Genomic DNA, 136,822 nt, shown 5'->3' with positions numbered 1-136,822 from the left:
ACACACACACACACACACACACACACACACACACACACACACACACACACCTAAGATAAGCAATGTGCCTGAAATCGAACTGTTGTCTCCCCCATCTCTGGCTGATTAGCCGCCGGAACAATTATGGCAATCGTGTCATCTTAACAAACCCGCTGATAAGCTGTGGTGTGCCAACAATTCTGTGGACCTCTGCCTACGTGCACACACACACATACACACTCTCTCTTATCAAGAAAATAAATAACAAAAACGCAGAAATAAACTAACAGCGCCCTGAAGTGGTAGTCTATCCACATCTTGCAATAATCTCCTATGCCTTTCATTCTAACTTTAAAACGTTTGCCATCCTTATGGAGCTGATGTCACCGGGGTGGTCATCAGCGGCATCTGAGTCGCCGCTTTGCCAAAACTGATGCAAATAAGTTTTATGAAAAATCTTGACAAATATATAAAAAAGTATAAAATATTTTTTCAGTTTCGTGTGGTGGTGTTAGTGGTGGCACAGAAATCACATACATCACCTATTTAAATGGTCTTAGACTAATGGTCAAAGTGAAAAGAGGGCTTTTATTTGCTTGGTTAGCCAAGTTAATGACGGTTAGCCAAGTTAATGACGGCTAAACTGTTAAATAACATATCAGGAGATGTGACTAATAACATACTTTATCTTGTCTTCATCATTTAATCAGAGCCCAAATTCCACATTCTGTCTCATTGTTCTGTGACTAGGCAGAAAGCAGAGCCAATGCAGCTGCTCTGACAGTGGAAGACCAGTCCAAAAGCACCATCTCTTCCTCCCAACACTGCCACCCTACCAAATTTGCTCACCAGGGGGTTTTGGCACTGTGCTTTAACTGATCCAAGAGCTGCATTTGTTCATGTTGCTAATATAGACTTAAATTATCCAACAGCAAAAAGCACTGATCCCAGGACAGAGCTTATTAACTAGTGATTTTCCCCAGATACACATAATAAGACAACAGCTGCTCCAATCCCTCTACTTTTATCCAACTTCTGGACTTCGACTGATCTTGGACCAGTTGTGTAATGGGTTAAAGACAAGTACATTTATGTATAATTACTTCTGAAGAACATGTGAGTAGACATTCATGATACATCATAATATAATATTTATTATGTTATTACATAATGAATATATGTGAAATATATATATATATATATATATATACAGTGCAATGCATAAGTTAATACACCCATGCTAAAGTTGACTAAAAAGAGGAATAAAAAATCATATTTTGGAAATTGAACTTAATGCCTTAATTAAAAAAATTAGGAAAAATCCAACCTTTTAGGACACCAATTGAAAAATAGCCCCACATCATCACATAGCATTCACCATACCTAGAGATTGGCATGGTTTTATTTCAGTTAGCCTAAAAGCTAGTTTGATTTGCATTGAGAGATGATCTTATGGAAAGTACTCCATGCCAATCTCTAGGTATGGTGAAGGCTATGTGATGATGTGGGGCTATTTTAATTCCAAAGGCCAAGGGAACTTTATCAGGATGCATAGTATCCTAAAAATTTATAAAAAAAAAATACTTAAAAATAAAAATCTGCCTGCCTCTATGGGAATTTAACATAGGGGTGTACACACTTATGCACCATGTATTTTAAGGAAGAACATTTATTTATTTACGATACATTATTCATTCACAAAGAAAATTGGTGTCCTAAAAGGTTGGATTTTTCCTAATTTTTTAAATTAAGGCATTAAGTTCAATTTCCAAAATGTGATTTTTTATTCCTCTTTTTAGTCAACTTTAGCATGGGTGTATTAACTTATGCATTGCACTATATGAATATTTATATTATGATATAATGCTACTATTTGTACTAGTAGATGCTAAACTGCATTTTGTTGTTGAGTACCTGCATTGTGCAATCAATGACAATAAAGTTTTATCTATCTACATCTATCTATTGGTTTATATATTGTGTATATCAGCTAGGGGTGTAATGGTTCTCGGTAAAAAAAACAAAAAACAAAAAAAAAACCTCAAACCATACCGTTCTCCACCCCACGGTTCGGCAGGTACTTGCACCGCTGGTCATCTCAAATATGATGACACATACACATCTATAATACATTTTGTTGAAAATAAATAAAACAGAGAGGCAGAGTTAGGCTAATGTATGTTTCTGTCGATGGATATGCATTCTGGCTTCCCCTAAACTTTGTCAATGTGAGTGCCGTTTGATCTTATATGACCCGTAATTTACGCCGTCATCACCCGGGTGTTGATAGTGTGAGTGCAGGTCAGACCTGAACAGCTCACGTTGCTATCTGTGTTTAAACTAAACTCATTTAAGCATTGCCAATTTAAACATTCGAGCGCAAGACGCGAAAGAGAACTTGCGCATGCGCACACAGTGAGCAAATATTGAGGTTTTTTTTAAGTCTTGCGCTTACACAGACAAATTCACAACATGCCCGTCTTGGCAGGTATCCTAGCAAACATAGTCGGTTATGTCTTAAAGCTATGGTCTACGATTTCAAAGATTGTTCATTATTAATAACCTCGTTTAGATGCTGGTTATGGTTCTACAGTACAGTCCTAACAATATGAAGAGAAAAAAGAATGAAAAAAATCCATTCACTCTATTGGGTGTACAGCTGCAGAGAAGTTGACCAATGTAAGCTGTCCGGCCGGACAGCTTACATTGGTCAACTGCTCTCATCCAATCCCCCGCTCCTCTTGACGCTCGCGTCTCCACCCCACCGCACCCCACCCCGCCCCCCTCCTGCGTCATGAAATTTCGCGGGCAAGCAGCTGACAGTCTATGGTAGCTAGCAAAGTAGCATCAGCTCAGCAATGGAGAAAAAACAAACCAAAAAAAACGACGCTGACTTTTTGTTGAGCAGGTAAGCATTTATTTTTTACTTTTATGGTGTGAGGTGTTACATAATAGCTTTTTATCAGTCTGCCAACATGCTTATGCTGCCGGTCGGCATTGGAATGTTAGCCGTTTAGCATCGCCTATCACGGGTCAAAGTGATTATATTTCTTGAAGTGCTTGAATATATTTCAGTATATATTCAGTTTCTGTTCGAGCCGATCGGAATTTGAACAAGATGCGCCAATGTTTACTACCGGTGATCACAGCTTGACTGAGTGACGTTGTTTAGGTCGTTTCCCGGTGGGAGGGATCAGGTAGCACAGAAGGGAGGGGGGTGTGTGTGGAGGGGCGGGATGAGTTTTTTAAAACTTCACAACTGTCTCAGGCTTTCTCGACCGATTTTCAACATCGTAGACTACAGCTTTAAGTGAATGTAGACACTCGAGAAAGTTAACGCATGTGTTCAGTATCAGTGTACCGGATCAGTGCATTATGTCTTAAAGTGACAGTAGCCAAATATTCCTGCTGTCTGTGTTTTTAATGTTAATCAAACAACAACAGACAAGGAAATCACTCTCTGCTTTTGAATGAATAGCTTTTGTAACTTTAATAATGATTAATCTTCATTTAATCAGCCGATATGAGTTTTTTATACACATATAAAGAGAATTTCACTGCATGTTGTAATATGTATGCTTGTGTGTGACAAAAAATAAATGAAACATTTAATCTTGTTTTTCCTAATTTCATTAAGTTTTTAGTGTTTTATTTTTTATTTATTTTAAACAAAATTGCACTGAATTTTAATCAGTCATAAAAAATTGTTTTACATTATAACTTGATTTCATGCAATATTTGATGACAAATAAGATAAATTATTAATTCTTACTTTCTAATTCTTACAAAGACATGTTCATTACGACAAAAAGATTGTTGTCTTTCCTAAGGCATAGCACCCACTGGTGATGGACTGTTTCTTGCCCTCTCCTGGCCCTGTAAATTTGTGTCGGGACTATCATAATTAAGAGTGGCCTGATTCTATCACTCAGACAAGTTTATCATGGGGCGCAGGTACCTGACAGCTTCAGTGACGTTGTTGGACGTGTGTCCTGACAGCGCGTCGTGGAGGTTACGGATGAAATAGTCCCTGTACTCCTCCGGCAGAGCCATGAATGTGCCTCCCATCACAATGAACTCCACTTTATCCACGCTGTGACCCAGCTGCTTGAGCTAGATGTGCAAACACAGCAGCGTAATGTCATTAACACCATCTAAATGAGTAGAAAAGCTGAGAGGATCATCAACCCTGCAGATCTAAACCGTAAAATCAAAACCATTAAGTAGTATGTAATGATCACTTATGATTTTAACTGCACAATGCTCAGAAAGCAGCTGATAAACATGAGCTATGAAGATGACTCACCTGTTCTACTCGATGCCTAGTCTGGAGGTAGGGATCATATCGTGCACGGATGGCTCTCATTGACGTGGGCTATGTAAGAGGGAGAATAGACAGTCAAAATGAAGCATACTGCATGACACAAATGTGAAACTCATAAAAATATGTGTGATAGCATTGCTTTGGGAGACAGATGGATAATTACCTCGTATCCTGTGTAAGACTGTGTGGAATATTCAAAATCTGAGTCTGGACCCCCTGGGCAGTAGCTATTTGAGCAAATGAAAACAAAAACACACTACATCAAATTTAAAACTGAGACCAGTTTTATCATTATATCCTACTAATAAAAGTTTCCCCACCAACTGACACACAAGGCTAATAGCTTGAACCAGATGCAAGCCCACATGGAATATGCACTGTAAAAGGTTCAAGGCACCTGAATGTTGTAGAATTGCTCATTTGTATAAAAGCATGAGCTGAATGAATAAATGTACACTACTGTTCGAGGTTGGTAAGATTTTTTTTTAAATGTTTTTGAAAGAAGTCTCTTATGTGGTCAAAAACACAGTAAAAACAGTAATATTGTGAAGTATTATTAGAATTTAAAACTAGATGGTAAAGTTCATAGACAAACTTTAAGTTGGCTTGAAAAAGCCTAGCCAGAAAGTTTGAAAACGTTTTAAACTGTCTAGCATGGTTTAACATGATTTACCATGTTTCTAGTAAAGAAATAGGAAGAAAGAAATAAAGATTAGTTAGAAAGAAAGAAAGAAAGAAAGATAGTTTGGTTAGAAAGAAAGAAAGCTTAGTTAGAAAGAAAGAAAGAAAGAAAGAAATATTAGTTTGAAAAAAGAAAGAAATATTAGTTAGAAAGAAAGATTAAATTGAAAAAAGAAAGAAAGAAAGATTAGTTAGAAAGAAAGATTACCGGTAGTTTGAAAAAAAGAATGAAAAAGATTAGTTAGAAAGAAAGATTAGTTTGAAAAAAGAATGAAGGAAAGATTAGTTAGAAAGAAAGAAAGAAAGATTAGTTTGAAAAAATAAAGATTAGTTAGAAAGAAAGAAAGATAGAAATATTAGTTAAAAAAAGAAAGAATAGTTAGAAAGAAAGATTAGTTAGAAAGAAAGAAAGAAAGATAGATTGGTTAGAAAGAAAGAAAGATTAGTTAAAAAGAAAAAAGAAAGAAAGATTAGTTAGTTAGAAAGAAAGATTAGTTTGAAAAAAGAATGAAAGAAAGATTAGTTTGAAGAAGAAAGATAGTTATTTAGAAAGAAAGATTAGTTTGAAAAAAGAAAGAGAATGAAAGATTAGTTAGAAAGAAAGAAAAGTTAAAAAGAAAGAAAAGTTAAAAAAGAATAGTTAGAAAGAAAGAAAAGTAAAAAAGAAAGAAAGAAAGAAAGAAAGAAAGAAAGAAAGAAAGAAAGAAAAGTAAAAAAGAAAGAATAGTTAGAAAGGAAGAAAAGTAAAAAAGAAAGAATAGTTAAAAAGAAAGAAAGAAAAAAGATAGATTAGTTAGAAAGAAAGATCAGTTTGAAAGAAAGAAAGAAAGATTGGAAAGGCAGAAAGATTAGTTTGAAAAAATAAATAAAGAAAGAAAGATTAGTTAGAAATAAAGAAAGATAAGTTTGAAAAAAGAAAGATAAAAAAGAAAGAAAGAAAGAAAGAAAGAAAGAAAGAAAGAAAAGCAAAAAAGAAAGAAAGGTTAGGAAAAAAGAAAGAATAGTAAGAAAGATAGAATAGTTAGAAAGAAAGAAAGAAAGAAAGAAAGAAAGAAAAAAAGAAAAAGAAAGAAAGATGGATTAGTTAGAAAGAAAGATAGATTAGTTAGAAAGAAAGATGGATTTGTTAGAAAGAAAGAAAGATGGACTAGTTAGAAAGAAAGAAAGATTAGTTAGAAAGAAAGATAGACTAGTTAGAAAGATAGATTATTTAGAAAGAAAGATGGATTAGTAAGAGAGAAAGAAAGATGGATTAGTTAGAAAGAAAGAAAGAAAGAAAGATAGATTAATTAGAAAGAAAGATTAGTAAAAAAAGAAAGAAATATGGATTAGATAGAAAGAAAGATAGATTAGTTAGAAAGAAAAAAAGAAAGAAAGAAATAAAGAAAGCCAACTTTTCCAAGCCAACTTAATAACTGTTTTCTATCTGAATATATTTTAAAATGTACATTATTCCTGTGATGTCAAAGCTGAATTTTCAGCAGTCATTCCACCAGTGTTCATTTACATTTACATTTTACATTTATTCATTTAGCTGACGCTTTTATCCAAAGCGACTTACAATTGCTATATATGTCAGAGGTCGCACGCCTCTGGAGCAACTAGGGGTTAAGTGTCTTGCTCAGGGACACATTGGTGTCTCACAGTGGATTCGAACCCGGGTCTCTCACACCAAAGGCATGTGTCTTATCCACTGCGCCACACCACCCCGTTCAGCGTCACGATCCTTCAGAAATCATTCTGATATGCTGATTTAGTGCTTAAGAAACATTTCTCATTATATTATCATGTTGAAAACAGCACAAAAATATTTGAATATTTTTTGTAGAAAACGTGATTTTTTTTTTTATGATTCCTTGATGAATAGAAAGTTCAATAGAACATCATTTATTTCAAATAAAAAATCTTTTATAACATTATAAATGTCTTTTGATCCATCTTAATGCATCCTTGCTAAATAGTGCTAAAAAGCAAGTAATTTAAAGTATTTAAAAATAAAAATCTTACTGACCCCAAACTTTTGACCGGTAGTGTAAAAGAAACACGAGGACACTTTATTCTGGACATACTCACACACAGATGTTGCCAGTGAAGCTGATGTGTGGACAGCGATGAGGCTTGCACATCACAGCAACAACTGCAATCTACAAAGAAATATTAAATCAAAGTCTGAGCACTAGTTTCATGTCTACATTATGATATCTTTACACCATCGCCAATACAAACAACAAATGGCCAACAAACCATCCTTACCCCACTGGCAGTGCGGATGGGTTTGGCTTTCAGTTTGGGCACCAAGGCTCTTCGATAATGAGGCGGCACTGCAGCAATAATGTCCACGAGCCGTGGCTGTGCACTGAGACCGTATTTGGCTGATGTCTTCGTCTTGACTCTATAGAGACACAATTTTAGCTGTCAATCTATCTTAATTTATAGTTATCCAGTTTTTTTTTTTTAAACTTATCACCATGAAATGGAAGTTGTGATAGTCTTTTCTTCCCTATTGTGACGTATATCTGGATGAAATGGCTTCTCGAACAAGAAAAAATGTAGGACAGGACTTGATTTTGTCTATCTGGAATAGATTGGATCATTGTGGTTTGCTATTGCTGTGATGTCAAGTGAGTGATAGGCTGTCCTGCCCTCGGACCAGTAAACATATCATCAGAGAAGAGAAGTAGTTGCAAAAGGGAGGTGAAGTTATTCTGATTAAAGTGTATGAGGGCATATGAAATTAAATAAATAAATAATGATGTGCACGGATAAATCATTCATTATAAATACTGCAATATTCCATAAAAAAAATAAGTTAATTTGTTTCGTGATGACTTTAATATTATCATTAACATAAATTAATCTTTTAAATGCACTGACTTGTTAAGGTTAATATCTTTTCCCTGTTCGTGGGCCTCAACCAGCTGCTTGATGACATCTGCAATTGTCATCATCATCAGTTCTGCACGGCTCAAGTCACCTGATGTGAACACAGAAAGCAGTGAGTTAAACAGACGGGTCATGTTAGAGAAACACACACACACACACATCTCTATCTGTACTCGTGTCTCAGTAGAATGAATCCAGACACCTGACACTACTGTTAAGGACTAGTTAAAGGATAGAACTAGTTACCTGGGATGGACTGACAGCATTGATATTTACAACAATTTTTTAATCATAAACCTTACACCTAGCTCAACATTTTTCCACATATGCTGACACACACACGTGGCTTTTTTTATCTGGAGTAATTTGACACAGTGACGCATCCTTAACAAAACATATCCAAAAAGATAAATAGTATGCGTGTATAGTGTGATAACTTTGCCAACTTTTTGTCACATTGTAATTTTAATAGTGACGAACAATTACTAAACTGCTTATGTAAATTAAAACCGAAATATATATTTCCCATAAACATTACAATACCCAAGTCATAGTAGATGATGAAAGATTAGACATTTAAACATGCTCTAGTCTTAGCAGCTAACAGAATAACGTTACGTCCTGCTTAAAATTAGCAGTAAATACTTAACTTACTCTTCTTTTTCGGCTTCCCCATCTTGGAAACAATCTACAAATAATCCAGAACTCGTATACGATAAACACTAAAACTTGCAGTTAGTTAGAACATCAACCCACTGATAAAAACGTCAACATCAGAGAGCATGCTACACTCTTCCGTAAAGCGAATGCGTGTGTCGTAAAGCAACACATGTAAGTACAGTTGTCGTAAAGTTGTCAGGCACTTTGCTACAGATTCTGAAGAACACACTGGAGGACCTCTAGTGTTCAGAATCTTATGATCCCTGTAGTAGTATGTTTTGTCTTATAAGGCTTATTGTGTGATATACATATTGTAATATAAATAATATTTTTTGTTGAAATGATCTTGTCAGAAAAATACAGTAAGCGATTGTTATGAATATCATAAAAGTGTCATTGTAATAGAGTAATCCCAGTAGCCTGTGAATGTTTCAGAATTGCCTCTGGCCATCAACTACTATCATTTATGTCCTACGTGATATCAGAAACTTGTACTGCAATTATAATAATTGCTATGCAGTCTTTTGAAGCTATATTTACCCCATTCATATCTGACCACAGCAGTAACTTGCTATATTTAGGCTGATCTAGGGATTTGTTTCTGCAGCTGTGCAACACTAAACTGATTATGCATTGCACATTCTATCTATCTATCTATCTATCTATCTATCTATCTATCTATCTATCTATCTCAGTGGTTTTCAACCTGTTGGGCGCGGCCCACTAGGGGGCCTCAGTGATCCTCCAGGGGGGCCGCAAGATAACTCAAAATAATTTAAATATATTAATTATTTTTTATTTGTAATTTTTTATTAATTAAGTAAATTAAAACAAAGCACCACCTCTCTCGTAATTCCGTGTTTGTTTCGGAGCAGCCCAACCCCAACCCAAGCCGTTTCTCATGGAGCTGTGAGAAATAACTTACAGACTGAACGGCGGCTGAAAACAAAACACCCAACCGCTTCATGAACATAGGATACGCAAACATCTCTCAGCGGGTCACTAAACCAGTGTCACTAATAAAGCTTTGATTGACGACGATTGTAATGAAGGTAAAGACGATTACAGTGACATACAGGAGTCGTACATTAGGCACGCGCGAGTCCGTTATTACTTATGCGCAAACCGTGTGCGCTCTCGGCCCACTGATCGCTTTAACATCGTATTTCTGCTTGAACACAGTTCAGTTCGCGTAACTTAGTTGTCAAAATTAATGTACTGTGAGTGTTTTTAACGGATGCTCGCCGAAGAAGCGTGTTTTAGAGAAGTTTGTAAGGATCAGTGTGGTGTTTATGTAGGCCCAACGTACACATGGGCATCAGACGCTACAAACATAGACACGATTGCTTGTTCTATCAGAGGAACTGTTCACTTATAACATCGACCCGCCTTCAGATGGCTGAGTTTCCACACACATTCAGAATGTTTTGTTTTTATTTTTCAGTTGTTTAATAATTCAGAATGGATCCGTATAGCTATATTCAGTCCTTTGGCATCTCCCTGTGGTCTTGTTTGGTATTGCAGGTTGACTTGTGCTTATTGGTTCAAGTTACTGTATAACCGAGCAAAGTACTTTTAAGTTGTAAAGAATATCTGCAAAGTATGTTGAATGTAAAAAAACACTGAAGGTTTAAATCTATCTTGAATTTATTTTGTTTAAAAAATAATAACATGGAGTAAAAAAAAACAAAAAACACTAGAATACAAATGTTTTTGTGAATAAAAAAAGGAGAGAGGGGGAGGGGCTTGCAGTATTGATTCGGAGTAAAAAAAAGGTTGGGAACCTCTGTCTGTCTTTCTATCTATCTATCTATCTATCTATCTATCTATCTATCTATCTATCTATCTATCTATCTATGTGTATAGGATGTATTACAGCCTATAGTGCCATGAAAAATGGGAAGTTGAGCATGAATTACTAAATACAGCCTCTGTTACGTAATTCTTGACACAGTGAGTCAAATAGAAAAAGAACGAAAAAAACCTTTGGCTGGCTGGCTTGAGCTTGTGTACATTTGGGTGTGTCCGTCTAAAATGAGAAGGCACCGTAGGGAAATAACCCCCAGTTAATTCTAGTCCCTCCTTCTTAGCCCAGCTCAGTCTGAAACGCCTACATATTAATAATACAGCGTTGAGAGTTTCAAGAGATAGTGGCAATAAAAGAATGACTACGATAGTCTGACATACGTTAAGGGAGGGTCTGTTTTCTCCAGTGCCAGGCAACATCTGTTGTTCTTCCGCAGTTTCCCTGCAATCTTTGGATCCCGTGCGGAAAAAAAAAAAAAAACTACACACATCGCAGTTCATCATGTTTCAGCTTATAAGGAAATTCGTGTTCACTGATTCGCATTGTTTGGAGGAGGACAACGCTAAAAGTTTCGCGGAGTTGTTTGAGAAGTTGGATGTTAATAAAGATGGGAAAGTGGATGTTTCTGAGCTCAAGACGGGCCTGGCTGCTATGGGCTTCTCTATGGGCAAAGGAGAAGCGCAGGTAATTCCAGTTCTCTGGCTCACTGCATTTCTGTAGTTGACACACTTTTGTGATTATAGCTCTGCGTATTGGGTGCAACGTAAACCACATAAACCACGTTGACAGGCTGTTTAGCATATTGTTCGCGACTTCGCGTGCTAGGGAAATTTACTACTAAGAAAAATCCACCATTTTGTTTGATGTAAAAATGCAAATAAATAATACATGCTTCTTAGCCGAACCATTATTAGAAAATGCTATTAGTAGTAGTAGTTCAAATAAATGATGGGAAATGATGCATTTAGTGCCAGCTCATATCCTCCTCCTCTTCTTCTTCCTCTTCTATTAACATTTGATACTATTCAGAGATCGGAGTAAATAATATACTCATGCTTTTTTAACGTATTGCACATAGAAGTAGTCACTAAACTTTGACAAAAGGGAATAGAAGATAAGAGCTTTTTGCCTCAACATCCCCCCAAATAGGAATTCCTTTCAAATAGGGTTTTCCAGTCACATATAGGTTATGCCATTTCCTGTCATTTGCAATGAAGTGCACTTAAAGCAAAAGGGTGGGTAAAGACACTCCTATACTGCTCATCTATAACCCACATTCCATTATCCCTTGACATTCCTAACACCTGAGACAGCTGATATAACCCCACCTTGCCTAAGCAAATGAGACTCACTGTATCAAAGTTCCAAGACAGAGCAGCATTCCAGCAAACTCATCAGGTCCCTTAAATGGGGTTTGTAATAGTTATCCTGTTTTGAGTGATCATTTGTTGCTCATATGATTTGTATTCAAATTATTAACTTCTACACACTTCAGTATAAAGCAGAAATGTAGGTAACATTTCTGCGTTATACTGAAGTGTGTAGAAGTTTATAATTGCACCTAAATGACAACACTGGGTGGCAGTGTTTGAATATGAAAATGAGGAGTAAATGTGCAATGTTTTATCTTATTAAACAAATTATTGTTTCCGTTGGATTTATATCTTTAACAGAATCTTTACAATGTGCAAATAATGTTTGTATTGTATATTTTGTTACAGATACAGTACAGAGTTTCTTGTACTCAGTGATGGACATTTTCAGGAACCTCATGTTATGTTTTTCTCTTACAGAAAATTGTTGCCTCTGGAGATACTGATAAGGATGAGGGGCTGGACTTTGAGGAGTTTTCAAAGTATCTGAAAGAACATGAGAAAAAACTCAGATTGACCTTTAAGAGTCTGGATAAAAATGAGGATGGTAAGATTAAAGTATACTGTATTTTTTTTGCTCTCCTTTGAGGACTAATTTTGAAGCACTTTTGGACCATTAGATTAATGTGATCACCTATACCATTATTATATATTGCCATATCACCTAGCCTTAAAACCACTCTATGTTAAAGCATTAAGGCATTAGGCTATAGACTTAACAGTATGACTGTAAAGCTGCTTTGAAACAGTGTGTATTCTGAAGATCTAACTTAGAGTCAAACTGAAAACTTGTCATTGTACATTCTGCTTTTGTTGATCACAAAATAAACATTAATTAACAACATTATTTGCGTATGCAGGTCGCATTGATGCCAAAGAGATTCAGCAGTCACTTAAAGACATTGGCATAAACTTGACAGCTCAAGATGCAGAGAAGATCCTCCACAGGTACTCCTAAGGCCTATTCTCACCAAAAACTAAATGAAAAAGTGAAACAAAAATTTAGATGCAATGTCTGTCTGTTCACACATGATCAAAATTCATCCAAGACTTAATTTATAGCAATATAGACATAGGGCCCTATCTTGCACCCAGCGCAATTGACTTTGTACACCGACGCATGTATCATTCCTATTTTGCACCCGACGCACAGCGGACTTTTCCCTCCACAGACGCACGTCGGTAAATTAGGGAATGAACTTGCGCTCCCGGGGGCGGTTCAGCGAAAAGAGGAGGCGTGTTCTGGCGCAAACGTTCCCTGGTGCTATTTTGCAGTTCCAGAAAACAATTCCGCCACTGACCAGGAAAAACCTAGTCTAAAGTCAGTGACGTGTTTTCAGTGGCGCGTTCAGATGCTATTTTAAGGGCGCATGCTTGGCCATAATGTAGCGTGTGCACAACGCGCATACACTTTGCTTCTCTCATCTACACACAGACGCAGCAGTTGACATTTTTACAAACCATACATAATTACAAGGAAAAATATTCCACATGAGGGAAATCATTGTTGTGTCCATGAAGATGTGAAAAAATAGGCATAAATCTAGCGTACACATTTACCCAATATTATACGCCTGTTTAACCGAAGCTAATTTGGGTGGGTTTCTCCTATCCCCATACAATGTCACTTCTCTGTCTTTTACGGCCCTGACGAGAATGTCGGTCTCCTCGGCTGTGAACCGCGCCTGGCAAATCCACCGTTATAATAGCAATCCGCCATAGAACAAGCGCGCCTGCTCTTAAAGGGAATGTGAGATGTCGCTCTGATTGGTTTATTTCACGTTACGCCCAAACCACACCTATGAGTAATGTAGCTTACTTCAGACCAACCCATTTTAGATTTTACGCCGAGATCCGCCCACAAAGTTATTTGCGTTTCGCGTTTGATACTTGCGTTTCAGATCGTTAAAATAGGGCCCTAAAAATCACTGGACAATAAAGATTCCTCTCACTTTAATGCTAAATATTACACACCTGATTTGTGTATTTTATTTTACTTACTTTAATGTAGTGATAATGTGATAGTGTTAACTTGTTGTGAACAGGCCTTTATGTAAAATGTATGCAAGTCTTTGCAACTGATTTGTGCTGTCAGTGATTAGTGAACTCAACAATATGCTGGTGTTAAATCTTTGCTTGTGAAATGCTCATGCTCAGTCTAGTTAGTTCGCTGATAAAAGTACTGCAGAGAAAGACAGAGTTTCTTGGGAAAATCTATGATTATCATGCAGGAAAAAAAGATTAGTAATGGTTTGAAAGGGGACAAAAAGTCCCTATATTTCCCTAGTCCCTATATAATTAAAAAATATGCAAGTATAACAATCTCACAAAAAATAGGCTTTGTTTTCTTTGTGATAAAAAAAAAGAAGTATATGTTCATTCATATATACGTATGTATGTATGTAATATATATGTATGTGTGTATATGCTGAAATAAGACCTTTCTTATTTCATTGACGATTTCAATTGATTCACCCATTAAGCTCCATAGGAACTTTATCACATAGAACATTGTTCTCCAGACCTACTTGTCTTCTCTCATTTGACCTTTGTTCTCCAGTATTGATGTGGATGGAACTATGTCTCTGGATTGGAATGAATGGAGGGCTCATTTTCTCTTCAACCCAGCAGATAACCTTCAGGAAATCATACGCTACTGGAAACACTCCACTGTAAGTTCCACAAAAGAACTCAGATATTGCATATCACATTCATCCATTACCATCTGATTTGAAACAGGTATCAGTTATTAGGATGAACACTAAATGCTATGGTGACGGCCTGGCTTTGTTTAGTCAAACAGTCACATGTCATTGACTGGTCAGACGGCCTTTCAGTTGTCTAGTCAGGCACACAGCTAGGTAGCCCTTTAATCAGCTTGGCCAGCCATTTATATCCCTCTGTGAGTGGGCAGGATTGGGAAATCATGGGAAAAGTGTTGAGCAGGAAGGATAAGGAGTCTCTTAACTGATTAAGTGTCAAATGTTAACAAAAGTCACACTAATACTAATGTTTAAGACAACTCTTGCACACACACGTTTACTATATAAATGAGGACATAACACTTATATTGACTTATATTGTTTTTAAATAAAGCTAATTATAATTACTACTGATTAATTAACTTTTTTTTTTCCATTTTAAAAATTAAAATAATACAATGTTTTTGGTTGTTTCTATCTAAAATATTTTCGAGTTGACTTAAGTTTTAAGATTTAAAATAAGCGTGTGAATCACACAGATTTTTGAGCAGTGCAGGTTTAGGGAGAGTCGTTACAGCCAATTGCAGCAAAGCTAATTTAAGACTGTCCTGTACTGGGATTATCCCTGGATGTGCTCGTCATCTGACTGCTGGACTGATGGAAGTGCAGTGATGTTGATGAGTGAACCGGTACTGTAACATTGTAAAGGAGAGCAGGTGAACCAATAGATGGTGAACCATCTTCGTTGTAGTTGTTAGCATCTACGGCTGGTATCAAATGAGCTGGCAGCAGAGGTTCAGCATGGCTTTGCTGCAGGAGCACGAGGGGAAATGGCTCATCTTTGACTTTGAGGATGAAGAAGCTATATATGTGATGGATGTAGATATGGTAGGTCCTCTGATCCACATTATTTCATAGAAGCCAAAGCAACTTTGGCCCACTGATCTGTATCCTCCATATTATGATATAAAGATATGAATGTGAAAATATGCTATTGTGGTATATTTTGTTTCCAAATAGCTTAATTTCCGATTCAAAATGGCATAGTTAACAAAAAATATATGAAGGTTGTATTTGTAATTTATTCAAAAATGTGTCATTTATTTACCTCCGTGCCATTCCAAACCTTTATGATTTTCTTTCTTCTGTGGAACGTAAAAGATGATATTTTGAAAGATGTCGGTAACCAAACAGTTTCAGTTCCCATTGACTTTCATTATATGGACAAAAAATACAATAGAAAGTCAAGGGGAACCAAAACTGTTTTCTTCAAAATATCTTCCTTTGTGTTCTGTAGAAAAAAATAAAGTCTTACAAGTTTGGATGGAATGACATAAGAGTGAGTAAATGATGACATAACTTTTATTTTTGGGTGAACTAACCCTTTAATAAAGATAGTGTTGCCTGTTCAAGTCTGTGATGCAGTACTGATATATTACATAAGATGACGGTGATGATGACATTAATTACACTAACTTGGATTAGGAGCTAGGTTGTAATTAAGTAGAGGTTAGATGGGATATGTCTTATGAATTAGGGGCAAATTAGATGTGTGATTAGTAGAAATGTAATATTATACAATTTAACCCCCTTCGGGTGTAACTTAAGACTTGATAACCCTTTTGAGCTTTACTTTGACTATTGTCTCTTACGAATGATAAATCTTCAGGGAGTCAGTAGCTGTGCAGTGTGCAAGGTTAAAGGTCAGAGTTGGTCCAGCAAAGCGGCCCATGTACATTCTGCTTAACACTGCAGCTTTCACACATAAACTGTTATATTGCATCCCTGATGTCTGCCTATTTTCATATTCTTTGCATATTACTGTAGATTATAGATTACAGTCACAAAACAGTAACAGGATATTGTTTTCATATTTCAGTCCAACACTATTTTTTAAGTCAATATAGGATTCAGTATAGTTTGGTTAGTTACTCTGCAGGATAGCTGGTTAGGAACTAACTTTACCTCTATTGTGTGCTAGGTGTTGGATATAGGTGACAGTCTAAGCATTCCAGATGAGTTCACTGAGGAGGAGAAGACCACTGGCATCTGGTGGAGGCAGCTTGTTTCCGGGGCCGTGGCAGGGGCGATCTCTCGAACAGGAACCGCCCCCCTGGACAGAATGAAAGTCTTCATGCAGGTGCAGTTCAGATTTTCTAAAACCCAAATTTACACTTCAACATAGTTTTCCTTATCAATATTATTTCTAGTAAAAATATGTACACATCCATAAAACAAGATACTTTTACTTGAGAAATAAAATTCTGAGAGGCAATAAAAAAAATAGTTTTTCAGAGAATAGATATTCAATAATCTGGCCATATTGTATGTGAAATGTCAATTACTCAATATTAACTAGTAGATTATAGAACTGTTTTACTGAATATCAACACGACATGATTATAATGTTTTTGTGAGCAGCATGTCAGTGAGAAATAGAAATATAATTCTGTGAGATAATAAAATTAATGATTAACTGATATTTGAATTGGCTGATGAATATCACAATATATTTAATGTAATTAACAATATTTACTTGAAAGGAATATTGAGATTTAGTAAAATTGAAGTTTTACTAAAATTAAGACTGGAATAAAAATAAATTGCAGCTAAGTAGTTAAAAAAAATGGCTAAAGCTCATAACAAAATGACTAAAACTTAAACTAAAACTAAAATGAAAGCTTTTATTTTTATTTTTTCAGTTAATTAAAAAATATTATAGTTGTATTAATAAAAAAATGCTATAATAGTATATAAATAATAGTAAAATAACACTGGTCTACTGCTGAATGAATACATTTCATGTAATTAACTTATTATTTAATTGAATGGTGTAACGAGTCATTAAATCTATACTTTTCATAGGTTCATTCCTCGAAAACCAACAAAATCAGTCTGGTGGGCGGATTCAAGAAGATGATTAGAGAAGGAGGCGTGGCCTCTTTATGGAGAGGTAATGGAGTCAACGTCATAAAAATCGCTCCAGAAACTTCAATCAAGTTCATGGCGTATGAGCAGGTGAGAAAACACCCTCTTAATGAACAAATAATACTCAGACAGATGCTCAGTGAATATATCTGTTGGTTTAGAGATGGTGTGATTGCCCAATGTGACACTGAGAAACCCAGATTGCCAAGAAACCCACAAACACTGAAAACCACTTCCACTTTTGCATTTTTCTTTGCCACAATCTTTGTTTTTTGTCTTTGTGATATTATTTTTCTTGGTGAAGCTAGAATAAGCAAAATAACTAGCCAATATTGTGCGCAAAAATGTCAGTTCCTCAAAATTAACTTGTAGATTATAGAACTGTTTTACTGAACATCAACACGGCTGTGATTACGATAGTCATATACTCATGTGACATTGCTTAAGTGTCTTACACAAGCAGCGTGTCAGTGAGAGCTATTTTAACAGCAGTCATTCACAAAACCCTGGTCTGGTAATCCGGTGTGGAGGACAGACGATAATTGGAGAAGATTGCTTTTCCTTTACCTAATGAAAAGAGAACCGGTTGTTTTAAACCCATCTCAGTTTTGCTTGGATGAGCTTTCACATCAGTTAAATCAGTCTTGCATAATGTGTTTTGTGTTGTGCTTTGACAGTACAAGAGGCTGCTGGCCAGTGATGGTGGGAAAGTCCAGTCACATGAGAGGTTCATTGCTGGATCTCTGGCCGGCGCGACCGCTCAAACGGCCATCTACCCAATGGAGGTGAGAAATGAGACCCATGGAAATGTATTTTTCTATGATGTTCTTGAAGAAAGTGAAGACTTATAAAGATGTCTATATATATATATATATATATATATATATATATTGTGGCTCCAATATTGACCATTTAAAATGAACTGTGCTCAGTGGCAATCATGACACATGGTGCCCATCTTCAGGTAAACGATTATGAATGTTTTAACTCTTTTAAATTGTAGGTATTGAAGACCAGACTTACTCTGAGGAAGACCGGACAGTATTCTGGAATGTTTGACTGTGCTAAGAAGATTATGAGGAAGGAGGGTGTGAAGGCCTTTTATAAAGGCTATGTGCCCAACATCATTGGAATTATTCCGTATGCTGGAATAGATTTAGCAGTGTATGAGGTGAGGACAAACTCTGAAACACTATGAAATACCTCAAAATCAGTGGTTCCCAATCCTGGTCGTGGAATACCCCCAGGGCCTATTTACACCTGGTCACTTCATGTGTTTTTACTGACTGTTCCATTTACACTTGGCCACATTAATGTGCCTCCACAAAACTAATATGAATCCGGTCTTCAATTACCATGCTATATGCAAATTTAACAGAGTTCACGCCAACTATTTAATCTCAGGATCAAAGACTGCAGTAGGAGAGAGCAGCATCAGCACTGGTCAGATCATTTGGTCTCATTACTTTTAATGAAGATGATTGTGTGATGAACGTTCAGTTTCAAATGTCGGCTTGCTGAAGAGATACTCAGCTACTCATATGAGGCGATGCGTGTTGCAGTAGCCCTGTCACATCTGGCTATAACCCATCATATAACCAATGACGAGGTCTCAGGTTTATTTTTGACCATTTTGGGAGGAGTAAAATTTACATATGTGGTTTCAATAACCAGATGCATTTACACTTGTCCAGTTTCGTCTGGAATGTGTCTCAGACAACCTCCTTAAGTGGTTTGAGTGAACGAATTTAAATCCGTCTCGAAAGCATTTAGGAGGGCATTTACACCTGGTCATTTCACGATCGGATAGCTATTCAATTAGAAAACGTATGAAGTGACCAGTATACCCTTAAATTTGAGAGCACAGCCTTTTATAGAGGTATCCGAAACCATAGTGGACGTTATCAGGTGGACTCATTCAATCCCACAATGCACCGCAAAAACTAGTGTACAACTGATGTATTTACAAATGATTATTAAACTGCAAGCACAAACTGTGCAAAAGCGGCAGCCCTTTCAGCGCACTCAGTGTCTGAATTCATGCAATCGTTTTCATTCACTCCCTCTAGTCAACTATATGAGTAGACTAATGTGTTGTTCAGTGTTAAGGGTTCTCCAGGACAAGGGAACCACTGCTTAAGATTATATTGTTAGACTATAAACCCAGTTTCTGAATATGCAGCTATGTATTTTTAGCTTAGGTGTTACACCTCTAGGCATTTACAAGTTTTTCTGGTTTGTGACCTACTTATAAATGCGGCAGATGTTTGCATTTTTGTGTATTTAGTTCTCATAAATATAGTCGGCTTTTTTATTTTATCTGAAGTGCACAAATACAATATTTAGACAGGTTTATTGTATTAATAAATGGGTACTAAAAATATAATGGATACTCTTTTGATGTTAAAAAACTACTGTCAGGATTTACTAAAGACATACATTTTTGGAATTGTGCTCTCATGCTAATCTGACCTGTTGAGCTGCTAAAACTAGCCTGCTTCGACCTTAAAAGGTCTATTTAAAAATACCAATTCCGCAATATGGGACTGGCGTGTCTGTGCTATCTTCTTACTTGATGACATGTATTTTAATGCAAAATATGAGTAAATGTATCATTTTATTCTTTCTATTTCTACAGACCCTGAAGAACGCCTGGTTGTCTCGCTATGCTAAAGACACTGCTAACCCAGGAGTGCTGGTTCTTCTCGGTTGTGGGACCATTTCCAGCACATGCGGCCAGTTGGCCAGTTACCCTCTCGCTCTGGTCCGCACACGCATGCAGGCCCAAGGTAAATACTCAGGGCAGAATACACACCTCATCTATGCTTTTGCACTGTGATTTGCCTAACATTTCCTTTTATTCTTCCCAGCGTCAATGGAGGGATCAGAGCAGGTGTCCATGTCCAAGTTAGTGAAGAAGATCATGGAGAACGAGGGCTTTTTCGGGCTGTACCGTGGGATCTTGCCCAACTTCATGAAAGTGATCCCAGCTGTCAGCATCAGCTATGTGGTGTATGAGTATATGAGGTCTGGATTAGGCATCTCGAAATGATGAATTTTCGGATGACAGAGTCTTGCATGTTTTACACGCACAACTTTTAACCATCTCTCTTTAAAAACACCCTCCATGATGGGAAAAAATGTTTTGTTCAGTAACCAAAGTTTAAAATATCATCTCTGGAAAAAGCCATGATGGTGTCTTGCCTTGAGGTTGGGGCCCAACCTAATTAATGTTTACTCTGAAATATAAATGTACCTATGTGTAGTTAATAAATTTCTGAAATATTCTGATAATAATTTCCATTTATATGCTTTTATCATGTGACCATGTTGTGGTCATGTAATATCTGACCAGAACACTGAAGCCATTGTGAGCCAGTGCACTATAATGCTATACAGTATCAGTCTCTGCTTTACGATAGATAGATAGATAGATAGATAGACTGACTAGAATAGACAGCCTTTTAGTATAAAGTAATTATACCTTATTATACAGAGTACAATTTTTTAAGTGAATTAGGTTGGGCCGTATTCAAGTCTTTATTATACACTGCAGTCAGTAGTTTTTCTGTATATTCTGTGAAAAATACAAAATATCCACAGTAAAACAAGGACCAGAGAAACATGAAACAAAATGGGAACCCACATAAAAGAACTAAATGTGCCTTATATCATTCATTGTTCGATTGTGCTGTGTGGGTCCCTTTCCATCTCAACTCTACATCGGAAAAATGATTTTAACTTGTGTTGCCTTTTATCCCCAACGTTTGGTTATTTTTGAAACCATTGTTTACATTAAAGGTTGTATTTTAATACAATTTGTTGTGTTTTATTGCACATTTTAAAGAAATTAATACTTTTTTTTTTTTTTTTTTTAGCAAGAAACCATTAATTTAATTAAAAGTGACAGTAAAGAATTTTATGTTAAAGTGTTAAAGGGATAGTTCACCCAAAACTGAAAATTCTGTCCATTTTTTCCTTCTGCTGAACACAAAATGTATTTTGAAGAATACGGGCAACAAAAAAGGCCCAGGCCCCATTGACTTCCATAATATGGGGGAAAATATTCTGTAGAAGTTAATGGGGTCCATCAACTGTATGGTTACCTGCAGTCTTCAGCAGAAGAAATAAATAATTTATACAGGTTTTGAACAATGAGGGTGAGTAAATGATGACAACATTTTCAGTTTTGGGTGAACTATCCCTTTAATAATTCTGTTAGTCTTTTTATTACAGTTTAGTCTTTTCATATACACTGAAGACTTGAGTAATCACCATTGAAAATTCAGCTTTGCCATCAAAGGAGTAAATTAAATGTTAAAATATATTAAAATATAATATACTACTGTTTTAGATCAAATAAATGCACCCTTTACGAGCAGAATCAATTTTTTTTTTTTTTCAAGAAAAAGAATCCATAAACAAATGCATCCCGCTACCTTGTAGTGGAATAGCTCACGTTCTTTTGAATTATGTCGGACTCGTAATGTAAACTTGGCAACGTGATACGGTCAAAATGAAAAGCCACCCCTTGTAACTCCATGTAACAAATGATAAAAGGATTAAAGACTTGAGAATGGTTAACTGAAGTGGCTTACACAACTCTGACGCAAAAGCTGGCCTTCTCAGTGCGTTTGATTTCGTTTGGATTCACTCAGACTTCCTGAGCGGCACGCTGTTATGAATAATTCAATTACATTATACAGGACACTGAACAGGACAGAGGAATTCTTCCTAATAAAAGCTTTCAATTACGTCCTCATTACCGATGTGGCTAATATGTTTGATGTCATGTCATAGGTCTTAATGTAGAATAGCTGTATTGTGCCATCTGCTGGTACAAAGACGTATTGTTGAGACTAATGTATTGAGAAAAGTTCTTTTATAGATAAAAAAGTATAAATGTATGAAGAAAATATATATTTTTTAAAAATAAATACTCTTTTAGGTTTTTGTGTGCCAATAATACATAACTGAAGTAAGTATTTTAAGAAATATGGGCAAAAAAATGACACTGAGAGACACGTGTATGATTCCCTTTTTATTAAATCGTCCCTTTTTGTTTTGAGAGTTTCCTCCACACACTTTTCCCTGAAATACACATGCATTTTACTCTCTTTAACAACCCTCACTCAATGTACATTAATTTACAAAGGGAAATTTAAAATCAAATTGCTTTGCTACCAATATTTTAAACTGATAGTCCAAAATTACAAACCTCTGAGAAGTATTTGATTGTCATAGAACAATGAGTGCAAGTTGAACTGAAATGACCCATAGCTCTCCTTTGTCTCAGGAGTTCATCGTAACGCGCCCATGCGTTATGCTTTGAATCTGGACTCTCATAAACACACATAATATACAGAACAAACAAAATGGCACCAGTTCAGTTGACAAATACAGCAGAAACCCCAGGACTTCTTGCACGGTTGTGGAATACTGAAATACTGCACAGCGTAAAGCTATGTGGTTCATGCAAGAGCAATAGGCTTTCTTTCAAACCCACATACAGTTAAGAACAGTAAAGCTATGCACATGTTGTGTAGAGTTATGATGACCAGTCTCACAATCTACAATTTTCAAAATTGTCTGCAGTGTCTAACACAATAATAATTTAACTCAGTAGTGTTGACTTATCTTTAGATAATGTTACACTTTAGTATTTATCTCATAGGAACCAATTTACAGACATTGCAAATCTATCATGGAGGGAGAAAAAAAAAAGCGAAAAGTAGAATAGAAAAGTAAATTAAAAACAAAACAAAACAAAAACATTAAAACAAAAATCCAAAATGGTCCATCAAGAAGAGCTGATACAGCAAATATAAATATAAAAAAAACTCTTTTTTTTTGGACCAAAACCAAAAGGTAATGAAAAAAAATTATCATCAATAATCTCCAGTAGGAGAATGAATATAAAACAGAGAAAAGATGAAATAAAAACTGTATAAAAATAAAATAAAAAAAAAGGATGGAAAATTCAAAATAAAAATAAAAAGGGAAAAAAGTTCATTAAAAGCAACATACTAAAACTTTGGCAATAACACAGAACAAACAAACGTATCATTTCAAGACTACAGTAGCAGGCTGATTGAAAGATTATTGCACCATCGATCTTCAGCTCGTCCCGGGGGTGACTTTCATTTACAGTGTAGCAGGTCTCGCTGGTCACACAGTAGTATTATAATTGCACATTAATTATGTTGCTGGTTCAATATAAACCTTAACACCAAACATAAACCCATAAGATGTTACTTTGGTTAAAGACATGGATTGCCAATCCATATGTCTATAATACTAATCTACTCAAATGCAACTTTGAGAGCTTTTTGGTGGTTCTTATGTAGCAAATAAAACTGACTAATAGATCTACACACAATCCAGGATATCTAATGCATTTTATGGTGAAATAATATGACACTGATTCACTCAGAGACAGGGAGAGACAGCAGCACTCAGTCTGGAGGACACCTGGAGTCTGTCACTCCCCTGTGCCGGCCATGAGGCAGTCATCACTTTGTGCTGATCCTGAGCACGAGGGGTCACGAAATTCCAACCAAGAGAGGAGGCGTATTTGAGGGAGGCTCCTGAGACCTCACCTGAACAAAGAGTGACAGGAAGAGTCATTATAAAAACTTGGAATCACTAATAACGCACTGTGCCATTAAAGGACAAACCAAAAGGAATGTTCTTTACTGAGATTATGCACAAACAAACAAAACTGGTTCTGTAGTTTCCCTCCAAGCCAAGAGAGGGAAGCATACTATGTGATGACTACTTTATTGTCAGATCTGACTAGCCTATTGAACACAACAATGAGCTGACTCTGACATGATTAGTTGTGATACGACTGATGGATTAGGAACAGGAACTGGAGTTCAAATCAACTTATTGAAAGTGTTTTGTTTTGTGACATACAAGCTTCATTCATACTGCAGGTGAAATCTTTTAGTCACTATTCAAAGTGCAAGTTATACAACCGTTCAAAATTTGGGGGAAAGTAAGATTTAAAGAGATGAATGCTGTTCTTTTGAACTTTCAGGTCATCAAAGAATCCTGAAAAAATGTATCACGGTTTCCACAAAGATATTGAGTAGCACAAATCGATAATAAGAAATGTTTTTTGAGCACCAAATCTGAAGGATCATGTGACGCTGAAAACTGGAGTAATGATGCTGAAAATTCAGCTTTGCCAACAAAGCAATAAATTACATTATAAACATTATTTTTACAGTATTTTTGATCAAATAAATGCAGCCTTGGTGAGCATAAGAGACTTATGAAAAACATGAAAAATTAACCACAAACTTTTAATGTACTGTATATGCATTCAGATTTGTACTGTCACTTTTGCTTGCGCACCCACATTGATTGTTATAGTAATGCTGCAAATATTAATAAGCAAGTTGTTTGAAATCAGATTTCACAAAAAAATGAACAAATTTCATTTGGGAAAAAAAACGTATATTTTTTTTGCTGCCTGAAAATATGATGATGAAGAAGCAGGACGACACTTCATGCTGGTTATGCAAGATTGGGTCAGGCATGCATGTGTTGCTAGACAAACACATACACACTAACACACACTTATACCAGTACCTCTATCAGACCAAGAAGGAGTGGATGAGACCGAATAGAAGGATGAAGGGAGAGGGGTACAGCCTAGAGAGGCAATCTTGAGTTCATTCTTCTGGAATAACTCAGAAGACATAGAGATACAGAGGAGAAGGAAAATAACCCGATGAGAAAGAGCCGGAGATAGAGCCTTTAATAGCTAGCAATCGTTTGATGGAGTCCTTTTAGTTTTGCTCCTTTGACGAAAATATCTATTCGGTTAAAACTATTCTGATTAAAACTGATGGCTGGTGGAAAATTTTCTAGGAAGGGCTGCAGTTATTGATCAATTTCAGCAAATATCCCAGTATGATGCTATTTTCTGCCGGCGCTTTTTTGTTTGTTAAGGAAAAGTAAAAAATATTTTACATTTTATTCTTTAATCACACTGCAACAGCAAAAACTGAGGGAAAAAAAATGTTACATTTGTTTAGAGCTTTTTCATATCTAACTACTATGTGATACCAAACAGGACAACATGGAGATTCCAGCCGCCATCTTGACCTGACTGCATATATACTATACAGATCCATTCAGAATGACTGAACACAGCAAAATACAGGGTTCTGAAGGTGAGCCGACAGCATCAGTGAACAGTTCTGTCAGAGCGAGTGTTTGATGTCCGTATGTACATAAACAACACTGACCCTCGCAAACTCCTCCAAAACACGCTTTTCTTAGGCGAGCATCCATTATTAAAACACTTGACCGTATTGAAATGTGCTCATGTCTTTACCTTTATTACAATCGTCATCCATCAAAACCTAGCGGCCTCTATTGGCCAGCCGCCACTGGGCTACACTTTGGGTGTGTGACAGGGGGAACTTGTTTTACAAAAAGAAACATGCTTGAGGTTGTAAAAGAGAAGCATATTTGAATGGTAGAAAAGGCTTACCTCTAGATTTGAGCGAGCCTGTTTCAACACATCTCGCGTTCTTGACACTGGAAACAAACAAAAATAGTGAAGAGAAGAACAATAAGCATGAACAAAAAGAAGAGAAAAGAGAAGAGAGTCGCTCACGTTGATTGACGATGAATTGCTCCATGTTGTCTTTAGTGCGACTGGAGGTCCTCAGATTCTCCATCGTGTCTCTGAGAAGCTGCTCTTGCTCTGAAAACTTACGCCTCAGTGCGACAACCTCTTTTCTCAAAGACTGCTCCTACACAAACATTTAAAGAAAAAAACGTTTAGGATTACACCAATAACTGACATTATTGGTTTAGTCAAGTAAAGGTGCATTCCTGAAATCCTTTTCTGTTGCTGTTGGTGTGAATATCTTTTACAGGTACATGCACGTGTGATGTCACAAAGAAGCACAAAAGTGGGTAGTGTTTCCAAGACTTATTGTGATAGCCAAAATGTTTACTTTCTAAGTGCCCTCTGACCTTTTTAAGCTGCTGGGCCGAGGCCTCAGTGCTGGGTAGAGCCGCCCTCCAGAACATTCTCAAGAGAGAGCTTGTCTCCTCCAGAATCTGCTTCAGTGTTGTAGTGCTGGCATGCAAGTTCCTCACATAACCCTGCAGAGAGAGAGACAGCACGTCAATAACATTTCATTTGGAGTACTCAAAATTTTCAGCACGTTGCCTTTCACCATTTTAGACTCGCAGCTGTTATAAAACTCTACAATAAAAGTACGATTAAAAGCATTTGTTAAATTATCACACCGAAACATTTAATGGTCTAAATGTTTGACTGTAGGTCAGTGATGTGCTTACAGTATGTTTTATGATATATATATATATATATATATATATATATATTTACAAAGAAGTAAAAATGTTAATCAGTAATATTGCAAAAAATATGAATTTAAATAATTGTCTATCTTAAAGGGATAGTTCGCCCAAAAATGATATTAAGCCCATGATTTACTCACCCTCAAGCCGTTCGAGATGCATATGTCAATCATTTTTCGGCAACGCTCGAGGCGCGTTCACGGGAGATGGATGCTGGCATATGACGTAGGACGTACACGTCGACCGTTGCCGGAAGCCAGTTATTTTCGTTTAGAAAGTTTTAAATATGTATATTTTTACGACAAAACCGCACGGATTACCCTCAGAAGGCCTTCGTTTATCCCCCTGGAGCCGGATGGATTACTTTTGTGAAGGATGCATGCACATTTTTGGGACTTGAAGGAGGTGGACCCCATAACTTCACACTATAACCACTGAAAGATCTAAGACATTTTCTAAAATAACTGAAAATGTGTTCGTCTGAAAAATGATTGACATATGCATCTCGAACGGCTTGAGGGTGAGTAAATCACGGGCTTAATATCATTTTTGGCCGAACTATCCCTTTAATATATTTTAAAAAGTATTTTTTTTCCAGTCATGGCTTCAGCAGCCATTACTTCAATCAAGATATATTTTCTGGATTGTTTTAATTAACAGAAAGTTGAAAAGAATACCCTTTCTTAAAATATAAATATTTTTTAAGAATTATGACTTTACTGACACTTTTGATCAATTTAATTCATCCTTGCTGAATAAAAGTATTTTCTTCCAAAAATTATATATATATATTATTGACCATAAACTTTTGAACTGTAGTGTATATATTGACTTTTTGTGAAGTCTATTAAATTCTTTACTCATCTTCTGCAATATAATCCTAATTTGGGAGGCTTTTTAAAGCAAATATTGATATATGCAATTCATTTTGATTGATTTAATCATCATATCATGTAATTAATTCAATTCCATTTTTAATTGTTTGACAGCCCTACTAAAATATATTTATATCTCTGTATTGTCTGTCCTCCTAGTATCACATCACCCTTTCAATCTTAACTCGGATCTTTATACTGACCTCCGGTAGGTCATGTGATTCTGTGCTGGACTGCAGTGCCGCCTCCATTTTGCAGATAACCACCTTCCCCTCCAGTAGCTGCTGCTGAAGGGCACTGAAGTCATCTACATGACCAATCATATGATGGCCCGTCCTGCAGGCGAAGGAGCCGTCAGGGGCTTCAGCTTCCAGATCTTCGCCAGCAGACTTTGGCGAGTCTAATCAGAAGATGTGCATTGATTAATCAGTTTTCTGTGACTTGCACTTTGAGTGAGGTTTATCTCTTACTGTATATAAAACATCAAATGTGTTTTATATAAGACTCTTACCACTACCAGAAGACTTTGGGTCATCTAGTTCCACGGCTGGTGAAGCAGGGCTGGAGAACCCTGTATCTCGAACGGGGGGAGATGATGATTGGTCTACAGCAGATGGTTAGACCAAGGTTAATGGAAATATCATAAACATGGCACAATGAATCCGCAAATGTGTGCTTTTAAGTCATGATAAACTTCTTATACTGTAATTAATTCTCTCACCGTGGAATAGCTGTTTTCTGGCGGAGAGGCGAGGCATACACTGGTCCAGCCTCTCTCTCAACTGCTGCTCCAACAAATGTATTTTAGACTCTCGCTCACGTAGGTCAAAGGTAGTAGAGTAGCCTAGGGTAGTAGAGGGCGCAATATATCAGTACATCAGTGCTAATTATTATTTTAATACTCTGTTTATTAGGGTGTAACAGTACATGCATTCATACCAAAAGTTTTCAAGACGGGTCTTTCTATTCATGTGTACCGCTCGAATACATTTTGTTGTTTTAACTACTACATTATGCGGAACTTATCTGTGTGCGGAACGTAATTTCAAACACCAAGTTTTCCTCATAGGATGGGACAACAATATTGTTTATATCTATGTTGTCTTAAACATCAGACAAGCTTTTTATTAAGCACTTCAAACTAAAATCATAAACCTACATGGCTTGCCCTAAATGTTACAAATTCACACAAGTATTTCCATTTTGCATAAAAAAGCAAGCGAGTCTACTTTTAACTTGATAGACTTCAATGAACAAGTGCCGGCGTGCGTGTACACGTCAAATAGATGGAGCGGATTAGAATGGGAGTGCAATAATTCTAACCTTATTAACATTAAGACATATTTTGAATCCAAAATTGTAAGCACTTCAAATCTCTTCCCCCAATTACAACAGCACCATTAACTGCAGTGTTGTTGCTGTACAACATGGAAACTGTTCCAAAACCACGTGTTTTTGCACATGTGAAATTCATGTGGTTTTTCAGTAAACCACTGTATAATAAAAGTTTGTTTTCTCTGCTGTACCAAAAACATCCCGAACCAACATGACTTCAAAATCGTCTTTTTTGTGAACTGTTACATCCCTACTGTTTATTCAATCATCCTTTTGATTGAATAATTGATTTGGCCTATTTTGAATCTAAAGCCAGATGCACTCTGCAAGATGTTCATTGTAATTTTACAATCCAACACAATTTTCAGTAATTTTGCTTTATGAGTTTCAGATACATTTGTTTCTTACCCGTGTTGCTCTCAGTAGTGCCACAGACTCTCTGATACACCTGTAGTTCACACTGCAGTGTGTGCACTAAACATTGACACTCACTCAACTGCTGCTGGAGAACATTCACTTCGTGTTGTAGCCTGTTCACAAATGTATACACATACACATTATTCAAAGCAGTCTGACACATTTTTGTCGAGGACAAAATCTCAAAACAAACACTGAAATTTCAAGAGGCCAAAAAGGGTCAATGTAGACTGACACTGTACCTGGTGCTGTTGTCCAGGCTGTTCTGTTTGTCTTGTTTGAGCTGTAGTACTGCCTGAGCCTGCTCTCTAATCTGAGCCTGCAGCCGTCTGCATTGATCCGCCCACCTGCCCGCCTCTAGCTCCGCCTGCTTCAACTGGCCACGCCCAGACAGAACCGCCTCTCTCAGCCGCTCCGTCTCTTTAATGCCATCTGCCCGTAAATGCAAAACATCTCAGGACTCAGGAGATCTTGGCTACATTTTTTTTTACTTGAAATAAATGAAATGCCAACTGAAATGCTAAATAAATAAGTGGAATTAGCTAAATAAAACTAGTTGACAAGGCCACATTTCTCATTTTCATTTAGCTTAAAGTCCCCCTGTGGTGAAAATCAAGGTTTTAAAGGTCCCGTATTATGCCCCTTTTCACAAGATGTAAAATAAGTCTCTGATGTCCCCAGAGTGTGTATGTGAAGTTTCAGCTCAAAATACCCAACAGATCATTTTTTACAGCATGTTTAAATTGTCATTTTTTGGGGCTCAGAAAAACGAGCTGTTTCAGTGTGTGCCCTTTAAATGCAAATAAGCTGCTGCTGGATGGCACAGGGGGCGGAGCTTCATGAGCTCGCGTTCAGTCTCTCAGGACAATTTCATCTCACGGAAGGATGATAATATCAGAAACTCTCAGTAACGGTGTTCAGTTCGAGTCGGACAATAATGCCTACAGAGTCAGAGTGCTGTATAGAGATGAAACAGGTATAGTTTAGTAGTTTAATTACGGTTATTATAACGTATTTTTCATCTGCTTGTATGTATCCATTATTTATTAATAGCCTACAAGTCTGCTGTCTGAATGATGATCAAACATATACTGATGAGTTTAATAAAGTTTATTGTACATCACACAAAAGATGAAGCGTCAGTTTTACTTCAGAAAATCACCGTAAGAACTGAGTAAACACAGTAAGTTATTAGAAGTGCGCAAGTACATAAACGAATTTCGGTAGAGTTGAGGGAGCATTCCTGTGGGGGGAGGTTAGTCAAAAAACTGTTCTAGTGACGTCATTAAAGAAGGAAGTAGAGGGATGTAGTCCAAACGGGCCGTTCGATGTAGTCAACTTCTGTTAAATAAAATATCTCGCTTGGCATTGAACTTTGAGCTTTATAATTTTACAGATATTATTTATACTCTAACAACAACATTACACACTAACTAAAGTTTGAAACATGGAATCACGAAGAACGGGACCTTTAATATTGTTTATATGTCTATGTGGTGTTTTTATTATGTTTTAACCATGTGTAAATTCATAAGTCAACACCACTGCTGAGTATTTTCTCCTTAAAACTGCAGTGAACCAAAGACAGTCTCAAAAACGCGGTTTGAAATCGCTGGTGTTTCTGACGTCACAAACTACCTTGTAACCACGAGGCTGACTCCAGCTCCTTTTTCGCCAGCTCCTTATTCGTCGAACTAATCGTTCCACCTTAAAAATGTTGGACGGTTGTTAACCCCTCCCCCTCAGTGCTTTTGGCCGTATTTCTTAAAGGAACAGTTGTATGTGAATTGTAAGCCTGTGGATCGGGCAGCATTTTTCATTTAACAGTGAAAATAAATAGCTTACTCCTGAAAAGATTATCGTGTCTGCCTCTATAAATGGTGTAAGCTATGTGTTAAATTATTATTTTGTAATTACTAAATGTTTTTTTAAAAGTATGGAGAAACGTGACATAATGTTTCCAACTGAGATTTAATGTAATGTAATTTCTGTTCTTTATTAGAAGTTATCCATTACTCCAGTCTAACATGTGTGTGTGTGTATATGTATGTATGTATGTATGTGTGTGTGTGTGTGTGTGTGTGTGTGTGTGTGTGTATACTGGACAAAGCATACTGGAGGTGCCATTACTTTAGTATTTCAAAAGTTCTCAAAAAAAAAAAACAGGAACGTAGAGGCATAGATTAATTCATTCTTAAATGAAATCTTGCATTACAACATTTTCTGAAGTGTTATTGTTGAAATATGTTACCTAGAACATGCAACTCTATGTGCCGACAAAGCATACTGGAGGTGCCATTACTTTAGTATTTCAAAAGTTCTCAAAAAAACAGGAACATAGAGGCATAGATGAATTCATTCTTAAATGAAATCTTGCATTACAACATTTTCTGATGTTTTATTGTTGAAATATGGTACCCAGAACATGCAACTATATGTGCCGACAAAGCATACTGGAGGTGTCATTACTTTAGTATTTCAAAAGTTCTCAAAAAAACACGAACGTAGAGGCATAGATTAATTCATTCTTAAATGAAATCTTGCATTACAACATTTTCTGATGTTTTATTGTTGAAATATGGTACCCAGAACATGCAACTATATGTGCCGACAAAGCATACTGGAGGTGTCATTACTTTAGTATTTCAAAAGTTCTCAAAAAAACAGGAACGTAGAGGCATAGATAAATTCATTCTTAAATGAAATCTTGCATTACAACATTTTCTGATGTGTTATTGTTGAAATATGGTACCCAGAACATGCAACTATATGTGCCGACAAAGCATACTAAAGGTGTCATTACTTTATTATTTCAAAAGTTCTCAAAAAAACAGGAACGTAGAGGCATAGATTAATTCATTCTTAAATGAAATCTTGCATTACAACATTTTCTGATGTGTTATTGTTGAAATATGGTACCCAGAACATGCCTCTCCATGCAATTTTATGTGCCGACAAAGCATACTGGAGGTGCCATTTCTTTAGTATTTCAAAAGTTCTCAAAAAAACAGGAACGTAGAGGCATAGATAAATTCATTCTTAAATGAAATCTTGCATTACAACATTTTCTGATGTGTTATTGTTGAAATATGGTACCCAGAACATGCAACTTTATGTGCCGACAAAGCATACTGGAGGTGCCATTACTTTAGTATTTCAAAAGTTCTCAAAAAAACAGGAACGTAGAGGCATAGATTAATTCATTCTTAAATGAAATCTTGCATTACAACATTTTCTGATGTGTTATTATTGAAATATGGTACCCAGAACATGCCTCTCCATGCAACTTTATGTGCCGACAAAGCATACTGGAGGTGCCATTACTTTAGTATTTCAAAAGTTCTCAAAAAAACAGGAACGTAGAGGCATAGATTAATTCATTCTTAAATGAAATCTTGCATTACAACATTTTCTGATGTGTTATTGTTGAAATATGGTACCCAGAACATGCAACTTTATGTGCCGACAAAGCATACTGGAGGTGCCATTACTTTATTATTTCAAAAGTTCTCAAAAAAACAGGGATGTAGAGGCATAGATTAATTCATTCTTAAATGAAATCTTGCATTACAACATTTTCTGATGTGTTATTGTTGAAATATGGTACCCAGAATATGCAACTATATGTGCCGACAAAGCATACTGGAGGTGTCATTACTGTATTATTTCAAAAGTTCTCAAAAAAACAGGAATGTAGAGGCATAGATAAATTCATTCTTAAATTAAATCTTGCATTACAACATTTTCTGATGTGTTATTATTGAAATATGGTACCCAGAACATGCCTCTCCATGCAACTTTATGTGCCGACAAAGCATACTGGAGGTGCCATTACTTTAGTATTTCAAAAGTTCTCAAAAAAACAGGGACGTAGAGGCATAGATTAATTCATTCTTAAATGAAATCTTGCATTACAACATTTTCTGAAGTGTTATTGTTGAAATATGGTACCCAGAACATGCAACTATATGTGCCGACAAAGCATACTAAAGGTGTCATTACTTTATTATTTCAAAAGTTCTCAAAAAAACAGGAACGTAAAGGCATAGATTAATTCATTCTTAAATGAAATCTTGCATTACAACATTTTCTGATGTGTTATTGTTGAAATATGGTACCCAGAACATGCCTCTCCATGCAACTTTATGTGCCGACAAAGCATACTGGAGGTGCCATTACTTTAGTATTTCAAAAGTTCTCAAAAAAACAGGAACGTAGAGGCATAGATTAATTCATTCTTAAATGAAATCTTGCATTACAACATTTTCTGATGTGTTATTATTGAAATATGGTACCCAGAACATGCCTCTCCATGCAACTTTATGTGCCGACAAAGCATACTGGAGGTGCCATTACTTTAGTATTTCAAAAGTTCTCAAAAAAACAGGAACATAGAGGCATAGATTAATTCATTCTTAAATTAAATCTTGCATTACAACATTTTCTGATGTGTTATTATTGAAATATGGTACCCAGAACATGCCTCTCCATGCAACTTTATGTGCCGACAAAGCATACTGGAGGTGCCATTACTTTAGTATTTCAAAAGTTCTCAAAAAAACAGGAACGTAGAGGCATAGATTAATTCATTCTTAAATGAAATCTTGCATTACAACATTTTCTGAAGTGTTATTGTTGAAATATGGTACCCAGAACATGCAACTATATGTGCCGACAAAGCATACTGGAGGTGCCATTACTTTAGTATTCCAAAAGTTCTCAAAAAAACAGGAACGTAGAGGCATAGATTAATTCATTCTTAAATGAAATCTTGCATTACAACATTTTCTGATGTGTTATTTATGAAATATGGTACCCAGAATATGCCGCTCCATGCAACTTTATGTGCCGACAAAGCATACTGGAGGTGCCATTTCTTTAGTATTTCAAAAGTTCTCAAAAAAACAGGAACGTAGAGGCATAGATAAATTCTTTCTTAAATGAAATCTTGCATTACAACATTTTCTGATGTGTTATTGTTGAAATATGGTACCCAGAATATGCCACTCAATGCAGCTTTGTGTTTCGGAGAGATTGTTTTATTTCTGTTTTTAATGAAGAAGGTATTGTTATTATTACTATTAACATAATTATTATTTCATATATAGTTAACTTTATATTCACAATGCATATATAATCTGGCACATTTAACTGAAGCTTTAGCAGAACACATTAAAGGTGCTCTGGATATGAGGATGCACATAATGTTTCGTTTGTCCTTGAAGTGCTACTACCGGAGGTAAGATACTTGACCACACATAATTACTATGCAGATTCTGATTATATTTGCGGTCAGTGAAAATAGAAAGTTTATTCTGTGTGTTTATTCTCTTTATTGTTTTAAAGCTTACCATAATAATTCTGATTAAGATTGAAGAATTTAATCGATTTCAAGCAGAAAGATGTTTAAACACTGGATTATCCCGTTATTTGTAGTAAGTAGAATATTAAGCAACATCCATTGTAGTTTAATGACAACTCATAATCGGTGCCATAGATTCATTGTCTGTGTGAAATAATTTATATATTTTTAAATTATCAGATGGCTTCTGAACATGACTGCACACAAGATGTTTGGACTAGGCCTACGCATTTATTGACTTGTTTCTTCATAAAAGATTGTGACTGTTAATTGTGTTACATGTTCAATATATTTGTTTTATTTGTAATAAATTATTATGGTAGTGCAGTATTGTCTAAATTATTCTTTATTGCCTTAGAACTGGTTAGGTATATCGCTGGTTTGTGGTGATAAATATTATAAAAAAGTGTCGTCTTTCTGGCTCCTTCAGACACAGAAACCACTGATTAAAGAGTCATATGCTGTGTGCATACTCTTTAGTGAAAGTTTATCTAGACCTGTACAGGCTCATTTTTGAGAATGAAATCAATTACTCAAGTCGGCCCATACAGTTGCATGGAGAGGCATATTCTGGGTACCATATTTCAATAATAACACATCAGAAAATGTTGTAATGCAGGATTTCATTTAAGAATGAATTAATCTATGCCTCTATGTTCCTGTTTTTTTGAGAACTTTCAAAATAATACAGTAATGACACCTCCAGTATGCTTTGTCGGCACATATAGTTGCATGTTCTGGGTACCATATTTCAAAAATAACACTTCAGAAAATGTTGTAATGCAAGATTTCATTTAAGAATGAATTAATCTATGCCTCTACATTCCTGTTTTTTTGAGAACTTTTGAAATACTAAAGTAATGGCACCTCCAGTATGCTTTGTCGGCACATAAAGTTGCATGTTCTGGGTACCATATTTCAATAATAACACATCAGAAAATGTTGTAATGCAAGATTTAATTTAAGAATGAATTAATCTATGCCTCTACGTTCCTGTTTTTTTGAGAACTTTTGAAATACTAAAGTAATGGCACCTCCAGTATGCTTTGTCGGCACATAAAGTTGCATGGAGAGGCATGTTCTGGGTACCATATTTCAACAATAACACATCAGAAAATATTGTAATGCAAGATGTAATTTAAGAATGAATTAATCTATGTCTCTACGTTCCTGTTTTTTTGAGAACTTTTAAAATACTAAAGTAATGGCACCTCCAGTATGCTTTCTCGGTACATACAGTTGCATGGAGAGGCATGTTCTGGGTACCATATTTCAACAATAACACATCAGAAAATGTTGTAATGCAAGATTTAATTTAAGAATGAATTAATCTATGCCTCTACGTTCCTGTTTTTTTGAGAACTTTTGAAATACTAAAGTAATGGCACCTCCAGTATGCTTTGTCGGCACATAAAGTTGCATGGAGAGGCATGTTCTGGGTACCATATTTCAATAATAACACATCAGAAAATGTTGTAATGCAAGATTTAATTTAAGAATTAATTTATCTATGCCTCTATGTTCCTGTTTTTTTGAGAACTTTTGAAATACTAAAGTAATGGCACCTCCAGTATGCTTTGTCGGCACATAAAGTTGCATGGAGAGGCATGTTCTGGGTACCATATTTCAACAATAACACATCAGAAAATGTTGTAATGCAAGATTTAATTTAAGAATGAATTAATCTATGCCTCTATGTTCCTGTTTTTTTGAGAACTTTTAAAATACTAAAGTAATGGCACCTCCAGTATGCTTTGTCGGTACATAAAGTTGCATGGAGAGGCATGTTCTGGGTACCATATTTCAACAATAACACATCAGAAAATGTTGTAATGCAAGATTTAATTTAAGAATGAATTAATCTATGTCTCTACGTTCCTGTTTTTTTGAGAACTTTTAAAATACTAAAGTAATGGCACCTCCAGTATGCTTTCTCGGTACATACAGTTGCATGGAGAGGCATGTTCTGGGTACCATATTTCAACAATAACACATCAGAAAATGTTGTAATGCAAGATTTAATTTAAGAATGAATTAATCTATGCCTCTACGTTCCTGTTTTTTTGAGAACTTTTGAAATAATAAAGTAATGGCACCTCCAGTATGCTTTGTCGGCACATAAAGTTGCATGGAGAGGCATGTTCTGGGTACTATATTTCAACAATAACACATCAGAAAATGTTGTAATGCAAGATTTCATTTAATAATTAATTAATCTATGCCTCTACGTTCCTGTTTTTTTGAGAACTTTTGAAATACTAAAGTAATGGCACCTCCAGTATGCTTTGTCGGTACATAAAGTTGCATGGAGAGGCATGTTCTGGGTACCATATTTCAACAATAACACATCAGAAAATGTTGTAATGCAAGATTTAATTTAAGAATGAATTAATCTATGCCTCTATGTTCCTGTTTTTTTGAGAACTTTTAAAATACTAAAGTAATGGCACCTCCAGTATGCTTTGTCGGTACATAAAGTTGCATGGAGAGGCATGTTCTGGGTACCATATTTCAACAATAACACATCAGAAAATGTTGTAATGCAAGATTTAATTTAAGAATGAATTAATCTATGTCTCTACGTTCCTGTTTTTTTGAGAACTTTTAAAATACTAAAGTAATGGCACCTCCAGTATGCTTTCTCGGTACATACAGTTGCATGGAGAGGCATGTTCTGGGTACCATATTTCAACAATAACACATCAGAAAATGTTGTAATGCAAGATTTAATTTAAGAATGAATTAATCTATGCCTCTACGTTCCTGTTTTTTTGAGAACTTTTGAAATAATAAAGTAATGGCACCTCCAGTATGCTTTGTCGGCACATAAAGTTGCATGGAGAGGCATGTTCTGGGTACTATATTTCAACAATAACACATCAGAAAATGTTGTAATGCAAGATTTCATTTAATAATTAATTAATCTATGCCTCTACGTTCCTGTTTTTTTGAGAACTTTTGAAATACTAAAGTAATGGCACCTCCAGTATGCTTTGTCGGTACATAAAGTTGCATGGAGAGGCATGTTCTGGGTACCATATTTCAACAATAACACATCAGAAAATGTTGTAATGCAAGATTTAATTTAAGAATGAATTAATCTATGCCTCTATGTTCCTGTTTTTTTGAGAACTTTTGAAATAATAAAGTAATGACACCTTTAGTATGCTTTGTCGGCACATATAGTTGCATGTTCTGGGTACCATATTTCAACAATAACACATCAGAAAATGTTTTAATGCAAGATTTCATTTAAGAATGAATTAATCTATGCCTCTATGTCCCTGTTTTTTTGAGAACTTTTGAAATACTAAAGTAATGGCACCTCCAGTATGCTTTGTCCAGTATATACACACACACACACACACACACACACACACACACACACACATACATACATACATACATACATACATACATATACACACACACACACATGTTAGACTGGAGTAATGGATAACTTCTAATAAAGAACAGAAATTACATTACATTAAATCTCAGTTGGAAACATAATGTCACGTTTCTCCATACTTTTAAAAAAACATTTAGTAATTACAAAATAATAATTTAACACATAGCTTACACCATTTATAGTGGCAGACAAGATAATCTTTTCAGGAGTAAGCTATTTATTTTCACTGTTAAATGAAAATGCTGCCCGATCCACAGGCTTGCAATTCACATACAACTGTTCCTTTAAGAAATACGGCCAAAAGCACTGAGGGGGAGTGGTTAACAACCATCCAACATTTTTAAGGTGGAATGAATAGTTCGATGAATAAGGAGCTGGCGAAAAAGGAGCTGGAGTCAGCCTCGTCTTGTAACCAATCATATCAACGTGTGATCGTCAACGAGTGGATCTCTGAGCTGGTGTGAGTGAGTTGAGGCGGGGCCAATTTGCATATTCATAGAACTGCGTATACTAAATGAGGCAAGGGTGTTACATTCAAGCTATTTTAAGGCATGAAGGAAAAAATGCTTAAATGTGTCATTTTGGTGATCGAAGATGAGTTTTAAGGGATAAAATGATTGACTACAGGGGAACTAACTAAAACTGAAATAAAAATGAATAAAAACTATATCTATAAAGCATGCAATACTTAGAGCTGTAGTGTAGTACCATATAGTATGTATACTGTGCACAGTATGCAAATGTTCTGCATGCATAAAAAAACCCAGATTACATGATACATTTGGCAAAATGTGCCATATACTGTGCAACAGAGCTTCCTGCATGGAATACTGTATCCCACAATGCACTCGACTTGAGTATCATCTGATGTCTTTAGATTAAAAATGATAACTAGATGATAACTAACAAAAATATATGACGAAAAAATACCTATGCAGTGTATACTGTGCAGTTTTCAGTATGCACTAAGCTACAATTCCATTGCAAACACTGACAAAAATTATGCTTGCTCATTTACTCTTAATATATTAAAGCTGGTATATAGTACTACTGCTAACATTCCTTACAAATATAGTAGGACTAAGATCTTACCTGTCCTGGCCTGTTGGAGTTGGTCCTGCAGGGTGTGATTTTCCTCTTTCAGCACTCGAATCTCATTGGACAGCTGATTGACAGAATCAAGGCCTTGGATATAGATGTTAGTGGGTGCTCCTCCTGGCAAAAATGTAGATACATTTGAAACTTGTATGAAATATATAAACATATGCATACAAGCAAAAATATTACATTTTATAGCCAAAACACACTGTTGGACTTTCTGACTGGACGAATGTGAATGTGCAAGTCTCTCACCTCCATTTCGCGCAGAGGAGGCCAGTCTCTCTTCCAGCTGTTGTCTCAGACGGTCATTGGTCTGGATAGAATCTTCTAGACGCAATCGGAGAGTGCGAATTTCCCTAAGATGCTCCTCCATCAAGTCTGCGCCTGACGTATATTATAAAAACAGCACGATAAGCTTTCCAAAATATATGACAACAACATATTATTAACATTAGGATTAACTATGTGATTTCCACAGCTGGAGTACCTGTGTGGCCTGACTGATATCCCGAAGAACCAGAGGACACGTCTCCATACACGCCTGGTCTTATAGGTCTTTGGCCATACATCATATCCCACATTGCACTGCTCTCCAGAAGGCTTGACCCTGATTTCATAGCGGGACTGGTGTGCATGCTTCTGACAGGTGACTGTTCAAAGGCATGATGGGATAGTGGGTGTAAACTGCTATGGTCAAGCTGAGCATGGGAGCCCAGTGAAAACGCAGGGAGGGGTTTGATCTGAGGACCATGGTAGCCTGTACCGGGATAAGAAAACCAAATATTAATGGAGAGAATGCAAGCAGTGTGAGAATATACACATTACTGATCAAACCGTTTAGGGTCAATGAGATTTTTAATGTTTTTTAAATAAGTCTCTTATGCTCACCAAGGCTGCATTTATTTGATCAAAAATGATACAGTATCATTATTTGATACAGTAAAAACAGTATTATTGAGAAATATTATTGAATATGAGATGTTATAAAGAATTCAAATGTAATTTATTTCTGTGAAAGCAAAGCTGAATTTTCAGCATCATTACTCCAGGTTTTAGTGTCACATGATCCTTCAGAAATCATTCTTAAATGTTGATTTTCTGCTCAAGAAACATTTCTTATTATCAATTTTGAAAACAATATTTTTGTGGAAAACTTTTTCCATAATAGATTTTTTCTGACCAATGTAAATGGCTTTACTGTTTACTTTTAATGTATCCTTGTTGAATAAAAGTATCCATTTCAATTATTCAAAAAAAAACAATAACAATCTTACTGACCCCAAAACATTTGAATGGTAATGTACACTGAAACATGATTATATTGCAAACGCAGGTAAAAACATAGCAAAATTTGCATGCCATCTATTTCCCTATTTTTAGTAAATAATTTCTTGTTTTAGGCATAAATCTAACCAAATTTAGTGAGGTATATGCTTAAAACAAGAAAACAAAATCATGCCAACAAGGTAAGATAAATCATTTTAATTCACAATATATCCTCTAAAAATAAGTCTTTATTATATTACACAATTTCTTCAATTCAGTCTTTAATAGAAGAGGTTTAGATATTTTTATTGGAAAAATACAGATTAAGAAAAATATTTTTGCATGCGTATTAGTGAGTCAACATTCAGCGACTGCATAAATCATCAATAGATTCTCAGGTTTGATTGGCAAAAAGGTTACAAATCAGTTTACTTTATTGTATTTCAATCAACTATCTTATTTTCTTTTCAAATCTTGTCTGTACTGAATCAGTCACAGAATTAGTATGAATTATTCAGTGCCACACACACTCAGATGCACGCTCACTGTTTCCAAGCTGTTTCTGGAGCATTTGAAGCTCTTGGTGAACCTCTGCCAGTGAGAATCCCACACCATAAGGGTGACGGGTTCTCAAGGGATGAGTTTGAGGCTCAAACACAGGTGGAGAGGACATTTGAGGACAATGAAGGGAGGTGGAGAAAGAAATGGAGCTGGACAAAGGTACAGTGGAGAGGCCTGATGGGAGGACACATGAAGAAAGAGCTACAGATTTTGTGAAACTTTTGCTGGTCTATAGAACAAACTAAACCTTTTAATATATTATTCATTAAAAACAATACACTACCAATACAAAAGTTTGGACTCTTTTTTTTAGGTATTTAGGTGTTTTTGAAAGAAATATCTTATGTTCACCAGAGCTGCATCTATTACTCCAGTCTTCAGTGTCACATGATCCTTCAGAAATCATTCTAATATGCTGATTTGGTGCTCGAGAAATATTTCTTATTATTATCAATGTTGAAAACAGTTGTACTGCATAATATTTTTGTGGAAACCGACCGTGACACATTTTTGTTGCAGGATTCTTTGATGAATAAAAATTTCAAAACAACAGCATTAATTGAATATAAAAACCTTTTGTAACATTATAAATGTCTTTAATGCATCTTTGCTGAATTAAAGTATTAATTTCTTTTTAAATCATACTGAACCCAGACTTTTGAACGGTAGTGTACATAGTGATAAAATAACTTTGTTATGAGAGATACTTAAAAGGGCATGTGTGATTTGGTACCCTCGCATTGCACTCTTCCTACCTGTCTGTGCCTGGGTTTCCATTGGCCTGTGTGGTGTGCATTGTATGCTGGGACAGGTGTTGGAGGACTGGTGGCTGTGAGAGGAAGTAATAGATGGAGGATTGGATGGATGTAATGGGGCTGAGCCTCTATGGTTGTGTGAATCTGAAACAAAACAGATGGACAATGAAAAGAGGTGAATGAGAAGCTAACCTGAAAATAATAAAGTGGGGGAAACATGATGAAATGTTCAAATGTGATGATAATAAATTCAAAAACCTGTGGCACTTCTTGCTGCCTCCTCTTGGCCATATTCACTGGCAGCATCTAGTTCGGAGCACAGCTCAAGATCCTCATTGGTTGAGCCGTGGTCTTCTGACACAAAAGAGGTTCTGTCTGATTGGTCTGTGGCCACAGAGAGGGCGTGGCTGCTAGTAGGAGTATCCGTTCGTGGTTGTTGCTGGTCAAGTTTAGAGCGTAGGGACTCAATAAGTTTGTCTTTCTGTTGTAGCTCCTTACTCAGCCTGAGAACAGACAAAAATGACATTTTGCATAGATAGTATTTAATATTGAGCTAATTGTCTGCCATGAGATGACAGTGGGTTTTATGTTTAATGTACAGTTATGAGGAGCAGTGACTTTGGACCAATCAGATATCACAGTGGGTCGGGCTACCCAGCTGCAGAAATAGAAACCAAGTGATCATCAAAATATCCTGTTGCTTGTTGCAGTTGTGTCTATTTATGATGGTCAGGACAAAAACATAATCATTGAGCACAATCTTCAAACAAAAAATGACCAATTACTTTTAATTTGCAAAAAATTGCAAATTACCACTTAGGATTATTTTTGTTAATGTTCCACACACATATGATGAAGCGCTTGTGTCGTGCTTCTCCTTTCTGTAAGTCAAATTTGCTGAACGAATAAATGTAAATGGCAGGTTCTGATAAAAGTGAGTTTTGGGTTTATTATGCTTATGTGGATTCAAATGAAGCGTGTTATACATGCAAATTGTCACCATATTCTGTTTGGCACGTGCCAGGTGTGTCTCGCATGTAGGGCATTAGGCTAATTTTGTACCCACAATTTGTTCCAAGCTGTATTAATTAGGACCTGTTTTTGTTCTGTCAGAGCCTAAACAAAACACACACACATACATATGTTGGGTTTTCCATGTTTTATGGGGACCTTCCATTTTACTGTACAAACTGTATATTCTACCCTCTAAACCAGTGTTTCCCAAACTTTTTTTCTGGGGACCCACATTTTAAAGTCGATAAATCCTTGTGACCCAATAAACATTAGGCCCATATAGTTCATATATCACGAAGAGAATTTATGCATTAACAAAATAAGTATGACCATTTTTAAGGTCAGTTAAGCTTCCACTTAACTATTTAAAAGAGATACAGATATTTGACAAAGCACAATTTTTTTTTATTTACCTGTTGTTGACAATAAGTAAAATGCAGAGGTGAAATGAGAAAGGAAGAGTTGACAGGGCATCTCATTGTTTTCATATTCTCATCATTACAGTGTACACAATTTATACTTAATGAGACAAAGTCCCAAGGCGTCTGACGCTATATATACTGTATACTGACGCTTTTGACATTTCGTCCACATGCAACGCACATGGCACCCTTTAGCGTCAATATGAGACGCAGATAGATATGGGCCAGAAGGCGCCTCCTAGCGGTCTAACCCTACCCCTACCCCAGACCTAAACCTACCCATAACCTGTGCGTCTCATATTGACGCTAAAGGGTGCAATGTGCGTTGCATGTGGACGAAATGTCAAAAGCGTCAGTATATGACGCCCTAGGATGAGAACGCGTTTATAGCACACTGAAAAATAGTGCTCGACTTGGCGACCCATACAAAATCTCCCGCGACCCACTTGTGGGTCGGGACCCCGCCTTTGGGAATGACTGCTCTAAACACAACCCTTGCAGAAAAATTACTATATTTTGACATTTTCAAAAACAAACATAATTTATTATTATTTATAAGCTGCTTTCCTCATGGGGATTAAAAAAAAAGTCCCCACATGGTCAAACATTTTAAGTTTTACTACAACGTAGGTGTTTCCCAGATCATACACACACACACAGTTACACAGTGTGTGCCATGTGTGTCTCTCACACATGCTCTCACATCTCACAACACACTCACACGACAAAACCCGATGAAGTGTCTGTCGGCGCAGTGTGAATTGCCCTTTACAATACAAAATGAACAACAAATAAAACATTGCTCTTTCTTCTATTCCACACAGCAACTTTTTCAGAAGCTAAAGACCTAGTAAGCTGCCTTACTGTCTACATAGGCACCTGTCTTCCAAGACAACATCCTAACAGAAATGGAACCCCATAAGAGACATAGGCATAGAGCACCTCGTGTAAAATGAACAGGAAACTCTCACAGGAAAGTTTGGGGTCAGTAAGATAACATTTTTTTTTTTTTTTTATTCAGCAAGGATTCATTAAATTGATCAAAAGATAAAGTTAAGGCATTTATAATGTTACAAATATTTCCATTTTAAATAAATGCTGTTCTTTTAAACTTTCGTTTTATCAAAGAATCGTGGAAAATGAAAGCAGTTTCAATTTTATTTCAATTCAGATTTATTTCAGATTGTGAGATAAAAACTTGCAATTGCGAGTTATAAAGTCCAATTCTGAGGGAAAAAAGACTGACTTTTTTTTTCTCAGAATCGCAATTCTTCGCAATTTTGACTTTATAACCCACAATTCTGACTTTATTTGACTATATTATTTATTTGATTTGCAATTATCCTTTCTATTTTTTATTCCGTGGCGGAAACAAGCTTCCATGCATGAGACTTTCGAAAACATACAAGAATCTTAACACCCCCAAACTTTTGAACTGTAGAGTACACAAACACAAAAATTGGTTTAAATAGTTTCAAGTTTACAAAATGATTTACACCCGTAAAACACCTTGAAGCTCTTACTTCTCAATCTGTCTGTGCAAGGATCTTCTCTCCCTTTCTGCCTGCTTCTTGAGAATGGCCAACTCTCTCTTCTGCACCTGCCATTCCCACAGAGAGAAGGAGAAGAGGGAGTCACGGTACAGGGGGCTGCTTTTGGACAGCATGTTCCTCCAAAGTGGAGCCATGGCCCCCCGACCAGCCTGACCCCTTATGCTCCCTTGAGGCCTGGTCACCGCCACTTCATCCTGACTTTCCAAACTCACGACTGGCTGGGAAACACAGAGGAGCAGATCAGGGGCCGCAGGACCGGCACCCGGCGTGGTGCCTGTCAACTGGGTATCCGTGGTAACTGGGCTGCGACCATTCGTGTGACGAAGGAAGGGGGGTTTGCCCAGATTGAGAGTAGTGATGGGGGAGGAGTTGGGAATTCTCCAGCAGGCAGTTGGGTGAAGAGCAACGCAAATCCCGAGATTACACTAAATGCTAAGAGACTGATCTGTTTATTCCCAAACACAAAGGAGAGTTTTAATAAATCCACATATGCAAAAACACCAACTGTTGTGACATCCAGCGTGGCAGTGTGGTCTTACCCAAACTCTTCTTTTTCAAGTCCTTGCCGGACAACAGGAACAGATCAAACACATCCTTGAAGAACTAATCACAAAGCCAACCTGAAATTCCTGGTCTCCATTTCAGAGAAACATAAGCCACTGATGTTGAATGTTCAGTAAGTCCTTCTTCTCAGAGACCAGTGCTTTTCTATTTATTCCCAAAAGAGGAAAAGGGTAATCAGAGTATCTTCCTGAAACGTAACGTCCTTCCCCATCAGCTCTCAAACACAACAAACCCTCATGGTGAAGTGTGCGTGTATGTGTGGTCCTTGCCGTTGGGCTGAAGTGTTCCTCTGTGCATAAACAGGGTGCTTCAGTCAAAAGAGGCACATCTGTGTTCCAATAAACAAACATAAAGCCTATCCAGACTATTAAATGCTTATAAAATTTGGAAACCTAAAAAAATGTCTCTTGTAAATCATCACAGCATTGCTTTTGCTAAAAGTTCCTTCTTATTTCTGTATGGTTTTGCGTATCCGTAACCATCCAAATGAAGACATACGACAAATGAAAATACGACGATGTTCTGTCGTCCCTCCTCTTGTGGCATTCAGTCACACTCTTCTTTCATATAGCCTCGCAATGTGGTCTACTCCTTCCACCGTCTTCTCATCTCTCTCGCTCTCTTTCTCTGTCAGCTTTAGCTGCCTCTGACCTATTTCACTCATGAGGTTTTAATAACTTAACCTGATTAGCGCGGAAGTCAACACCCAATCCAGAGACGGGTGGTCACAGCACAGCTACCAACCATGTGACAGCTCTGTCCCAGGGCAAATGTTCTCGAGAGGACACGAAAAACACACTTAGGACATCAAACCGATGCAAAATCCCCTCCGTTTTCACTCAATTACAAGCTCCAGCTAAATTAACCGAATGGCAACAAAATAAGGTTAAGTCCAGGCTCCGTGCATCTGGTTGGCCATCTGCGCACCCTTTCTCTCGCTTTCCCCTCATTAAAGGCTGCAGTATTAGAGGCAAACAGAGACATTTCCAGAAGGAGATTACACTGGGTATCATCCTTTTCTGGCTGTGAGCTTCCATTATGACAGAGCTACAAAGGAAATAAGGGACGCAGAGGTGACATGCCACTACCAGATCGACAAAGATGGCTCTAAACTGCAATTAAAGCCATTAGGAAGATGACAGATGCACTGTGATGTAAGAAGGGAATTATATTATTGGTTAAATGGTCCTTTGGAAATTAGTCATGGTTTGGTGCGGTAGGGATGGGAATCATAAAGAACTTAATGGTTCCGGTTCCGATTCCTCTTAACAATATATTAAACAAGTAATAAAAACTCAGTGAGTGTTTTAGCGCAATTTTCTGACGTCATGGGATCACAACACTAAGAGATAGTAAATCTTTTCCTGGATTTTTTTTTTGTGCGTTCCCGAGATTAGACCTTCCTTAACATAATGCCGAAAACCCGAAGTCTCTAGGTGGTCTGGTTGAGGAGTAGATAGAAGTGCAAGATTGGTGCGCACAGACAGAACAGAAATCATGAGTTAACAATCGCAATTTTGTCCGGTGGAAAATTGCGCTAAAAACATTACTAAAACAAAACATATTCATTAATTTACTCATAATGTGCATCAACATTAACACTTAAATGCATGAATGTTTTGCCAATCATTATTACATATTCGGGTCTTCAGCGACCCGGATCTATATCTAACACGAATAGATCTCTACCTGTCATGATAATATAAAACTCTCCTGATATTAGAGTAACAATTACAGAATTATAAAGCATATTTTGTTCGGTTTGAGCAGATGTTTAATACCATCAACACCGTCCTCGTCAGAGCTCATTTCCCAGTACAGTAAGCATCTGGCTCATATTCACGATCTCAAACATATTCTCAAAATTATCATTTTCAACATCTTCAAAATCAATATTTTGATTACTGACAGCTTCTTCACCAGATCCACCATCAAGTGGCACTAATATTTGATTGCTTTCAGTATTGCTCGGCAGTAAATTGCTGATTGTTTATAATTAATTGATTGAGGAATACTTAGAAGGTTGATGTCTAACTTTAAAAAAATGAATGAGGAGGGGGGTCGTGAATGACGTCCAGGGTCACTTAAGACCCGAGGTATGCATTTAAGAGTTAACTACACATTGTCATTTGAACAAGCAGTAAGTAGCTACACTTATTTAAGGGGCTGTTTACACAACACCTTTTCAACTAAAAACTGAAAACGTTTATGTGTTTTGGCCATTCAACTGCGTTTTGGGGGCCGGAAAATGCAAACTTTTGAAACCGGGATTCAAAGTGCAAGTTTTTGAAAACGATACTGTTATCATCTGCATGTAAACTACATAAACGTGGATTTGTGAAAATGGTGATATCATGCGAATGCATATTACGTGTTCAGTCTATGGGGCGTAGTGTTTCTCTATAAAGTGACATCGCCAAATACTAGCCTGGTATGAATAATTGTTTTTTATTACAGCTTTTTAAGTCGTTTTTGTGGAAAACTGTAAACAGGGATTGTTTTGACAACGTTGTTGTCTGTACGTGAAAAACGCAAAGGAAAAACTTTTCAGTTTTTGGTACAAAATTGTCTTATAAACATACCACTCTCATTGACATACCACTCTCACACTTTATTAAACATCTCTCACTGTTATTTGTAAGCTAAAGTGATTGATTCACTAAATGAACTGACTCTTTAAAGGCATTTGTTCAGGAATCGGACTACACTGATTACGTGTGTATGTGTTTGATTCACAAAAAAGGACAAGCTGATAAGAGTAAAATAATCTACAATAGATCGGACTTCAAAGAATTACTTTATAAGAGTCATTCATTTGTGAATCAGACTACTGTAGCGTTGTATAATTTTGATTCACTAAAAAGTATTAGTATATGAGTCAAACATTCGGAAATCGGACCACACTGGTCACGCTGTATTTTTCGACGCTGTAAATACAGTAGCGTTGTTGCGGCACCACTGAATGAGTAGTGCAAGAAAATCTATATATTTTTGTACGGTGTTCCATCTGTATCGGTTGAAAATGTAATGTGCGAAACCCGTTAATACAACCAAATCTCGCAAGAAATATTGATCCTCTGATGTCTAGTGGTTGTCTTTCTATTCTCTAACCCATCCAGCAAACCAATTAATCCCAGCTTTGGATGACTCGGAGTGCCTCCAGATACAGTGGGCTATACATGGATCCACACAAACAATTTAAAAGGATGCAGGAGAGCTCGATTTCACCAGAGATGAAAGCAACGGCCAGGTCCTTCTTGTATTCAGGTCAATTTGTCTATATTTTTAAAATATTAATATTTTAAAATATATATATATATAAGAATGCTTAAGAAATCCATTACTCCACCAATGCGTTCAATATACAAACACAGATGACTCTGTTCACAGGCAGACAGTGCTCACCAGCTGACTACCGCTCAACACAATGCATGATGGTGTAAGGGAAAGAAAAATAAGGGTCATTTCCTGTAGGGGAATGGGGGCATGAATTCTGTTCAAATGTCCCATGAGTTCTAAACATTTCAGAGATGCCCTAGAACTAGCGGTGACATTATGTTGCAAGCTTCTGACAGTTCACATTAGCATTAGTGTACAGCATCGCTTAACCGGCCTGCGGGCAAAGTCAAATAAGTCCACTTCAGTGCCCGTGAAAGAGTAGAATGAAGTAAGTGAGTTACAGATGGAGGTGTAAGGGAAGAGATTATGAAAGAAAAGAGAAACGGAAACAGAAAAGAAATAACAAAAAAAACAACCTCTCAATACTGAAGGTCACATGTCAACAGATTTAAATGTAAAACTGGCAACAACAAAAAAAGTTCCATTCTGACTATAACAATATTTAACGTAATTGACTGTTCAACTTTAGCATGCAATCCTGTTGGTAATGCTTTTTTTTCTGAATAACTTATTAGTGTTGTGATCAAAACACAAGCTTTACATTTTAAACCCAATTAAAAGGTTAATTTATCCCAGAGGCTTCCTCTGTAAGTGCATTCCTATAAATGTTTTTCTGTTTTTACAAACTTTTTACACACACTGCGCTTTGTTAACCCCAAATGTTGATTCATTCATCCAGTATAACTGGATTAACTTTTTTTTTTTGAGTGCTTTGTATTTATATGGCCTGAGACTTGACCATGTCTCATTACTGAAATAATCTCTCACATTGATTTATTCAGCACAGACCGAACTTTCCATGATGCTTACTGGGTGAAAACTCATCACAGCTGGTGTCCAAGTCAATAGGACGCCAAAATGCTCTGTGGTTATTCCACCAAAGGCATGCACTGCCAAAATGAATCATTACATAACAAACTGCTCTGCTTTATGAACACACAAAACATACTTTAAATGCACTGCAAGCAATTAGACTTTACTGAGGAAAAATGCTGAGCAAAAACACTCCTCAAAGGCTCTTTATTGGGAGTTTAAACGGAAATTTGTGTCAGTACAGTCAGTCAATATGAAACAAATCTCCACAAATCAATATGGCCCATGTGCTGTGCTCATCACATGTTCTGGCTGATTTGGTGTACTGACAGCAAAGGGAAACGTAATTCAGTTCTGAAGTGGTATAATGACAAGGTGTGATCAATTAAACGTTCAGCTGACTCACCGTATTGCGAGCAGCTCATGTCCTGATTTATCATCTGGAACTTCAGAGTGATCCCCTGTAGTGATAAAATAATGAAATGCTTTTGTTACAGAAAGGCATTTAGAGATACAGTCAGATGTATATGGGTAAGTATGCATGAATCACTCACGGCCGCTGATCTTGGTGCTGACTCTCTGGGCGAGGGAGATGCTCTGAGAGAGCTGGTCTCTGAAGCTCTGTCCCATGTAATAATCGATGTCATTGGAGCGTAGGAGCTCTTCAAAGGCCTTGGTGGTGTCTCCCAGGTGCTGAGTCAGAATATGACACACGCCACGGCCCTCCCGCATCCTCTGACGCAGGTGAGACAGCTCACGGGCCTGCGCTTGGATCAGCGTGTCAAACTTACTGCAGGGAGAAAGGTGAGAGTAGCAATTATGCATCATTATTACTTAGAGTGAGAATACATGGTGTGAAATTTTAGTGCTATCAATTGATAAAAAACTTGTTCAAATAAACGGATTATTCGCAATAAAATATTTTTATATTACACTACATATACATTTCTAAAATGTAATATATTAAATGTCATATTTTTTAAAAAAAATTAAAGAATTAATCAATAATTAAGTGATTAATTGCGATTAATCATATGTGTATTTATATTTAATGTAATTGTAATCTTGAACTTGGTGTATTTTTAAAACTTGAAATGCACAATTTTTTGAATGCTATATATATTAATCAAAATCAGAGAAATATCTCAACCAGAGGCGCATCTGGTACTCACAAACAATGGGTTTGGGTGCTCCAGAAGGGGGAAAAAATCTTCCCATTTTTACTATATATGGTGTATATATATATATATATATATATATATATATAGTATTCAGTAATATAATATGTAATATATATATTGTTTTCAATAATACTGTATTACATTGCAAATTTTGAAATGTTACAAGGTTACATAAATATTTAATATAAATACAAATAAATGTAAGATTAATTGCAACTAATCACTTTTAATATATATAATATTTTAATATGTATTATTATACTCTTTTAATATATTAAATTTAATATTATTTAATACTATATACTGTATATATATATATATATATATATATATATACACACACACACATACAAATACAAATAAACACAAACAATAAAAAGGCAATATAAATTAAATGTAATATTGTTTTAAATTGCATAATCGCAAATTAAAAGTGATTGCAATTAATGTTACATTTATTGGCAAGATATATGCCTATCTTAGGCATATACATTCAATATATATGTAAACTTGTAAAATTTAACAATGTAAAGTCTGCTGTCCTGCAAGACTATTACATAAATGAACTCACCCCGGCCAATTTACAGCCTTGCCATCTTCTGCTTGACCTTTGCCCTTCCTGAGCTGCTCCTCCAGTGACGTCACACGGGAGACGAGCTCCTGCAGCTCTCGGTCTTGCTTGGGCTGGCGGGGGAGAGAACCGAAGCCGTCAGACGATTGCCAGCCCTCGTCCTCCTCAGCTGTACTCTGTGCCTCAGAGTTATCCAAGCCCCAGTTGACCTTACGAAGAGTGCTGACTGGAGTTTGATCACGCGTTTGGGCCTGCAAGCTACGGATCTGAGCCTGAGATCGGGACAGCTGACCGCGCATGTCCTCTACCAGCTGCTGCAGGTACGTCACGTCATGTTCAGTCTTCCCAGAGTTCATTGAGCTGGGACCACCCCACCACTGAGAGTCGCCATCACGATAGGAGAGAGATGTGCACAGCTCCAGATCATCAAACTCTGCAGAAGAGCAAGAAGTACATTTTGATATTGTGTTCAGAAAGTAAAAAAAAAAAAAAAAAAAGTCACCTTTATTTATATAGCACTTTTTACAATACAGATTGTTTCAAAGCAGCTATACAGGGATAACAGGAAATGAATGCAACAAAGATAAGTATGTACTATGCAACAAAAATAAATACTATGACTTTAAGAAATGAATGCCCCCTAGTGGTAACACCAAATGAGATTACCTGGGCTGCTGGTGTCTTCTCTCTCTGCCTCATTCTCACTGCGGCCACATGTTTCATAACCCAGATCCTGGATGTCCACCTGGACCTGCTTATTGTCCTGCTGTACTGATGCTTCCGCTAAACGAATGACCAGATAAACCTTTCATTTAAAGCTTTCTATTTATGTGCGTTAGTAAGTGTTAATATTCATACTGTAATAATCATAGACTTATGACAAAAATACCCTTTAAATTATTATAGTATTTCATGATGTCAGATTTACTCATTTTAGTTCATTTAACTCATGCATCTAATTTTAGCCGACAAAAATATTTTAGTTGACAAGAAAGTGTAAAATGAAACCAAATATTCAAACATTTTATATATTCATTTAAACATATCACCATTTAACAAAAAACAACTTGAAAACTTTTTAGGGTCCTTGTTTAAAAAAAAAAATTATCTCCTGAAATAACTAAACATGGTTATAATTGAGTACACTATTGTAATAAAATTATGTTTATTCTACATATGTTCGTTATTCATTTTGTGTTCAGAGTGTGTTCGCCAAAAGGTATTCTGACTATCTTAGGCAATTATGCGTAAAAAACCCTTCATTAACAATCGTTTCTGCCAGCAGTTTTATTAATGATGTCGTGTTTACACTCACTGAGCAGTTCTCTGTAATCTTTGAGTTGTTCGGCTTGAGCTTGAACTGTGGCCTCTGACACCATGAGTCTCTCCTGAAGCTCTCTGCTCTCCTGCTGGACCTGCTCAAGGTCAGACTTCAGGCACACCGAATCCTTTTCATTAGGCTGAAACACAAATATGCATGAACGTTAGCAGTAAAAACCTATGGACAATATTTACCCTCAGATGTAAAGTCAAACTCACCTCTGTACCAAATGCTTCCACCAGTTGTCCATCGGACCTATCTGATGTGTTCTTCAGTCCATCATTCTGAGGTTTTCTTCCTGTCACCGGTCTCTTGAGCTCCTCATTTTCAGAGCGTAGAGTAAAGAAAGCTTTCCTGTTTCAGGAGCACACGCATTCAAATAATTTCACACTTTTTCCACTGCAAAATAGCCTTTGTAACTATGTTTGTTATATGGATAGCTGTACCTCATCTGAGAGAGAGAGGAGAAGCCAGCCTTTTCCAGCTGGGACTTGAGCTCCATCAGTTCTCTCTCTACTGCCCTCTTCTGCTCCACCAGTAGCTTGACTTCGGTCAGGCCCGGACCTTCAGCTACAGCATCCTGGCAGCCTTTAAGACCTGTATGCTGATCACAGCTCTGTGAAAGGAGAAAGACTATGGTTAGGAAAATGATAAGGAGACCTGTGCTATACTTCAAAATAAAACATGACTGTAGCCTCTGTATATAGTGCACTCAGAATGATACATTTTACATGCATCAATCCACATTTGATGTCTTATAAAAAGATGCTTCAACCTAAATGTTGTTCTTGATATTTTACACTTCAGGCAGATGTCTTATGGAAGACTGCAATAACATCTGCAGTTTAGTACAGTTATTGTGTAATATATAGTACAGTGTTGTTATCGTTAACCAAAACTAAATTAACAAAAAAAAAAAAAAAACGGAAAACTTTTTGTTAACTCAAATAAAGTATAAAATAATTTTATATATCATAAAGTAATTTTTATATATTTTAATTTTAAGGATATTTCATTTATTTATTTATTCAAAACACCTAAAAATTAAACTAAAATTTTAATGAAAACTGCAAATATAAAATTAAAAGCTAATATTGTAAATATTTATAACTCTGGTATAATATAGCAGATTTTTACTATGATTACTTATACTATTACTATTGTATATAACATATATTACATTTATTTCTCTTATGTACTTTTTGATTTATTTTGCATACATTTTTTAATTATTTATATTTCCTTTAAAAAAAATTATATTGATATTTAAAAAAAATTCTCTCCCTTTATAACATATAGCACTTTTAATTACCACTGTGTATGCAATATACTATGTAAATAAATGTGCCTTGCAATTCGATTGTATAGTATAAGTCAGTATGGTTGTAGAATTTAATATTTTTTGTATGCTGCAACTTACTATAGTATAGTATAGCTAAATTTAAATATGTGATGTTCAATGTAAATGCAAAATATGTTTCAGATTTGCTTTATATATTATATCTTCAGACATAGGCCTATATAAAAATTAGGGCTGTCAAAAGATTAATCGCGATTAATCGCATCCAAAATAAAAGTTTGTGTTTACATAATATATGTGTGTGTACTGTGTATAATTATTTTGTACATATAAATACACACACATGCATGTATATATTTAAGAAATATTTGCATACATATACTGTATATATATTTATATAGTTTATATTATATATAAATATAATTTTTTTTATATATAAATAACACATTTTTCTTAAATATATACATGCATGTGTGTGTATTTATATATACAAATTTAATTATACACAGTACACACACATATATTATTAAAAACAAACTTTTATTTTGGATGCGATTAATCGCGATTAATCTTTTGACAGCCCTAATAAAAATATATATTTATGACTATGACCAAAATACAGTAGTCAACATTTGAAGTGGATCAAAAAAGTTAATGAAAGTTGTCCTAAGACAAGAACGGGTATTGTTCAAAATTCATGTATAGCTTGGATGAAAGGTTTTGATCCACTTCAAATGTTGACTACTGTACATACAGTACTATAAAGCTTTCAGCATGTTGACATACCTGTATGCTGAGCAGAGACTGAGCAGTCAGTTTGGAGCGTTCCTCATCTTCGGCACTGTCAGCAAACTCACTATTACAGTCTTCATCCTCCTCCTCTCCATCATCTGATGTGAAACCTAGAGGAAAAAGTGTTGCATTGTTAGTACAGAAATACACCCAAACGCATTCACACACTCACATAGACACTGTGCACTGACTGTTGCATGCGTCACTATGGAGACTAGTGAACATAATACTCTAATGAGGCTCGTCTTACTGACAATGGGCTTCTCTGAGTAACCTTTCATCAGCAACGTATTCACAAACTATCCAGGATCATTTTGACTCTCAGTGACTAACATATTCTCCAGGCCAGTATGCACACAAAAAACAAGCAGAAAGACAGGAAGAACAGGAGCAAATAGATAAAAATACTCATTTCCTGAGCGGCAGCACTGCCCAGTTTTGGTTTCGTTCCATTACTGTACAAGTTAATATGTTTTGCACAAGTCCACAGAATATTGAAAAGGTCTGTTTTGAGTGCTGTATTGTAAATTCAGTGGTATATGAATCTTTTCTGCAGCTCATATAACTTAAAAAAAGGATTAGAAAATAAAGTGAAAACTTGTATATGTCTAATGGGATGCTAAATCTATCAGCACCTTGTATTGTAACTACAGGGAAACTGGGACTCTGGAAAGAGGTTTAGCTGTTTATAGACAACTAGATTCTAGAATTATTGAATATTACAATTTGAGCATTTATAAAAGGGAAGCTGCTACATGTTCTACACAGTTAGGAATGCTCAAAGTGGAGCTAAGGGCTGGTGTGTATTGCATTCATATACTAATGACTAGAGTCAATTTGACATTATAATTTCATGACAGATATAAATATATAATATATATATATATTGATATAAATCAGCTACTGATAAGTTTTGAGAATGAGTGATTGACAGGATTGTTATTCTGGACTGTGTTCGACACAGGAGCTCAGCTGTGTATGTTGTGTAATATCCGAAAACTACATATTTTAGCTGCATATACTGCATGGATCAGTTATAAACACACAAAAGGGAACGTGTTTGGTTAGGTTTACTGTGCCGTATTTAAACTTGGGCATTGACTGTGCTTGTGACTTTGGGAAATGAAAGAATAGAAAGAGAAGAGAAAGATATAGAAGAGAAAGGATCAGCCTGAAGGCCCGATATATGTCCCAGTATAAAAAGAATAAACAGGTTTTCACCATAACACCCAGTATTTTTACTTTTGAGTATATTTCATCAAATAATTTACTGAGAGTCAAAACGATCATGGTACATACAAAAAATATGAAAACTAAATATGAAAGCACAACACACATCAAGCAAATGTCCATAAAGGCATCAGTTAGGCAGTGACATTATGTATTCAGCTCAATACTAAGTGCAAACAATCTGTATATGACATGCTACAAACATCAGTTCTTGTTATTTCGCATGCAGACACACACTTCGTTATCATATATTAAACTTATGCTCTTAACCTATTAAATAAATCATTATTCTAAATGAACACAGCAGCACTTAAAAACAGTGAAACTGTAATGTTTTGGTACTACAGTCCTTCTAGAGTCCATTTTGTTACACACAGTGACAGTAAAATAATATAATGCAAACTTTTTTGCAGTCCTCAAATTAATATATTACGTTTTTTGTTTTTCTCTTTAAATGAATAAAGTATAGCTAACTACATAGAATATCTGAATAAAAATAAACAAAATGAGCTCAAATACAAATGATTGCACTGTTAAAAACAAAAACCTCATGCACACAGATAAGAGGAAACATACCGGTAAGTAAACATTTTGTTAGAATCCATTACAATAGTGTCTATGAGGCTCTAGTGACTTCAAATAACTAAAAATTCACAATTCAGTCTTTAGATACTAATCATTTCAAACATTTGTTAATCTCAGAACATGCTTATCTAGTAATTATGAACATGATTGAAATGCACAAAGCATCATTTGTCCTCTGCAGCCCAGGAGAACCCACATTACAGACCAAACTGCAGCCTGTCCCCACCTCCAAAATCAGCATGTCCTGTTTCCATGGGCACCAGTGGATCCAAAACAGCCTGCTTAAAAAAATAATAATCATACAGTACATATATGAAAAGCTGAAACTGTACAGTAGACATGCCTGCTGATTCAGTCTGTTTTGTTAAAGCTCAGATGTTTGTGTTGACGCTCTTGACTTACCTTGTGATTAATGCAGGTGGCATCGTGATGTTCCACCTTCTCTCTCAGCACCTGCAGCTCTTGGGTCAGTTGCTCTACCAGTGGTAAACCTGATGGCTCCACTAACTGCAGCTGCAGGTCCTGAAAAACAAACTTGATAAATATACACGTGTACTAAAAGATCAAATTTTAAACTCAGAGCCTAAACACAAACCTTGATGATTTCCTCTTTGACGCTCACAGTCCTGCTTAAGGCCTCTAGATCTGAGACCTGGGCCTGTAGTTGGTCTTGGTGGGACGCCAGGGTGGAGCGCAGGGCGGTAAGCTGGTTCTGGGCCTCTCTTTCTCTGCGCAGAGTCAACTGGAGCTCATCCTGAAGCGCCTTTGTGTCGACTTCGGTTAACTGAGGGTTTGAAGACCCAAGCTGCCTGCGTAGCTCCTGCAATCGAGCGGTTTGTTCAGCCATTACCTGACCCACACGCCCTGCAGAATCCTGGGAGATTGAGTGTCAGGTTAAAAAGCTATTAAAAGCTCAGGAGATACATTCATTTTTAACGATGCCAGTAGTTTAGAGATCAGTGATAGAGTGTCACCTTTATGTACTGCTCTCTTGAGTTGATGGTGTTCAGAAGGTTTTGGACCTGTGAGTGATGCTCTTGAGTCTGTGTGGTGCGGTCCAACAGAAGCTCCTGAAACAAGCGCTCCTTCAGCTGCAGCCGAGACTTAAGCTCCTCAGCCACCTCACTGGACCCGACTGACACCTTACTGAGCAGAACCGAAGTCATATCCTGCAAAGTTGCATGTTGGATGGAATGAAGCAAGTTGAAAAGAACATAGATATGCAATATATCTGAAGCATGTGTTCACCTCCGCCTCTTTAGTGCGTGTGTGCAGTGACGTCTGCAGCTGGCTGATTAAAGTGTCTCTTTCTCTTAGGCTGCGCATGTGTGACTCCTCTCTCTCACGCTGAACACCCTGAGCATTGCGCCAGGCCTCACACACCTGCTCCAGCTCTAAACCTTTGCCACGCAGCAACAACTCCAGACTCTGCAATGATAAGCACAGACAAAATAGTTTTGAATGAATTCAATGCTGGAATTCACAATTTTAAGCAGGATGCGCTTGCGCCATCAATACCATGATGGTTTCCTCGTTGTTGGAAAGCACACATCGAAGTTTCTCCAGGTCTCTCTCTTTCTCCCTCAGTAGCAGTTGCAGTTTACGCACCTCATCTTCTTTCTGTTCCATGCACGTGAACTTCTCATCTACCGCTCGCTGAGAAAGGCAAGGGAAAGTTTGATATCGCACATTTCATACACAATAATAATTTTAAGAAAAGAAAAATAAAGACAAAATATTCTTTTAATCAACACCTTTATTCAGCAAGGACGCATTTATAATGATTTCTATTTTAAATAAATGCTGTTCTTTCGAACTACATAAAAAAATCCTGAACAAAAATTCTATCACAGTTTCCATAATCACAATATTAAGCAGAACAACTCTGTTTTAACATTGATAATGATAATAAATGTGACACTGAAGACTGGAGTAATAGCTGAAAATTCAGCTTTGCCATCACAGGAATAAATTATATTTTAAAGTGTATTGAAATAGGCAGTTATTTTATATTTTACAATATTACTGTTTTTTGATCAAATAAATTAAGCATTGTTGAGCATAAGAGACTTATTTTAAAAACATTCAAAAACAACTTAGTACTAGTGTATATAAGGCCATTTTGTTTCACTTCAAATAATTCAAGAACATTAAGACAAATAAAGAAAATGAACTATAAAGAAAGGAGACAAAGAAATATTTATTAATTCATAATTTAAAAATAAATAAAATAAGTTCAATTCAAAATAATTGTATTAATATAAATTATAATAATACTGTATGTTTGGTAAATGTGTGTTTATGTACCTCCAATGCTCTGTCTCTTTCCTGAATGCGTTGTTTGAGCTTGAAGATGAGGTTGTCTTTATTTCCGGCAGGCTCTTTCTGACCATCCACCAGCTCACTGTAGTCCTGATATATAGCATCAAAGTTTACATCCTTACAGTAAGTCTATCAGTACTAATACTGGAACTAATAATCAAAATGTTCTTTGTATTTCTTACTAGTAACAGTTGTTCTTTGTGCTCTAGTGAGGTCTTTAGTTCTCGGATGGTCTTCTCTCTTTTCTCGACCTCTTTCTCTCTCTGTCTCCCTTCATCTCTCCATTTCTCCTCCATTTGCTGTACCTCAAAGCGAGCCCTCTCTAGAGCAGCAAGTAGATCGTGGTTGTGTGTTTCTGCCTCCTGGTGGTGCTGCAGGGCTCCCTGCAGGTCAGCCTGGAGGCGTTGGTTTTCTCGGGACAGGTCATCTTCTCGCCTCTGGCCCTGCTGCTGTGCTCTTTGAAGGCCCTGCAGCTCAAGCTGGGCTGAGAACAGAGAGCCCTGGAGGTCCAACAGATCAGCCTGCAGACGGCTAGGAGCCACACCAGACACCTGCACCAATGAGAAGTCAGGACGGTGGGACAGAGAACCAGATATACAGGTGCTGGTCATAAAATTAGAATATCATCAAAAAGTTGATTTATTTCAGTAATTCAGTAAAGGTCACTGAACCAGGTTTTGGTTATTTTGGCAGTGTGGGCCGGTGCAAATCCTGCTGGAAAATGAAGTCAGCATCTCCATAAATCTTGTCTGCTGAAGGAAGCATGAAGTGCTCTGGAAATGTCCTGGTAGACGCTGCGTTGAGTGGACAGCACAGTGGACCAACACCAGCCGATGACATGGCTCCCCAAACCAACACAGACTGTGGAAACTTCACACTGGACTTCAAGCATCTTGGATTGTGTGCCTCTTCATTCTTCCTCCAGACTCTGGGACCTTGGTTTCCAAATGAGATGCAAAATTTGCTCTCATCAGAAAAGAGGACTTTGGTCCACTGTGCTTTATTAAATCCAGAGTCAACGCAGGCGTCGACCAGGACATTTTCAGAGCACTTCATGCTTCCTTCATTTTCCAGCAGGATTTGCACCTGCCCACACTGCCAAAAGAACCAAAACCTGGTTCAATGACCATGGGATTACTGTGTAATTACTGTGTGATTTCATGTAATATTCTAATTTTCTGAGATTTTGATTTTGTGGTTTTCATAAGCTGTAAGCCATAATCATCAAAATTATAACAAATAAAGGCTTGAGATATCTCACTTTGCATGTAATGAGTCTATATAATATACAAGTTTCACTTTTTTAACGGAATTACTGAAATAAATCAACTTTTTGATGATATTCTAATTTTATGACCAGCACCTGTAGTCATCAAAATGGGTTTATCGGAGTCATTCCCTAGTGGCTGTAATAAAACATTGTCGACAATGAGAAAGTGTAAAACATGAAGCTTGGAGGAGTGTGATCTGTGAGCTTTACTGAAGGAGGATTCCCACCTGCTGCTGCTGGAGCTGGAAATGGTTGTTCTGTTGTTTCAGAGAGTGCAGAAGCTCATTCTGCTCTTCAGTGAGCCGATGGAGATCAGTAATCTAGTATGAAATACATTATTTTATATTAATATTACATTAGTCCCAGACTAAATTCATTTGAGACATTTATGTAGATTATTTAAAAAAAAAAGAAACAATTTTGATGGTTTGACAGTTTAATGTTATTTTTTAATCCATTATCTAAAAATCCAAAAGCCAAACAGTGTGTCTCAAGCCTGTGAGGAATGCCTGATATTCCAGTCACTGCTTTGTGCTTGAGGGGCAGACATACCTCACAGTCTTTAGTGTTGAGCGAGTCACTCAAGGTCTGTATTGTTCTCTCTTGACCACATGCTGATTCTCTGACAGAACGTAGTTCACTTTCCATGTCCCCGAGCCTCTGCTGTAACTTCTGTGCAGACAAACAAAAGAGCTCAGTGCAATAATGATTTAATGATCCTCATCCCCGTTGAGACATAACAATGCCATAGCAACAAAACATAGCAAACAACAGTACACCATATGAACATGACAGTCAAAAGACAAAAAGACTGCTTGATGAAACAGCTTTTACATTTGATGTCAATACCTTATTGCTGGTCTCGCTTTCTCGGATCTTGGTCTGGAGAGACTGGACCTGCTGTTGGGCCTTCTGCAGCTCACTCACACACTGACCCGCTGCGTTCTCATACTCCGTCAGCTGACACTGCTGCTCCTCAATCAACTTCTGAGACACAGACACATCACACAAACAAATGCTTTAAACTATAGGATTATAGTTACTTGTTTCAGAGACAGCAAAGTTTATTTAAATTTGATGCAAGTTTTCTTTTCTGCTGATGTAACCAAGATCAACTGGCTATGTTAATAATAACATGAATCAATCCAAATCAAACTGATTATTCACGTTATGGAAGTTAAAAATACTGTTTCATGTCTTACTTTCAATAAACACCTAGCATAATATATAGTCTGCAATTACTAAATGAGCATATATGCTTGAAAACTGTATTGATGTGAGTTAAGAGGACAGGCGCGGTGCAGAACAAACAGTTATGACCATAGCCTCACTCAACAACTTCCTCAGGATGTCCTATTTTTCCATGGCAGCATGCCGCCCACTAACTTGTTTTGAATTTTCACTTAGCATTATTTCTTCATCATCTATCATATCACCTTATAATAAAAAATATAAATTAGTCTCTATAATAAATAGAGACTTGACTGTGCACAAAAATAAAAGTTTGTCTAGCACAATAGGGGTAGCACCAGTAACTGGAGGATAATGTTTCTGATCCAGCCCTGTCTACAGTAACATACAGTGATTACAACTGGTTGTGCGTAGTACAATAGTGCAGGCTGTGAACACTAAAGATCAGATTACTCACACTGCCTGTTGCTTTATCTGTCAGTACCTATCAGGGTTTACCTTTTGATAGGTTAGATTAAACATTACAAACAATTATATTGCTAAAAAGATCATATACTTAAAGGATTAGTTCACTTCAAAATAAAAATACTGTCATCATTTACTCACCCTCAAGTTGTTTCAAACCTGTTTGAGTTTCTTTCTTCTGCTGAACACAAAAGAAACTATTTTGAAGAATGTCGGCAAACAAACAGTTGATGTACCCCATTGACTTCCATGGTATTTATTTTCCTACTATGGGTCTCATCAACTGTCTGGTTAACAACATTCTTCAAAATTTCTTCCTTTGATGTTCAATACAGGTTTAAAACAACTTGAGGGTGAGTAAATGATGACAGAATTTTCATTTCGAAGTGAACTATTCCTTTAATGCTGTTTTTTAAAATAAATACACTCTATCGTTCAAAAGTGTAGGTTGGTAAGATTTCTTAAAAGAAGTATCTTATGTTCACCAAGCCTACATTTATTTGATCAAAAATACAGTAGAAATTGTGAAATATTATTACAATTTAAAATAAATGTGTTCTATTTTAATATATTTTAAAATGTAGTTTATTCCTGTGATGCAAAGCTGAATTTTCAGCATCATTACTCTAGTCTTCAGTGTCACATGATCCTCATTCTAATATGCTGATTTGATGCTCAAAAAACATTTCTTATGATCAATGCTGAAAACAGCTGTGCTGCTTAATATTTTTATAGAAACCTTGGCACATTTTTTTCAAGATTGTAACATAAATGTCTTTCCTGTCATTTTTGATCAATTTAATGCATTCTTGCTGAATAAAAGTTGCTGAACCCAAACTTTTCAATATTTACACAGCCAATATGCATTCATTAGAAGAGCAAGAATATAACACTCCTTTTGGAATTGGCCTGTTGCTCACAACAACAGTTGCTATGTAAGAGTTGCTAAGAAGATGATGGGTAACCTAGTAATCAAAAGCAATCAGAGAGCTAGAGAGCTCTGGGAACAAAAAAAAAGCCTGAGGGAGTCCTTGATCAACTCATCTAGTTTGTATCCTATAAATTCATCTTTCCTCTTTCTTAATATAGGCCTACGTTGTACAAACAGACAGTCCAAAGATGATTCTTTCCAAACAACCCTCATTATTTCCTCCTTTTTTTCATTCAGATTTTTTTTTCCTGAGAATCCGTAGGTCTTCTTATGTACCTTCTCAAGCCCTGATGGCTTGCACTGAATGTAATCATCCAACCATAGGTCTTCCATTTCTGCCAACTCAAGCTGAAGCTCCTGCTGGATGCTAGAAGGAGCATCTGGAAGATGGGGGGAAAGGGGACACTCCATCCCAGTGGGAGTCACCTGGAGCAGAGGGTAAGGACTCTCCACAGGTGTAGCGTTAGGTTTGAGGAGCACAGGAATCCGACTACCTCTGTGACTCTGGAGAGGGTGATATTCAAAGCTTTTAAGCAGGCTGAGGGCAATATCAAGTCCACACACAGAACCAGGCCTGGACTCGGGCCTCCTGATAGTAGATTGTTCCTCTTCAGACTCTCCCTGCATGGTGTTAGGAAGGACCTTTGAATGAGACTCTTGGGTGAGATCTACAGCAGTGTCCAAAGACTCCACAGAGGAGCCAGGACTTATGCAGAAGGGCTCTTGATCACTGGGGCAGCGAGTTTGGTTGTTCTCGACCGGTTCAGGTTCTGGTGGAGGTGCGGATGGGACGGTCTCCTCAGCGCTGTCCTGAACACTACCGGAGTAGCGTGTGGAGGGTCCACAGGAAGTGCTCCGACCCACTTTCCTGGGAACCTTGCAGACAGCCTCATAATCTGAATCTGCCACTCGCAGCGCAGCGCATCCTTTGCACTTCCTGGGTCGGGGACATGGACTAGCATCCGCTGCCGCGTGGCACTGATGGTGAGGGCATTGGTGGTCTTGAACCTGCTCTTGAGCGCCTTGCTCAGCCCATGACTCATAGACAGAGTATGTCAGATCTTCCTGCAGTAAAGCACTGTATTCAACTTCAGTCAACTTGGAGAAGTCCACTACAGGAGAGTCCGAAGCACCATCATCCACTCCAAAATCATCAGCATTGTTTTTGCGGTACAGTCCTCCGATGCACTGTCTGAGCCTGTCTTTCTCCAACAAGAGCTTCTGCATCCGTTCGAGTGACAAAGCCTCCACCCTGGCGATCACAGTGTCGAAGCGATACATGCGGTCCAGCATGAAGGTACACTTGCTGCAGGCGAACTCTCCCCGGCCGTCTCGGGTCATCTCCTTGCCCAACGCATAGGACAGCAGCACCTGCAGACTCAGCTTGGCAGTTGGGTGGAAGATCCATCGGCGTTGGTTACCATACAGCTCCCTTGCACAGATGCGACACAAGTCCTTCATCTTTGAGTCCAACATCATAAATCTTCAATTGAATAATAATCTAGAGGTGTCTGTGCCAAGACTATACCAAGAGCGAAAGTGAAGATGTCATGACATATAAAGATCTTATATTTCTATATTTCTTCAGTTCCCATCAATTGAAAATAAGACATTCAAAAAATATTTTAAATATATGTATATTAATTGGAAACTATCATAATTTCACGTCAGGTTGTTTATCATAGATTAGATGACGACTTTCATTTATCCCAGGCAATCCACTATTTCTTAAAGTTGTAGAATTTGATGTCCTTATTTATGTCCTTGAGATCGATCTTTAAATATATATATCGCTGGAAATAAATCTCGATTTTGATTTCAATGTCCAGATGCTTGTCCTCGTCAATGGAAATAAAGATGCGTGTTTTGTCCTTCACTCGCGCGGTACAGATAATGTTTCATTCGCTCTTCTGTGAAGACGCCGACATGACAGGACATCATTTAAATCCAACCGCCCGACTCCGGTATAAAACACGAGTCATTTTCATATAACCATCATTACGATTTGTAAACGGAAACAATATCATATTCTATCCCCAGAATATTTGCCAATATTCTGTGTATAACCGGGTCTCAATGAATGTGCAGGCAGTGAAGCAGCAAACGATGTGGCAAGAGTGAGGCAGGGAAAATGGCGCGTACCATTTTCTGGACAAAAAGGGGGGGGGGTCGCAAATATGCGTTTCTACAATAAATGCTACTTATTTAAAACGTAGCAACGGCTGTTGACTTCCGAATACGCAATAACACTACAGCTACTATCTAAATCGTCGTTTTATTGTTCATTACTTGTCAACGGTGTTTTTGTAAATTCTCTGATCACCCCTCGGTATCTGTAGTGCTACCGGCCGAACAAAGGGAACAAGCCAAGAAAACGCTGACACTACTTTACATACTAATTTTCATTTTCGAAAGGAAGTGCGACTGGGAAAGTGACTTTGATTTTCATACGCCCTGGTTTTATAGTATCTATCTACACCACTGATATAAATATTCCTTGTTACAATCCTGAATTTGTGTGAATGGTTGTTTTTATTAACATTAATAATTGTGCAGTTGTAATGGGTAAATTAATTACTGCATTTTAGCACTGCTTGTAAATGGCAGCAGTGAAGAATGTCATTTGTTGATTTTACAAAGATTTAAGCATCCAGATTTGCTATCAACAACCACATACCAATCTTGTAAGGGATAGATGGATCAATCTCTTATAAATTACTATTGATTCTAGCTAGAAATAACTGAATGATGTCATGTTTTATGGCATGTTTGCACATACTGGCAGTTTTTGGTGTCCCTGTGTGAATTTTTCATTCAAATGTCTCTAGAATTTAGACAACGGAGACAGAACACCATAACAGTGCTAAAACACAAAACAGCCTTAATCAAAAACCTATTTATCCTAATCAGGCTAATGTAGTATTATCTCACTGTTTATGTCAACCAGTGACAGTGATGGCAATGAGCTGTTGTGAGACAGTAAAATTAACTGTGTGTTTTCATTATTATTCTGTGTACAGTGTGATGTAAATGATTGTATATTTTAGGCCTAAATTATATTTTGAAAAAACACTTCAAAGTTGAAATACGTTGTTTAACTGTGGGAAAGTGCTAGGATTTCAAAAATAGATGTCATCACTTGTGCATACTGCATATACCTTTAACCCCTCAGTTGGATAATGTATTTTGTCTATGGCATGACAAAAATTACTTACAAGAGCAAATAGCAGCACTGAAAGTAAAATACATGAAAATACCAAATATATAAATATATTGGATATATATATAACAGCTTGGATTGGATGACAAATGGCAAGTGCTGTGAAATACTAACATGCTGTTCGATTTTTAAAATGGTTGTAAATGTGTGTGCTAAATGTGTGTGCTCGTGTGCAGTCTCAGCTTGCTGTGGCTGTACACTAGATGTCGCTCTCAGCACACTGGTGATGCTATTTCTTCTGTAAAATTACAGCCATTTTCTTTTCCTAAAAATGGGACCATTCATTCATACCTTTAGATTGACTTATAAAATAATAAAATAAAAAGTCTTACTTGCATCTCCTGCTCTGTGCTGCTTTTTCCATTAGCCAGTTCTTCTCTGGGGGTCTAAAAAAAGAAAACAATATGTAGCCTACTTCTTTACAAAACAAGCCATGACACACAGTTTAAAAGACTAATATAAACATTTGATTTTGTAGTTCTGTTTAACCCTGTAAAGCCTGACATATGATTATTTGGAATGTTATTTTTCATATATTAAAAAAAAAGGCATGTTTTTTGTTGATTATACATCAGGCTGTTATGACTCTGAGGCCCAAACTGAGCAAAAATATGCAATTTGTTGCATTTGCTGTTATTCATATGGCCAAAAAGTAAGTAAATCAATAAGATCTTTATAACAGTATAGCAGACTACTTAAAATGCATAAAAAATGGACACATCACTCTATATCTCCCAATAATAATAGTCAATAAGATATTTAAAAGCTTAGTTTTATTATCAAAGCTCTGTAGGTTTTATATATCAAAATACAAAATACAATGATGATTGAGAGATGTGTAAATAAACATTCCTCAAAAGCTTGATGTATCATATTTGATACATTTAAACATGAATTTTCTTAAGAACAATGTATGGATAATATGTGAACCTAAGTTGCTTTAGGACAGTAAGTGTCCATATTGAAATATTACTAACAATATAAAAGTTAATCTTACATTTACTTTATAAAAATGAGAAAAGGTTTCACAGCAAAAAGTTTATTCAGAATTATACTAAAAAAGACAGAAGGCATGTAGTAGATTGCATACGAAAGCAAAGCTTTGATCACGTTGATAATTTAAAGGTCTTAGAAATGTGTGTATTAAATATGATACAGTAAGCTTTATAGGGTTAAACAATTTCCTTTGCATTTGTGTCAATTTGCATATTCTAGTCAATTTGATTCATTGTTACAATGTTAAACATGTTTATCTACATGCAGGCTATACCAATTTTATACGTCTCAGTTTACATATGAATCTAAGGTGAAGTTAATATAAATCTCCCTGTTTATGTGATTTATTCCCATACTGTAAATATACTAATCTGGGAGAAGTATTGAATCACTCCTGCATGTGCCATGACCTATTTGCAATAGCATGACTGTGTGTGTATGTGTTTATAAATACAGTCTGATATCCGAACCCACTTTCTCTTTTGGGGTTGAATAGGGGCCAGAGGCCAAAGTGACCTAGTTAGCTGCCTTAACCACACTGAAGAATACAGTAGAGCCAGATGTCACATGCACAATCACATATAACACACAATTATGTGAGCATGTAAGTTTGAGTGTGTGTGCTATATGCCTAAATGCATTATTCTGTGACACGCTGCAGGGATGACACAGATTTAAGAAGGCTACTGATTATCAGGGCCACATGAAATCTATGTGTGCATTTAGGTGGATGAGAGTGCTATTGTATACCTGTGTGTGTTTCTCTTTCTGCTGGAGGGAAAAGTTGAGGCTCTGCACTTGCTCTTCCAGCTCAGTTAGTTTTGCAGTAAGGACGTCCCTCTGTGAACTTAGATCGGATGCTTCTTGCTCTCTCCTGCATACAGTTTCATTCAGTTCTGCTATTAACCTAAGTGAAACAAAGAGAGGAAAAGGCATAATAGATTGAGCAATAGATTATCAGAATAATCAACATTATATAAAACAGTCCCTGAATTAACTTCAGTATATTCAGTCATATTCATGGTCACTGCTGTAATGTTTACCTGTCCTTCTCAGCCATCTCATCAAGCTGTGCCATGGCAGACAAGCTTTCATTTCCCCCCTGCATTTCCATCATCATCCTCCTTTCTAGGGCCAAACAGCGTCGGGTCTCCGAGTCAGCCAGAGAAGCCATTTTTTCTGCTTCACTTCTTGCCAATTGAGCCTCCTGAAAGTAAAAATTGCAGTAAAATTAAATGCAATGCAATAAAATAAAAAGCAAAAAACTGCAATGCAATGCAATGCAATAAAATAAAATAGACAGTTTTGGTTCTGCATGCTGAAACACGTTAAGTAAAGGATTTTATAAAGTATCTTATACAGACTTTGCTTCAAAAACACACACTTACAAAAGTAACCTAAAGCAGCAAAAGTGTTTAAATACTAAACACCGTAAATGTGGATTTTGTTGTGTGTAGGAATGTAATGTGTACCTCCTGCAGAAGCTGGATCTTGGTCTCCAGAATCTCTTGCATGTGTCCGATCTCCTGCTGGCGTTCCTCACAGCGACGCTGCACCTCCACCTCATTCTGATTGGTCAGACTCTCTGCTGTGGTTCTGTGAAGTAACACAATACAAACAAAACAGCTTTAGTGAACAATTCGGAAAGAATGCGTCAAAACAAATCCATAGATACAAATGGGAAAAGGACGCTTTTGATCTGAATGCTGCCTGTGGCATTGTGGATTTGTCTCATAGTTAAATAAGTGTCTAAAACGATGAATTATTTCTGCCATGATCAATAGAAATGTACATGGTACAATGTTCTTAAACAAAACGTGTCATGTAAACAGCGCTGAATATATAATAAACCTAATTAACAAAGAAAGGAAGTGTTTTCATCGAAATAAAAGTTACTTAATTTACATACGCACAGCACAGTTAAATTGGACTGTGATTGGTTAGTGAACGCACCTACAATTTTTGAGGGAATTCTACTTCCTAGAAAGTAACTTCTTTAGGACAATAATTATTCTAATTTATTAACAGTAATTGTTCTGATGATAAATGAGAATATATAAATATATATATAAATAAATAAACAAACTAGTTTAATTCTAAAACTCTAGATAATTATAATTTATAATTCTAAAAATAAATAATACAAAAATTTTATTAAAAAAAATCACGTTTGGGGAAGTGTCCTTTGGGGGGAAAAATTTAAAAACAAATTACTGCTAGTGGTCATGTTTGATTTATTTAATCTTTGTCCCTGAGCACATTCATACCTTTCAGACTCGGTGAAAGAGTTTCATTTCATTTTTCAATCCCCAAAGAGTATTAAGGCAAAAGAAGAGAGTCACAAAGGTGACTCGTAACAATCTTTGCTCATGTCTCCAGTGGGATGTTTTAACCTGTACTTTGTGTGCGTGAAGGGTGTTGCTCTGACATTTTAAGTATTCTGGAGTGTCTGTGAGAGCCTTTCACTCAGCGCAGCGCTCTAGAAGCCTCTCGAGGACTTCATAACAGCTTTTCCAGACCCCGTTGCTCCATTTCAGCGGAGCTGTTTTTGAACGTGATGATGGCTGCGGCACTGACCCCGCTGTAATTGTTTGATCCGGAGCAAACGGCACCTCTGGGTTTTTAGCTGTGTCGTGCCAGGACATCCATAACTGCAACGAGCGGTCTGAGCGATCGTCCTGATCAGTCACTACAACATGTTAGCAATCACAGCCTAAAGACATATCATTTAACTCGGGAGGTGAAATCATTCAGCTCTGATTTTTTTAGTCCTCTGTGAACCGAATGTCAGTTCTGAGGGTCGGAGCGATGGCTTAAGGGAAGCTATGAAGAAAAAATTGAGGAGAAATGATGAGGGGATTTTTTGCTTGATGGCAAAGACTCAGACTCAGGTCACCGGCAAACACATCATCAGAACCGAACAGAGCGTGTGATGGAAATGACACATAGCAACTGGCCCTTCAACGGAACAATGATGTCACCTGAAGAATAACACGAAGCAAGGGGGTCTTATTTATATGTGATCCCCTAAAGGCCAATGGATCCTACTGTAAATTTAAACATTACTGACACACTTCTAACCCAACTGTAGAAGAAAAAGCAAAGCTTCAGCAATAAAGCACCAAACTTAACCCCACTTACGTGAGGACTAACTTGCTCGTTGTGTGTTTTACTGAGAATGAATTAGCCCTTGCCACTATAAACAGGTGCATACAGTACAATTCAAACGTTCAGGGTCAGTAAGATTTTTTTTTTAAAGAAATTAAAACTTTCATTCAACTTTCTTTCATTAAATTGATCAAAAGTGACAGTAAAGACTTAAATTGGTAAAAAAAAAAAAAATTCAAACAAATGATTATTTTTTACTTTGGTCATCAAAGAATCCTGATGTTTCTACAAAAAAAGCAGCAAATCATCATGAATGATTTCTAAAGAATCATGTGACACTAAAGACTGGAGTAATAATGCTGAAAATTCAAGGCGAGCAAGACGAGGCAGAGGGCCGTGAGAGAACGAGGCCGGTGGCGTGATTGCTGATGAGTGACACCTGCGTGACGCACCGGTCTCGTATCTCTCAAGGAGGAGCGGAAGCATAAAAGGAGGAGCGACGACAGTGAAGGACGAGAGAGGTGTGTTTGTGTTTCTGTTTTATTATATGTGGCAGCAGTCGTCCGTGAGGGACTGCAGCCTTTACTTTCGTTTTGTATTAATTAATTTATTTTATTAAAAGTTGTGAAACGTTCGCCTGTTCCCCTCTCCTTCTTCCTATAACAACGAACTTCTACAATTACATTTGAAAACGCAGCCTTGGTGAGACACAAACATTAGAGACACAAACTTTTGAAAGGTAGTGTGTGTATTCAAGTGTCTAAAAAGGGGCTCAAATAGCCTCTCCATCAGCAAAATCAAGTCACAGGGCCATGTGCTGCAGTAGCCTACACGTTTCAAAGGGTATCATGACACTCTGTCTTAGATAGGCTTTGGCCTTTTGCATTTGGCAGTATAGCAAGATAAGTCGCACATGCCTATGAGAAGCAGCTATTCTGATAGTAGTTGGAAGCAGCCCAGCATTATGAGTGAGAGAGAGGATCACCAGACTGAAGAAAAGACAGATTCATAAAAACACATATTTCTGTCTCAGCTGCTTTAGCTGATTTCCTTATTATGCTTGGCTTCACTACCTGGACTCTTAATAAAGACTTCATTTTATAAAAGCAGATATGTTGACACTTAGCTAAACATTGTCATTTTATATTTTTTTTATTATAGCTGTTTAGCTTAATAACTAAAAGGTTACATTCACACGGTCAGTGTTTGTATCATTACCTAATAGATTATTCTGTTCGTATAAGCTCTCAAAGTGCAGGTATGAGAGTATGAGAGGTATGAAAATGTATGGTTCGAGTCGGTTCATTTATAACTGAACTGTGCAAATGTAACTGGATTTAGAACTCAGGACTGACAACCATATTCTGCTGTGTGAATGTAGACTAAATGTAATTTGTGAACAGCAAATATACTGTATAAGGAATATATTTGTGTTGTTTGATACTTACAGGGCCTTGTCAAGCTGTTCCTGTCTTTCCTGGAGATCTTGTTTTAAACTTTCCACCTCAACCTTCAGCTCAATGTTCTGAAAAACAAAGGGATTCTTTGAAAAAGTCATTGGAATCACATTTTGCATGCTGTTCTACCACATTGCATTCCTGTTTTTATTCCTGTTCAGTGATTATTCACTCTAATAAACCGTCCATTAGAAATTCATGCTTCCAACACTATTAACTTCTACCAACATATTTTTGTCTGAATAAATGTATCTGCATTATGCTAAATAAAAAATACCAAAAAAAAAAAGTTTTTAGATTAAATATTTCATGGATCTTCTCTGCTGAGTCTGCAGAGCCTGCGTGAGCTCTCTGCACGTGCAGCTGCAGTCTCACCCTAAAATAGAACAAGAGACGCCAACCACCTGCTCTTTCACTCTCTCTGACAAGCACTCAGACCTGACCCCTTTACTTTCCTCTTCCCACAATGCACCAGGCCACAGCAACAGAGACTTTTATAACTCTCACCACCAGATACTCAGTGTAGCTGGCAAGAGATCAGTTCCTGCTAGTACTTGTGTGTGCATCGATATGGTTTTGAAATGATACATACACATCCTGTTGTAACCACAGAGAGCTTTGCCTGGTAAATGTTGTTTGATGAATAAAAAAGCACTCAGGAGCGGCTGTCATATATCGGTCGTTCTTAATGATTTGTGCTGCCTATATGGGTCAGTGGGACTAATATTTGTTTTATCAGGTTCATTTGAAAAGGTCAGACACAGAAATAGCCTGGTTTTGGCGCAAATACACGATCTTTGGGCTTTACACACACACACACACACACACACACACACACACACACACACACACACACACACACACACACTTCAGTTGTGAGTATCAGTTACCAGAACAGCTAAGCAATGCTTTGTTCATCTAATAAATCAAAATGAATCAAATTGTTCCAATCAAGATTGTTAAGCCATGTATACCGTAATGGTGAGGTTTTCATTACAATATTAATGCTTTATACATAAATATTACAGCCAGCACCTTAGGAATAATGGGCCTCCATATGTGACCTGACATGTGATGCATAAACATACAGTGGGGTCCAAAAGTCTGAGAATGTTTTTTTGTGTTACAAATTATCAGCATAACAATTTGAGGGAAGTTTTTGGTTTATTAATCGCACATTTTCAATGTGATCTCAGACTTTTGGACCTGTATTTCACTCTATATGCAACAAAAGTATGTTTAAACATAGTGATGCATAGTGATACACTCTTCTTTTTCTGTGTTCCAGACTGGTATAGTAGTACATGGACAACAGCTGCTAGAAAGTGTCACCTTTACTTCGCCCTAGAAACCAAACCTAACCAGTGTCAGTCAGTCAACTCTACCCATGATCCAGTTTTTCCCGTGCCGATAGTCAGTTTGTGACAGGTGCAGGAGACTGCTGGTCCATATTAATGCTGTTTATTTAAATAGAGCCACATATCCAGGCTGCAGTTGTTGTCCACTGTTTGACTTAATAGATGGTTGGGTGTCTGCGGCTCTATGGGCTATTTTAGGTCTTTGCATTTGTCAAGCCAGCAAAACAAATGCTATAGCACTAGAATTCACTTATGTAAAAGCTTACTGTCACCTCCAACAGATTCAGTGACAGTTATCATGAGTGTTTCAAATGTATAACTTTTTTTCTATTTATTAAATGCAATATTTGTTGGCCAGAGCAATGGTTTGATATTTGGTTGTTACAGTTTTGGGTGTTTCGTGAATTTTTTTGCATTTCATAATTGCTTGATTGCACAATTGCTGTTAAATTGTGATGAAAATACTATGATAGAATGTTTAATGGCAGGACAACTTCCCATAACATTGTTGTCACAAAATATCAACATGTATTTAATGAACTGAAGTAAAATCTGTGACTTGCCCCTGTCTTTTCTTATTATCAAAAAATGTGCTAAAATATGCATTTTCTGGCCATAGACAGGCAAATGATGGACCTTTTATGGCTAATAATTGGTTCATATTTTCTTGTCAAATTTAATTGGTTACTTTAACACATTAAGTGTAGCCCAGTGACACTCACCCTGCGATGGACATCCTCACTGCTACTGTCCTCAAATTTCTGCTGGAAACGCTCCTCCAGGAAGTAGATGCGAAGCTTCAGGCTGAAGTTCTCCTTCTTCAGGTCATTGAGGTGCTGTGAAATAGTACGGTAGCCGTTAAACATGATCGCTTCCTTCACGTAGGGGTTCTCAGACCCCTCATACCTGTGCCATACTGCCTAAATCACACGCTAACATTAAATGCGAGTGAAGATATCTAAAACAAGCCAACTTAGATGTAGTAGGTTTTCTAAAACTAGGACAACAACATCAACATGAACTGTAAGTGACACACTGAGGGTCCTCCTTCTCAAAGGGGTCTAAACCCCCCCTCCCCCCATGTGTGGTGTATGCAAAGAAGGAGGGGTGATTATGAGGATCTTTTTTTACTTCAACAGCCACCAAAAGGAATTAACTTTAAGGATCATGGGCATGCGTGATGTGTTAACTGATCCCGACAATGAAATAGAACAGACAGAGAGAGAGAGAGAGTGAGAGAGAGAGAGAGAGAGAGAGAGAGAGAGAGAGAGAGAGAGAGATAGAGATAGAGAGAGAGAGAGGAGGCTTACGTGCTAAAAATCACAGACTGCTCATTCCAAAAGCGGACGATTCAACTAGATTCAACTGGATTTACAACCGCCATCCTTTATCTGATATTTACTATTACTAAACCTGTTCCTCAAGTCTCATGGTGAGACTGTGTGCATGGTGTCAGTCTGACTCAGGTCGACTATATCTATAACTAGAATAGGTTTTCATGCTTGACTTTTAAAAAAAACACACTTTTCCCCCACATATTTTACATTGTTGCAGCACCTCTCTTCCCAGTCTGTCAGTAACATTCTCTTTAGTTTCTGTCTCTATGAAGCCCCTTCTTCCGAAAAGCACAATGTGATCTGATTGGTCAGCTGGACCAGTGTGTTTTGATAAGTCAATGGCCTTGAACGCTTTTCAGAAATGTCATGCCCCTTACCATAATCACGAGTTTCAACAGACTACTAAGGCAACTCAACCAGGCCTCTGCCCTTTTTTGCCTTGATATTATGACGTTTACGTTCCCAGAAGAAAACTCAAGACTACTACAGAGGTGTTTCAGTGAGTTCAGAAACAGTGCTTATTGATAAAATATTCTACTACAAACATATAAAAAAACATACCGATAATAATAATAGGACCCCTTTAACACACCAAAAAATGTTTCCTGGAGTATGACGTCAGTTTAAAAAGCCAAGTATTTTATTACCAATTAATACAATATTATCTTTGGTTTGAAATATTTTGATTAGAATGAGGAAAAAATGAAGAAACATCTGGAATGTTTCTTCATGTATTGATAATTTTTCCATAAAGTTCCAAATTGGTGAGTAATAGAGTATTTAAAAATTACCAATATAATTACCACTATTCAGTTAAAGTAATATTTTGATACAACATTTTCTTTCAGATCATTTCAAACATTTTGCCAAAAGAAAACTAATTAATATGATTTGCACTATTTCATTCAAAAACATGAAAAGATCTTACAGACACCAAACTTGAGATTAATCATTTATCCTATATGCATGTATTTGTAATGATTTATTTATGTAAATATGCCCTTTAATGTATGCTTATTTGTCACAGAGTTTAACCATTGGAGGGCAGTATGGCTCTAAACTCTGCAGAAAGTGAACTTTAGAAAGACTCAGTACTTTTCAGGGTTATTTTCAGGAGGTATCCCGTAACAGCTGTCACTAAGGAATTCTGGACTGGATCCGTCCTTCATATAGCGACAGCCTCCTCAAACCACAACCAACATATACATCAACACGCCAAACACTCATGTGGAGACAGATTCACCATTTCCCAATAAAATCACTTCACAAAGGCTTACACACACACCTAAAAATAGCATATAAATGTTATTAATATCACTGGTGGGAGCTTCTACTTTCTGTTGCTAGGATTCATGCTAACACTTTAGTTTAGGGTCCAATTCTTACTATTTACTTTGCTTATTAGCATGCATATTACTAGGATATTGGCTGATATCTTATTCGACATCCCCTAATCCTACCCAATACCTAAACTTAACAACTACCTTACTAACTATTAATAAGCAGTAATTAGGAGTTTATTGAGGCAAAAGTCGTAGTTAATAATTAGTTAAAAGTGAGAATTGGACCCTGATCTAAAGTGTGACCGAGTTCACAATTCAAGCTTCAAAAAAGTTTTTGTTAGATGAAAAAATATTGCACAAAATAATGCTAATCAATAGATGGCTTAAGTAAGTAATGAAATTGAACATGATTGATTTCGCTGCAAAGAGAAATTCCATATGCACAAAAAGCTCGACGGACTAAACTTCAAAGTCTAGGACAACTGGGAATGACAACTGGAGACCCCTAAAAACTCATTAGGGGCTCATATATACTGTAGAAATGTCGCCTCGGGCACTTTAAATTTAAGCAAAACCCTATTTATTTCAATCTGGAATCAGTCTTGCCATCAAATGCAGTGAGACTGGATAATATAAGTGCAATACTGTTCTTTCATGGTTATTTCCCTATAGCGCTGGCTGGCTGTGCCCGATCACGAGGGTGATTGCGTTGCTCAGTCTGTCAGCGAGGGAACTTGAGTTCTACAGGTCTACAGGAGGTTTTCCATTGTGGGAAGAAAATGGGAGGTTTGACATGTTTGTAAAGAGACACATCAGCGTCTGGACTCTGTCTTTCTGTCGCTGTCTGACGGGGCAGAGGTCTGAAACAAGGAGGCCGAAGACAGTGAGCTTCTGTGTGCCGTACGTACTGAGGTATATACGCATGCAGTCTATATTCACTGTCAGAGCTGACTGACTGACTCTTATTGAGTGCTTGAGCTTTGATATTATGAGCCAGCTAATGGGAACTGGCTTTGAAACAGTCGTTTAAAGGATTACACATGCCGAAAAAATGCAAATGAAGGGATTTGTCTGCCATAAAAGTAATGCCAGATGACAAACTGTACAAGTGATATGAACTTTTGGTTAGAAATTAGGAATGAAAGCATATATCAATCATTACTAGGAGTCATTAATCATAATAATAACTATGTATAAAGACAATGAGCAACAAACACAGAAACTCAGTCAGCAGGTCCTATAATATTAGTGTGATATTTTCCAGACACAGAGTACATAAATCCAAGCCTTAATAATCAAATTCATCTTACTATGATTACAATCTCTTAGAAATACAACAGAATAGCTATATAAAATGCAGAGTTTGCAATGAAGCACATCTAATTACTGAAGCCAGGGTTGCTCTTGTTTCTGTGCAGGAATGTATTCATGATCAGCTCTGTGTCTCCCTCATTTGCATTTACTGTAGACGGTTAATGTTGCCATGGCGCCCTGTGTCAGAGATACTAGCTTCCTGAGTCCCAACTGCTGCTTCACTTCTCACGTCTTATCAGTATGCAGCAGTTTTTGTGGAATACTCACTAACAAATATATTATGAATGTAACGTAATGCAAGTTGGTGCCAAAAGACACAAACATACACAGCAAATATATTCACACATCTCTCCTTTTCTTTTTGTACTGTATATGTCCTAAAACATATGTATCAATGTTTTCACAAAAAATATTAAGCAGCAACTATTGTCAACATTGATAAGAATACATTTTATTATGAAATCAGCATATTAGAATGATTTCCGAAGGATCATGTGACACTGAAGACTGAGTAATGATGCTGAAAATTCAGCTTTGCATCACAGGAATAAATCACAATTAAATTACATTACATATTAAAATAGAAAAGTTTTTTATTATTATTAATTTTTTACAATATTTTTAAAATTAAATAAATGCAGTTTTGGTGAGAGGCTTCTGTCAACACTAATATAAACACCAAAGATTTTAAGCTACAATGATTTTAGGCAACATTATTGTTCAGTATAAAAATGGATATTGATTTTGAGATTCGATTTTTTTTGTGGCAAAAAAAGGGTTGGCAAATGTTATCTAAAAGTAAAAATAAGGAATACGAATACGCACAATTCTATACACTCCAATTCTCTGAGCTTTGAATGAGCAACTGCTGAGAAATAACCTTTTTCTCTGGGACACTACGGCATATACAAGTCCACACACAAAAACAAAGCATAAAATGCACCAAACTAAATTTGACACCCTTCATGTAGTGAAATATTTCAGTTATTTAATGATAAATGAGACTGAGGCAGCAAGTACCCATTGGCAAATGTAGTCTTGAAGCTCAATGGGGAAATGCCTTTAGATAATGCTATAAAAACATATTAAACAGCCTGATGTGCTATAAACATGCTGAAGGCCTGCAACGTCTCTCATCTGATACAAATTAAATCCAGAACAAATTATTTTAACTACAATTTTACAGTCCAATAAAGACGTCAATTATTTTGGACCATTTCTATGTTTATTTGAATCTTGTAATTCTGATGACCGAAGCACATGGCTGATGTGTTTGTGTGAAACTCAGTCTGACAGGCTAAGCTTGAGAGGGTTGGGAGCTCAAAGCCTGCGCTCTATTTAACACAGACATAAATCAAGCAGAAAATCAACAGTCACGGCCACTCCGCTGTACACAACCGTTGTATCGTCTTAAGTAATGATCGCACTGAGTCACCTTACATCTCTGACTGATGCGTTCAGCAACAGTTTGTTGTGGCATTTTCATGTATTTTCAGCCTTCTTGCAGAGACCCAGATTCCTGAGCCAATTTCACAGGACATCCTTCTTGTTGCCATGGAGACAGAAAAGATAGATGGAAGGGAGGCGGATGGGAACCTCTCTTTGAGCTTGATTCAAGCTATTGTTTCATGAACCTAAATCTAAAACAATTCCTCTCGATTACAGATGCATAAATACAAATTTCGATCCCAAAATGTCAAATAATCGGTCTTAAAGGGGTAGTTCACCCAAAAATGAAAATTCTGTCATCATTTCCCTTACTTTCTTCTGTGGAACACAAAAGAAGATGTTTTGAAAAATGTACTATGAATAAACAATGAAAGTCAGTGGGGTCAAATCAGGGTTACTGTAGTTAAACAAAATTATTAATTTTTTTTTAAAGTTTAACATTTTTTAAATGAAAATGGAAAATATAAAAACACTGGGTCCAATTTGTTATTCGTTGTATGGACAACAATGTCAGTCTTTTCTTATATAAAGCTATTATATGGCTTCAGAAGACATGAAATATTGCACAAGTCATCACTTTTATGGTGCTTATTTTGTGTTTAATGGGTTTGAAATTACATGAGGATGATTAAACAATGACAGAATTTTCAGTTTTTTGGTGAACTCTTTCAAACCCTTTTCCAATTCCCCTTATGCAACTTCTCTTTTTTCCATTCACAATCTCCCCCTCGTCCTCTCTCACTGCCTGGTAAATCATTTCCAGATGCGATGGCACGGATGGTGCTCGTGGTGCGTGTACATTGGAGCCTCTGCCTGTTTGCCAGCATCACACTGAGGCGAGGGGAGAGCTTTTCCACAGACTATGCCAGCCCCACTGAGCCTAACACGCACTCGCAGACAAACACGAAAGCCATACGCCAGACACACATATGAGAAACACACACCTTAAACAGAAAAGCAGGTTCTGTATCTGAACCACTACCCCTCGCCCTCTACAGTGGTGACTACATATTGTGAAAAAGTCAAGGGCCCTCGTATTAGCTTTAACAGTTCATTGGCAGAACGTTTATGAGGTGAAGTCACCCTGGTGGCTAACTATTGTGCTCACAAAGGTTGCATGCATTTGATCAAAAATGGTAATATTGTGGTCATTTTTTTTCTATTTTAATATATTTTAAAATGTAATTTATTCTTGTAATAGCAAAGCTGAATTTTCAGCATCATTACTCAAGTCTTCAGTGTCACATGATTCTTGAGAAATTATTTCAATACGCCGATTTAGTGCTCAAGAAACATGTCTTATTATTATGAACATTGAAAACAGGGCTGCTTCATATTTTAGTGAAAACCACAATACTTTATTCAGGATTTTTTGAGCAATTTTTTTATAGAAATCTTCTGTAACATTATAAATGCCTTCACTGTCACTTTTGATTAATTTAATGCATCCTTTTTTTACTTACTTCAAACTTTTGAATGGTAGTGTATACGTGCATTGCATAAAACCAACCAAAAAACACTGCAACAGCTCAGTTAGTTTTCAGCTGGATTCTTTGCAGTAACTTCTTGAGGAAATGAAGAGAGAACATCACATCTTGGTGCCATTTACACATCCAAGCCATACATTTTAACAGTGAGATTACTTTTCAGCTTGACACTGAATACCAGACCAGAGCCTTCTTGGCCAAAGATCTGATGCTCCTGTCGAGGTTCCCCGGCCCTTGCAGGGTTGTGATATTTTACCCAGGCAAATGTGGACGTCCCTGGGCATGGAGTGTGACGGATGGCTCTCGTCGTTGAGCTCGCATCCACTCAGCGGACCGATACTCCCGCTGAGACTCTGGGCTTCATTTCAGGCTTCAGCACAACAACGGCTGCAAAATGATCAAACTACACGAGATGACTTATTCCCATCTCCCATTTTGTCTGTTAATTTGTTTACTTACATCTTTCTTCTTTTCGCTAAATTCCAATTAATGCTAAGCCTCTTCACTATGACTCAGGAAATACATCATACCTGATAGCAACCGATTCATTATTTCCACATCTGTTTTCGGTAATGAGAGGAAGGACAGTAATCCGAGTTTTAAAGAAAGGTTTAGCTCCACAGTCAACAACGTAAAGCCATTAGAGAAAACAGGGATCACTTCATCATGCACGACATCTTAACATTCAGCCCTCATGTTCACGTTTTAATGTCTGAGAAACACCAAGGCACTTTTGCTCGAAACATACTCAACATTGGGTTAGTGCTTCATAACCTTTCCTAATCTTATGATAACTGATTATAAACCAAATGTAAAAACATACTTTAAAATTAGGCCTACTATGGCGTTCTATGTCACATTGGTCATATTCTCTCCATTCCTACCAGAGCAAAAGTATACAAGAGAAAGAGAGAGCAAATGAGAGGGAAAACATGACAAGTTGTGCCAAGGTGTTACTGCACTGGCAGAAGATCTAAAGCCTGGCGTCTCTCGCTCTAATTGCTCCCTCTTTCCATCTCTTGTGTCATCTTTGTAAACACATTCAGAGGTGTGAGTTCTAAGTTTCTGCCAGGAGAGGAAATTACCTCAACAATATCCCTAGTGGAAATACAGGAATGGAAAAAAGCTGTGGGTGCTGCTGGTAAATTTTTAGAAGGTGCATTTGACCTGGCAGGTGCAGTTGAATCAGTAAAGGTCAGATATTAAAAGCATTTTAAATATGAACACATTGAACCCTAGACCTGAGAAAATTGTAAAACTTCTAAAGCTTTTCAAAATTTCAAATGTAACGTAATCTTTTTTAAAAACCTTTATTATTTTTTTCCTTTTTATTTTGTTACTTTATGTTTTTTGATTGGTCTTTCTACAATTAGATTTAATTTTTTTTTTTTTGTTATTTTATTTTATTTTCTCTAGACTGTACAATGTAAAAGTTTGGGGTCAATATATATTTTTTTAAATAAATATTTTCATTTAGCAAGGAAATATTAAATTGATCAAAAGTGAAGAAAACAAACAAAACAAAAAATTTCCTGAAATTTTTTTTTTTTTTAAGCAGTTCAACCGTTTTCAACACTGATAATAATATGAAATGATTCTTGAGCACCAAATCAGCATATTAAAATGATTTTCTGCAGGATCATGTTACACTAAAGACTGGCTGCTGAAAATTTAGCTGTGCCATCACAGGAATAAATTACTTTTTAAAATGTATTAATATAGAAAACAGTTATTTTAAATTGTAATAATATTTCACAATTTTCATTAAATGAAAACTGAGCATTAGACTTCTTTCAAAAACTATTTAAAAAAAATCTTCTAGTTTATTTCCTTCCTAGGTATTAATATTTTATATTATTGAAAAAAAAAAATTAAACTAATACATTTCAGCATCACTGATGTCAAATCTGGCCAAACATGTCTTGATGCCCCATAAGAACTGAATCTAAGCAATGAAAAACAAATTGCACTGCGCGTTTCTACACAAAGCTGTTCTACTGAGAGCTTCACGTCACTGAATGGATTTGCTATATCAACAAGATTTTGCCATTTCTAACAGAATGTTAAATGAGCAATCAGCTTCTTAAGTCTAACAGAAGTATCTGATCTCAAATGAGAAATCACTTAGTGAAAGAATAATCACTGATGTTTATGTACACATAAAAGTCACTGTAAAACAAATCAAGTCACTGTGATCATACTGGCCTTCCTAAATGAAGTACAACAAAAAGCGACTGAGATTGACTACTGTGTCACAAGCTGTCCAGCAAGGCTTTTTCCCAGAGCAAACCATAAACACAGCGAACGAGACCTCCTCTGCGTGAGCATTTCATGTTACATGTTGAATTCTGTTTGGAAGAAGCAAAATAAAACACTGGTTTTTCAGTCATACTTCAAAGACTAAATCTGCCTTTAATTCAGTGTGTTTATGGTGAGACTGAATTATGAGATCAATTTCAACCAGCTCTGAAACCCGCTGCCAATTGTCATGGACTTTTGCATTGGATGCTATTGTCCACGTGTGACGTGCAACAGAATTTCCCCTCGAACTCTCTTTGTCTATTTCTGCTTAACATGTTTGGGAAAGTTGCTTCGAATTAAACAGAGCTCAGAAACAAAGAGAGCAGTCATTCTTTAAAACCAGAGCACAGAAGAAAAAAAAAGTCCAACCAAGCCAACAACCAGACCTCCACAGGTCACTGCAGTCTTCCAGCATCTATCCGTGTGGATTCACTGACTGAAAAGAGAAATCACAGGCCTTTGAAATAATAGACAACACGGATATCTGCGGTTTGAACAAATATGTCCTTTATAGCTGTCAATAAATCTAATTAGATTAAATTAGGAGATCAGAATCAAAGTTTAACTGAAAGGAGATACACGGTGCTTAGGATTTCATTTAACTTCTAGACATCCCGCTAATTACAAATGGAGTATAAGCATTCATTCAAGACACTGACAAAAACATGGGTTTGTGTTTGTACCAGTATGCTGCTGTCCATTTATATATGGGTGAATGGCAATATACAATCACAGACCTAGGGCACTTTAAGTTAATGTACTACTACCTACTATTTCTTGACCGCAAAGGATTTATATAAAGAACAGGCTGCTGTGGAAAGACCTCAGGGGTGCTCGACATGCTCATTGTATACGTGTACACAAATATAAGAGAGATACTGAAAAATACATAATATGCACACAGGATAATGGTGCCTGACATATGCCAATTATACTTGCCATTTATCATTAAATATAATTACAGAGTGAGGTTTGAGAGCACTACTGTCAAACACTGAGAACTCAAATGAACAACAGACCATCTGAATCTTCCGTGGCTTCCCTTTTTCAGTCTTATATAAGAATCTGTGGTCAACACATTCAGCCAAGAGCTTCTGGCTTTTGCCACACAAGTATGAGGCTTTTTTCAACCTGGGTTGTGCGATGCAATATTGTATAGCCTTGCTATGATAGTGAGAATCTCTCACACTGGGTCTCCATGTTTATAAGAGGGTTTTACGCATCTAAACTTTCAAGGTCGGTAGCCAATACCCAAAAACGGTGCTGTGCAAATATATATGGATGTAACTTGTGATAATTAGGAAATAAGTTCCAAAAAATAAAACATGATATTAGATAGTCTACATATCTAATTGGTAGTTTAAACCATAAGTATTTTTTTTTTACTTCTTTCGGAAATAAAAAAAAATCTTAATCTGATTTATTCTGTCTCAGTTGTGTGCTTCATTTAGGAGATGTGGAAAAATAGTCTGAAATCCAATTAGAGTAAGTCGACCCCTGGCATTTCCTTAGCAGCTAAATGTTTGATTATGGCCTTAAAAAATCAACAAGAATAATACAAACACACGGGCGCAAGAGCCTCAACGCAGCTCCACGACTCTTGAGTCTTGCTCTTCTTAATTTTACCTTCCTGACAAATTAAATAAACGTTCATCTGGTTCCTATTAGTGGCGCATTACCGATAATTGGAGAGGTATTTACAAACACCGCTATTCCTTCCTTCTAGGCCTATAGTGGCTCACCGTTTCTACAGAACCAGCCAGAACACATAACGGCCCAGTACTTCTACCGCACAGTATCATCCCCTGAGCTCTGAGTGCTTTAACAAGGGTTTGATGGTTCAATTCTTGTATTTCATAGGCAGTTCGAATATTTTCACAGGGGGTATGAGGCACTCGAGTTAGCTCATTAAAGCAGACGTTAGGTATATTTTCAAAAATCGGATTACGGCCTCGCCTGAGAACATGCAGGCCTGTGCGTTTGATGTCAAAACTGGACTGGGATCTCAAAATATGATCTCACGGCCTTTAAGTTTCCCCCAGGAAAAAGTGCCCCCGGTGAAATTAGTATTATTACCATTCCAAACTACCACGCCAGAGCGCAAGCACGGCGCAGACAGAGAAACTAAAGAACATTTGAGTACTGGCAAGACGTCAGAAAATGTAACTGCATAAACTGCAAAACCTGAGTGGGCCAAGGAAACAGAAGATGGAATGAAGGGGAAAACCACCAAACACTGGAACAAAACAGAGCTGTTTGATAAACCCAACAGCAAAACATCTGGAGAAGAAACGGATTAAACATTAAGATTAAAAAAAAGAGCCCAATTCTGCTCCAGCCAAATCAGCTAGATATTCTCTATGTATACTTCTATATATTAACATTAATTAATATATAATTATATTAAAATAAATATATATACAAATATTTTAATATTATTAAAGATTGATTACAGAATAATTGGCTCAAAAAATAATGCATTACACATTTTCTGTAGTAGTGAACAAAGCAATCATTCCCTGAGAATTAATACATGACAATAGACTGTCCACTAGAGCTGCACGATTCTGGATAAATTGAGAATCACGACTTTATTGTTTAATATAAGGATCACAACTCTCCCATAATTCTGAACAGACAACAACACAAAATAGCAAGTAATTTACTAGAGGTTTTGACAGAATGTGAATTGCTACAGTCTATATATATATATATAAATGAATTAATTATTTCTAAATATCGGTTTGAATTAATGATTCAATGACTCATTTCTGGATGAATCAGTGTTTTTGAATGACTCTCTTGAATGATTCAATGACAGATACATTTTATTAACAGTCACTTGACAAAAACTATTGGTGTAACGATGCAATTGATACAATCTTTATTTGAAGCATCAAGTTGAAAAAAGGCGATTGTTGAATTGTTGTCATTTAGGAATAAAATCACGTGAGAGTTTGAATCGAGATCGCAGTCTTTTCAGTTCAGCTCTGTCCTTGTGATTGCTGTATACTGGATACATATAGTAAGACAGAAGTTAAATTAAAAAAACGAATGCATAGACATGCTTTTCTTCGCTTCAAAGCCCTTTTGCTTTGTAGAAGAGAGAGTCAGTGGGTCAGAGCAAAGTTCTGTGTCACAGCCCTGGTCTAAAGCACTCGCTATTTACACAGTGACTCACTACATTGATATATGAGTGCTGGCATGCACAAAAAACAGGTTACATTTAATTAAGAACAGTTTGCTTCATGATTTAAGCGCCTTTTTGAATAGGGAAAAAAGACCCGGCCGATCTTTCTGTCATTCAGGAATCCGACCGCAGCTCATTTATCATCTGAGGTCTCATTAAATCGGTAAATTTGAATGTTTCTTCATTTTTTAATCCAACTCTGCCATGCAATTTGGCCGGAGACTGTCAAGATTTACAGAGTATAGTTTGGTTTGCTGGTTCTTTGACCTCAGTTAATGTCTTTGCTTTATTGTACAATAATTGCGGCATTAGGTCTGCCACTAAGTGCTGAAGCAATTCATAAAAATATGGCTTTTGCCCCTCCCTGCATATTTTGTTTGTAATTGGTCCCACATGGCCTCAAGGAATAATACAAATACTGAAATGGAGACAGGGATGTCTTACAAATTCAAAATGACTCACACACACTAATTTACCTATAAAGGAACACAGATACTGTGACACTTCCTCAGAAAAATATACACAATGCTCAATCTGTGAACTTCTGTGAATAGAGCTTGAAATAGCGATAATTTCACAGCAGAAGGTTTGAAATCTGAAGCCAGAACAAGACTGCTTCAAACATACAGTGGGATCCAAAACAATTAGATCACTAGTGAAAATGCTTCTATGTATTTTTCTAATTGAATACATACTTTTCATTACAAATTATATTAGCATAACAATTTCAGTAAATGAAATGTTGAATAGGAAAATAAATACAAGTAAATTATATTATGTAAAATCTGAAATATTTCCTATTTATTTTACATCATAACGTTTGCTTAATAGTTTCTAAAACTTAAAAATCGGTTTGCTTCCAGCTTTAAATTAGATTTTGAATGTTCTATTTTCAATGTGGTCTCTGACTTTTTACTGCAGATCAGGCTTGTCAAAACAGTAAAATATCAGTAGTGTGTATCAATTTTAACAATTCTCAATATCAATTTCAATAACGAATTTTTTTTTTTTTTAAAAGAATGTAAATAATAATATAAATATTAACAAATGAAATTAACAATTGTGTGTAGCCTTCAAGTATTTCTCAAATAAATAAACATTGTTTCACATTTCTCAATTCGGTGTAGGTGTCAACATCAACATCAAAGATGCACAATATTGCTTCATCTTTTTTAAGGAACTTAATTAGCATGTGACGGTATTCAATTTTCACATTATGATAATTGCTGAAGCTTTTATCACAGTACTGAAGTACATTTCAAAAACTGGTTGAAAATATAACCAAACTGTCATCCTCTGAATAAGTAAGGTAAACACCATAGTGATACAAAAATCTGAATGGCTGTTTGAGCAGAAAGTGCGATATCAAACCATTACACATTTTAGTGTATTATGAGCTTAGCATTGAACTACCGGTACTTTTGACAACCCTTATGATAACTCCAAGATCCCCAATTTCTTCCTTGCATTTCGTCTTTTCCTATACTTCACAATGTAACCGAATTCACAACAGGGGTGATCTATAAGGATGCAGCGAATAATACGGAGGAAAACCCTTAGTAAAGTAACGTGGTGCATCTAGTCTGTAGACAGACATGGTGCAGATTAGATCCTACACTACATTATCATCATCAACCATGACTGTCTCCATAATTTACTCAGCATGATGGCTCTGTCCCTCTGATGCGGACCACTGATTTACTACAAAGATCTGGCTCGAATTAAGCTGTCTGGCCTCAGTTCTCTCACTGTATGCTTGATGGTGCTGATCAGTGAGAGTGTGTGTGTGCTTGGGGGTGGAAGGAAATGGGGTCAGGGGGTGGATAAAATATACTGTTATTGTGAAACAAACCAGTAGAGGGCAGCGCAAGACACTTATGGTGCTACATGTGTTTTTCACAGCCCAAAATCGAACCAAAAAATCTCCCACAATCTTAATCTTAAACATTTACTCCTGCCTCCTTCTCCCAGAAGGTTCTATATAGCCTTCATATTGGAAATGAAAGCAATTTAGCCTGACTGTATCAAGTATCACTCTCATGTCAGAGAAGAATAACCCAACAATCCAGATGAATTTGAGTGAGATGAGAGAGAGAAGAAAAAAAAAATGGACAGATTGGGAGAGAAAGGCCACATGTTAGCGGTTATACCCATTCATCAGTCTATGATATCCTGCATGGAGGGGAATAATACTGATCGATTCCCTAAAAAGCCAAAAACGCACACGAATATACACCACGCGCCTCAGTTTAATATATTCTTTTCCATCAGTTTGTGTATTCCCTGTGCCGGGCTTGTTTCAGTGAGAATTGCCTTTGTGACATGAATCAGACACGAGGAGCAAAAAATAATGAATGCTTCAAGGCATGTGTTGCTCTTCATGCAGAAAATTTTGACCTATTTTCTATCCAAATGAAAAACTACATGTAGGGAGTGCTGCACAGAGCCCAGAAACTCCCAGATAGACAGAACCGGCTCTCGTTGTCTGAGGCTTTCTGAGTTTTGTCGACTACTTGCTAAAAGGTACACAGAGAGCCAGGCCACATGGGATCAGGTCTTGACAGAGCCTATCAAAAATCTCCACATTTCTGTGAAATCTTCAAAATAAGGGCAAAATAACAGATTAGCAATTGTATAACAATTGTATAGCAATTGTAATAGCCCACAAACAATCTTATTATATTAATTTAAATGACCTTTTTGGTTGGTACGGACAACGGGCAACCATATGCTTTAAATTTCTTAAATACAGCAAAAAGTGCTTTTTGAAGAAGTGTGTTTTGATTTTTCCTACTTTCAACTCTTCTACCTTCCAATCGCACCCCACCGAGTTGTTTGACAGCTAAAAATGATATTTTGGCAGATTCATATTTCAAGCAAGTTTGGAAACGATTGGCTCTTCCAACTGACAGGAATTTAGGCTAGAGGCCGACTTTGTTCAATAGAACAAATGTTTCATCCATGGAGAAAAGATCACTGCTACTCGTTTAAATCTCTCACGTATACACAAACACAAAGGTACAACACAAAAAAGATGATTCAAATGCACATATGCACCACACTGTAGACAACATGCACCACCAATTAGCAAAAACAATTAGCAACAGACATAGCATCAGAGATCTTGAGATTTTAAGAATCAAAGAAACAAAGGATAAATGAAGACTGGGATTAATCTGAAAAAAAATAAAAAAAAATAATAATAATAATAATAAAAATATATATATGTATATATATATAAATTTACATAAAATATTAAAATGTTACATTTTTAAATATACTGTATAATATGTTTTATAAAAACATTACACTATAGATTATAAAATGTAAAAAACATTCCCAGCCCTGAAAAACACTATAAAGGCCAGTTTTAACTACAACAGTTTTGAGGAGCATGAGATGAGATTTCTTCTCTATAAAGCAGTACATGCAAATTTATGAAAATGAAACTGCGGATAAATCTGAGTAACTCAGAACTGAATTAAGAGGGTTAGAATACAATAGTTCAAAGTCCACTTTGATTTTTATCAAGTATTTTTGTTATGGAATACTGATATGCGTTATGATATTCTATGATATCAGTGGTCTGTCATCTTTTTGTTTTGTGTCTTTATTTAATGTTTTTCACAAAACTCTCCTGAACCTTTCCAAAGAAAAAAAAAAAAACTGCAGTATTTCACAGAGGCCTCTCGTAAATGAAGGTAGCAAGGCTGAAGTTATATCACCGCCATAATAGGCTGGCTCATTTCCCAGAAAGCATTTTGCAAACAGATAGACCACAGCAGCGTGTGTACAGCAAGCATTCCAGATTCTGCTCTGCTCCAGAGTGTGTTTTATGGAAATCACATAAAAATAAAAAAGAACACTACAAAAACCATATGTAAGTTTACTCGGCTGTGCGTGTGCATACGTAGTTCTTGGGAATCTTGATGGATTCCATTGTGTTTACTGGACAACAGCATGGGTAAATGTGATTAGAAAGGACAACGAGCTGAAAGAACATGTCAATAGTGATGTTGTTCACAATCTGGCATTCCCAGAATGAACTAGGACAGCTTGATGGCGTATTAACATGTCAGAACCGTTACAAGGAACGATTAGCTGTGCTAATACAAGAGGATGGTTCTGATTACTCAAGAAAACAAAGTATAGTATTTACATCTGTGCTTTAAGTAAGCTCTCCAACTAGTTCACTCGATCACCTCATCTGCAGGCAAAGACCAAAGATTAACGTCCTCAGCACAGTGGAAGCCACTCAGAGGACTGACAAATGGCTTTCACAGGCTTGCAGTTGCATGCAAAAGCTAATTTCGGGGAAAGGAAAGCAAGCACCTACCTGTTCAAACTCTCTCAGGCTATGTGTCTGCAGAACAGAGCTCTTCTCGGCATCATCACTGGAGGAATCTGTTAGAATAGAAACAACAGTTAGAATCTCTATAGAATTTTTTTTTTTTTGCTTTATTCAAAAAAAAAAATGGTAAGTAGAATGTTGGGGGAAAGAGAGGGAAATGGGATTCTGCATGCCAGACTTAAACAATAAATTATTTGTTAGAAATAAATTCTGTTTATTTTTAAATAATATAATATAATATAATGCTGGGAGCACATACACTAGAGCAGAACTGTGTCGAGCCATTAACAGGCCAGGAACAGGGCTAAAATTATGTGTTTTTTTCCAAGCATGAGAATAGGATAACCCCCACAGGACATAATCACAGAAACACTGGTAAGGCCCAATCTTCTTGCAGTTCTTTAAAACCATGGCATGGCCTCATTAAAGCTTATTACAGGACTTTTAGTTAAAATGTGCCAGTGATGTGTACTGGAAGTGAGCCTGGGGGGGTATTGGAGACGAGTGCATGGCACAGGCCTGTTGCACTACACTTTAACTGTGCCAGAGAAATGTCAAACACTCTCACAGCGAGGTGTCTGAGAGCGAGTTTTCTGGAACTTTTACTTAAACATAATTAAGCTATTAGCTTAATAATGCTCATAAATATGTCCAGAAATATACTGTATGTGCTTTTATCTGAGGAGAGGAGGAGGGAAAGGATGAGGGAGAGATGATTAAGGGTAGGTTTACAAGACAATGATGTACTAAAAACTTTTTTTTTTCCTTGGCGTTTTTCGCGTACAGACAACAATGTTGTCAAAACGACCCTTGTTTACATGGATCCGCGAAAACGACAAAAGAAAACGCTGTATTATTCATGCCAGGCCAGTAGTCGGCAATGTCACGTTGTAAAGAAACACTACACGGCTATAGACTGGACACGCAATACATATACGTATGACGTCAACGTTTTTGTAGTTTACATGAAGATAACAGTATCGTTTTCCAGAACTTTCACTTTGAAACCAATTTGTCGTGTAAATGAATGGCCAAAACACACTAAAAGTTTTCCGTTTTTAGTTGAAAACGGTGTCGTGTAAACGGCCCCTTAATCTTTTTGAAAGAGTTTTGTGTCGATTGATATCCAGAGAGAAGCAACACAACCAAGCAGAGACTGAAAGGGTTTTTCAAAATGTCACTGCCACAGTGTTTTGCACAATCAGGTCTAAGATTAAATGAGTTGTTTTGGCAGAATTTGTCCAATATTCTATAAAAAAGTCATAAGAGGCTACGCATTCCAGAGATTTTACTGTGGGTAAGAGGTCTTCTTAGGCAAGCCATGAAGTGGCATGTGTTGTGACAGCGTTAAAAATAATTGTACATTTGGAAATACTTGCAAAAACTGGTGAGTTCATCCATTGTGTAAAAAATTAAATCTACCAGTAAAATTATACACTTACCACCCATATTGATCATGCTCTTGGGCCGGGCCGCTTTATTTCCATTATAGTGTCTGAAACATACAAGAAAAGATTAACATTAACTGTCTTGTATCAGTTTAATTTGTTTCTGTTGAACATACAGTATTATATAAGTTCAAGTTTTTGAACAGGAGACAATGTTTTTTGGTTCTACCCATATTTAAACATTCTCAAATGTCAGATAAATATCCAGTTCACAAACCTACAGAGTTTCCACACTAAAGGCTCATCAGTCTGTTCATGTTAACCAAGTGACACATAATCAGTACACCTGATCATTGTTAATGCTTAATTTTTGTCTGAATGTCTGTAACCTGTCATCTGCTTCACATTTGTTAATTGGGCAGCATGGGCAGTTGTACTGCTAATAAACAGGCATTCTTTGGGCACTATGATTATTATAGTGATGTGATTATAATAAGAGGTTATATAATTGCATAATCATAATGCTGACACGAGATGTGGGACAACATATCTTAAATAAAGTCGCTTTCCTCTCATTCTGCCCCATATAGAAGATAGCAAAGTTCCTTCCTAGTGCTCATCTAAACATTAATATTTAACCTCCTAAACATTCTTATTGATTAGTGCCCACTGCCCACAGGGTCTAAAACGCTGCTCAGATTGCAGATCATCAGCACAAATGGACACAAGGACTTTTACGACAGACTCATCTTTCACATGCACTCAGTGCTTGAGTGCTTGGCTTATTTTCGAATGACATCGATTTTGTAATTCTATATTCTAAGAGTATTCACCCTTTTCCAGCCTCCAGTCTTCAGTGTCACATGATCCTTCAGAAATCTTTCTAATATGCTTATTTGGTGCTCAAAAAACATTTCTTATCAATGTTGCTTAATATTGTTGTGGAAACTGTGATGCATTTTTTTTTTAGGATTCTTTGATGAATAGCAAGATCAAATAAACAGCATTTATTTGAAATGGAATATTTTGTACATTATAAATGTCTTTATCTTTTTAATGTGTCTGCTGAATAAAAGTATTAATTCTTTTCCAAAAAAATCCTAATATAACTTTTGAACAGTAGTGTACATTTATGATGCTTATATTATATAGCCATTTAATGATTATTACAATGTCATATACTTGTACATTACATTATAACATTCTATTCTACAGCATATTTTCATTTTATCATTAATTGTCACCAGCATGCAGTAATGTTGCGCATCCACTTTTGAAGACCCCTAGAGTATTCCAACGTATTCAGTAGCATATCACAATTGTCATGAGGCAACTGTTTGTTGCTGCATCAGTAAATGGCTGATTTAAAGTAAGTGACAGTCTAATAGGGTAATACGGTAAAATGATGCTTTCTCATGCTCACATGCCTCAATAATAGAAAACATTTGACTGCACTGCAGTTTTTAAATGACTGAAAGGAACATGCTGAAAATGCAGAATCTTGTAAAGTCAATGCCTCTCAAACTTTTCATACACACTACCGTTCAAAAATGCCTTTACTACAACTTTTGATCAATTTAATTCATTCCTGCAAAAATAAAAACATTAATTTCTTTCAAAAATGGATGTACCCTACATTCCCATCAGGCTACAGTGCTGCTTCATCAACACCAAGTCAGATTACTTTAACAGTTTTAAAGGTTTGACAAAGCAAAAGCTAGATCTTACCCCCTGGAACCTGCTTAAGAACCCCCGGGGGTGCATATACCCCTGGTTGGGAATCACTCATCTAATTAAAATAGTTTACTAAAATCTACTTTAAATAATTACTATTGCAGTTGGGTACTTGATGTTACAGATGCAAGGCAGATAGAATAAACATTTCCTTGGTTTGACAACAAAACATTTATCCAGTGAATGTTCATAAATGCAGTTAGTCTTCCTCTCTTGATCTTTTCAATACCACTTCCAAACTATATACCCCTGGCCCCTTCCTAAAGGCCCATTAGAATAGATGATGACTGTTGCGCACATGAGCTCTTCACACTTATCCAGTAAATGGGTTCAGGCAATAATACAGCCTAGTGTGACAGATGGGGCCGACCATTCAATTTCCTCACTTTGATCCGAAAGACAAAGAGTCGGGCGCCTAATTTACATGATCCATATCAAACACTTAAATGATCTCATATTCTCCTAAAAGCCAAAGAACATCCATCTCACATTATTGCCCCACAGAGAGTGACAGACAGAAGGGTTCAGCAAGCAAAAGAGAAATAAACAGATGGTCTTCCACACACAGCTAAACAAGGGTGCCAACAGCTTCACCATGCCGGCAACGATCCACCCACAAAGGTGTGCATATTGTGGGGGATGGGCCTATGCTAAAAGTTTGTAACGAACCTCTTTGTTTCTCTAAACAGCCACCATTGCAGTCAGATTTTCCATAGAGAAGGACAGCTTCACCACATACAAACAAAACATGTCCAATAGCTTCAGATGCCAAGAAGATCCCTGAGTCATGACCACCTGCTCTAGGTCGCTCATAATCACGCTGGTGGTCAGCTGAGAAATGAACTCCCCCACACTAACATGACAAATGGTCTGCTCAAACGTGAATGCTGTTTAAACAGTGGTATTGCATAAACAGAGGGGCATAGTTTAGTATTCCCAAACATTCGGAGTTGCTTAAACATAAATGGCATTTAAAAAACGTATTTACTTAATTAACTCATGCAAAGTGTGCTATTGTAATGATTTCAGTCTTAAGATGAGGCAAACCAGACATTGTACTCCCACATTTTTCAAATTACGGCGAGTTATGCCTGGATTCAAACTCTAACAACAAACAAATCCCAAAGACATGGTGGAACACACAGCAATATAAAAACGAATTCCTCAAAAACCGAAAGCAAGCTGTTTTCTCTCCTGAAGTATATGTTTCCCGCTCTGTTTCGAGGTGAATACCTTACCTGCCACGATACAAAAATCCACTCATCTTTGCGACATCCAAACCACAGGAAAGTTAAAAAAGAACAGACAGGAACAAACTCAGCTTCTAAAGAGGGAAACAGCCAGGCTCTCTTCTGTGGCTCTGATCTCAATCCAGTGTTTTAGTGAAGAAATCTTCATTTCCAAAGACCAGGCTGGTCAGGAGTCCAACCAAACACAAGCACACACGCACACACATGCGGGGAAAAGCTACTATTTCTCTCTGGACGGCAGACAAGAGACGGTCATTTGACGTGGCAAGGCCAGACCAGAAGTCAGTGAGACACACATACAGGGTTGTTAAGTGGTAAACAGCACAGAGGTGAGGGTACACTCACACTCAGAGCGCCACTGGCTTGCCCTGAAAGAATGATCTGTTCGTGCATGCTCAAATACAGGTTTTTCTGTGTATGTGTGGGGAGGAGGGTGTGTTGTTTCCAACTGGTAAAAACCACATTGGGCCTTCCTGCCCAGGCTTGAGGAGCATCCTTTAAATTGTAAATGGGCCATTCGCCCCTAGCTGTTACTGTCTATGAGCTGAGAGGAGGGGCGGTGAGGGACACAGGCTCAGACAGGTCTGTAGGTAAAACACAGCATTTAAGAAGATTAGCCTATCTCTTTCTGCTGAAGATGAGGAATCTGATGTTACCGAGTTCAAAAAGCCTTTGAAATTTAACTCAGCTGTAAAAAACTGAGAATATGCTGTATATATATAGCACAGTCAAACTGTGAGGTTCTGTCTCACTCCAGGATGATTTATAAAATCCACAGTGTGTGTGACTAAGACTAAACTCAAGGAGACTAAAATGGAAATTGCATTATATTTTCCAGGGGAGTGGCTAATGAGGTGCGTAACAGTTTAGTCAGAAATATCCACATCATTTTCAAACATGCAATCTCACTGAGAAAGTGACTGATTTAACATGTAATTTCATGGAGGTTAGAGTGAATACAGAAACATACACAGAATGACATAAAGGTTAACAAACGATGACAGAATTTTCATTTCAGAGTGAACTATCCGAAGCTTAAATAGAGCTTCTCAGAACAGTTATGTCACTTTTTTTTTAAAGGTACAGACTGACTTGAGCAAGAAATAACATTCAGGCGAGTTACATAATTTCAAAACCTCCCCCCAGTAAAATACTGTAATTGACATTGGAAGAGCCTGCTAGTTCATCATCAGCTATACATTTTATTCCTTATTAAGCCTGCCGTTGGTCTTCTTGCAGGCCTGGGAATTGGGAAATGTCACGCATTACTCTTTCAAGAAAAGCCAGCATGTGACTGTGTTTGGACTCTCTGAGAGGTTTCTCCTCAGCTCAACTGAATGATTAAAGATGCTTTGAGATTTAAGGAGAATATAAAACTGAAGTTAGGTAGAGAACACATTAAATGTACAGACTAAACCCAAGTATATTTCCAATAACAGAGAAAGAGGTAGTGTATCTAACCCAGGAGCAACGGTGACCCTGTAATTACCACTGAGACTGCACTATGTTCCCACCCTTCAATCTGAAATCCCTGTGTTTGAACAGCTGCCCAGGACCAGCTGCTGGGTGTACGACTGACAGAGAACCACAAGTCACACAGGACCCAAACTAACCACAAATAGTCCGTTTTACATCAGAAAAGTGGATTCTTTCATAGTGAGCACTTTGCCTCAGAGCAGGTGATCCTAACAGCTATTACATCACTTCATCCAGTATTTTTATAGACCATAAATATATAGCAACTGTGCACCCTTTTATCCCATAATATTTTTGAAACATAATGTGGGTGAAATGTTTTCAAGCATTAAGACGTCTATGACCTCACATGTTATGGTTACGTTTACCGACTATTACATGGCGTGTGAGCAGGCAGGCTACGGCTATTATTATTTAATCATTTCATTGGTGGAATTGTTCATGCTTCCATGTCTTGTATATAATGAATACGCAGCACTGACAGGGAAATTCTGGGTTGCCATATGTGTAGAATGAATCCCAGGCAATCCCTGCACCGGCTGATTAGAAACAGGACATGTCCCCTTCATTGTATATATATATGTCTGTGTAAGAGGGGGTGAGGCGATGGACTCCATAATTAACACATTTTTACAAGCTGTTAATGAAGTTGTAGAACTCCTAGTACAATTCCTTGCTACGCGTCCATCTGTGACAGTAGAATTAGAAGCAGACACAATATTATGTCAATTACAATTAGAAAGCCATTTGGAAACAGATGCAATGCTAAGAAAGTCATTATCATAGTCATTTTAACATTCCTACTCATCAAGCACTGAAAATATTAACAGAAGTAAATGACATTGAGAGCTCATAACATCAAACAGCTGCTCTCACATATGCTGTAGCAGCATTTACCCGCAATCTTGAGATGAAAATAAATGTGCTAGAACATAAACTTTGATTATGAACATCAGTAATGTCTCATAATAGCTATGTTTAGATCAATAATCTACTTTAGATGATACATATAACAGGACCTACACAAGCAGGATAACTGACATTACAATAATAAAGGAAAATTGTGTTTCAAATTAACAATCAAACTAAATACGGTATTACTAATTGAACTCAATCTTAACATAAAATTTATATTTAATCATATATTATTGCGTATAATATATTATTGCATATTTACAAGTTTAAAGCATTTGAATGATCAAGTCGAATTGAATGTGATGAAAAATACATGTAAAATTAAAAATATATATTATTTGTATTATTTGTCCAACTTAAATCGATGACTTGTAATCATACAAATGCTCAAATTGGAAGTTGGAGCTTACTAGGTGCACTTTGAAGGAAGATTATGAGGGTCAAAATGCACCATTGTAAGGATGCATAGAGATATTTTATGTTCTTAAAACTAGCTGTTTTTTGTGCCCGGTTTTATTTGTACACCTAATGTTCTAAAAAAAAATAAAAAAATAATGAGACACCAATATTATTTTCTGTAACATTTGGTTACATCCTTTCAAATACATCACTCCACCCATGATGGTTCTTTCACTGGAAGAGTTTCAGCACCCTAGACAAGCACTTGATAATAACTGGGATTAGTAGAAGCCTTATCCTAATTATTCTTCACTCATGTGTAAGTGGAGAGCAAAACTGGTGGTCACAGAGCAGAGCACTAAACCCCAAACACAGACTTACATTTCAGCACAGATTCAACCTAATTGATATCTAAACAGATCAACATGACAGAATTCTGATGGACACGTGATTAACAGATGCTTGCATTTTCTGTCAACACATGCTCCAACGTGGTCATTATTTTCTTCATTAACCCTTTGCAGCTTGAACTGTGTCATGAACACACGTGAAAAAAAAAAAAATCATTTTCATTTTCAACTTGTTTGCAGTCATAGAGGACAGGCAGACATACCTTTCAACATCTCTCCGGTATCGCTCACCGGTCGCTGTCCAGTCCATATTAGTCCATCTTTCATGCGCCTCCTTGTATATCCACAATACCGCGTCAAATTAAGGTAAATTAACCTGTCATTGTGTTGCAGATGTCATAAAACCAGTCGCATAGCTTCGAATGCAATATGAGGATGCGCAGTTCATTGTCATTGGTGTCTGTCGAGTCAGTGCAAGCAAGCAAACCCCCCCGCGGTCCAGTGCTCCGTGTATCGCACGCGTCAGGAGAAGCAGCCGTATCAAAGGAGTCTTGTGCTGGCCGTGCCCTCTTCACTCTGCTGTCAAAACATTCATTCATCGTGTGCTTGTGTTTGCCGTTGATACTGTTGAATATTATAGCTTATAGCTATTATTTTTGGTGGATAACTGTAGCCTATTGTGTGTGTGGGCAAAATACTGAACTGTTTTCGATGAAAATAACATAGCTACCGAAGAATACATATAGGGCCTACAAAAATCACCATTGGCTATGAAACAAAAATAGGGATTTATTTTCTTCCCTGTTGTGACGTATATCCCGAGGTCCCTGCGGAACAAAAGTGGGCGTTTCTAAATTTGTGGGTGTTTTCAAACTGGTGGGTGTTAATAAATTATGCAATGAAAATGAAATGAATTTTCGAACAAGAAAAAATGTAGGGCGGGACTCGATTTTGTCAATAGGGATCCTGAGTGACAGGTTGTTATTTTGTTGTTATTTTTTTCACCAAGTTATTTTGATTAAAGATTATGAGAGCACATGAATTAAAAAAAAAGGATGTAGCCTACACAGAAGAAGTATTCATAATAAATATTGCAACATTCCATTAAAAAAAATAAGAGTTTTGATTAAGCTAATTTTGATAATCAACAATTTCCAGTTGATGCATCTAATGGGACAGTCTGTTTAAAGGATATACCATTTTGTTTGTTTTGTTTTGTTTTTTGTACAGAATAATGGTTGGCCAAATATTCCTGAATAATGGCAGCTCATCCGAGACACTGCACTCATTGTGTCTCTGTTATGTCTCTCAGATGTTACAATGAACTCATGAATATTTCATGTTCATATATTTATGTTTTTATTGTTTTTATTTTTAATAATAAACTATGCTTAGGCTACCATGGCACATTATGTGTGTACAGGTGCAGGACACTATGCAGAAAGAGTAAAAAAAAAATCTCAGGTGTCCATCAGGCAAAAACAAAACATTTTGTCCTTAGTCTTTCATTCACCATTTATTTAAAGAAAAAAGTAAAGCCTGAGGGAAACCTCTTTTGAACCAGTTGGGCCTCTTTTCCTATAGCTACAATGAAGAAAGTTGTGGATAAATTTAACACATGTTGGCCATTTCAGTGTTTTGAGAATGAAGGACAAAAGCCTAAAATATAGGCTAGTTTACCGACTAAAATGGTAAACCGTTGAGTTGCATCCTTATTAAGACTTTGGTTACATAACTAAGGACCTAAAATAGAGTCAAGTAATTCCTCTCTCTCTCCTCTCATGAATAGGGAGAAAAGAAAGGCAAGGGGAAAGTAAGAAAGGAATGGCTCACATTATCAAAGAGGAAATCGACAAAGTAGTAAACAGTTAGCCTACTGATCATAGAGGTGAGTCAAAGTCACCATGAAATCAAAATATAGCCTACTATTCTTGTTTTTTATGGAATATTGCCGTATTTATAATAAATGGTTTATTCGTGCAAATTTTTTAATTCCTGTGCACCCATAATCTTTAATCAAAATAACTTCCCCTTCCTCTCTTTTCATCTCTGATGATGTGTTTGCTGGCGACAACCTGTCACTCACATTACATCACAGCAATAGCAAACCACAATCATCCAATCAATTTGACGATTAAATTAAGTTTCAGTCTGATATAGGCCTACATGACTATAGCAACTTCCATTTCATGCTGACTAAAGAGTTCGGTTCAGGTCACATCTGGCACTTTTTTCTTTTCTTTTGTCTTTTATTACTTTAGAACATAGATGTTTAAATGTGTTAAGACCTCTTTCTAAGATAATTACAGATTGTGGCTTAACATGAGTAAGCTGAACACTAAGATAAGAGATTTGAGCTTATTTATGGTTCTGTTTTTCTTTTTGGTAAGCAAGGAAACAATTTTCGCTACTGGAGCAACACTTTACTTGAAAAGCATAATTATGTGTTAGTTACTAGTTCATTCACTAAACGAGCCCAACCTTCAAAATTTACCCACAACAACATGGAAATAAACAAATTGTTGTCAAATGTTTTGGGGTCACGAAAAACACATGGTACCTACCACCCACAGCCCTCCAAGAGCCATGCTTGCTGAGCATTGTAACGCCACCTTGTGGCCAATACTTGCTAAAGCACATCATTAGATTCACATAGGTGTATGTGTGTGTATATGATAAGATAAATATTCATGAACTATTTTTAGGTCACTAATAAAACAAATCTAAATTTTCTCAAATTGTTATGCTTACAATATTATATATAACTGAGAACATAAACTAAATTAAAATGATTTTTAAAACAGCAAAATAGAAGCATTTTCACGAGTGTTCTCAGACTTTTGACCCTACTGAATTTGTAACAGCCTTACATGTATAAAGAACAATTTATGACTGAGTGCGTGAGTAAGAGGGGTTTTGTCATTAACTGGCCCCTCCCTGTCTCACCCAGTCATCACTCTGTCCCTCAGTCGTCCCTGGGATTGTTTGGAGCTGTCATAACAGCCTGTGATTCGTCAGCCATTCCTCAATGTCTATGTTAATATTACACTCTGCCCTCAATGTCCACAGGCTCCTATTTTTTGTTTTTCTAATTATCGATCTGCTCGCTGTCATGGTGACCCCTGAGGGAAGAATCCATGTGGAGGCGAAATGGAGCCCAGAGTTGGCAGTGAGCGAACAAGTCCAGCGCACGAAAAGGGGAAATGCACTAAATTCCACTGTGCTCCCCTCAGAGAAGCAGGGTTGGTGCGCAAGCTGCAAGAAAAGCCTCATCTGGACAACAAACAAAGCATATAGATGCACTGTTTTTTTTTTTTTTACCGTGGCATCCACAGTAAAGAGTCTGTGACTTTGTCTGGCATCCACACTGGCTGATCTAATAGCCTATATAGTGATGATCAGTCATGAAAAATGAATGTGTTAATTCTTTTGACTAATTTTAAGTATCTTTTATTTAAAATGTTATTTCAAATTACATAGCCTTAAATTAAATTTTAAATATGAATGTAATTTTTTAAATAATCACAGTCTATTTTGTTTTAATGTCTGATCAGCGGGTGTCTCTCTCTCTTTTTCTATTATTGGGAAGTCTAATTCATTTTAGTGAATCCTCTTTTTTGATTCATTTTTACTCTTGAGAATTAGAATTTCATTTGGTGAATCGGTTTCGCAAAAATTATTCACTGATTTGACTCCCTGTATGTAGGCTATATGTTCCACTTATGTAAATTAGAGTGTTTTTGTCGAGTTCATTTAATTGTTCATTCATTCAAAATATGTCATTGTTTTTGTGCAGCAAAAATACAGCTCCGGCTATAAATATAATTTTTTATTTATAAGAGCAATTGTCAACATTATAATAGTGTTTCTTCTGCGTCTGAGAAATAATGATTCTAGTACAAGACATGAAAGTTACAGTTGGATTTCCTTTGTTTCTGAAACCACTGATTCTAGGGAAACCTAAGAATTGCTCCATCCCTGGAAGCCAAAACAGGTTCATTGGCGCATAAACCCTGTCTGAAGATATTCTTGAACATTTCAGTGTAATATTTCATTAATTCAAAAGGCGGTGGAATGCTTTTCATTAAATGCAGACAGATGGTTACTAGGTTTTCCCTTAGTGTAAGAGTTGAATATGAACCAAGACGTCATGCTCACCTGTGGCTTTTGGGGCCGCTTTCTTTCAATGAATGCCAATATAAAAACATCAACAAACTGAGTTTTAAATACTTGCGCATATCTTTATGAGCCAAATGATTTACAAGCCTCACGGGATACATGCTTGAAAAAATTGTAGAATTTATTCATAGGCCCTTGTAAATAACTAGTCTTATATAAATATAGGCCTACTTTTGATTAATAATGTTAAACAAAGCCTAATATCTCAAAAGTCACGTCTATAAATTTTAAAACAGGCTCCAGATGTGCTGAACTTGAGTTAAAATTATTAATAAACATGTTTGATACGATATTACAGACTCAAGGAATGTTATGTTCATTAGTGTGAATGGGAACCCAGTTTTAGCAGTGCAGTTCAGTGCATCCGCCCTATAATCCAGTTTTTAAACTCCAGTCAATCCCTGATTTTACATCAAAGCCTGCAGGCGGATGGCTGAATGTTTTGTTGATCATAAATTATTACTTTGTTTGTTAGTCTACATTCATAGGCTATAGGCAGTGGCAACAGTCAAGAAGATGAATATTTCAGCTCAGTGAGAAAGAATTGACTTCTGGGTTAGTTAGAAAATTACATGGACCAGATCCAAACACATAATGCCCTATATAGAGCGTGAAACATTCCTCTTTTCTTAAGGATATTTCTTAACGTTAGCGTTGATATCGTGCAGTCTAAAATAAGCCAATTCATTCTGGAATTTAACTGGCAGCATATATGGGCAAAGGAATAAATGCTCGCAACTTTTCACTTGGAGTCACACAGAACACATTTTTGCATTCAACTGAGCTGCTTTTCCCTTGTTTTTCTGCATGCTCCAGTCTAGACAGACATCTTTGATCGTTTTGCTCACTTTAGCAGTTTTGCTCATGACACAGCGTTCTAAATGCGTGGCGTTAGAAGTTAAAAGATGTTCAACTTTTTAAAAAACGCATCTTTAGATATTTTTCCACATTTAAATGCAAAAACACATTCTGTGTGAATGGCCCCTAAAGTTATAATGCATTTTTGCACTGCTTTTAAATTGATTTTCTACACAAACATGCACTATGTTGACGCATAGTTGACACTAGGCCTATGTGAAGTTAAAAGTTCAACTCGCATTTAATAAAACACAAGAACGTGTTCTGTGTGAATGACCATTAAAGGGATATTTCATCCAAAAAATAAAATTTTCTCACCCTCAATTTCAAACCTGTAGGAGATTCTTTTTTTCTGCTGACCACAAAAGAAGATATTTTGAAGAATGTCGGAAACCAAACAGTTGATGAGCCCCGTTTACCCCCCCCCCCCCCCCCCCCCCACACACACACACACACACACACACTATATAAGTCAATGGGGTCTATAAACTGTTTGGTTGCCCTCATTCTTCAAAATATCTTCTTTTGTGTTCAGCAGAAGAAAGTAATATATGAACTCTCAAAATAGATGAGTGTCATACAGAACCTCCCTTAAACATAATACATTGGCTGCTTCGAAAATTGCATACTTCCCTACTATATAGGGGAGAGCGGGGCACAACCTAACGCTTTTTGACTTTCTCAGTTTGTGTAAATCTACTTACGGTTCAGAGTATTTATTTTTTCCCACATTAATTTCCCACATGTCTAGTACAATTATGTGTTTTTGTTTTATTAATACAGTATATACTTTTTTCTTGACATAGCCCGAAAGAATGGAAGTGAAATGTGACAACATGCCCCATAGGTGGGGTACATTGTAACATGTGTGGGGCACATTGTAACATAACATATGGCAGCTTAAAATGTTATCTGATCTAATAAAAAAAAATATACAAAACAAACTAAAATATTTTCTAAATAAAATACAATTAAAAAACTTTTTCATATAAAATAATGGCAATTTTTAATAATTAAATAGAAACTCATTTTTGAGTTTTGACTACGAACACATGAAAACACAGCTATACAACATAGTTCAAAACAAATAAATAATTAGTAATTTCTGGACATTGACTCTCAGTCTTTATTCACCTTTTTCTCACGTTTTCTCAATAAAATTAATAAAAGTATAGAATATAATAGCATATTTCTAATAGGGGCACATTGTGACGCAGTGTTACAACATGCCCCCGCCTGCACAACTGGGATTTAAACCCGGCTAGTGTCTTCTGCTGGTTAGCGAAACATTAAAGAACTATCTCAACTGTTAAATAACATCTTGGAGATTAAAATAATATCAGATTTGTCTTATTTTAAATAAACACAAAAAATAGAGATGAAAAATTAACTTAAGTAAAAAATTTACTTTTGCTATGGTTTAATAAATGTCTATGGATATCTTCCAAAAAAAATAAAAAATATTTTGGCGGATTTTTTTTTTCTATATAGTGTTGATATGGCAACTAGTAAATAAACAAAGTTCCCTCATCCAAGCATGAGCGGAAGTATTTAAAACAAGCGTGTTTTACAACTAACCCCGCGTTAGGTTGTGCCCCGCTTTCCCCTACTGTAGTAGGCGAAAAACAGTATGTGACAAAAGAAGTATGTCCGAATTTTTACAGTATAAGAGTATGCAAAAAGTACCCAGATGACCTTTTCCGGCGAGATTCTGAAGTGTGCATGCATACGAAGGACCAGGACACTTTACTATCCCATGTGGCCACGGGAGAGGATTTATAAATGGCAGTGAAGAGACGTAAATGACGAATGTAGTATAGATTACATTCATACTACACACACTCACTATATAGAACTTACTTTTTAGCGGTCAGTTAAGTACCAATGAGTATGCGATTTCGGACGCAGCCATGGGAAGAAATCAATCTTACCTTTCCTTCATCAAAATAAAACAAAACAGTTGTAGATGATTACATTTAAGCTATTTTACAGTATTTAATTGACATTTATACCTTTGTTTAATAAAGTCCCTTTCGTTGAGTCTCATGCAGCACTCTAGGCAACTTAAAACAGACAACTGAGCAGAATAAATGCTTGCACTGCTCTGTTCTGCACTCTCTTCTCCTGTCTCTTTCTTCTTCTGTCTTTGCAAGCATCTGTATGTATGTGTGTACATGTGCTATGTGCGTGCACATGTCAGTGTGTGTGCCAGTAGAGAAAATTAAAGGCAGACTTTCCGTGGCAGGCGTCATCCCCAAATTGCACATTTGGAGGGGAATTTGACCTGGCTCGAGATGTGACAATAATATTCATTTCACCGTGTATATACCCCTGCACCCTCATTTACACAGTAGAGATAATTCTGAAATAGAAAACCTACCTCAAACTAACACAGAGAGAAAAGAAGAGTGATTGTGAGAGAGAGAAAAAATGATTTCTCCCACTTTTGGAAGATAAAAAACCATTGGTAAGCAGATCTAAGCATCGGCTGTTTGGAGAAGATATGATATACTGAGGCTTTAATAAAGATTAATGACCAGATTACTTCCTCCCTGTAAAGTTAAAAGAATAGACTCTTCTATGTAATATAAAGCGAACTGTTACTTAAAGCGTAGGGGGATTCCTAAAACAAAAGCTCTTGATCTTTTCTTTTGATGCTTATGTTTGCTGAGGGTCTCCAGCTGACCTCATACCTTGTATTTCTATCGCTTTTGTCTTGGTAACTTTGATTTCTTTTCCTACACAAGTATGCATATAAGTCTGAAACTGCATAGCGCTAGTCATCATAATCCTAATGAATGGCTTCCTTACGTAGGACCTTTGATGAAGAACTAATCATATGTCTGAATTAACATCTTAAATTATCCTCTCCAGGAATGACCTTTCTTTTTAAACCTGAGGAAATGGTGTGACACAACTTATTTACGTTGTCCTGCGGTTTTAAACGGCACTAGGGAGATTCGGGTGCACGCTGGTTGTTGACCTTTGTGTTTGACTCGGGCGCCGTTGTCACAGCACTGCTTCCTCTCCAGCAGGCCGGCGCCGCTGGGACTTTCTGTCATCTTGGCCCTGCTGGCAAGAGTAATGAAAGCAGGAAGTTATCCAGCTCAAATTAGTGATAGTTTAAACACAGAGGTCAGCCTAAACAGCCCGTTCCACACTTCTTGAATATATCAGCAAATGACAAGGCCTCAGATCCTGTCAGCAAGGTAAAGTGGGAACTTCAGGTTTGATCTTGTTTGAGAAATGCCTTTTCTCTCCATTTTGGTAATATGCAAACATTTTTGTGAGAACAGCAACCTTTATGTAAAAAGGAAGCGTGCTTGTATTAGACTAGGTATCTTGGAATGGATCTTGTAGTTTCCAGTCAAGCTTTCCCAGTGCTGGCGAAGCATAGCATAAATAAATGTTATTTCTAACCACTTCCTTTCAATAAAAGTCTACTCATTCAGTTGAATAGTTTTGCTACTGGTATAAAAGGGCCAAGTGCATCGGTAATTACTCCACAGGATGGTGCTCATGAGCTTGTCATCTGTCATGTGTTTGTTGAGCCTATGGAGATATTTACATCTGTCAAATAACAGTACATTAACATGCCATTCATAAGATTTGAGAAAAGTATTAATTCTTCATGTGACACCCACTCAATATTTTATCCTTGGACTTAAAGCAACACTAAGGAACTTTTCCTCTTCGGTCGCCCTACAGGTTGGAAGCGGAACTGTCCATTACCGCTGTCGTAAATAATTTAGCCTACCGCAGCCGACCGTCGCACGCACGCTCACTGTTTATCTAGCACCGGCTTTGGAATGAACGATGTCCACAGACAAGGTAGAGTATGTTACATGATTTCATGAAAGTATGATGTATTGCGACATCAGAAACGAAGAAAAACTAAATAATGACTATTGTAGAGCTTGACGTAAAGGAAGTCAAATTTGTAGTTTTCTTATGTCTCATTCGAACTAGACAGAAACGCGACCCAGTTTGGCAAACTTGCATAGTGTGGTTATAGCAGATATAGGGCTGCAAAGCGAATCCAGAAGTGCCTTTCACCCTGTTACGACTTGATGAACCACTGATACGATTTTGGAAACATAATTTTAAGGTAAAAAATGTTACTTAGTGTTGCTTTAAAGGTAGTGTAGGCAATTTCGGAGAGACTAGCAATAGCGAGCTAGTTTTGAAAGCATAAGATCCCGCCCTCCCTTAGAGCGTCTCTAAAGCCACGCCTCCTTCAGAACATATTAACACACACAGCAGAGTCTGCAAAGAGTTAAATAACCTCATGTCTCAAAGCACATAACATTACAATATTAATGAATGTAAACAGAGCTCAGATGCACCACCTGACTGCTGCAGACCGAATGCAATGATTGGACGAACATTGTTTGGTCCTGAGACTTCCACAGAAGATATGTACATGTTTTAATATTTAGACCACTTCTATTATTGATTGCTATCAGGATGTGAAGATGCGTTTCAACCAGTTGTGTTTCAACCAGTATAACAAAAATGTTTAATTTCTTTAATTTCTAATCACACATTCATACGGTAGGCCTGCTGTTCATTGACCCCTTCAAGGTCAACTAAATGGTTAACTGTACTCCATTAGGTTTAAAATTTTTTTATTTTTTTAAAATTAATGCAAAGCCAAGCCACACAGAAGGAAAGACGGATTTTTGCTCTGAAGTAATTTGGCAAGAGGGAAAGATGTTTTGGTCTGCATTTCTTCTCCGTTCCTCACTCCAGAACAGAGAGAGTTGAAAGCTGTCACCAGGCTAGGCCAGGGCTCACATGTGTTTTGCTCTGAGCCATGTAAACCCAAACCCCAATCCACTTCTCCATTGCCCCATTTATAAATAAAAGCCTTTTAACAGCACATATTTTAAATTGTTCAGCTGTTGAGGGAATAGATGTGACTTTTCGTGCCGGGGGAAGCTGAAGTTGATTATATGGTGATGATGATGAAGACAGATGTCACATCAGCCACCAGACTTGTGCGCGCTGGTGGTTTGTTTAAGAGATAGAAATGAAAATACATATTCATCCAAGCCTGAGATGTCCAAATAGCCAGTTAACATCCCCCAAATCTAGTGTATATAATAATTAGCATCCTTTGAAATTGTAGAGACAACCTGTAATTACAGACACAGTAAAAGCGCAGCAAATTAGAAAGCTGCCACGGGGGAGTCACTCTCTCTGATTTCAGCAAGTTTGCGTGAGGTCAAGGTAAAAAAAAAAAAAAAAAACACTAGAACAGAGTGCCAGTAATGTTAATTATTATTATTTTTTTAATTCTTAGACCAATCAAATAATGCTGAAAATATAACTAAAACATTATTATTTAACACAGTTAATAGGCTACCACTTGATGCTGCTTTTATTTTACTTACAACATAGCCTAATCATATTTTTAATTCACACCAGCAAGCATCAGGTGAGTTGAAAAAATGATTTTTTTTTTATTCAGAATTGTTGGTATTTTTCCCAGCATGCACTGGGACACAATTAATATGCATTGTTTGACCATTGTTTGTCACGTTAATTATTAATTAAGTGTGTATTCTAAATATCGTCTAATCATATAACACAGGTAATGATGACTTTTAGTTGAATAACAGTTACTTTACTTGCGTAGGCTATTACATATTTCCAAAATAATATTATTTACGTAAAATAACACGAATTACGCTAATGCAAGACAGGAGCGCGCGTTTATCCTATTCTGTCTTCAGGGGGCGCGCGCTGAGTAGGTTATGTCTTTCTCGTGAGGATGGAGGAGGAGATAAAAGTATCGGAAATGATCTACTTACTTCTGAAGTCGTGCTTATGAGCTCGCGCATTCAAGGTTTTCTTTCTTTTTTTTTTTCTTTTTTTTTTTGTAGGAAAAAAAAATCGAAACAAGGTGACCAGAAGGTTTGTGTGGGAAAATCTTATTAAAGCCAAAATTATATTTAACGTCCCATTCACTGACAACCGCTATCCTCTTCTGGAATTTCGGTCAAACACGCTATTTTCGCTGTGTATAAAACATACAATAGGCTACACTTCAAATGGATATTAAATAGCCTAAGTAAACATGCACCACTTTAATGACAAGAAGGCGATGTAGGCCTAGCTGTGAATACCATGGTGAATATCAGTCACAGCAACAATCGTTCTCCTCCGCCATGTTTAAAGTTTAGCCTATGTAAACTCGGGAACATATCAAAACTATCCTCGAGCAAGGAAACTCAATCAATCAGTAGCCTATTTACGATAATTCCGATAGCGCGTGAAGACAGCATATTTGAACGGGAAAAAATCCGTGAAAATTTCTTAACACCGATGTAAACTGCAAGTTAAACATAAATCTCTCATCTCAGGTAACATAAGGTAAAATAAAATGTTCCAGATTTTAAATAATAACTTGACATTTAAAGTTCATTAAGATATTTACTTAAAATAAGTCAATTAAAACTTACTTTTTAAAGCTCTACGAAGTACGAACAGCTCATTTTCATAGTGCAATGTTAACACTCAAAGAAAGTAAAACTACACAAGGGAATTTCACCAAGACTTGCACATCAAACATACATTTAAAATGCCAATCAATCCATCTGAAAGGCCAAAGTGCTATGTTTTTTGTCATAAAGATGATTCTATGTTCCCAGCAGGTGGATTGTGGTCAGTGAACTCTGCACGGCAGAAACACATTTCATTCAACTCCGTTCAGCGTCAGAGTATGTCAGCACACAATGCCGCCTTGGCATTCGCTTCTACCGCACACTGTAAACAGCTGGACTGTATTTTGCAAAAGACAAGTAACTTTTAGTTTTGTGCAAACCCCAATCTAAGCTCACATTAATAAACTGGCTGTGGCCACATGTTCTCAGCGCCTTAGCCAATAGCCAGAGGGCTCACATGGAAGGCGGTAGATTTGTTATGGAGCAAAGGAAAAAAGACAAGAAGGGAGATTCAAGAGACGAAAAAGGTCACAGGAAATAAGTAGACGCATACACACACTCAGATATACTCCAAACATCTCCACCTTATCATGCATATATTCCTCACACACGCTTGTTCAGACTCTTCCCCCCCATGCTCACTTTGACTGTCTCCTCTGTAATAGGCTCCAGATGTGGTGCTGAGGGGGTGAGGTGTTTGTATGTCATCTGCTCGGGCGGCTGCGCGTACACCCATCCGAGGGGGATGCTGTCAGCCCTGATGGAGGGGGCCCGGGCCCCAGGCCTGAGGTGGTGGGGCGAGCGGGTCACAGCCTACACACATCTGGAAGCACTTCAGGTCAGCAGGGCCTGGCTGCCTGAAAGGTGAGACGCTTCGACCTGACCTGAGCATCACAGCATGGAGAGTATGCAATAGTCTGGACGGAGAACAAGGCACTTGCATACACACACACACACACACACACATGAGTCATGTCACTAATCAACGCCCGTGGGTGTAAACACGGACCTCAGAAAGCATTTTCAATAGGTCAGGCCGGCAATAATGATGGGAAATAATAACAAGTGAATTTCCCAGAATTTCTAGCGCTTCTGACTTAAAGTCTTGCTCATTGTGAAACTGGGTTTGACTATATTGAATAGCATTTGCGAGTTTCAATATGTGATATCATCAGGGGATTAATAAATAAGTAAATAACATAGAGATATAAAGAATATGTCACACAATCACTTTTTGCCATTTCAGGTTTTGCTACACTCACATACATTATATTTTAACTGTTAGAACAATGAATGATGATCATTATATAGAAGTACATCGAATATATTGCATTCTTGGTTTATTAAAAAAAAATCCCATTAGACTAAATTAACTTATTTTAGTTGTAATTAAATCTGCAAAATAGGGCAGGGTGCAGACATGCATGTTTTGAGGGATTCTGCAAGCATCTCTTATTTTTCATCACTGGTTTGCTTGTATTCATCAACACAGTTTTCTTTTATTCAGTTGGTTTGGTGTTTAAAAAAAAATACAGTTTTGGATTTGTTTTGCTTTATTTGAAGTGCAAAAAAATTAAAAATGTTGGGCATGTTGTTCTTCTATATAAATACCTCATATAAATGGACATTTTTCTTTGTTTTCCCCATAGAAATAAAGGGGCAACCGGGATTCACTTTCCACCATATTGTGTGACAAACATGCTTGTGGCTGTCTATTTGTATTATACAGGACAAAACTAGTAGCCGGTCTTAAAACTGAAATGCTCTAAATTTCCCCAAAGTGATCACATCGTACAAATGTACTCATGCAAACAAATATTGAGTCTAAAAGATTCAGGGTTAAAGACATTGCAATGATCTGCGTGAGTAAATAACAAAACTGAAATTCAAGCTCAAAAAGTTCATCACATTGCTCACCCAGCAAATTAAAAGTATATCAGATCTAGAATCTAATCTGTACTTAACACACCTAGAAACCTGATCAGTACAGATGCTATAATATATAATAAAATAATATAATACACCATGACACTGAATGTAATAAGCTTCTGTTAAAAAATGATTGAAATTAAATTGAAAATAATCAATTGAAACATTTGGGGGTGTTTATTGTGCCTAATCTTCACATGCTACTGCTGCTGCTGCTGCAAAAAAAAAAAACCAGTATATAAATTCAATATGATTTGAAATGCTCTAAAAAGTGGGACATTTTCTTTCTCTGTACATGAGAAATCAACATTTGCTAAAACAAAAAGTCCTGAGATTTCAGGAGTTCAGGCAGGATTAGCACAAAAAGTAATACATAGCTCAGCGGCATTGCTTAGTATTGCACAATGCTCAAAAATTATATTGAACAGCACGAATTTGTTGCTTAGTGCATTCCACGGAAAGATTTTACCTGCCAAAAGTTCAAACAGGTAAAAATATTGTAGGATAAATCCAAAAACACATTATCCTCTCACATAGTATCAGACCCAATTTTAAAGAACATCGACAACCATCAAAATCTATAATATGAAACAAAATTCATTTCGGATTATTTATTTTGTAGGGTTGGTGTTTTGACTAACATAAAGCAAGAAATATTACATGATGCAGATATATTTTTTAAGGTCGTGTAGTTACACTGTTGCCTGCAACAGTTTCTCAAATGTGAGCATTTAGCAAAAACAGCAAAAAGGTAATGTCTCTTCAACCGCAGGATTCAACACAATAGTATAAGATTTATTGCTTGAAAATGTTTTATTACTATATGGTTTCCAAATATAAGAAGAAAAAATATGATTGATAAAAAAAATCACCTCCAGAAAAACTGAAACATAATTTTGTTAGTGTACTGTGAGCAGATACATAGGTCACCATGGGGAACAGTATTTACCTTAAACAGTGGTGTAATATTTAAGACATTAAAAGATGTAATCCAGCCCCAGTGCTTCCGTTAGCATTGATGGTTTGAAACATCTCATGTCTACTGATTAAACTCCACAAATGTCTCTTTATTCTACTGGATGTAGACATGGAGACATTTTGGGTCACTATTTTGCCAAATCTCAGCATTAAACTTCTGGTGTAATTTAAACCATTCAGCGGTGAGTAGTGAACAACAGTCCTCCATTGTTTGCCATGAAAGTGTCTTTACTTTCCATCCGATCGACCCAAAATACAGCCAAAAACAAACAAGCAAAGAACAGCTTACAGCATCCAGACATTCCGTCTGCCACTTCTTACTGATTTAGCGGAGCCCTGCTCGTCGACTTGTTCTCCAAAGAGCAGGCCTTGCGTTGTCTTTACAATCTTCGGATCAGTACAAAATGAGATTGAGTTTCTCAGAAACGTACCTTCATCTGTGATGAAGAAAAAAGCCAAATGAGAGGGACTACAATGCAATTCCATTGGTTTAGGAGGGGGTGAAAAGTCATATCCATTCTGCTCTGACACTGCAGGAGGCCAAACTCATCCAGCTCTTCTGAATTCTTCTCTTCTCAACGTCTCTCGCTTCTCTTTGTCCCCCTCATCCCGTCCCTCTTTTCAGGCTTAGTTGACAGTGGGCACTTGGTTGAGGCTGTACTCTTTGGCCTTCAGTCTCAGGTTAGCAATGCTGTTGGCCATGTTCATTCCCTGTGCGGAAGTGGTGTTGGCACAAGTGGGTGGGTAGGTTGCCATGGTGCTGAAAATAAGATATGAGAACGATAGTCAATTTAAATTTGAATATGTTAAATGCATCACAAATTGGTGAGAAATGTGCCTCAAATTTAAAATAAATAAATAAAAAATGGAAAAATTGGACTGTCTTCATGTGAACCCAAAGATAATGCTTAAGATTTCAGTTGAAATGATAAACCATAAATAGAAATTTAAAAAAGTACTTGCATTCTGTGGGCAGCATTTTCTGTGGCACTCGCATTGGCCCTCCCTCCGGCCTTGGGTACCAGCTTAAGAATATATAAATAGTTAACAATTCTTCATAAATACTGCATTAATATGTATGCATTTTATGTGCACAGTAATGCGTCAGATGTGCGTTGAAATTGTGCAAGCTCGTTTTACTGGCATGGTCGCTGGTCAAATGCGTATCCATGCCAGAAAGAGTTCCCGGTTGAATTGCATATTTCAGCTGCTGGGAAAAAGGTATTTGGCCGGAGTGGCTGGGTTAGTTATTCTATACGGCTTTTAAGAATGAAGATTACTGTAAATCAGAACCATAGTGTAACTAGAGTCACAAAAAATCCTGCCCAATGGACTTTACTTCCTCTGAAAGTCAATTTGTATCCTATGGCCCAAAGGTCACGAGGGTCACAGGTGGATTTAATATGGTTTGTTTTCAGATTATCACTTCATCTTCAGGGGATCGGCCCACCATCACTTCCAACAAGAGAGGCGGAAAACGACTCGCTAGCCAATCATTGTGCTACTTTGGACTATTTTACCTACGCACCGCTGCTGGGAAAAGCAAGGAATTGCCATTTTTTCCTTGTTTGCCGACACGGCCCTCCGATTCCACCAAAATTTTGACGAGCTTAAGAATGACATTATGCAAAAAAATCAAATTTAAACCGTTTGGATGAAGAAAATGTGGGCAACTGGAGAAGATGAAGTCACGGCAGGAGAGCAGAAGACACATACAGAGAGGAAATGAAATGAAACCAAAGCGCTCAGATGAGAAGGATTCAGAGGGTTACCTGTACGGGGCTGCGCTCCCCCAGGACAGGTAGTCATTTGGACGGGGTGCGGGACGGGGGACAATTGGCTGCTCCACTGCTGTTACGTCTCCCGAGTAGGATTTGAGAAGTGAAGCGTTCTTACTGGCCAGCATCGCCCGCTCATTACGTCGAAACTTTGCCCGTCTGTTTTGGAACCACACCTATGAGAACACAAGCCGAAATGACACAGTACAGTGGTTACTCCGGATATTTAGCGCACGGCGATGAAAGGCAAATTGCAGAGCAAAGCAGATTCTTAGACTCGAGACATAACTGGTATAATATTTCCCACATCGAAAAAAAAAAAAAAGTTAGAACAAAGCTATAAAGTTTCAGATTTTTTCTATGTTCTGCTTGAGATTGTTACTGACATACAAATATGATTGGCTTAGCTATGATGGGATTCAGAAAATGGAGCGTGAAAATTTATATCAATTCAGTCAAAAAACTTTTGAAGTCGTTTTTCTCAGTCTCAGCCTTGGCGTAACTAGCCTATATTTTGCCTTTGTAGGACTGGGCTTTTTAAAATTCAGCCTGATCTGCTGGTGCACACATGTACACCTTTTTTGCAGAGGACACATCAGAAGCTTGAAGAATGAGCAAACGCTCTTGTGAAACATGGTTGAAGGCAGAGCGGGGAGCCCAGATCTCGAAGCCTTGGCTGCAGCACCAGGCCTGGTGGAGGCACAGTGTCCGGTTACGCAGCGCCTGAGGAATGAGCTCAAAGTCTCTTTTATCAAAGCATTTCTGTATTGCTCCCTTTCTGGGACACATTAATTGCAGATGTGTTTGTTCTATTTCTTTCCTTTCGTTCTCTTGATCTATAAACGGGAATAATCCCCATCTTTCTACAAAAACAGTCTCATTACAGGAGAATGTGGAGACTGGCTGCGGCCTACAGCATGTGTGCTGAGAGGCAGAGTGATCGGCTGGGGCTTTTTAAATGCCGAACTCTGGCGATGGGGGCGATGACAGTGGAGAAACAACACAAAGCTTCAGTGTTACCATCACGTTTATCTGTAACTGCATCCTTGCTGTAACCTTGAATTAGCAACTGGTTAAGGCTTCATTTTTAACCATTTGTTACTTTTGAAGTGGCTTTATTTGCATAAAGCTTCAGTAATTTTTTTAATAAATTCATGTATTTTCTAATCAACCAGCTAATGGACTGCAGTCGATGATTGTGAGGTGTGAAGTTTACCTGAACTCTAGCCTCGGTGAGATTGACCCTGCGCGCCAGGTCCTCTCTAACAAAGGCATCTGGGTAGTGTGTCCGCTCAAACACTCGCTCCAGCGCCTGCAGCTGGCTGCTGTTGAATGTGGTTCTATTCCTCCTTTGTTTCCGCTTCTTCTTTTCTTCTGAGTTTAGCTGCTCATCTGGTAAAACATACACATATGATATAGTTATCGCAGGTGCTGCAGCTTTTAGATAAATGTCCCATCAGCAGGCGTTTAGTTCTCACTATGTTAATATTTTATTATTGACATTTTTATGTTATCTCGTATGCTGTTGATTTCGATAACAGATGATATAGATTATTATAAAATTATAAAATTAAAAATAAAATTAGATTTTTTCTGGGATTATTATTATAGGGATATGAAAGAAAAAGTCAAAACTCTTTGATATTTTTGTGTGCAAACCAATTAAAAAAAATTATATTTACTTGTATTTTTATTTACACGACTTTTATAGTGTTTTACAGTGGCTTGAAAAATAACATTTAATACTATAAAATGAATTACACTGCAACCAGTGAAGTCATCCGAGTTAATAAACCGATGGACATCACTACAAAATACCCAATGAAAAATATTTTGCAATGAGCCTAGACATTTCTAATGAGACCATAAAGGCTAATTTAAATGTAACTTTTTTTTTGTGACAAGTTTGGGTTTTTGTCCTTGCTCATGTTTTATCTTCAGTGTGCAGTTAAGGAGAGATTTAGAAAATGACAAATGCCCTTGCTTGCCGTACTTTTACAATCGAGCAATAAATAAATAATAAAAGATGTAAAAAAAAGAGCATGTTCAAATAGGCATATTTAGAAACAAGTTTTAAGAGTCTATTCCCATCCGTGTCCCCACTTTATAGCCAAAAGCACAGAAGTAACTTAGACTCTCATGAGACTTGATAATCATTCAGCTGACAGCACAGACAAACTGCAGTGTTTTTTTGCACTTCATGACAACAGTAGTTCCCAGATCATAATTTTCCAAAAGGATCACAAGATGAAATTTGACATTTGACCTAGGCATAGCAGGGGGTATAGTCCCTTTAGGCCTGTTGGAAAGATTGTCAAATGCCAGCATTTTATTGGTTAGAATTTCAGATTCACTAGATTGTAAAGGTCAGCTTAATTACAATTTAAACTTCCTGTTTGTTACATTTAAATGAAAACTCAAGTTGTTTAATGGGGCATGGGCTTGTTATGGGGATTCTAAAAAATGAATCCAAGAGTTTTAGGAAAAACACTAACAAATAATGAATGAGTGAATTAATTATAACAAAACATACGCTACTATATTACATTTTGTTCAAATACCTCGTGCATTTTATTCTGATTTCCCTGTCGGCTATTTGTAATTTCTCAGTATCTTGGAACAGTACTCATAAGATGACAACAATATGGCCATTTGTTTTAACATACATTTCAATAGGAGTTTGATCATATGGGAGCTGATTTCAATAAAATGTTGTTTATTAAAACATAAATGTATGTGCTAACCTGTAAATGGTAATAAACGTATATTCTCAGAGGTTGAAATTCTAGTTGTGTGAATGATGTGAGTGTAATGTTGATTTGTTAAAGAGAACAAACGGGTTTATGCTTTTACAAGAGCCGGGTAATAAACGAAAAACTGATGTGTCGAACAATGCAATAATGACGACATTTCATTTTCACTTATTACATTTTTAATTTCGGGATAGAGAGATAAATACAACAGTAACAGTTGTGAAAAAAGTGTTAAGATTGTGCATTTTAAGAACCGCAATTTACAAGCCAACGCGATTAGCTTATATTGTTGCAATCAAAATAAATAGAAAATGTAGGCTAATGTAAAAACAAGAAATAGGGCCTATCCGTAATAGCCTATAGCCTACTCAATTTTTACAGAAGTTTATATAATAATCCCCCTGTAACCTTATAGGTAGCCTAAGTTTGAAAGATAGCAACAGGCCAAAATAAAAATATTTCCATTTCGGCCATGCAGCAAAACACTGAAAACACGATTTATATTAATAGACAGCCTAAGTAATGGAAGTTTGCTATTTGATACTATAATCGCATATGTATGTTCTCCGGATGCAGGATAATGATGACAAATTATAGTGTTTAAATGAACTGAAAAGGACCAGAAAGTAGATTTAGGATTTTGTCTGGGTTTTTTCCAACGCCCTTTTTAATGTTCCTTGGACCAAGCAAAGTAAATAATAACAGCGATCTAACAGTTATTCAAGTTAAAAAAAAAACCCCTGAAATTCGTTGCAGATATTCTAATTATTATATAAAGCAAATTATCTTATAAAAGTCAAAGTCAATGTTTACTGGGCCATATTTTCATTAATGCATTACGGGCTGGAATGTCAACAATCATAAATTATGTACAAAATCCGTTTACGACCCATAAACTTTTCTCATGCGGAATCCTTTTTTTCTGCTAGTATTATTTCTGGACAGAAAATTCGCCTCATCTACACATTTGCTAATGAAAAACTGTGTAGTATAATAGAATTAAAAGTCAACATAAATTCAATTTAGTGATTAACATAGGGAATCGTCTGACAAGGGCTCCAAATAGTCAATAAATCTGACAGTATTTTTTACGCTAAGTATCCTGTAGTTTATTGTATATTGTGCTGTCTCTGTTCAGTGGTATTGATATATCTACAACAACACTTGATTTTCGTATGGAACATGAGCAGACACACTTACTCTCCTGCTGTGTTGTATCACTGCCGCTGGTTAAACCCGGAGATTCCAGCATAGTTCTGCCCGTTTCTCCAACACTTTCATCTGCCTGAGAACCGACCATTTCTCTAGCCTCCTCTAGATCCAACAGGTGGCTCACCGAGAAGTTCTTTTTGGCTTGCAGGTTTTCCAGGTTGGCTGTAATGGGACTCTCCAGTCTGCTGGATATGGTTGCTTGTCTGTCCATTACATGTGCATAGCTAGAAGTCATGACGCAAATACGATACAAGAGAGAAAAAAACTGGGCAAGTGTATTAGGTTAAGCAAGCAGGTCCTCCTCGCATAAATTTGAAGACAAACTCATAAGGAACAGCGCCTCCAAACCGCCTTTGCTCACTGTGATAACTAGCTACCTATAGGAAAGTTGTTCCCACAGATCCAGGTGGAGCAAAATTACAACCTGGTCTAAAACTTTTTGGAACTTAATTGTAGGCTAAAGATCACGATGTCTGTTGAATCCGTTCACCCATGTAATCTCTTTCTGCAAAGCAGCCTACTGTTGGTTCAATAAGAAGAAGAAAAAACTCCCCGAGCTCCACGGAGTTGTTGACTGAGCGCCGATCCAGAAATGCTGATGCCTTTCAGATGCATGTGCGTAAAGCGTCGAGAGGAGGCAGGACACTCCGGAGCTGTTGGCTCTCTCCTCTACTCCTCTAATCACTCACACCCACACGCTCTGGCACTTCAAACGCGCGCTCACTGGCATGCAGTGGACTGGATTGTAAATGAAAAATTGAGACCCCTGGGAGAGAAGATGGAGCTGAAAGGCTCTCGTAATTACGTGGCAAAAGACTTTGTGCTGTCTTTGACGTTCAGCAGTAGGCTACCCACCCCTCCCTCCTCCATCACAGCTTCCTTCTTCGAAGGTTAACCCTCCCCAATCTTTGAATTCCTGATATCTGTCACTTATTATCATTTTGCACAACAAAACTGACATAAACAATGTTTAAAGTGAAAGGTAAATCAATCGTCCAAATAATGGCATGGTTTAGTTGAATAGCCTATAGCCTTCTACACCTTTAGTCAGGGCAGGGGTGACACCATTTTTAATTTTGCAAATGAAAACTAGGTTGTCAGGTAAGCTGTTGTACATGGACCATTCACACAGAACGCTTTGAAAACGCAAGACAAAGGGCAAAGGAATGGGGTAAAAAAACAATGTAGAGAAGGGGTTATAAAAGTTTAACTTCTTTTAACTTGAGCGCTGTGTTTTTAGAACGCAATGCAACGGCCAAAGACATCTGTCTAGCGCACACTTACATAAAAAACAACATCGACAAAAAGCGTTGGAATAAAAAAAAAAAAAACGCGTTCTGCGTTCTTTGTCAATAGTAATTTTCCCATGGAAAGACATGTTTTAAAATTGCGTTTAGCGTTTTCGCTTCCTTGCATCCTTCCTAATGATGATGTTGATAACTTTCATTTATTCTTCTTTTCAGTGTCCTCAAATAGGCTAAAGGATCGGTAATGGTATAGGCGACATTTATAGGCTACTTTATTCAGCAGAAATAAAGTATTTAATTTCTCAGAAAACTTTTTTCAACGTTTTATACAGTAGTCCCACTATAAGAATATGCACATTCATTTAAGGCTTTGGCTGCAGTGGCCTACACATGTCCAGCTGGGATGGGAGTCGTGTCAGGCCATTTGGTGCCTTTCACAAGGTAGATGTCCATGTGTTACAATGGCAAGATTCTATAGGCTCCTCACTGCCACAGACATCCCGTAGCTTCCAGCCCCAGATCTGGGAAAAGAACACTTGATGCCATCAAAGGAAAACGGATTGAAACCAGATGTGCTGCTTTCGTTCTTTCCATGTATTTAATTAAGCCGCTGTTGGGATGGAGTAGACCTTTTTCATCATTAGTTTTCCCTCTACATTCCCTCTGCTGCCAGCTCCTCTACAAGAGACTTCTCTCAAAAAAGCTTGCTATCGGGGTGATCGTGCAATATAGAAGACAGTTTGTAAAACCGGTCCTTTCAACCACAACCAAAACGTTTTTTTATTTAAATGTCAAATCCTTGTGCCACATGTCCATCGTCGTTTAAGCACAGACGTCTCAGATTAAAGGCATTGGGCTTCATTTGTTAAGGGCCTGTCAAAAGCCAAACTTTAAAAGTTTTTTTTTTTTTCTGTTTCGTGATGGTTTCGAACAAAAAATGTAGAAGTCCCAAAAAAGAACATTTGGACACCTTTGCGCTTGGATCAAATTTCTTGCATCATTTCCTTTTTAATCAAATTCCATTGATTTTAAAATATATTTGACTAATCAAGTTCCATGATTTATCCGCTCATTTGAGATTGAAATAAAACAAACTAGAAAAAAGTGTATTCTCTATTTTCACCATTTACGTTTTAAGATTTTATTCATCTCCATGAGTTTTCCAGGCCTGTAAATCACAATCTCGCCGATATTCCTAGGTTTTCCATGACCGTGGGAACCCTGTAAATAGATGGACAGAATATGAAATGAAAGGCTATTATATTTCGCTCTGAGTGAACTTAATACACACACACACACACACACACACACACACACCAACGGACAAATCATCACTAAAATGTATTTTGTTGGCTAAATGTAGGCCTATTTCTTTGCCTGTTAAGATATAAAAGATTTTATAATTGAAAACATAACTCATGACTCATAGCCTATAGCCTACTGTAGATTGACATAATGGCATTCTGATAAACACAGACTCAACTATCCAGCTTAACGCATGAATTACAAAAGGAGTTAATTGTTTATCGAAATAAAACCCTGAACAAGAACAATACACACAGTTCACGTCTCAGAAAATATAGGCTATATGTATCCACAGAATCGAAACCCCTTGAAAACTGTTCCGTTTGTTTAAAAGTGGCTAATTTACAACAGTTAAAACAGACACAAGATCTTGTTGGACGAAAATAATAATAAAAAGGCAATTTGTTATGTTCATTGTAACCACACTAATTAAAGTAAGAAGTAATTTAAACTCAGGGGATCCAGGGCAAATGTGGCTTTGTTTGGTTTATAGGCCTAAAATGCAGCCCCATCGCATCAATATTGATAAATTATTATTCACACGCATGTTTTGATTTGGCCTGGTTTACGTCTGACTATATCATTACACCAGCACGGAGTAATTATAATATATTTAGGTAAAATATTGTCTTAAAATGTGCTTTATCAATGAACCCACAAAAGAAGTCTGCCTGTTTGGATGGCAAGTTGAGCGACAGGCACTTTTGAATTCCCCTGGCACTATCAGAGCGCGCGCGTGTATGTCTGCGTGCGTTTCCCGCGCAGGATATGAAGCGCGAGCACAGAAGGAAGCACTTAAATTGTAATTAGCGAAATAAAAGCGGACTGAGCTCGCGGTCTTCTAATCAGCACCAGGGGTCAATGGACAGCACTACCGCGCGTGATCGGGTTTAACACGTCAGAATGCTCTCCTAACACGAGGAATTTAGTCGACTAGTTAAAGCACAGTTTTAGAAAGACTTGAAAGAGGCCGTTTTGTAATAAATCAAACATTTACAAATACAGGGTAGAAAAAAGATTTAGGCCTAAATAAACCATTGTAATGTTCGGTGTTAAAAATGTTCAGTTTTTTTTTTTCTCACGAAATTAACGTAGTAAGCACTTTAGTTTTGTTTTACGATTTCTGTTATGATTCTAACTAGCGTTCGTGCCTTATTTTAATCTGCGTTGCCTACAATATTTCCTTAACGATTTTCGGTCGGTTTTGTATGTTAAAGGTTTTTATAATTATAATATAAGATGACGGAATATGATTTTAATTAACATTAAAAAACGAAGATAACTTAGGTAGCCTTTTGATTTTCATTATTCATTATGTTGCGCGAGGGTAATCGTCATTATCAAAACTGGATAACACTGACTTTCCAGAAGGCAGAATGTTTCAGTAAAAGTTGATCTTGTGTGCTTTTTTTTTTCTTTTTTCCCTCGAGTTTCTCGAGTTACTTAGTCTTTTCAACCTGTCCCGGCGGACTGAGGGCACATAAATCAGAAATGCGCTCACAAAATGGGCTTCACGAAAATCTCTTTTCCTGTATTTACTTCCAGGATTTGTCAGTCCTTGTTTTATACAGTTAAACCAGAATAAAAAACAACATAATATTGTATTTCGTATTATGGTGATTGGATCGAATGACCATATTTCATACATTACTGTTAGACATATTAATACCAGTGTTATTAATATTTTTAAGATCTTGGCGTAAAAGTGACAATGTTTTATCAAGATTTTAAATGTGTGGCGGAAGAAAAACAAATAAACGACATAAATTCGTTTATAAAATTTGCAAATATTTAATTAACAGTTTCAACGTTCTTTACAAATAACAAATGCATTACCACTAAACAATGTTCAAAAGACAAGCAAAAATGTAAACTGATTTGGTTTATTTCAAATATGCACCGATGTAAAATAAAACAAACAGGTTACCATTATTAAAATATTTTATTCACCAACGGATAATTAAAATATTGAATTCATAGCATATTTCATACATATTATAATGCACACAAATAGTTAAATGATTGACAAAAATATATATTAAAAACATACATTTAAAATATGTAAAACCTACAGTCAAAAGAATAGTAAAAAAACAACAACATATAGACTGTTAAAGGTCTTTGTGAATAGGTCTGCATGGAGTATCTGAGGTTTATTAGAAAGAGCATAAAAATCTACATAAAACATGTACATTTAGAAAAACAGCTATGGTATTCCACTTCCCACACTTCAATCGTTTTTTCCCACTACAGTACAACATTGTTCTCATCTCTGCCATAAAAAAAACTGCTGTTATTGATTTGTTAACATTCACATAAAGTAATTTTTACGAGACAACTGCCTTATACAGATAAAAGGTCTTACCATTCACTTGTGCAACATCATGTGAAATAAATCACAACTAGAAACTACCACCAGACCATCTGCCACTATTCCATTTTGAATAATGTCAGTTAAGGAACAATCAGTAAAGTTTTCAGTATTTAGTATTTTATAGGGTTTTAAATATGCACAATGTTTTCAAGAGATCAGTCTGTTTTCTTAATGTAAGAAAGATTAAAATGCACAATGACTGACTTTCAGACGAACCACAATAAAAACATTGAATGATGCAGCATTAAGATCAAGTAGCACCTTCAATGAAAACCAAAAACCACTCTCATTTCTGCTCCTATTATTGCATCTGAGCTTAACGGATCATAATCAATATCTGAGCGCCATTATAAAAAGGCATTTTAGTGTTAGTAGTGAGTGATGGAATGAGGTTGTCTTGGCATCTTACAAAAAAAATAAAAAAAATAAATCAACATTTCACTAACAAATGCAGGGTAATTGGTTAGTTCAACAATCTCACAATGAAAAAAAATGTATAAACCTGGTAGCAAGTGTTATGTAAACTGTCATACAGTCACTATTAAATTGATGATGCTTGGAAGCTAGCTTAGCCCATCTGCAGAAACATCTGTTGATTTGCTCTCCTGATTGTCTTGGCTGATCTTTGGTTCTGTAATGGAACAGTCTTTGCTCAGACTTGAGTCATCCACGTCTATGTCTGCTGCGGGACCGTTTTCAGTAACATGTTGGGAGTTGCCCTCCCTCTCTTTGTCCTTTAGATTGGTTTCCTCTGGGCTGGGGACTTCATCGGCATTAAGCTCTAACTGAAGCATCAACTCCTCCAGTTTGCGGGCCTTGCGCAGCTCATTCTGTTGGATGATTGCACACAGGTGCTCCGTCAGCTGCTCTTTCACCTCAGTCTTCCTGTGCAAGTCCATCTTAGCGGAAACATACTCGGCCTCTGCTTTCTCAAAGCGCTTCCTGTCAACGATAGGAGATTGGCAATGACAAGATAGTTGAAAACGTGTCCAGAAATAAACTGAATCACAAGGTTAAAAAAGGCATGTGAATGTTCTGCTTTAAGTAATAATTTGGCTGAATTAATAAAGTAAGGCTACAGAGGGCAGTATTTTCAACCCTGAGCTAACAGACTTTTTTTAATCACTCTTATCATGGAAGTAGTTACTAGAGATTTTTTTTCAGTAATGTGGCAGATTTTGAGGAAGTGGCACACAAACAAACTGATCGTTTGCTACTGTGCACTTGATTTGAAGTACACTTGGAATGGACCAGAAATGAATAATTACCATGCCAGAGAATAATCCATGCTGGACTGCTCTATCAGTTTTCTGAGAACCCCAATGTCATTGGACACCGAATCATCCAGAGCTTGAAGTTCTCTCTGGATCTTCTTCAATTTCACAGCTTCAGCCTGTGTCTGTTTGGACCTGGGAATTAAAAAAAATATATATATATCATCTTTGAATTTTCATGTAAGGTTATCCAAACAGATTGATTTTGATAATGTTTTAAAACAAGATTTCCTCTTACTTTTCAGCAATGGTCTTTGTAAGAAGAGCTTTTCTTTGCTTATTCTTCTCTTCCATTATCCGTTGTTCCCACTGCAACTGCTGGAGGCGGTTCTTCTCTCGGCTGTTATAAGAACATTTTTACAATTCAAGTCATTACAACATAAAATAACACACATATGATCATCCACAATGATTCATACAGATTCAGTCGATGTTATATTAATATAACCAGTAAAAGATTTTTGAGTTATGAATATATAAACGCATTGAAATATATATATAAAAAATTAGAACAGGCTATTTTTATATTGGTTAATATAAAAGTTGACCGTTCCACAAAAAAAAAACACCAAAAAAACATGGCAACGTAAATACATGCATACATAAATACATATTATTGTTACACAGAATACATTTTTCTTCTAATTTTGGTGTGAAATAGGATCCAAACGTGTTCTTGTATAGTAATAACACAACCATATGAAATATAGTACAAAATATCTTTACATATTCATATCTGAGCTTGTGTTTTGCAAAGGAATTAGACTTACTAACAATTCCACTTCCTGTCGGTCCAGCTCCTTGAAGACTGCTGGTGGTACAGACTCCACAGGTGATTCTCGCTCATCAGGTTCTGCCTCATTCTGCGACTCCGGTTTGGACTCATCCTGTGATTTTACAGGAGCAGGATGACTGACGACAGGTGGGTCTGGGGGCTTGGTCAGCTGTTGGTCAGGTGGAAGAGAGTGGCTGCCCTCCTTCTGCTTGACTGTCAGCTGCAGAGCCCTCTCCCGCTGAAGCTGCTGTCTGCTCCGGTTAGTCGGAGCGGGTCTCCGGCCACGACCCAATGTGACCGGCACAGCCTGGTTTACTGAGTAAAGAAGATTAGAGCAGATTTATCAGGATTCACCAAACAATTAAAGTTAGGTACTGCGTTCCAAAAACTAGTGGACTGCCGACTGACATATATGTTTTGATACACGGCACATTTTCTGTATTTAATAAAATAAGTGAAGTGAATCGAGTGAAGTTTTCAACATTTTTACTCACTGAGATCGCCGCTGTGCTGCAATCTTTGTAGTTCTTCCTCTGAAAATCCAGCCCACGCAGCCATTTTTTAGTACCCTATAAATTTACTTGCTTACCGGTTTTATCAAAGACAAATATACGTGGGTTAAAATGTTATTTTTCAACATACACATGCAGAAGTTAACATTACGCTCTCATTTGGCCGCCATGTTTGTGTATACTGACTGACTGCCACGTTCAAGACCCTAGAAAGGCCCCCTTTGCGTGTGCCCTCGGAATTTGCCTGTTTGTTTTTGGAAACGTATATTTATTTTAGTATGATGTTGCGAATAAAAAAAATCAATTATTTTATATTTGTAACTTTTGTATTATGTATTATTTTATAATTACAGGAAATAGATTAAGGTGGCTTACATTTACAATTTCTTCAGGCACATATCAAAATAAACCTGTTCCTTCCGTGTGCTTAATTGTAATGTAAATAAGCCCTGCATTCGATTGTATCTAATTATTTAAAGAAAAAAAAAAAAAAAAAATGCGTACAAAAATATATGTATGCAGTATTCAGAAACAATAAGCAAACAAAAAGATTTTCTGGTCTGCTGAGATCCAGAAGTGTGGAGCTAATGAATGCTTTTCTATTCCATGAGTTGGTGGAGAACTGTAAGCTAAGTGGCTCTACTGATTTCAAGTTGTTGCAAAAAGTTTACAGCAATTGAAAAAATAATTAGTCTAACAAGTCAATGTCAGCACTGTAAAATATCAAGACCGCATAAAATGGATAACATAAAAAGGGGCCAGTATTAATAATTATGACATTAACTTGACTACTTTAAAAACCTTTTTTTTTTTGTCTGACTTTATTGTATGTAAAATAATGTGAATTAATGCTTGTATATTATTTCATAGTAAACAGTGACATGGTTTGTTATAAGTTTTAAATAGAATAACAGCATTAATCAGAATCAGAATCAGAATCAGAAAGAGCTTTATTGCCAAGTGTGCTTGCACCCACAAGGAATTTTTCTTGGTACTGAAGCTTCCAGTGCACATATACAAATACAAATACAACAAGAAACATAGTAATACAAATTCTAAGAATAAAAATATATAAAAAATAAATAAAAATAGTATAAAAGTAAAAAAGTAGGGTCACAGTTGGGTTTAGTCCGAATAAACATTTACAGATTATGAACATATTTACAGTATTTTGAGTAGTATGAATAATATAAATATAAATATCACCTGAGTTAGAGAATATTGCACTAGACAGTGGGAGTATTGCACTTACAGGCATATTCCTTGGGGGCATGTTAAGTGTTCAGAAGGGAAATGGCCTGTGGAAAGAAACTGTTCCTGTGCCTGGATGTTCTTGTGGCCAGTGATCTGTGTCGCCGTCCTGACGGTAACAGTTCAAACAGGTGGTGTCCAGGGTGAGTGGAGTCTGTGATGATTTTACCTGCTCTCTTCCTCACTCTGGAAGAGTACAGGTCCTGGAGGGTTGGCAGGGGGGCACCAATAATCCTCTCTGCAGTCCGGACTGTCCGTTGTAGTCTCCTGATGTCCGATTTGGAAGCTGAACCAAACCAGACAGTGATGGAAGTGCTTAAAACAGACTCAATGATGGCTGAGTAGAACTGGATCAGCAGCTCCTGTGGCAGATTGAACTTCTTCAGCTGGCGAAGGAAGTACAGTCTCTGCTGGGCCTTTTTCACAATGGAGTCAATGTGATTTGCCCACTTCAGGTCCTGAGAGATGGTAGAGCCCAGGAACCTGAATGACTCCACTGCTTCCACAGTGCTGTTCATGATGGTGAGTGGGGGGAGTCCTGGGGTGTTTCTCCTGAAGTCCACGATCATCTCCACTGTTTTGAGCGTGTTCAGCTCAAGGTTGTTATAACTGCACCAGACAGCCAACTGTTCAACCCCCAGTCTGTAAGCAGACTCGTCACCATTTTGGATGAGACCGATGACAGTGGTGTCGTCTGCAAATTTCAGGAGCTTGACAGAGGGGTCTTTAGAAGTGCAGTCATTAGTGTACAGGGAGAAGAGCAGAGGGGAGAGAACGCACCCTTGGGGGGCGCCAGTGCTGATGGTGAGGGTCCTGGATGTGAGTTTCCCCAGTCTCACTAGCTGCTGCCGGTCCGTCAGGAAGCTGGAGATCCACTGACAGATTGAGGATGGCATGGAGAGCTGAGTCAGTTTGGCTGTGAGAAGATCAGGGATGATGGTATTGAAGGCCGAACTGAAGTCCACGAATAAGATCCGTGCATAAGTCCCAGGTCTGTCAAGATGTTGCAGGATATAGTGCAGTCCCATGTTGACTGCATCATCCACAGACCTGTTTGCTCTGTAAGCAAACTGAAAGGGATCCAGCAGGGGTCCAGTGATGTCCTTCAGATAGGCCAACACCAGTCTTTCAAACGACTTCATGACCACAGACGTGAGAGCGACAGGTCTGTAGTCATTAAGTCCAGTGATTTTAGTTTTTTTGGGAACCGGAATGATAGTGGAGCGTTTGAAGCAGCAAGGAACTTCACACTGCTCCAATGATCTGTTGAAGATCTGTGTGAAGACTGGGGCCAGTTGGTCAGCGCAGGCTTTTAGACAAGCAGATGAGATGCCGTCTGGGCCTGAAGCTTTCCTAGTCTTCTGTTTTTTGAAGACTCTGCTCACGTCCTCCACGCAGACCTTAAGCTCAGGTTGGATGGCAGAAGGGGGGAGGAGAGGGGTTGCAGGAGGTGATGGTGGATGTGTGAAGTGCACATCAGAGCGGGTGTGAGGTGTGAGTCTGGGCTTCTCAAACCTGCAATAGAATGCATTGAGAGTGTCAGCCAGTTGTTGATTCTCCACAGATGGGGGGGATGGTGATTTGTAGTTGGTGATGTTCCTCAGGCCTCTCCAGACTGATGCCGGGTCGTTGGCTGAAAACTGGTTTTTCAGCTTTTCAGAGTAGCTTTTTTTAGCAACTCTGATCTCCTTTGTCAGTCTGTTTCTGGCCTGGTTATACAAGATTTTATCCCCACTTCTGTAAGCATCTTCTTTGGCATGACGAAGCTGTTTGAGTTTCCCAGTAAACCATGGTTTATCATTAGTGAATGATAAGAATGTCCTGGTAGGAATGCATGTATCCTCACAGAAACTGATATATGATGTTACAGTATCTGTGAGCTCATCCAGATCGGTGGCTGCAGCTTCAAAAACAGAGGGGTTAAAGTCACCATGAAACCAAAATTCTTCTTTTTAATGGAATTGCAGTACTTAATGATTTATCTGTACACATTTTATTTTAATTCATGTGCCCTCATAATCTTTAATTAAAATAACTTCCCCTCCCTCTTTTTTTTTTTATTTTTTTATTTTTTACTTCCCCTCCCTCTTGCAGTGACTTCTCTTCTCTGATGATGTGTTTACTGGCTTGAGGGCGGGGCAACCTGTCACTCACATGACATGACATCACAGTAATAGCAAACCACAACCATCCAATAAATATTCAATGGACAAAAATCAAATCCAGCCCTACACTTTCTCTAATATACGTCACAATAGGGAAGGAAAGACTATCACAACTTTAGAGGCTATATGCTTATGCATAGGCCAATGGATTAAACAAGTTAAACTGTATTGTTTTGTATAACTATTTCATAAAAAGTGTTTAAATATTGTACGAAAAGTGTTTGGTTTTTAGTAGTCCTCCAGGAAAGCTATACATCAGACTATTGGAGTCAACGGCTAATTTTGTTTATCCTCCTCTTCTTGCTCCAATTACCCTCTTCACATTCACTGAGCCATCCTGCACTCCTAGTGGTAGAGAGGTCAGAGGTTAATGAAAGAGCATGCTTGGTGATAAAAAGCATGAAATCCACAGAGAAAAGGAAATGTCAAACAGTTGTATTGAGTTTCACTTTTGCTTTATTGCCAGAAGCACCCATGATTGTGGCAGGAGTAAGCGCTCTGTGTGGGGCGATGGGAGGCCCTGTAATTTGTTTGGATCAACTGCTTATCTGTGTGATCTGGCATGTGCTGCCAAATTAGTACGAGTTAACTCACGTCTGATACTTTTGCTGCAACACTGATGTCTGATTTCCCATTATTACCATTAGCAACAGTGAGACATTCTGGGTATGACCTCCATTTGTGGTGGATGGTTTGGTTGCCTACAAGTGTGTTGAGCTGCCAGTGTTGGCAAGTAGAAGCACTTGGTGGTCAAACACTGTCACGTGTAATTAAAAAAATTATATTATAGTCACTGAAAGATACACAGTAATTCATTTCGATTTAGAGGGTTTCCCAATTGGACAGGAAAAAACAAGACAACTCTGGCCACAGTGCATAAATGAATGAATGGATAAATAATCATTTTCATTATTCAGAAAATATCTCTTTTTTTATTATTTTAATATTATCAAACACAGCATATGAAGTGTTATAATACGATATATACACATCGTGTTCTCCAGAACGATTTGAGAGACTGATAAATTCATACAGAAAATGATTACTTAATGACACGTTATTGCTGCTAAAAATTATACTTAGTTTGTCACACATTTTTGCTTTATTTTTGTTAAATAAATAATGACACAACATGTCACGTGTTGTTGGTCATCTGAGGTTGCCAAGGACCAGATGTTTTTTTTGTATTATGTCTTGATGCATAAAAGTATAGAATTCAAAAGGGTGTACTTACTTTTTCACGGGCATAATATACGGAATTGTCTATATTAGTAGTAGGGTAGGATTTTTAGAGGGTTTCCAAACTGCAAAACAAGGCAACTCTGGTCACTGAATGAATTAATGAATATACTGTATTTATATTTTAAATAAATTTAAATGTAATCAGTTTTCACAGATGTACATCTGTGTCTGATTTAATGTGGAACCTGCGAAACTTTTGAAAATGCACTCTTTTGAGTCTTTTTTCTATACAATATGTCAATATGTCAAACATGACACCATCTAAATGCTTCACATATATTTTTAAATGTCTCTTAGAGTGATTCTTCACAAATAGTCTATCACCCATTAATTCATTTAAATTGGCAGCCATCTTTGACAGATTCAATGCGTTTGGCCCATTGCCATTACATAACACTTCATCCAGACAGAAAACCATAAATAAAGACTTGCAGCTAACGGTCACCTTAATTCTCTCTAGTCTCTCTCTTTTTCTCTTCTGCTCTCTCTGAGCTTTTTTTTTTTTTTTTTTATCTAGGTCTGTATGTCAACGCGCAGAGGACAAATATGCCTCTGCCCCCCCCCCCAACCATTCCTCAACTGTATTTAGTTAAAATGTCAAGCACTGTTAATTGCCCTACACAGGGCAACCAAACAATCACTATCACTTTACAGCAGCTTTTTAAAGGCAGACTCACATCTTTGATCCATCTGGAATTATTTGTGCACTTTAAAGGAGAAACACCTCAGGAAAGGATAAATGTAGACTTTGAGAAGACAGACTGATGCGTGGGCTCCATATGGCAGGGCGAGTGAACGTGAGCTTGTTTTAAATTAAGATGGAAGAGTCTTTGGCACAGACCTGACCATATTCCTAGTTACAAGAAAAGCCTGTGAGGAACGTCCACCGTGACCCAAAAAACAAGGAGCCTGAATTTGTAGTTCATTAGTTCATATGTTTAAACTTCAGAGAGAGAATGGCAATGTTAGATTGTGTGCCATTGGCAGAATAAACTTGCACTTTATTGTTCAGATGTGTTGAGTGAAACTGTAGAGTCAAAACACTCTGAATGAATGAATTCAGAATATGTTTTTATGAGATACAACCTAGTCCTCTCCATTAATAAAAGCACGTTTATTGCAGGATTGAAATAACATAAGAATCTTGGCATGAGTAATATTAACCATGAATGTCCTAAATGGAGTAATTTGTGCAAGTAACATCACCCAACACCTTGGTAACAAGTTCAGCTTGGCTATCTAAAATTAGACAGATAAAGTTTCTTTTAGATATAATATAGGTACATATGAATCATATGGAATGATTTGAAAGAGAGAGAGAAAAAATATTGAAAGATTCATTTTGTGTTAAAACATAAAATAGCTTTCTTTTGGCTGAGAAAGATAAAAAAAGGAGGATTTGGGTCTCCATTCTATTAGAAAACCAGATGAATCACATAAAATTGAACGTTTTAAACCCATGTGAATAAAACAAAAAAATTGCAATGAAAATGAATACAGCTTTATCTTCTTAGAGTTACTTAAAGTTAATATTTTACAATGATGGTATGACTACATAACAAAAAGTCATGTGAACAGCTGTCTTCATTTTTTATGCACTTGCAAACCTTTATTTTTTTTATTCTTTTTTTTACACTGCTCTTTTTCACGTTACCTTACATAATTTACCCCTACCGGCATGATATATTTAACAAAACTGTGGCTGTACAGTCCAATATGAAGAGATATTTATTTTGTGAGCCAGATAAATTCACACATTAGATAAAGTTTGACATTTCAAACCATGTAAGGGAAACAGGAAGTTTTGCTCTATTGCTTGTGTGTCTTGGGAAGATAGAACAGATCAGTATAGGCAATTAAGTAGGAATCAGCGCAGGAACAGCAAGTGCACATTGTGGCCTCGCTTTGACTTTTAGCCATCAATAAAAATGCACTTCCCTTAATCAGTCAGGGAACGGGTCAAAAAGACAAACAGCCAATTGATGGTTGACCTCAAGGAAGGTTGAGGTCAATATGGGGATGATTAGGGGTCAAAGCTGTCAAAGCAGGCGGATGTAATGGGCTCAAATCCCACGTTTTGACTCTCCCACATTTGTGTCCGTCACAGAGCGGTTCTCTCTGTTTACGCTGCGAGACAGAGTTTCAGTTTCCAGTCGTTTCCATCTGTAAAGGGTTTAGGGGACCAGAGGCGGATCTGTGTGATGTCCTGCGATGATTTAAAAGGACAGAAATTACCATGTGATCATTCCCTGAATATTTTGGTCCCAATTTATATTAGTTGTCTTTAACTGTACAATGCACTTTTTGTATACATGATTTGACATTAAAAATACCTGCATATAATTACATATGTAATTAATTTCTGTAATGACATCTATAATTACACTGTTGACCCGTCCCTTACACCTTAACACACCTTTAAACCTACCTATACCACCAAACCTGTCCCTAACCTTCCCTGTATCCCATCTCAATAGCAGCATAGCAAGAGTTTTGCAAGTATTGATGACACCTAATACAAAGTGTGACCATTTTTTTAGGTCAAGTAAATATTGATTAACTGGTATTTTTGTAGGAAAATGTTGAACCAATGAACAATGTGGGTTGGATTAAAGCTGTTTTTTTTTTTCAAAATAGTCTTACACTGGAAGTTTTGAAGTTGTATTTCATTCTCCTTAGCATGCACTGAATTAACAGTGATTGCATTATTTGATTATTAATTGGTTTTTTTTTTTGTCATGTTAAAGGTACACTATGAGACTTTTTCTTTTTTTCTCTCCATTTTTTAAACAGTGCTCTCTTTTCACGTTCCCTATATTTAGCCCTACTGGCATGATGTGGCATTGATTGACATATTTAACTTATAACCTGTGAGTTAAGTTACTAGAGGTCACCAGAACAAGAACATTTTGGCACATTTCCTGAATAGTGTCACCTGAAGCTATAACTCCACCTATATTTGTGCCAAAAGCACTTGAATTTGCAGCTTTGCTCTGACCAGTCCAGGCTCTGATCCAGGACTTCTCTGCAAGTTTCCTGTTTAGCCACCCTCAGCACATCTGGCAGAAACCTCAGACATACAGCAAAACAAATTTCAAGATGAAACAAGGGTATGTAAGACAATAAAGACAGTTCCACAGAAATGCTCTCTACGCAGAAATCGGTAAATAGTTGAGAAAGACATGATTTTTTTATCGAGAAAAGTATATATTAGTTTAACATAAACTAGTTCAAATGAAACTAGCCCCTCCATTGTATTTATGTTCAAATCTTGCTGTCTTTATAAAGATTTGTTCACCCTATAATGAAAATTCTGTCATCATTTACTTACCTTCAACCCTGTATAATGTAATTGTATGGAATACAAAAGAGGATATGGATGATAACTGCAAGATGGAGAATTCACACACTCATTCATTCACACACAAGAGTGACTGAATAACCTGAGAAAATAAACCATTTATGGTACATTATCAGTCTCAAGATTCTACACAACGGATGATTTGAATAGTTAATGAAAGACATTCTAATGTGATCATTTAAGTATTTTACAGTGAAGTCTGACATTGTTTAACGTTAAACATAATATGCTGTATGAATCACGAGTCATTTACTGTTTGCTGAGATCTTGTTGGTAGGAATGAGAATTGCAAGGAATTTAATGATTCTGGTTCCTTAACTTTGAATGTAAAGATATTTACTTAGGCTACTTCACTGATTTCTCATGAACCGTAAGTTCAACATAACACAGTATCAATTATTGGTTCATGGAGCCGGATATGACATTATTGACTTGCAGACAGTTTAGTATGTGAGTCAGATTATCTTTATTCATTAGTGATGCACAAAAAAAAAAAAAAAAAAAAAAAACACTTCAACACTTGACCCATTGATACTAACACTTAGAATTTTATTTATAATAAAAAAAAAAAAAACTTGCTACGTGTGCTGGACTAACTGGGAAAGCACTTGCCCTATTGTTGGTTTGATTGCTTCTAATGCTCTCCTCATTTGTAAGTCGCTTTGGATAAATGATTAAATGTAAACGTACAGTACCAGTCAAAAGTTTGGAAACATTACTATTTTTAATGCTTTTGAAAGAAGTCTCTTATAGTTAAAAACAAAAAACAAACAAAAAAAACAGTAATATTATGAAATATTATTACAATTTAAAATAATGGTTCTCTTTTTTAATATATTTTAAAATGTAATTTATTTTTGTGATGCAAAGCTGAATTTTCATCAGCAAGTACTCCAGTCTTTGGTGTCTTATGATCCTTCAGAAATCATTCTAATATGATAATTTGATACTCAGTTATTATCAATGATGGAAACAGTTGTGCTGTTTAATATATTTTTTTGGAATACTTTTTTCAGGATTCATTGATGAGTAAAACGTTAACAGCATTTATTCATAAAAACAGCATTTATTCAAAATAAAAAAATTTCTAACAATATAAATCGTTACCCTCACCTTTTATCAATTTAACGCATCCTTGTTGAATTAAAGTACTAATTTCTTTTAAAAAAAAGAAGTTATTGTTCCCAAACTTTTGAACGGTAGTGTATATTGTTACAAAAGATTTCTATTCTAAATAAATACAGTTCTTTTTAACTTTTTATTCATCAAATAATCCTGAAAAAAGTATCTCAGGTTATAAAAAAATATTAAGCAGCACAACTGTTTCCAACACTGATCATAAATCAGCATATTAGAATGATTTCTGAAGGATCATAAGACACCAAAGACTGGAGTACTTGCTGATGAAAATTCAGCTTTGCATCACAAAAATAAATGACATTTTAAAGTATATTAAAAAAGAGAACCATTATTTTAAATTGTAATAATATTTCATAATATTACTGTTTTTTTTTTTTTTTTTTAACTGCAGGCTTGATGAGCATAAGAGACTTCTTTCAAAAACATTAAAAATAGTAGTGTTTCCAAACTTTTGACTGGTACTGTACATTTAAAAACAACTGGCTCAAAAGAGTCTTTGCTTGGGAATCAGACTTCACTGGTCGCACTGAATAGTTGTGTCCCAAAATGACAAACTATGCACTTATACTGAGTACTATGTACTCAACCAACTGGTGTTTTGTCATCCAGCATCGGAGTCTGATAGCTCTTCCCCCTCCAATATGTAATTAAAGCTGCAACAGTTGAGTACTGAAATTGGGATGTACCTTAAGTTTTTGATTCACTAAAAAGAACCATATAAGAGTCATTAGCTCGGGAATTGGACTTCACTGGTTGTGCTGTACGTTTTGCTCAGCAGGAAACTCTTTCTGAGTATTTTGTTATACAGTGTTTCGAAAAATGCATGTGCGGAAACGAACCACATGAAATTCGCTTGGTTTCTCACATTTCTCCAAAAAAAGAGATTTAGTTTTCAGCACTATTCGCTTTTTGAGCAAAATATTTGAAACACTTAAACAACAACTAGTTCTTGCATTTGCTCTCTTTCTCTCCCAGTGCTTTTCTAAAAGCTCATTAATGAACATCTGGTCATAATTGTTTTGAAGTGTACCCATCAGCAAGATGGAATTGGCCCACCCTGAGCCCCCATCAGCAGCCACTCTGTGCCCGCAACCCACTCAGCCCACCTCAAGATGCACTCAACACCAGCCGCAAGGCCTAGAATAGTTTATATGGGATTTGTAATGTATTTACTACAGGAGAAACTGGCACAGTCGCAGCCACCTTCTTCAATACAAGCATGCCACTGTTGTGCGCACCCCACCCAATAGCAGCCCCCCTAATGTGAAGAACAGTTACTGTAATGCATTTGTTCTGTTGTTATATTAAACACAAATGCACACACACACACATGCGGCTGGGTGATTTACTGCCTCTATCTACTTTATGAATGTAATTAAACGTTTACAGTTATTTTGCGTTGGAGGAAAGTGCTGCCTGTGTGTTTTGTGGAAGGTTTACAGCAGCGTGAGATGTTGTTGAGTTTTAACAAGAGGCCACAGGCTTTCTTTGATGTGTCAGCTTGTCCATCGCAAGACAACAGTGTTGATTATGGGTTTGCTTTTCTTTTTTTTCTTTTTAAAAAAAAAATCATCTAAAATCATTTAATTATCCTCAGTCAAGTTGGCTTCATTTGGAAGCAAACAAAACCATAACAGCTGTAATAAAACACTTGTTTGGTTTAACCTTCAGCATGGCAAATGAGCGAAACAACAGCTGTGTATGCAGTTTCAAGGCTTACATGTGTGTATGTTAACAGGTTTTCCCCTGTCGATGATACTTAGATGTAGTTTACGTTTAAGACTAATATGTTTGACTTAGGACAGAACTGAAGACAGTCCAGACTAAATCGAAACAGGTTAGCAAATGTTAGCTGTGCTTTATTTCTAGTGGCATGGAATGTAATGCTGAATAATATGAGTAATGGCTAATATTTCCCAGAACGCAATGCACAACGTTTTTATATTGTCAGACAGAGTGGGTTATATGTGGTCATTTTTACATGACATCTGATGTTTTCTCTTTTTTTTATTAACTTCCAAAATGAGTATCCAACACAGTGTTATTTTCATATCATTATTATTGATAATATTTAGAATTAGAAATAAGAATTAGATTTAATTTTTATATTTTCAGTTTTTCTTTCATTTTAGTAATTTTAGTAATTTAGTAAAGTTTTGGTCATTTTAATAATTTAGTCAATTTTAGTAATTTTGGTGTGTGTTTTTGTCATTTTATTAGTGTTGGTTTTCATGTCCATATAGTTTTTTTTTTTATACATTTTTATTTATTTGTTTTAGGGTACGCTTACATGACAATAATGTACTAAATAATGTACTGGCAAATGAAAAACAGAAATGATCACCATTCACATCTGCGAAAACAACTAAAAAACGCTGTATTATAGGCTACGTGCCAGGCCAGTAGTTGGCAATATAACTTTGTAAAGAAACACTATGTTTCCATAGACAGAAAATGTAATATGCTTGCGCATGATGTCACCATTTTCACAAATTTGCATTTTTGTAGTTTACACAGAGACGATAACCATAGATATACAGTATATACGTAGAAGCCACACTCGACCGCTCCAGACACGCCGGTGTGCCCGCCATCTTGGAATGGTCAGCATGTTGACACTCAAGGTTTTTGCACTCTCGTCCGAATTTTTTGCACGTTAAAAAATAAATACGACCTCACGTTGTGTCAATCACATTTACACACTGTCTCCAAAACTTTCGTCCATCATAAATAAATTCGGATCGGGTAAAATTTTCTGCATTTTCCGCATCTGTAGCAAGCATTTTGAGAGGTGTTTCGACAATTCAGAGCCACCAAATGACGAAAGCGGAAAAACTAAAATTTCGGACCTCAAGAATGAATGATGCCACAATATTGCTGCGCCGCTTCTGGTTGTGAAACCGGTGAGATATAGATTTACTTTTACCATGGTAACCTTTTTAGTGTCGTGTTAGTTGACGCATTCGTCTTCTTGTATTATG

The 136,822-nt window shown here is 36.8% G+C and overlaps 5 protein-coding genes across 16 annotated transcripts in view; 1 reads left to right on the top strand and 4 right to left on the bottom strand.

The window, feature by feature from the left end:
• Nucleotides 1–8,676, bottom strand: part of elp3 (elongator acetyltransferase complex subunit 3) — a 19,611-nt gene extending 10,935 nt beyond the window's left edge. The window contains exons 1-7 of the mRNA XM_079888427.1: nt 8,522–8,676; nt 7,859–7,958; nt 7,238–7,376; nt 7,058–7,128; nt 4,467–4,530; nt 4,286–4,354; nt 3,938–4,092 (exon numbers count right to left, since the gene is read on the bottom strand). Coding sequence (XP_079744553.1) covers nt 3,938–4,092; nt 4,286–4,354; nt 4,467–4,530; nt 7,058–7,128; nt 7,238–7,376; nt 7,859–7,958; nt 8,522–8,543 — 620 coding nt within the window. The 5' untranslated portion in view covers nt 8,544–8,676. The remainder of the gene's footprint in view (nt 1–3,937; nt 4,093–4,285; nt 4,355–4,466; nt 4,531–7,057; nt 7,129–7,237; nt 7,377–7,858; nt 7,959–8,521) is intronic.
• Nucleotides 8,677–9,390: 714 nt separating this feature from the next.
• Nucleotides 9,391–21,154, top strand: slc25a24 (solute carrier family 25 member 24). 2 transcript variants are annotated; one of them, XM_079888428.1, is made up of 11 exons: nt 9,391–9,579; nt 10,771–11,018; nt 12,128–12,254; nt 12,568–12,655; nt 14,268–14,379; nt 16,391–16,549; nt 17,275–17,427; nt 18,015–18,122; nt 18,341–18,508; nt 19,976–20,126; nt 20,208–21,154. In XM_079888428.1, the coding sequence occupies exons 2-11, from the start codon at nt 10,836–10,838 to the stop codon at nt 20,387–20,389; spliced, it is 1,431 nt and encodes a 476-aa protein (XP_079744554.1). In that variant the 5' UTR covers nt 9,391–9,579; nt 10,771–10,835; the 3' UTR covers nt 20,390–21,154. The 2 variants fall into 2 exon arrangements, with proteins under 2 accessions (XP_079744554.1, XP_079744555.1); XM_079888429.1 differs by lacking the exon at nt 10,771–11,018 and having other exon boundaries at nt 9,431–9,579.
• A 2,299-nt stretch (nt 21,155–23,453) lies between these two features.
• On the bottom strand, nt 23,454–97,442 carry pde4dip (phosphodiesterase 4D interacting protein). 10 transcript variants are annotated; one of them, XM_079888417.1, is made up of 44 exons: nt 97,323–97,442; nt 90,990–91,042; nt 89,533–89,600; nt 73,558–73,671; nt 71,469–71,545; nt 68,385–68,508; nt 67,956–68,119; nt 67,663–67,819; nt 66,249–66,302; nt 60,959–61,096; nt 60,662–60,781; nt 60,337–60,429; nt 59,022–59,390; nt 58,825–58,929; nt 58,036–58,173; nt 57,766–57,945; nt 57,492–57,686; nt 57,113–57,391; nt 56,920–57,039; nt 56,744–56,798; nt 54,697–54,812; nt 53,057–53,226; nt 52,829–52,964; nt 52,605–52,749; nt 51,956–52,072; nt 51,290–51,722; nt 50,092–50,327; nt 49,944–49,998; nt 42,031–42,275; nt 41,773–41,916; nt 41,003–41,191; nt 39,678–39,947; nt 39,443–39,574; nt 39,182–39,304; nt 29,558–29,747; nt 29,307–29,428; nt 28,285–28,407; nt 28,075–28,167; nt 27,767–27,963; nt 26,338–26,469; nt 25,973–26,111; nt 25,847–25,893; nt 24,937–25,027; nt 23,454–23,936 (listed from the first exon to the last, which is right to left on the bottom strand). In XM_079888417.1, exons 1-44 carry the CDS (start codon nt 97,367–97,369, stop codon nt 23,767–23,769), a joined length of 6,465 nt encoding a protein of 2,154 aa, XP_079744543.1. In that variant the 5' UTR covers nt 97,370–97,442; the 3' UTR covers nt 23,454–23,766. The 10 variants fall into 10 exon arrangements, with proteins under 10 accessions (XP_079744543.1, XP_079744544.1, XP_079744546.1 ...); XM_079888418.1 differs by lacking the exon at nt 97,323–97,442 and adding an exon at nt 93,908–94,290; XM_079888420.1 differs by lacking the exon at nt 97,323–97,442 and adding an exon at nt 93,339–93,413.
• Nucleotides 97,443–110,109: 12,667 nt separating this feature from the next.
• prrx1b (paired related homeobox 1b) lies at nt 110,110–118,036 on the bottom strand. 2 transcript variants are annotated; one of them, XM_079888795.1, is made up of 5 exons: nt 117,184–118,036; nt 114,447–114,622; nt 113,225–113,406; nt 112,416–112,477; nt 110,110–112,212 (listed from the first exon to the last, which is right to left on the bottom strand). In XM_079888795.1, exons 1-5 carry the CDS (start codon nt 117,428–117,430, stop codon nt 112,157–112,159), a joined length of 723 nt encoding a protein of 240 aa, XP_079744921.1. In that variant the 5' UTR covers nt 117,431–118,036; the 3' UTR covers nt 110,110–112,156. The 2 variants fall into 2 exon arrangements, with proteins under 2 accessions (XP_079744921.1, XP_079744920.1); XM_079888794.1 differs by lacking the exon at nt 112,416–112,477 and having other exon boundaries at nt 117,184–118,031.
• A 3,486-nt stretch (nt 118,037–121,522) lies between these two features.
• gorab (golgin, rab6-interacting) lies at nt 121,523–124,885 on the bottom strand. Its single transcript, XM_079889179.1, has 5 exons — nt 124,665–124,885; nt 124,170–124,485; nt 123,634–123,735; nt 123,390–123,530; nt 121,523–123,063 (listed from the first exon to the last, which is right to left on the bottom strand). Exons 1-5 carry the CDS (start codon nt 124,726–124,728, stop codon nt 122,685–122,687), a joined length of 1,002 nt encoding a protein of 333 aa, XP_079745305.1. The 5' UTR covers nt 124,729–124,885; the 3' UTR covers nt 121,523–122,684.
• Nucleotides 124,886–136,822: the final 11,937 nt, after the last annotated feature.

This window comes from Squalius cephalus (assembly GCF_949319135.1).
Source record: "Squalius cephalus genome assembly, chromosome: 12".
Classification (NCBI taxonomy): domain Eukaryota; kingdom Metazoa; phylum Chordata; class Actinopteri; order Cypriniformes; family Leuciscidae; genus Squalius; species Squalius cephalus.
Note: the sequence above shows the minus strand (reverse complement) of the source record. Positions and strands in the feature narration are given on the sequence as shown.

Excerpts from the sequence above, each read along its gene's own strand:
- slc25a24 (XM_079888428.1), top strand. The coding sequence starts at position 10,836 with ATGTTTCAGCTTATAAGGAAATTCGTGTTCACTGATTCGCATTGTTTG. Across the intron at positions 11,019-12,127 it reads TGGGCAAAGGAGAAGCGCAG|AAAATTGTTGCCTCTGGAGA; the intron begins GTAATTCCAGTT and ends TTTCTCTTACAG. Across the intron at positions 18,509-19,975 it reads TAGATTTAGCAGTGTATGAG|ACCCTGAAGAACGCCTGGTT; the intron begins GTGAGGACAAAC and ends CTATTTCTACAG.
- pde4dip (XM_079888411.1), bottom strand. The coding sequence starts at position 64,175 with ATGATGTTGGACTCAAAGATGAAGGACTTGTGTCGCATCTGTGCAAGG. Across the intron at positions 29,748-39,181 it reads ACTCCAACAGGCCAGGACAG|ATGGCATTAAAGAGACGGAG; the intron begins GTAAGATCTTAG and ends ATTTACGGGCAG. Across the intron at positions 26,470-27,766 it reads AATCACATGACCTACCGGAG|GGTTATGTGAGGAACTTGCA; the intron begins GTCAGTATAAAG and ends CTCTCTCTGCAG.
- prrx1b (XM_079888794.1), bottom strand. The coding sequence starts at position 117,430 with ATGACTTCTAGCTATGCACATGTAATGGACAGACAAGCAACCATATCC. Across the intron at positions 114,623-117,183 it reads TGATACAACACAGCAGGAGA|ATGAGCAGCTAAACTCAGAA; the intron begins GTAAGTGTGTCT and ends ATGTTTTACCAG. Across the intron at positions 113,407-114,446 it reads TCACCGAGGCTAGAGTTCAG|GTGTGGTTCCAAAACAGACG; the intron begins GTAAACTTCACA and ends GTGTTCTCATAG.
- gorab (XM_079889179.1), bottom strand. The coding sequence starts at position 124,728 with ATGGCTGCGTGGGCTGGATTTTCAGAGGAAGAACTACAAAGATTGCAG. Across the intron at positions 124,486-124,664 it reads GCAGCACAGCGGCGATCTCA|TAAACCAGGCTGTGCCGGTC; the intron begins GTGAGTAAAAAT and ends TTCTTTACTCAG. Across the intron at positions 123,064-123,389 it reads ATGGATTATTCTCTGGCATG|GAAGCGCTTTGAGAAAGCAG; the intron begins GTAATTATTCAT and ends TATCGTTGACAG.